Source organism: Oncorhynchus nerka, linkage group LG28, assembly GCF_034236695.1.
Source record: "Oncorhynchus nerka isolate Pitt River linkage group LG28, Oner_Uvic_2.0, whole genome shotgun sequence".
In the NCBI taxonomy this organism is placed as follows: Eukaryota; Metazoa; Chordata; class Actinopteri; order Salmoniformes; family Salmonidae; genus Oncorhynchus; species Oncorhynchus nerka.
The window spans coordinates 48,111,690-48,255,450 of record NC_088423.1 but is presented as its reverse complement, the minus strand read 5'-3'; the positions used below and the strand labels follow the sequence as shown (position 1 = coordinate 48,255,450).

General features: G+C 44.1%; 6 protein-coding genes across 8 annotated transcripts; 4 read left to right on the top strand and 2 right to left on the bottom strand.

The window, feature by feature from the left end:
- Nucleotides 1-815: 815 nt before the first annotated feature.
- On the top strand, nucleotides 816-12,170 carry LOC115113338 (L-threonine ammonia-lyase-like). Of its 2 annotated transcripts, none has more exons than XM_029640867.2 (11): nucleotides 816-1,656; nucleotides 4,788-5,148; nucleotides 5,427-5,543; nucleotides 6,554-6,795; nucleotides 6,919-7,084; nucleotides 7,243-7,345; nucleotides 7,504-7,579; nucleotides 8,833-8,958; nucleotides 9,070-9,237; nucleotides 11,417-11,474; nucleotides 12,045-12,170. In XM_029640867.2, the coding sequence occupies exons 1-11, from the start codon at nucleotides 974-976 to the stop codon at nucleotides 12,141-12,143; spliced, it is 2,199 nt and encodes a 732-aa protein (XP_029496727.2). In that variant the 5' UTR covers nucleotides 816-973; the 3' UTR covers nucleotides 12,144-12,170. The 2 variants fall into 2 exon arrangements, with proteins under 2 accessions (XP_029496727.2, XP_029496728.2); XM_029640868.2 differs by having other exon boundaries at nucleotides 819-1,077.
- An 18,956-nt stretch (nucleotides 12,171-31,126) lies between these two features.
- tmem254 (transmembrane protein 254) lies at nucleotides 31,127-35,195 on the bottom strand. The gene is made up of 4 exons (XM_029640865.2): nucleotides 35,022-35,195; nucleotides 33,717-33,820; nucleotides 33,003-33,062; nucleotides 31,127-31,983 (listed from the first exon to the last, which is right to left on the bottom strand). Exons 1-4 carry the CDS (start codon nucleotides 35,106-35,108, stop codon nucleotides 31,860-31,862), a joined length of 375 nt encoding a protein of 124 aa, XP_029496725.1. The 5' UTR covers nucleotides 35,109-35,195; the 3' UTR covers nucleotides 31,127-31,859.
- A 1,986-nt stretch (nucleotides 35,196-37,181) lies between these two features.
- Nucleotides 37,182-39,385, top strand: LOC115112715 (homeobox protein OTX2-like). The gene is made up of 3 exons (XM_029639741.2): nucleotides 37,182-37,203; nucleotides 37,612-37,796; nucleotides 38,228-39,385. Exons 1-3 carry the CDS (start codon nucleotides 37,182-37,184, stop codon nucleotides 39,050-39,052), a joined length of 1,032 nt encoding a protein of 343 aa, XP_029495601.1. The 3' UTR covers nucleotides 39,053-39,385.
- Nucleotides 39,386-43,535: 4,150 nt separating this feature from the next.
- On the top strand, nucleotides 43,536-58,566 carry LOC115113336 (rho-related GTP-binding protein RhoQ). The gene is made up of 5 exons (XM_029640864.2): nucleotides 43,536-44,027; nucleotides 44,407-44,465; nucleotides 54,120-54,284; nucleotides 55,260-55,355; nucleotides 55,653-58,566. Exons 1-5 carry the CDS (start codon nucleotides 43,886-43,888, stop codon nucleotides 55,812-55,814), a joined length of 624 nt encoding a protein of 207 aa, XP_029496724.1. The 5' UTR covers nucleotides 43,536-43,885; the 3' UTR covers nucleotides 55,815-58,566.
- A 2,528-nt stretch (nucleotides 58,567-61,094) lies between these two features.
- On the bottom strand, nucleotides 61,095-78,508 carry LOC115113335 (GTP cyclohydrolase 1-like). Of its 2 annotated transcripts, XM_029640863.1 has the most exons (7): nucleotides 78,421-78,508; nucleotides 63,962-64,204; nucleotides 63,265-63,374; nucleotides 62,661-62,716; nucleotides 62,483-62,514; nucleotides 62,275-62,359; nucleotides 61,095-61,994 (listed from the first exon to the last, which is right to left on the bottom strand). In XM_029640863.1, the coding sequence occupies exons 2-7, from the start codon at nucleotides 64,149-64,151 to the stop codon at nucleotides 61,865-61,867; spliced, it is 603 nt and encodes a 200-aa protein (XP_029496723.1). In that variant the 5' UTR covers nucleotides 64,152-64,204; nucleotides 78,421-78,508; the 3' UTR covers nucleotides 61,095-61,864. The 2 variants fall into 2 exon arrangements, with proteins under 2 accessions (XP_029496723.1, XP_029496722.1); XM_029640862.1 differs by lacking the exon at nucleotides 78,421-78,508 and having other exon boundaries at nucleotides 63,962-64,347.
- Nucleotides 78,271-107,712, top strand: LOC115113334 (suppressor of cytokine signaling 5-like). Its single transcript, XM_029640861.2, has 2 exons — nucleotides 78,271-78,748; nucleotides 104,082-107,712. The coding sequence occupies exon 2, from the start codon at nucleotides 104,098-104,100 to the stop codon at nucleotides 105,799-105,801; it is 1,704 nt and encodes a 567-aa protein (XP_029496721.1). The 5' UTR covers nucleotides 78,271-78,748; nucleotides 104,082-104,097; the 3' UTR covers nucleotides 105,802-107,712.
- The last annotated feature ends 36,049 nt before the right edge of the window (nucleotides 107,713-143,761 follow it).

Here is a 143,761-nt window from a genome sequence, read left to right as displayed (position 1 = left end):
ACACCATTGTCCTGCCAAAAGATTAGGTCAGCTCTGGATACCGGTTAACTCTTTGGCAGACACATCCCTCCCTGTCACTAACAAAGGGGTTAGGGTTCAATCTGATGTGTGTGTGTGAGCGTGCTTGCGCGTGTGCGTGTGTGTTTCTGTGTAGATGGGATTGTGTACGTCAACGATGACCTTTGCCTCTGGTTTATCTCTTCTCTCACTGTTCCAGTCAGACTTCAGTCAGCCCCACTGATTCCTAGATTCACATATTGTAAACATCAAATATTACATTCTTTACTATATAGTGTATGTTGCTATCTTAATCACAATGAGATAGAGTTTTAGTCAAGTGAGCTTTTAGACAGCTGTACTATCTGAAATGAGTCAAAGGTCAAAGATTTTGTTGATCCTTCGCTGACTGTGGGGAACGTTGTAGGGGACATCTTCATCCTAGTTTAGAGATCAGAGGTGGAGGAAGCTTCTACATACCTTCTTATCCTGACTGAATAGGATCTCCCTGCTTAGAAAGTCATTGCGCTCTCTCTCTCGCTCTCTCTCATCTCTGATCCTCCTAGTGTCTCTATCGGGACTAACTGCCTAAGATCCCAGATCATTGTTCCCTAGATAAACTGTAAGTCTGTATCTATCCCCTTACAGCGTCTGATTACCAACACGCCACAGACCTGGAGGTTTATTCCAGGTCTGGGACCGGAATAGAGACAAGGGGAAGGAGGGGCCAGGCCAGGGCTGGAGGCAAGCTGGGCTGGAGGGCTGGGCGGCGGGCGGGCATGTGCCTCTGGGTAATCACTCCTTAAATAGCCCCAGGAAGGGATCCAGGGCAGTGCAGTTAACACAGTGGGAGCGCTCTGAGCCGACACACTGTCCCACACACTCCTGGACGCGCAACACAGGAGGAGCAGGGAGAGGACTTTTCGGGACTTATCCAGAGTGGATCCTGGGACTATAGCTGAAAAGGTGGTCCAGGATGAACTTTGCTGCCCAGTTCATCTACGCCAACTATATCAGAGATGGATCGCCTAACAGAGTGGGATTCAGCGATAGTGATGAGAATGACCCCTTCTGGCAGAGGTGGGACTCTACAGATTCATCACCCATCCACTGTACCCCATTAGACACAGAGGGATTTCCCACCCGATCCCTGGCTGTAGACGTACCCCCCCAACACCCTAAGGAACCAAATACTCTCACTGCCGCTTCTCCTGTAGTGACTCCTGCTGTGGCTCCTTCTGCACCTCGTGTTGCACCTCTTCCTGTTCTCCTTCATCCTTGTTCTGCACCTCTTCTCTCTCCCCAAGGTCAACTAACTACACCAGCCACAACCTCCAGTCTCCACCATCTTCCTTCTCCTCGTGCAAGGATATCTACCAAGTCCTCTAGAGCCACCAGTAAACCCCTTCCTGTCCCCAAATCTAACGCCATCTCCAATCCCTGTTGTCCTCCTCCACCTGAAACAGCACCTCCACCACCTCCAGCTTCCCTTGCTCTCCCCAGGTCCACAGTAGTAGCCAAGGCCCCCCTTAGCCATGTCCCTGCCCCTGTGATACCCTCTCCAGACCCGGGGAACAGATTTCTCTTGCCAGCCTTCCACGTTCTGATATGCCTCCTCCTCCGCCTGGTTCTATCCTTCATCCTCTTCTTCCTCCCCAGGTAAACAGACTGGACACAGGGAAGGACCTAAAGATAGAGAGAAAGAGAGCGATAAAGGAGAGAGCGAAAGACAGAGAGAAGCTTGGGGTCTTCCACATTCCGAGACAGTAGAAAGGAGACGGAGAGGTGGCATTACTGAGAGAAAGTGTGAAGGATTAAAGAGGCAAATGGTGTAGATGGACATTAGTGTCAGAGGGTTAACTGGGGAATGGGGTGAAAGGGTAAAGCAGCTCTTATGGCTGAGTAGACGATATTAATAGAACGACTGGTTGTGAAACAGGAAACAGAGCCAAATACATTGGATATTAGGGAAATAGAATGTCAACAGAGTAACTCCACCTGGTGGTTTTATGTGCTAGTGCTGTTTGTATCTTGACGTCGTTGCTATGACTTAGCTCATGGAAATTCTGCCCATGTGTATACCAGTGGAGGCTGCTGATGGGAGGACGGGTCATAATAATGTCTGGAACGGATTAAATGGAATGGCATCAAACACATGGAAACCATGTGTTTGAGATATTTGATACTATTCCGGTCCAGCCATTACCACGAGCCCGTCCTCCCCAATTAAGGTGCCACCAACCTCCTGTGGTGTATACACAATGGAAACTTAAAGTGAAGTTATATTTTAACAGCTGGTTTGAATCATGACATACAGTCTATCCATTTCACTAGTGCATATAATGTGAGCAAAACTAAGTGACTTTTGAAAAGGAGTCTCCCCAAAACATAATATATCATACAATAGCATGTATATGAATGCATTATGTTATTTAAATTCAATTTAATGAATACTACATGTAGTTGCTATGAATGTTTATAAGGCAATGTTAGGTGAATCTAATCCCCGGTCTTATCTAATCCCTGTATGTCTTTATAAATAGAGCCTTAATTCTGAATGACCTGATTGCTGATAATATACAGTTGAAGTCGGAAGTTTACATACACTTAGGTTGGAGTCATTAAAACTTGTTTTTCAACCACTCCACAAATGTCTTGTTAACAAACTATAGTTTTTGCAAGTCGGTTAGGACAGCTACTTTGTGCATGACACAAGTCATTTTTCCAACAATTGTTTACAGACAGATTATTTCACTTATAATTCACTGTATCACAATTCCAGTGGGTCAGAAGTTTACATACACTAATTTGACTGTGCCTTTAAACAGCTTGGAAAATTCCAGAAAATGATGTCATGGCTTTAGAAGCTTCTGACAGGCTAATTGACATCATTTGAGTCAATTGGAGGTGTACCTATGATTGTATTTCAAGGCCTACCTTCAAACGCAGAGCCTCTTTGCTTGACATCATTGGAAAATCAAAAGAAATCAGCCAAGACCTCAGAAAAATAATTGTAGACCTCCACAAGTCAGGTTCATCCTTTGGCAGCAATTTCCAAATGCCTGAAGGTACCACGTTCATCTGTACAAACAATAGTATGCAAGTATAAACACCATGGGACCATGCTGCCATCATACCGCTCAGGAAGGAGACTCGTTCTGTCTCCTAGAGATGAACGTACTTTGGTGCGAAAAATCAAATCAGTTTGCAACTGCACATGGGGACAAAGATCGTACTTTTTGGAGAAATGTCCTCTAGTCTGATGAAACAAAAATAGAACTGTTTGGCTATAATGGCCATCGTTATGTTTGGAGGAAAAAGGGGAGGCTTGCAAGCCGAAGAACACCATCCCAACCATGAAGCACGGGGGTGGCAGCATCATGTTGTGGGGGTGCTTTGCTGCAGGAGGGACTGGTGCACTTCACAAAATAGATGGCATCATGAGGACGGAAAATGATGTGGATATATTGATGCAACATCTCAAGACATCAGTCAGGAAGTTTAAGCTTGGTCGCAAATGGGTCTTCTGAATGGACAATGACCCCAAGCATACTTCCAAAGTTGTGGCAAAATGGCTTAAGGACAACAAAGGCAAGATATTGGGAGTGGCCATCACAAAGCCCTGACCTCAATCCTATAGAAAATTTGTGGCCAGAATTGAAAAAGCGTGTGCGAGCAAGGAGGCCTACAAACCTGACTCAGTTACACCAGCTCTGTCAGGAGGAATGGGCCAAAATTCACCCAATTTATTGTGGGAAACTTGTGGAAGACTACCCGAAATGTTTTTAAACAATTTAAAGGCAATGCTACCAAATACTAATTGAGTGTATGTAAACTTCTGACCCACTGGGAAAGTGATTAAATAAATAAAAGCTGAAATAAATCATTCTCTCTACTATTATTCTGACATTTCACATTTTTAAAATCAAGTGGTAATCCTAACTGACCTAAGACAGAAAATGTGTACTTGGATTAAATGTCAGGAATTGTGAAAAAGGTGTATGTAAACTTCCGACTTCAACTGTAACTATGTATCCTAATTACCACAATAATGCAAAGGTTGAATTAACTATATTATCAATCCTATTGACAATAATGGAAATATTTGGACATTAAGTACTAGGTTTAACAACAATCCAACTAAATGCTCTACCAAGTTGTTATTGAGTTACAGGATTTAGTCAAACTATCACTGATAATAAGCGTCTCTCTCATGTAACTTTATTCAAAGCATGTTACGTTTAATCACTGCATGCCCCTAAAAGACTGCATTGAAATGATTCAAATGAGTCATTGTTTAATCAGAGATCAAATAAATCAAGCAGAGGTGAAACTCTGAGAACATGATAAATTAAACCATTCCCTTCCCCTCTGTACCATCCAAACAGACAACAACATAAGAGCCGTGTGTGTGTGTGGTTAATAGGTTAAAACCTACAGCTATTTCCGTTGTCATCAGGGACAGCCAGTTGTACCTGGACATGGGAAGATCTCTGTGGATTATCTCCTATTGTACAGAGCACAAGGTTACTGCAATCACTCCCAGACTTTGTAAAGCAGTGGCTAATCTATTCCCCACTTGTTCACACACATGGTCAAATCTTACTCCTGAAAACTCCACCCAGCCTATTAGCAATTCTCTCCTCCTGCTCCCTCTCATCACTCTAGTCCATTGCTGAGACCTTTGACCTGAAATACATGTGTATAACGGTAAGAGCTGTATCCATCATTACAGACACCCAACCAGAGAGAGTAATTCCAAGCCCTGTTGATCTTCCTTTCTCCCCCAGCGAGGCGCAGCGTCTTGGGTCAACTAAACAGGGCTGCTCCACCTCTTCCAAGACTACCTGCAACAAGGACGGCCCCGTTTGTAACGGGGTTGCGGGCGTGCGGCCCACCCTCATCCACCCAGAGCGCCTGAAGGATTTTGGTATTGAGGAGGAGGAGTGCCTCAATGGGGAAGTCAAGACCAAGGAGACCAAGGTGGTGGGGGCACCTGAGATCCAGCTGATGGACCCGCCCAAGACTAACAAGAAGAGAGGCAGCGAGAGCAAAGCAATCACACAACCCAAGCCTGAATACCTCCGCTTCGATGACATCAGTGCTGCAGCCTTCAAAATCCAGATGAGGATGCAGAAGACCCCCTGCATGGTATGTTCAGAGCCTTCTATACACTCTCACAAAAAAATGTACCAGCTAGAACCATAAAGGGTTCTTTGGATGTCCCTCGTCTGTAGGAGAACCCTTTTGTGTCCAGTTAAAGCCTTTTCACCAAAGGGTTCTTAAAGGATTCTTGGATGAGGGACAGGTGAAGAACCCTCCGTTTCTTCTAAGTAGTACCTTTTTTCCCCGAAGAGTAATAACTGTAGATGATGAACCCTGCTTCATATGCGGAAGCTGACTCGCATCGTGCTTGTTTGTGTTCCCAGTACTCCAGACTGTCCAAACAGTACGGCATGGAGATCTTCCTGAAGAAGGAACACCTCCACTACACAGGCTCAGTGAAGGAAAGAGGCGTTCTCTACATGCTCACCTCCCTCAGCCAGGTATGCACCACAATGCATCTCTCAATGCATTCCGGCTGGGGAAAAGTCCAAGCTAACAAGTAGCTAACAAGTAGCTAACAAGCTTAACAAATACTAATTACATTTACATTTACATTTAAGTCATTTAGCAGACGCTCTTATCCAGAGCGACTTACAAATTGGTGCGTTCACCTTAAGACATCCAGTGGAACAGCCACTTTACAATAGTGCATCTAAATATTTTAAGGGGGGTGAGAAGGATTACTTTATCCTATCCTAGGTATTCCTGAAAGAGGTGGGGTTTCAGGTGTCTCCGGAAGGTGGTGATTGACTCCGCTGTCCTGGCGTCGTGAGGGAGTTTGTTCCACCATTGGGGGGCCAGAGCAGCGAACAGTTTTGACTGGGCTGCGCAGGAACTGTACTTCCTCAGTGGTAGGGAGGCGAGCAGGCCAGAGGTGGATGAACGCAGTGCCCTTGTTTGGGTGTAGGGCCTGATCAGAGCCTGGAGGTACTGAGGTGCCGTTCCCCTCACAGCTCCGTAGGCAAGCACCATGGTCTTGTAGCGGATGCGAGCTTCAACTGGAAGCCAGTGGAGAGAGCGGAGGAGCGGGGTGACGTGAGAGAACTTGGGAAGGTTGAACACCAGACGGGCTGCGGCGTTCTGGATGAGTTGTAGGGGTTTAATGGCACAGGCAGGGAGCCCAGCCAACAGCGAGTTGCAGTAATCCAGACGGGAGATGACAAGTGCCTGGATTAGGACCTGCGCTGCTTCCTGTGTGAGGCAGGGTCGTACTCTGCGGATGTTGTAGAGCATGAACCTACAAGAACGGGCCACCGCCTTGATGTTAGTTGAGAACGACAGGGTGTTGTCCAGGATCACGCCAAGGTTCTTAGCGCTCTGGGAGGAGGACACAATGGAGTTGTCAACCGTGATGGCGAGATCATGGAATGGGCAGTCCTTCCCCGGGAGGAAGAGCAGCTCCGTCTTGCCGAGGTTCATTACTAATTACTAATCCCATCCCCCTCCACAGGAGCAGCAGAAGAAGGGGGTGATTGTGGCTACAGACTGTAGCTTCTCCATGGCCGTGGCCCACCATGCAGTGGAGTTGAGGATCCCAGTGTTTGTCATCATGCCAGCCAGCTGTGCCCAGCCCCACCTCAGGATGTACCGTGACTACGGCGCCATGGTAATCTCCTACGGCAGCACGGCCAGGGACTCCCTGAAACACGCCCGCCACCTGGCCAAGGAGAACGGATACCTTTACCTGGAAGAGTAAGTCACCCTGGGAGCCATTCCCATAGCTCTCCTTTGTTTTATAACATGCACTGATGGCAATGTGACACTAACACATGGGCACATGGTAATACTGTGTTTCTCTCTCTATCTCTCGCTCAGGGATGATAGTGCTGTGTACTTGGCAGGACTGGGCACAGTAGGCATGGAGATCTATGAGCAGGTGCCCAAACTAGATGCAGTCATTGTGCCAGCTGGTGGGCAGTGTAGTCTACTGGTTGGCACAGCAGCCGCCATCAAACACCTCAACTCGCGCATCACTGTCATAGTAAGTGTTTCCTAACTCTGAATATTTGTTTAGTGTACTATTGTCGTAGTGAGTAAGTTGCAAACATATGGATCCCCATCATACTTAGCATAGCGCTGAATGTCCACTAAATCGACAAAATAATATTGGGATTTATGTACCATTGTTCTCTTTGACAGGGAGTTGAACCAGAAGGATTCCCGTTGCTACTACAGTCCCTCAAAACAGGCAGCCCGGTGACTAGAGAACTATACAGCACCCCAAACAAGAAGCTTTATGGAGGTACTGTGCACTTGTACCTCTGTAGGCTATCTGAACCCATAAATCTACCCCCGGTGATATGTTTTTCTCTCTGTACGTTTTCTTCCTTTTTCTTAAATAGATTGTCATGGCGCTGTACTCACTGAACTCAACGCCTATAACCCACTCTCTATCCCCAGACCTATTTGAGCACTCAATGGGGACCCACACCTTCCAGCTGGCTAAGACATTTGTCGATAAAGTCATCTCTGTCAGGTACTACATCTCTATGGAAGAGGAGGGTATCTCACCACACATTCGCCATCGTCATAGTATTCTACATGTCTGGACATAGACACCCCTCTGTTCCCCAGTGCTGTGATTGTTGCCATGGCTCTATATTGGTAGCACTGATGCTCCCAAGGTTAGAAGCACCAGACAGTACTAAGGAGCACCAGGGGCTCTATTAAAGGCGTATCACGGAGGTTCAGCGTTATTGCGTGATTGACAATTAAAGACGATGTTCCCATAGTGGCGGAGACTGCATTCGCTTCAGCGATACAGATTGAATAGAGCCCTAGGCCTATATGAATCCATATCTCCTGGAGGAGCCCATTTCCTTCCTTCCAGTGCCTTCTTACTGGACAAGTTACCAGGTTGTTAGGCAGCTAGGTAACGTGACTGGACATTTGCTTGTTATCAAACAAGTTAGCGGCCCGCAACATGGTTTCTGAAATGATCAAATGTGAATTGCGAATCCGCGATGGAAAGGAAAGATGTTAGCTCCGGTCTTACATTTTGAACAGTTTGGGCAAAAGACTAGCAGTTCTATGCATTGTAAAGGTGCAACCATGGTACTCACAGGTGAGGTGCAAAGAGAAGTGAACACTGCCTGGTTACCTGCCTCTCCAACCAAGGTGCATGAATTGAGGAGCAAACAGAGTGCTAAAAGCAAAAATGCGTCTCTGCCTTATTAGCCTTTTGCCGATAGAAAAGAAGGAGGCTTTTGTATATTGCTAAATGTTCTCCTATGCGTTCAGGGACCAACCACAATGGGAATACAACACAAAATATGACGTGATTATTTGCAATAATCTGACCAATAGGCGGCCATTTTGAAATATATAAAAGTCCCCTTTATTTTTATGTCTGTAAAACCTTGATCAAATCTAAGGGTCAATGTTTGTTTAACTTTTTGTAATAAAGAAGCACTTTTAAAAGTTGCTGAATTCCCTCTTCAAACTCACAGGTGAGGTGAAAGTATACGCAATATTGGATACAAATGTAACAACTTAACTTGTTGCTCCTAATGACACCAATATAATTTTGCCATTCAATGTATTATCTGGGCGAATATTTTTCTTCTACAGCTAAATATTTAGGATCATATGGGATCAAGATGGTCGCAAATTAGAGCCCAGAGTGCAGTAAAGTGTCTCAATCATTGTCATTTAGCACTGCTGTTGTTGTGGTGCTATTGTTGTTCTCTCTCTCTCTGAGTATACCTGACCTTTTACTCTTCCCAACAGAGAGGAGGACTCTCTGGTAGCCATGCTAAGGTTCCAGGAGTTTGAACACTCCACAGTGGACACAGAGGGAGCCATGGGACTGGCGGCCATCTTGGCTGGTCAACTACCAGAGCTGAAGGGCAAAAGGTGGGTTAACGCATGGCTAGTGTGGGTTACTGTATCAAAACATATAAAAGGTTACCTATTGATATTCCGATGAATTGAGTCTCCATCTATGTCCTTGTCTGCCCGCTGCAGGGTAGCTGTGGTGGTCAGCAGTGCTAACATGGAGTTGGACCTGATCAGACAGTGTGTTGACCGAGCTCTGGTTCTGGACGACCGGGTCAACAAGTTTACGGTGCAGTTGGGGGACTTTCCAGGGGACATGGCCAAGCTACTGGACATCCTGGCCCGAGAGGACATCAAGTGAGTTAAACACTAACATGAGAACAGATAGTTATGAACTATACTGTACATCTGAATATAAATACACTAGTGTATAAGCGGTTGATTACTCCCTATTTCTCTGAAACACAAACACACGTCAGAGTGTACGGTCAGACAGACTGACCATAACCCAGTACTACCAGACCTTATTAATCACCTAAGTTCTGATATCTGTGCTGCATATGGATGGAGATAAGTGTGTATAGTTAGATTATGGTGCGTATAGTTAGATCACTCACACTCTCTCAGTGACGGTAATGCCTCTGTGCCAAATCTGGCCCCGTGACCCTGTTCTCCCCACATCCGATCGCATCAGAATAAGCTACAGGACAGGAGGAAGCTTTACCTGGCAGGATGTTCAGTCTGGACAGACAAATCCTCTGATAACAAGACCAATGTGAATGAAGTCTGCTCCTCTCTTTCTCCTCATCCACTTTTTCTTTCTCTCGTTCTGTATGTTTACAGTGGCTTGCGAAAGTATTCACCCCCTGGATTTTTTCCTATTTTGTTGCCTTACAACCTGGAAATAACATTTATTTGGGGGGGGTTTGTATTATTTGATTTACCCAACATGCCTACCACTTTGAAGAAGCAAAATATTTTTTCTTCTGAAACAAACAAGAAATACGACAAAAAAACTGAAAACTTGAGCATGCATAACTATTCCCCCCCCCCCCCCCTCCCAAGTCAATACTTTATAGAGTGCACTTTTACAGTTGCAAGTCTCTTGGGGTATGTCTATAAGCTTGGCACATCTAGCCACTGGGATTTTTGCCCATTCTTCAAGGGAAAACTGCTCCAGCTCCTTCAAGTTGGATGGGTTCCGCTGGTGTACAGAAATCTTTAAGTCATACCACAGATTCTCAATTGGATTGAGGTCTGGCCTTTGACTAGGCTATTCCAAGACATTTAAATGTTTCCCCTTAAACCACTTGAGTGTTGCTTTAGCAGTATGCTTAGGGTCATTGTCCTGCTGGAAGGTGAACCTCATTCCCAGTCTCAAATCTCTGGAAGACTGAAACAGGTTTCCTTCAAGACTTTCATTGTATTTAGTGCCATCCATCATTGCTTCAATTCTGACCAGTTTCCCAGTCCTTGCCGATAAAAAACATCCCCCACAGCATGATGCTGCCACCACCATGCTTCACTGTGGGGATGGTGTTCTCAGGGTGATGAAGAGGTGTTGGGTTTGCGCCAGACATAGTGTTGTCCTTGATGGCCAAAAAGCTACATTTTAGACTCATCTGACCAGAGTACCTTCTTCCATGTGTTACCTTCCCACATGTCTTTTGGTGAACACCAATTTTTTCTTTAAGCAATGGCTTTCTGGCCACTCTTCCATAAAGCCCAGCTCTGTGGAGTGTACGGCTTAAAGTGGTTCTATGGACAGATACTCCAATCTCCACTGTGGAGCTTTGCAGCTCCTTCGGGGTTATCTTTGGTCTCTTTGTTGCCTCTCTGATTAATGCCCTCCTTGCCTGTTCCATGAATTTTGGCGGGTGGCCCTCTCTTGGCAGATTTGTTGTGGTGCCATATTCTTTCCATTTTAAAATAATGGATTTAATGGTGCTCCGTGGGATGTTCAAAGTTTTGGATTTTTTATTTATAACCCAACCCTGATCTATGCTTATCCACAACTTTGTCCCTGACCTGTTTGGAGAGCTCCTTGGCCGTCATGGTGCCCCTTGCTTAGTGGTGTTGCAGACTCTGGGGCCTTTCAGAACAGGTGTAAATATACTGAGATCGTGTGACAGATCATGTGACACTTAGATTGCACATAGGTGGACTTTATTTAACTAATTATGTGACTTCTGAAAGTAATTGGTTGCACCAGATCTTATTTAGGGGCTTCATAGCAAAGGGGGTGAATACATATGCACACACCACTTTTCAGTTTTTTTTTTTTTAGATTTTTTTTCAACAAGTTATTTTTTTCATTTCACTTCACCAATTTGGACTATTTTGTGTATGTCCGTTGCATGAAATCCACATCCAAATCTATTTAAATTACAGGTTGTAATGCAACAAAATAGGAACAATGCCAAAGGGGATGAATACTTTTGCAAGGCACTGTACATCTGTCACCTCTCAGTAATGCTTCTTTTCATCTTCTTTCTCTCTACCTTTCTCTCTCTCTCTCTCTCTCTCTCTCTCTCAGGTTGTTGGATGTTTGCCACCGTAGACACAATGACAGAGGCGATCTCTTCAAGGCTCTGGTACAACAGCCTTATCCTCTTCCCCCAAAATCCACTCAGCTGCTTTTCACACTGTCGTTGCCGTGGAAACCCTGGCTCGGGTTGCCGCTGTGTTGGTAGTGCAGGGTAGTGTGAGATGTGTGGTGGATTCTTGGACCAGTGGTGCTAGACAGTGTCAATATGTGATTGATTTGGAAGTGGTTTATGACTCTGATTAAGATGTTGCCTACTAATGGCAAGCATGATTTAGAAGTTCCAGATGTGTGACTTTAACTGACTGTAAAGTTGGCAGCTGTAAAACAAGTTATGTACAGGTATATTATGGGAAGGTACAATATTATGTTACTACCATGTACCGGGTTAAGTCTAGTATTAGAAAGGAGACAGGCTGGAATCGACAGGGACTTCAGATGCATTGAGTGTGTTGGGAGCTTGTTGCATCATGCTACAACCACGTAACAGTGGTATGTTCTAAACGTGTGGGTCAATGTGTAATTATCTTAGAGATCATTCATTTACATTTCACAGACTGTGTGTGTGTGTGTGGCAGTGAGAGATGATTAGGATTAAATCTGTGTTGTGTGCTCACAGGTGGAGTGTGTGGTGGAGACCAGAGATAAGACACAGAGCACTCAGCTCCGCAGGACACTGTCTGAGCGCTATCCCACACTACGCTGGCTGGACCGGTGATCAACACACGTCACGGCCTCGTCACGACTCTGAACACGCACGGACAAAGCATGCACGCGCATGCACACGCATGTTCGCACATGCACGTCACTTGCAGACACACACACACACACACACACACACACACAATTAAACAGACAATGAAACAGAAACATTGTGAATGTATATGCAAACTCACACATAACACATGCATTGAACTTTTTTGCTGCAAAACTACCAAATTGCAATTGCTTTTGAGTATCAGTGAGTATAAAAAAAGCCTTTTGATTAGTAGAGATTATACAGGGAGATAAACTTAAATACGGGAATATATGGGATTTACTGCATATGCTGCTCTGATGAGAAAACAATACTTTCACCCCATACTTCTGTTATTAGGGAGCTCAGGGGGTACTTTTGGGCCAGTTTCCCGGACAATGATTAAGCCCAGCTGATCCTAACATAACAGTGGTAGTGACAATTAAAAGCATTATGTTCTGGAAATAAAAGTTGATGATGACGTATTCAACGATTTGTCTTCGTAATTTGTATGTCCAGTTCAGATGAGACAGGATCAGGTAAGGTCAGCCAATGGGATCAACTGCACAACGCATGTTATTCATTGTTGTGTTAGAGCATCTGCTATCTACCCATCAATTCATTTGATCGCGGGAGCTAAATAAAGTGGGCTATTGTATAGAGTCAGACCTGATCCTTTAACCCCCACCCCTTGCTGAGCGAGAGAGGTTGAGAAAGAAAGAGAAAGAGAGAGAGAGGGAGAAGGAGTGTGCGATGCCTTGAAATAAAAGTTACCTCATGGTTCAGAAGATGACATCTCATTGATTAATGAGTGGAGACAGTGCCAGAGGAGAGACGGGATGATTTAGATGGGCTAATTCCCTAAGTTCATTAGCAGAGGACATTCTGACCCCGCTGTGCTACTTTGGCCTGGTCAGTGCTAAGAAACTGACCACTATATATCAATGAAGCAATCTAGACCTCCCAATGTCCTATACTTCTTACCAATCCACGGCAGCTAAGACAGAGAAACACGTCGTCATCTATGAACCGAGTCAGCTATTGATACTGAGATATTACAAATGTCCCACAAGATTAGGTGCCTATGAACTGTCCCCTCAAGCTTCTCCAGTTTATCATCTGTAAGATGACCAGTTGTATCAAAATTAAGACAGTGATAGCTTTAATAGCTGGTGCATTTGAAAGAGACCCGACTGGAGCAACAATGATTCAATAAACATAACGACAGTTTATGTTTAACGGAGATATTAGCAGGAGGAGATGTTTGAGTGTAAGCTCTGTGTTAATCAAAGTAATCAAATAGATAGCTACAGACAGATAATTAATTACTCTCCTGTAATGGCAATAAATCCTGTGACACAGCCACAGAAACTGTGAGGGGAGAGACGGAGAGGCAGGCAGCGCTTTCTCAGCCAGTCGAAATCATAAATCAGATGGATTAATTTTGATGGATATAAAGAAGACAGAAATGTCAATTTGAAATGTCTATCAGTTTGAAGTGATTGTGTTAGCTGTGTTGTTGGCTAGCTCCTCTGAACAACAGTGTCCTGGCGAGTGAGAACATTTTCTTTGCCAGGCAATATCGCACCTCATTAGCTCATTGTTATGGATGTATCCAAATAAATGTCACTAGACATGTCACCGCTTAAACAAAAGCAAATGCAGCTATTTAATCTGGCTGGACTTTTTGACATTGCTAGCCAGTATGGCAATGAAACATTTAGAACAAACGACTGGGTCGCGTCTCTAGCAACCAAACAGATAGAACAAATGAGCAGCTGGCTTGGGTAGATTTGTGTCGGGATTATATCTTGTGGAAGGATGAAATAGTATGAATAAATGCACCAAAATAAAGTTTTTATTGAAAACATGTCAATCAGTATTTGAATATGCTGGTAACCCATATAAAAGTGATAATGCCCTCGAAGCTTGTGTTAGGAGGATATATTTGCACGGTTTGCCGGATCTCGACTTCGTCATGGGCTTAACAACACCTGTGTCAATGTGTTATTAAATTAATCAGTTATTCTGCACTCTGGCACAATCAGACCAGAGTGCTCTGAAATCGGAGTAGGTAGCCAGAGTGAATTTACGAACGCACCCAATATATCCTCCAAACAGTGGAGGCTCCTCAGAGGAGGAAGGGGAGGACCATCCTCCTCAGTGAAATTTCCTAAAAATAAAAATAGTGAAACATTACAAAAGGTATCCCTTTTAGATAGAACTATACTAAATATATTCATATGTCACCAAATAACTGATTAAAGCACACTGTTTTGCAATGAAGGTCTATAGTAACCAACAGCACTCGCTGGGGTAGCGCCATGGTGTAGCTGGAGGACAGCTAGCTTCTGTCCTCCTCTGGGTGCATAGACTTCAATACAAAACCTAGGAGGCTCATAGGCCTCACCCCCTTCCATAGACCTACATGGTAATTATGACCACTTCTGGAGGACGACCTCCAACCAATCATAGCTTTTGCAGTATGAACTAAATTAGGATCAGCGAATGAACCTAGTGTGTTGTTGTCACGACTCCGACCGAAGGACACTCCCCTTCCCATTCGGGTGGCGCTCGGCGGTCGTCGTCGCCGGCCTACTAGCTGCTACTGATTATTTCCTCCCCCTCCTTATGTGTTGATTGAGTGCACCTGTTTTGAATTAGGTAGTAGGCTTTATTAGTCAGCAGGCCCGCAGAGTTCCTTGTGCGGGATTAATTATTGTGACCATCTGTTTTAGTGCACTTGTGTGCACGTCTATAGGTTTTGTGTTTTTCCCATTTTGTGGGTTTTCCCTGGACCGTTTAAGTCCCGCTGTTTGGGGGCATTTGTTTGCTCATTACGCCCTGTGTGTTCGTGAGGGTTTGCTTATGTTCGCCGTTTGTTCGGTGCATTAAAATAGCACTCACCTGAACTCTCTGCTTCCTGCACTTGACTCCTCACCCACTACACTCAGATCGTTACAGAATCCCGCACCTCTGAGGAATGGAGTCAGCAGGAGCAACAGCCACTCCCCTCCCATCGATGGAAGAGAGGGTTCTACATCACACCACCGTTCTCCATCGGATCGGAACGGCGATGGATCTGGTGATGGAGAGAATGGACCGATGGGAGAGAAGCGGTCTCCTCTCTCCACCTTTGGCCCCTCCTCCTCAGGACTCCCCATCTCCCGACTCCAGCACCCTCCGTCTTATGCTCCCGAGGGTCTATGATGGAGCGGCAGCAGGGTGCCAGGGGTTCTTACTCCAGCTAGAACTGTACCTGGCCACCGTCAGACCTACTCCCTCGGGAGCGGAGAGGGTGAATGTCCTCATCTCCTGCCTCACGGGTCGTGCTTTGGAGTGGGCAAATGCAGTTTGGAATGGCCCAGACTCAGCTAAGGAGCAGTACCCCGAGTTTTCTCGCCGCTTCCGCGCCGTGTTTGACCATCCTCCAGATGGCCGAGCGGCGGGAGAACGACTATTCCATCTTCGGCAGGAGAAAAGGAGCGCCCAGGATTACGCGTTGGAGTTCCGTACCTTGGCAGCAGGATCCGGGTGGAACGACAGGGCCCTTATCAACCACTACAGGTGTAGTCTCCGGGAGGACGTCCGCAGGGAGCTAGCGTGTCGGGACACCGCTCTTTCATTGGATGAGCTAATTGACATGTCCATCCGACTGGACAATCTGCTGGCTGCCCGCGGGCGTTTGGAGAGGGTCCTGTGTGTTCCACCACCCAGCACCTCCACTCCTGTTCCGATGGAGTTGGGAGGGGCTTTGCCGAGGGATACCGGAGGAGGCTCCCTCTGCACCAACTGTGGTCGGAGAGGACACACGGCCGATCGGTGCTGGGGGGGTCCGTCTGGGAGTCGAGATGGCAGGCGGAACATTTCTCGATCACCCCAGGTGAGTCCGCACCAAACTCACCCAGAACCCCCTGTTGGTCACATGTTTGTCTTGATTTTTTTTCTTAAATTTTTTCCCTCTTCCCAGCATAGGGCGCTAGTCGATTCAGGCGCAGCTGGGAACTTTATGGATCGCGGACTTGCTATTAAATTAGGTGTTCCGCTTGTGCCGATAGATTCTCCCTTTCCCGTGCACTCCCTAGATAGCCGGCCATTAGGGTCAGGGATGGTCAGGGAGACCACGATCCCACTGGACATGGTAACGCAGGGGAATCATAGGGAGCGTATCAGTCTCTATATTATTGATTCGCCTGCGTTTCCAGTGGTGTTAGGGATTCCCTGGCTGGCCCGGCACAATCCTAACATTTTGTGGAAACAGGGGGTTCTCCAGGGGTGGTCAGAGGAGTGTTCTGGAAGGTGTCTGGGAGTTTCCGTCGGTGCCACCTCGGTGGAAAGTCCAGACCAGGGTCCCACAGTGTGCATTCCCCGAGTATGCCGATTTGGCAATCGCTTTTAGTAAAAGAAGGCGACTAAATTACCACCACATCGACCGGGACGGGATTGTGCGATAGATCTCAGGGTAACGCTGCGCTTCCCAAGAGTCACGTGTACCCATTGTCCCAAGAGGAGACGTTGGCTATGGAGACATATATCACGGAGTCTCTGGGACAGGGGTACATTCGGTCCTCCATTTCACCCGTCTCCTCGAGTTTCTTTTTGTGAAGAAGAAGGAGGGAGGATTGCGTCCGTGTATTGATTATAGAGGTCTAAATGCCATCACAGTGGGGTTCAGCTACCCACTACTTCTCATTGCTACGGCAGTGGAATCCTTTCAGGGAGCGCAGTTCTTCACAAAATTGGATCTCAGGAGCGCGTATAGCCTGGTGCGTATTCGGAAGGGAGACAGTGGAAAACCGCATTTAGTACCACATCGGGCCACTATGAGTACTGCGTCATGCCGTATGGGTTAAAAAATGCTCCAGCCATTTTTCAATCCTTTGTAGACGATATTCTCAGGGACCTGCACGGGCAGGGAGTGGTTGTTTATATCGATGACATTCTGATCTACTCAGCCACTCACGCCGCGCATGTGTCTCTGGTACGCAAGGTGCTTGGTAGACTGCTGGAGCATGACCTATATGTCAAGGCTGAGAAGTGTGTGTTCTCCAAACGAGCCGTCTCCTTTCTGGGTTATCGCATTTCCACCTCGGGGTGGAGATGGAGGTGACCGCAGTAAGGCCGTGCGTAATTGGCCGACTCAACCACGGTAAAAGAGGTGCAGCGGTTTTTGGGTTTTGCCAACTACTACCGGAGGTTTATCCGGGGTTTTGGCCAGGTAGCGGCTCCCATTACCTCACTGCTAAAGGGGGGCCCGGTGCGGTTGCTATGGTCAGCAGAGGCGGACAGAGCTTTCAACAGGTTGAGGGCGCTGTTCACGGATGCACCCGTGTTGGCGCATCCGGACCCCTCTCTAGCATTCATAGTGGAGGTGGACACGTCCGAGGCTGGGGTGGGTGCCGTGCTATCACAGCGCTCGGGTACGCCACCAAAACTCCGCCCCTGCGCTTTCTTCTCGAGTAAGCTCAGCCCAGCGGAGCGTAACTATGATGTGGGGGACCGGGAGTTGTTAGCGGTGGTCAGGGCTCTGAAAGTGTGGAGACACTGGCTTGAGGGGGCTAAGCACCCCTTTCTCATCTGGACCGACCACCAAAATCTGGAGTATATTCGGGCAGCTAGGAGACTGAACCCGCGGCAGGCAAGGTGGGCCATGTTTTTCACTCGATTCCGGTTCACTTTATCATATAGACCGGGCTCCCAGAACGTGAAGGCGGACGCACTGTCCCGCCTTTTTACGACACGGAGGATAGGTCCACGAACCTACTCCCATCCTTCCGGCCTCAAAGCTGATGGCACCGGTGGTATGGGAGGTGGACTCGGACATCGAGCGGGCGTTACGGGCTGAACCCGCGCCTCCTCAGTGTGCGGCGGGGCGGAGGTACGTGCCGCTTGGTGTTCGGGACCAACTGATTCGGTGGGCTCACGTCCTACCCTCCTCGGGTCACCCTGGGGTGAGGAGGACAGTGGGGAGCCTTCGGGGGAGGTATTGGTGGCCTACCTTGGCTAGGGACGTTAAGGTTTATGTCTCCTCCTGTTCGGTATGCGCCCAGAGTAAGGCTCCTAGGCACCTTCCTAGAGGGAAGTTACAACCCCTCCCCGTTCCACAACGGCCATGGTCACATCTATGCGTAGATTTCCTGACCGACCTTCCCCCGTCTCAGGGTAACACCACGGTTCTGGTGATTGTGGATCGGTTCTCTAAGTCCTGCCGTCTCCTCCCGTTGCCCGGTATCCCAACAGCCCTACAGACTGCGGAGGCATTATTCACCCACGTCTTCCGGCACTACGGGGTGCCGGAGGACATCGTCTCTGATCGGGGTCCCCAGTTCACGTCCCGGGTATGGAGGGCGTTCATGGAGCGTCTGGGGGTCTCGGTCAGCCTGACCTCCGGTTATCACCCCGAAAGTAATGGGCAGGTGGAGAGAGTAAACCAGGAGGTGGGTAGGTTTCTGCGGTCGTACTGCCAGGACCGGCCAGGGGAGTGGGCGAGATACATCCCCTGGGCTGAAATGGCCCAGAATTCACTACGCCACTCCTCTACTAATGTGTCCCCCTTTCAGTGTGTGTTGGGGTACCAGCCGGTCCTGGCACCGTGGCATCCGAGCCAGACCAAGGCTCCTGCGGTGGAGGAATGGGTGCAGCGCTCCAAAGAGACCTGGAGGGCCGTCCAGGAATCCTTTCAACAGGCTAGTGGACGGCAGAAAAGGAGTGCTGACCGCCACCGCAGTGAGGCCCCCGTGTTTGTACCAGGGGACAGGGTCTGGCTCTCGACCCGAAACCTACCCCTCCGCGTGCCCTGCCGGAAGCTTGGGCCGCAGTGTGTAGGGCCGTTCAAAGTCCTGAGGAGAATAAACGAGGTGTGTTATCGATTACAACTCCCTTCCTATTATCGTATTAACCCCTCGTTTCATGTGTCTCTCCTCAGGCCGGTGGTAGCTGGTCCCCTACAGGACGATGGGGTACTGGAGGTCCCTCCTCCTCCCCCTCTGGACATCGAGGGGGTCCCCGGCGTATATGATACGGGCCATTCTGGACTCGAGACGCCGGGTGAGGGGCCTGCAGTACCTCGTGGACTGGGAGGGGTACGGTCCGGAGGAGAGGTGCTGGGTACCCACCAGGGACATTTTGGATCCGTCAATGTTGAGGGATTTCCATCGCCTCCATCCGGATCGCCCTGCGCCTCGTCCTCCGGGTCGACCTCGAGGCCGGTGTCGGCGCGCTGCGGGAGCCACGCGTCAAGGGGGGGGTACTGTCACGACTCCGACCGAAGGACACTCCCCTTCCCGTTCGGGTGGCGCTCGGCGGTCGTCGTCGCCGGCCTACTAGCTGCTACTGATTATTTCCTCCCCCTCCTTATGTGTTGATTGAGTGCACTGTTTGAGTGCACCTGTTTTGAATTAGGTAGTAGGCTTTATTAGTCAGCCGGCCCGCAGAGTTCCTTGTGCGGGATTAATTATTGTGACCATCTGTTTTAGTGCACTTGTGTGCACGTCTATAGGTTTTGTGTTTTTCCCATTTTGTGGGTTTTCCCTGGACCGTTTAAGTCCCGCTGTTTGGGGGCATTTGTTTGCTCATTACGCCCTGTGTGTTCGTGAGGGTTTGCTTATGTTCGCCGTTTGTTCGGTGCATTAAAATAGCACTCACCTGAACTCTCTGCTTCCTGCACTTGACTCCTCACCCACTACACTCAGATCGTTACAGTTGTATTGGGATTGCGCTGCGGAATAAGGCGGGACAGGGTTCTATGTGTTGAGAAGCTTGGTGAGTTGGTGACATGATTGGATAGAGATTGAAAAGTGATATTTGAGCATTTTTGGAATATTATACAATTCAAATTAGTTCCTTAAAATTACCTGATACGGAGGAGTTTGATTATACATTGTTTTCTTGGTTTTAGAACTTTTGTGTCCAGTTAAGTGCAATTTATTTGAATTTGCCCTGCTAACTTAAGTAGCAGCAGCTAGCTACCAGCTCCAGTGTGCAGTTTTTGCCGCCAGCGCTACCACAAGTTTTGATGACTTTTTGTTGAAGAACCCCTTTCATTCTCTGGGGGTACACGGAAAAGAAGTGAATTAAAACAGAGGGTCGACCTCTGCCTGAGATCAGTTTCACGGAGAAGGATGAAAAGGTGAGGGCGTTCAATACCAATTGGTGTCAAAAGTATAACAGTAGCTGGTTAACAGGGAGCCTCTCATCAAAGTATTGCTGGCCTTGCTTGGTTTTTGGAAAGTCAGCCTTGGGCCAAAGAGGGGTACAGTGACCTAAAGAACATTGATCGTTCTGCTAAACGCCAAAACAAAAGCAGACAGCATTTAAATGCCCACATCAGGTTCAAGCTTCTGTAAAAAAAAGGCCCCATCGATCATGACGAAGGTCTGCGTATTCAAACTGCGCAACACAATGAGAATTTAATTAACAAGAAACAGGAACGTTCTCAAGCGGCTTATCAATACCACTATTTTCGCGCATGCAATAATTGGCTTTTAGAGGACACGAGAGGGAAAGTTCCACTAACAAGTGCAAGTACAAGGAGCTTGCAGCGGTAATGTCACGTTACGATGCTTTACTTGCTGAACATATGGAACTGCTTCCATCGCGTCATCCATTAAAAGTTAGATTAAAGAGGCAAAGCATATTTTTCACGCACTCAAGTAGTTTTTCCACTTTCCTCAGGTATTTATTTAGCAAAGATGATAACACATAAAACCACTCTGGACAGACTGTAACGGTTTTCTTGAGTTGAAGGAGAGGCGGACCAAAACGCAGCATGGTTATTATTCATGGTTCTTTAATAAAGAAACTATACATGAATTGTAAGGGTTTTCCTGTGGTGAAGTAGAGGCGGACCAAAACGCAGCGTGGTTATATTGATTAATTAATAAAAACAGATAAACATGAACACTACAAAACAATAAACGTGGAAAACCAAAAACAGTCCTATCTGGTGCAAACACAGAGACAGCAACAAGGACAATCACCCACAAAACCCAACACCAAACAGGCTACCTAAATATGGTTCCCAATCAGAGACAATGACGAACACCTGCCTCTGATTGAGAACCATATCAGGCCAAACATAGAACTAGACAAACTAGACATGTAACATAGAATGCCCACTCAGCTCACACTCTGACCAACTAAAACATAGAAACATACAAAGCAAACTATGGTCAGGGTGTGTGACACAGACACAAGCAAAAAACTCATTACAGCTTTTGAGCACCGAGCCTGCCCAACCTTACCTGGCTCGATGCCCACTCTAGCCCGGCCGATACGAGGAGCTGGTATGTACCGCACCGGGCTATGCACCCGCACTGGAGACACCGTGCACTCTACAGCATAACACGGTGCCTGCCTGGTCTCTCTAGCCCCCCGGTAAGCACAGAAAGTTGGCGCAAGTCTCCTACCTGGCGTCGCCATACTCCCTGTGAGACCCCCCCCAATACATTTTTGGGGCTGACTCCCGGGCTTCCTTCCACGCCGCCGTGTTCATCTCTCCAACTCCATTCTCCTATAACCCTCCTCGCACTGCTCCAGCAAATCCCAGGCGGGCTCCGGCACTCTCCCTGGGTCGACAGCCCACCTGTCTATTTCCTCCCAAGTCGTATAATCCAGACTTTGTTGCTCCTGCTGCCACTGCCTGTCACCACGCCGCTTGGTCCTTTTGTGGTGGGTGATTCTGTTACGGTTCTCTTCTTCCTCCTCCTCTGAAGAGGTGTAGCAAGGATCGGACCAATATGCAGCGTGGTTATTTCGATACATCTTTAATGAAGATGATACACGAACAATACAAAACAAGAACCGTGAACGTGAAAACCTAAACAGCCTTATTTTTGATTTTTTTTAAATAAAAAATAATTTATTATCTTCAATACCATTCATTCTTTACAACTCATAATTTGCATACATACTCAAATAATGGTATTTTACTTTAACTAATTTAACTAAATAAAAACCCCAAACAAAACCTCAGGGGAGCATCTTCCCTCCCCGTCACCCTACAAACTACCTTTCCCTATCTCCCCGTCCCTAATCTATCCCCTTACAAATCTAAATGACACCCAGCCCTAAACCCCCCTTCCACCTCCTCCGAGCAGCATGCTGCCCCCACTTCCTCTCCTCCCTCTTCATCCTCCCCCTCAAATCTCCTTCCACCCTCCTCACTATCCCTTCCACCCCCCAATCTTTCCCTGTCTTCACCATGTTCTGCCTGGCTTCCCACAGCCCCCGTTTAAAGAGACTCATGAGAAGCCAGAGCAGAAACCTGTCCCTATCCGTCCCTCTCGCTCTCCCTACACCTCTCTCTAACCTGGCCCACGTCAATACAAAATCCCCCCTTACCAAACCTAACAACACCCGTGCCCTAGCCCATACTACTCCGGCAAAGGCACAGTCCCAAAAGACATGGCGCACAGTCTCCTCCCTGCCACAAGAGGATCTTGGACAGGTGGGGGATTGCACCAAACTATACCGGTACATGATGGAACGTACCGTCAAGCACTTATGGAGGCTCAACCAATTCAGGTCCTTGAGCCTGTTGTCCAGACCCCGCGCCTGCACTCCCTCCCAGACCACTTCCGAGATGCCCATTACAGGCGCCGGACTCCCTGCCTTTCTGATCTCCTCGTACAGGTGCCTGTGATCTAAACCTACTCGAGCAACTTCAACCTCAGGGTGCGCACGCAGCCACTTGGCCGCATGACCAAAGTGCCACGGCAGCTGTTCCGCCCGAGGACCCGTGTTAGACCACACCATTACGCTTCTCGCCTGATACGAGAAGAACACCCGCAGGAGGTAACCGGACGGGTGTATCACTGGATGAGCAAGCTCCGTTAACAAGAAAGAAGCAAAAATTGTGTCCAGCTTGAGGGGGAAATGTGGTACCCCCCCTACCTCCCTCCCCGATGGGACAGAGCATGCGTGCCCTGGCGACCCACTCACACCTGCCACTCCACATGAACTGAAACACAAGCCTCACTAGAGGCCTCCTCAGACAAGCCGGCAATGGGTAGATGTACGCCAAATACAAAAGAGACGGCAACACATCCACCTTTAGGGCCAGGACTTTGCCCATAAAAGACAAATACCTAGCCTTCCACATTGCTAGCTTCCTCTGTACCACTGCGATACGCATGTTCCAGTTTAGCGTCGCTGAGCCGGAGGTCTCAAAATGGACCCCGAGAATCCTCAGGGCCCCCTCACAGAGAGATAACCCCCCAGGCACATCCGTTCTACCGCGCCATCTTCCGAAAAACTTGACGGAAGACTTTTGCATGGTTCAGAACTTCTCCCGACGCTCGGGTGAAATCCCCAAAGATGGCAAGGGACCTTGTCAGGCACGAGTCCTTGCACAGCAGCAAGGAAGTGTCGTCGGCGTACTGCGTCATCTTAACACGCAGCCCACCACTTCCAGGGATCAACAATCCTTCCACCCCTGTGTCTGCCCTAATGGCAGCCCCCAGAGGCTCCAGAACGAAGAGGAGAGCCGAGAGTGGGCACCCCTGCCTGACCCCAGACGAGAGGTCAAAAACGTCACCCAAGTGACTATTTACACTAACTCGGCACCACGCTCCGACATATAATAATACGAATCCATCCTATGAACTTCTCCCCAAATCCTAATCGACCGAACACTCTGAATAAAAAGGATCTATTCACGCGATCAAAGGCTTTCGCCTGATCTAGCGCTGCTACCATTAAAGGCAGTCCTCTATCTTCAACCCAAGCGATGGAGTCCCTGATTAACTGTAGGTTCCATCTAATAGAGCGGCCCTCTACCCCGCACGTCTGATCCTCATGGACGACGTAGGGAAGGGCTGTGCGCAACCGGTCTGCTAAAACCTTTGCAAGTAGCTTGTAATCTACACACAGCATGGTCAACGGCCGCCAGTTGCCAAGGTCTGTTACTTCCCCCTTCTTATATAAAAGTGACAGCACACCAACAGCCATTGATCCCCCCGGGACCCCCGTCTCAAGGATGGCCTTCAAGACTTCGAGGACCACTGGTCCAAGTATACCCCAAAACTTGAGATAAAACTCAGCCGGCAGCCCATCCATCCCAGGCACCTTCCCTTTTCCCATCCTCCTAAGAGCGCTCTCAACCTCTTCTAGTGAAATCTGGGCCTCCATCACTTCTCTAATGTCCTCCGGCAACCGCCTGGACAAGTGTTCTAAAAACACATTTCCCTGCTCTACATCTATTTCCCTTTCCTTAAATAAACCTTGGAAATGATCAGTTGTCACCCTGACCATATCCTCTGGTTCTCTAACTATACTACCATTTTCTTCCCTAACGCCATGCATTACCTTCCTACTCTGTCTGGCCCTAACCGACTTAAAGAAGAAGTCTCATTGTGTTCTAGAAAGCCACTATGCGCACGCTCCAGGAAAGCTTGAGCCTTCCGCTCCTGCAACTCTCTGAGCTGCGCCTTTAGGGTTGCGGATCTCTCCCAGTCAAACGACCCGCCGAGGTTGCCTGCCTCGTATTCGAGTTCAATTAACCTTTGGATACGATCCACCTCCCTCCTCTCCTCCCTTTTTTTCCTCTTGCAATACCCTATTATAAAAGCCTAATCCTCACCTTAACTAATTCCCACCACTCTAACACCCCTCGCACATGGACCGGAGGCCTTCAAGCCTCAAAGAAACCATAAAACCCGTCAACAAAAGCCTGCTCCTCCAGCACATCCCGATCTAACTTCCAGTACCCCCTACCAAAGAGGCAGACTGGCGACCCCACCTGCAGGAGCACCCCGTCGTGATCCGAAAAGAAAACAGGCAACAGCCGCCCAGACAACTTACCCAAAGACCTGGGTACAAAAATATAGTCGAGCCTCCGCTCAACCCCCCTGGAGTTGCGCCATGTAGGACCATCTATTTTCGGAGTAGTGTGCAGACCACCATCTACCAGACCATGGCAAGCCATTAGCCCGGCAATGGCGCCTGCACTGCTATCCCCCTCATTCCTAAATCTGTATTAAAATCCCCCCCTATCACTAATTTCCTATTTGTGACACACAGGGGCGTCAGACAGTCCACAATCTCCCTCCTGTCTGCCACCACCTGTGGCCCATACACCACCACTAATCTAAATTATCATGACATCCACCCCTATAACCCTCCCCTGCATTACCACAAAAGAATCCTCCACTTTTACCTCCCTGTGCCCACACAAAATCCCTACCCCCGATGAGTGCACTCCCCCAATACCCCAAACCGACTCCCCCTTGTCCCACTCCCTCTTAAACCTATTAACATCCCCTCCATCCCTCAGGTGAACCTCCTGTAAAAAACTAAAATCAAACCCCACACCCTCCAAATAACTAAAAACCGCCCTCCTCTTAACACAATCCCTTAAACCCCTTACATTTAAACTAACAAAAGTAAAATTAGACCCCATGAAAGAATAAAATAAAAACATGTAATACACTCAAATTCTAAACCCAGACAAAAAAAAACAAAAACAGGAGACTCACCCGATGCTCCCCTGCTCCATATCTACCGGTGAGAACACCATCCGTACTCCCGACATTCCCCCCTCTTCCTCCATCTCACCAACCCAGGATGCAGGATTAGTGTTTGGCTCCGGGGTGCCCTACACCCTGGGTCTACCCCCACAATCCTCCCCCTCCCCAGTGCTGCAGCTGGATTGGAAAAAAATTGGGGAGGCTGAGTCCCCAAACAAAAAACTCCCCACCTCCTCCTGTACCCAGTCCTGAGTCTTGTTATGTGTGTCCCCACCCAACAGAAGTTGAGGGCCTGGGGAAACCAGCAGCAGCCCAGATGTTTCTCCCACCCCCATCACTCTCTTGGCCATCCCTTCCCTCTCACTGTCGGCCAATCGCACCCTCCTCTTCATTCTCTTCTTTGGTGATGTCGGCAGTGGAGAGATACCACCCTCCCCCCCCGCCAGCTCCTCCACCATACCCCTCATCTCTTCCACCAGGGCACTTTCCCCCAGTCCACTTGCTCTTCCACCGTCTCCTTCTCCAACACTCCTCCTCGCTTTCTTCTCTCTCATGCTCCTCCACTCGGTTGCCTTCTTCTGCCGCTTTTCCTGTTTCTCCTACTCCCATGCCTTCCGTTTCCTTCTCTCTTCCATCCGCCGCTTCTTGCTCCTCCTCCTTCCTTGCGGCCTTCCCCTCTGGACCTGTACTCTTGTCATGAGGTGTGCTTCCTTCCCCTCCTCTTCTTCCCCCATCCCCCGCTCCCCCCCCCAGCCGCAGACGCATATGACCTCTGACGAGCCGGGCACCCCCGCCACAGGTGTGCTGACGAGCCACACCCGTGGCACGTCTTAGGCTTGTCACAATCCCTCGCCTCGTGTTCCTCGGATCCACAAAATCTGCATTTTCTTGTGCTGCACGAGGCGAATATGTGTCCGTAGGCCATACAGCACCTGCAAAATGGGGGCTGACGTGCATAATACAACGTCCCCCTGTCAGCCCCTAGGGAGAACATAGCAGGAGGATAGAGGTAGCCACCATGTCCCTTTGGGTCCTCTCTGAGGAGGACCTGGAAGCCTCTCCTCCCATTCCAAAACCCAAGGGAGTCTTTGAGGTGCCTTGCTGAGGAGACGTTATCCATGTATCTCCCCAAAAAGGCCCTCACCTCTTCGTCCTTAACGTATGGGTTGTAAATGTTAACAGTTACAACCCTAAAGTTGTTCTTCGCCAGGCTTGTTATTTCATAGTGGCTCATCGGCCTCTCACCTCTCACTGCTCTTGCCCTTCTCAGGATATCATCGTGTTTCTCCTCTGTATATAGTGCCACGTCGTATGCTCCCTCCAACGAGTTGCCTTGGAAACAAAACACGTCCTTCACCGTCAGCTTTAGAATCCCCATCAATATTATCCTTCCAAGCTCCAACTCCTTTTCCTTCCAAGCAAAACTAATCGTGTTGGCCAGCCCAATCCCAGGGACCGACCGTGTTGATGTATTTAGCACCATCTCCGCAAGGAGAATGGCGCTCGTTCTCTTCTCTTCTCTTCCAAAACAAGGAAAAAAGAAAAACCAAAGTGACTGAGCCTATCTGGTGCAACAAACACAGAGACAGGAACAATCACCCACGAAACACTCAAAGAATATGGCTACCTAAATATGGTTCCCAATCAGAGACAACGATAAACACCTGCCTCTGATTGAGAACCACTTCAGGCAACCATAGACTTTTCTAGATAACCCCACTATACCACAACAAAAAACAAGACAAAACACACCACATAAATAACCCATGTTACACCCTGGCCTGACCAAAATAATAAAGAAAACATAAAATACTAAGACCAGGGTGTGACAATGACAAGCGGATAAGAAGCAATCCGTCATTTCAATTAAGACATTAATGCGGTAGCTAGGGTGGACGTAGTCAATATAACTACTTGTTCAGGACTTTTGAAATGTACAGCGACAGAATTCAGAAAATGGGCCTTTCTTACAGTGTTCTCCTTGTACAGTCATGGCCAAAAGTTTTGAGAATGACACAAATATTAAAGTTTGCTGCTTCAGTGGCTTTAGATATTTCTGTCAGATGTTACTATGGAATACTGAAGTACAATTACAAGCATTTCATAAGTGTCAAAGGCTTTTATTAACAATTACATGAAGTTGATGCGAAGAGTCAATATTTGCAATGTCGACCCTTCTTTTTGGCATGCTGTCAATGAACTTCTGGGCCACATGGCAGCCCATTCTTGCATAATCAATGCTTGGAGATTGTCAGAATTTGTGGGTTTTTGTTTGTCCACCCACCTCTTGAGGATTGCCCACAAGTTCTCAATGGGATTAAGGTCTGGGGAGTTTCCTGGCCATGGACCCAAAATATCGATGTTTTGTTCACCGAGCCACTTAGTTATCAATTTTGCCTTATGGCAAGGTGCTCCATCATGCTGGAAAAGGCATTGTTCGTCACCAAACTGCTCCTGGATGGTTGGGAGAAGTTGCTCTCGGAGCATGTGTTGGTACCATTCTTTATTCATGGCTGTGTTCTTAGGCAAAATTATGAGTGAGCCCACTCCCTTAGCTGAGAAGCAACCCCACACATGAATGATCTCAGGATGCTTTACTGTTGGCATGACACAGGACTGATGGTAGCGCTCACCTTGTCTTCTCCGGACAAGCTTTTTTCCGGATGCCCCAAACAATCGGAAAGGGGATTCACCTGAGAAAATGACTTTACCCCAGCCCTCAGCAGTCCAATCCCTGTACCTTTTGCAGAATATCAGTCTGTCCCTGATGTTTTTCCTGGAGAGAAGTGGCTTCTTTGCTGCCCTTCTTGACACCAGGCCATCCTCCAAAAGTCTTCGCCTCACTGTGCGTGCAGATGCACTCACACCTGCCTGCTGCCATTCCTGAGCATTCCTGGTGGTTCCCCGATCCCGCAGCTGAATCAACTTTAGGAGACGGTCCTGGCGCTTGCTGGACTTTCTTGGGCGCCCTGAAGCCTTCTTCACAACAATTGAACCGCTCTCCTTGAAGTTCTTGTTGATCCGATAAATGGTTGATTTAGGTGCAATCTTACTGGCAGCAATATCCTTGCCTGTGAAGCCCTTTTTGTGCAAAGCAATGATGACGGCACGTGTTTCCTTGCAGGTAACCATGATTGACAGAGGAAGAACAATGATTCCAAGCACCACCCTCCTTTTGAAGCTTCCAGTCTGCTATTCAAACTCAATCAGCATGACAGAGTGATCTCCAGCCTTGTCCTCGTCAACACTCACACCTGTGTTAACGAGAGAATCACTGACATGATGTCAGATGGTCCTTTTGTGGCAGGGCTGAAATGTAGTGGAAATGTTTTTGGGGGGATTCAGTTCATTTGCATGGCAAAGAGGGACTTTGCAATTAATTGCAATTCATCTGATCACTCTTCATAACATTCTGGAGTATTTGCAAATTGCCATCATACAAACCGAGGCAGCAGACTTTGTGAAAATGTATATTTGTGTCATACTCAAAACTTTTGGCCACGACTGTACACCAAGTCAGAACCATAGGATAAATAAAGGGGGCATATAAGCAGACAATCAACGCTCTTACAATATTCGATGATTACATTTCTCTAAAACAGGTTATAGGATATGTGCACCACCAAGTCAGAACAGTAGGCGAAATTAAAAGGTGAAAATAGACCAAATTATTAGGGTGAGACACATGGGCTACTATCAGCTTACTACACAACATACACTTAGTATTACTTTCTTAGCTACAGTATACACATCTCCCTGGCATATTACATAATTTACGCTGCAGCATACAATACATTTTTGGACTCAGTTTGTTGTGCTGTGCTCACTTGAACAGGAAAGTGGCGAAGCAGTCCTTAGTGTGCAAATTTTGTCATCCAACTTTGTCATCAAAGTCCGGCATTCTCTGGATTTATGGTGCTTTCAAGACAACTGGGAACTCAGAAAACAAGGTTGAATCATGATGACGTTAGTGATCTTCAGGTCGTAGCTCTAGAAAGAGGCCCGAGTTCCCAATTTACAATTCCGAGTTGGATGAAAGTCCAAAACGTATTTTCCAAGTCGGATCTCGTTTTTCTCGAGTTCCCAGTTGTCTTGAACTCACAATCCAGATTTTGCCTTTCCAAGTTAACAGTGGTTTTGAATGCGGCACAAATCATGACAGCATGGCCAATGTTGAATGTTTATAATTGTAAACTAGGAAAAGAGACCCTTAATCTTAGATTTGAAACCACAAAGTCACTCCACTGAATAGCAGGCTAATGATTGCTTTGCAATGCTTGCAGTTAGGCAAAGCACTCATTGTTGAATTTGAGATTTCCAACTTGTTTATGTCCAATGGCCGATGAGCACTGATGTTTTATCTGTAATTTTTCTTCATTATTTGCCAGAGGACTTGATGGTCGACTTGATTCATGAAGATGACTGCTAGCTAAGATTTTGAAAGTATGAGGTTGACACGATCAGTCCAATCAAAGCTACTATAGATATAACGTGATTTGACGTCATTTTATCTGTGGCCAATGATCTTGAGCCTTCTTGGATGTTGTCACGTTCTGACCTTTATTTCCTTTCTTTTGTATTCATTTAGTATGGTCAGGGCGTGAGTTGGGTGGGCAGTCTATGTTTGTTTTTCTAGGTTTTGGGTATTTCTATGTTTCGGCCTAGTAGGGTTCTCAATCAGAGGCAGGTGTCATTAGTTGTCTCTGATTGAGAATCATACTTAGGTAGCCTGGGTTTCACTGTGTGTTTGTGGGTGATTGTTCCTGTCTCTGTGTTTGCACCAGATAGGACTGTTTTTGGTTTTCCACATTTATTGTTTTGTTAGTTATTTCATGTCTAGTTCCTTTATTGAAGAACATAAATAACCACCATGCTGCATTTTGGTCCGCTTCTCCTTCACCACAGGAAAACCCTTACAGATGTGCACTTTTAATGTAACTCTATAGCAGCACCCAAGGGGCTTGAGTTTTCGAGCTCTACCGTTAGACTTGGCAGTGACTTAAGTGTCCCCATGAGTGATAGAACACTGAGCCAATCACTGCACAACGCTCCGTATTTTCTGCTGGCTTGCCCCACCACCACAGAAACCACTGAGCTAGGCTGAAACACCTGCATTTTGGAGCTGCCTTACTCAAGAAAACAAAAAAGAGACCATGTTTGTATGCACTGTTATTAACTCAATGATATATATATTTTCTTTACATTGTTTGTAAACTGATATGCGACACATATTAATAATAAATAACACGCAAAACAGGCTTTTTTTTGCTACAAATGTGGGCTTACAGCCCCACCTTCCCTGAATGACCAGACACCACTGTATGGTTCTAAAATGAACTTAGCCTTAAGATATTTTTGGGAAACCGGGCCCTGTACAAGAGATTCTGTGGGACAGTACACCATGATGTTATGTCCTCGTCATGGCTGTCCAAGCACACAAGGTGTAGACAGTATGATAGACAGAGGCGGACAAAAATAAAGTTGATTTAAACAGCCAAGTTTGTTCATCAATCACTCTTTATTTGTAACACGTTATAAATGAGAGAACTTCACTCTTCGTCTCTCATCTTATCCCTTATCTATATTAATTTGTGAATTAATTCCCAGCATGCTCATGCTTAAAGGCAAATGGATTAATCTAATCTAATGTAATCTAAGGAACATCTGTAGTCCTTTTTCCTTAAAACAAGAAACAGTGATTATAATGGGTGATCTGAACTTAACATTTGAAAATGCTGTAGCATGATTAGAAAACATTTTGTAGGAAAACTTTGGTACTTTTCCATCATGATATAAAACAGAAAATATTTTGTCATTTTGAACCTTGTGATAATCTCTGTGTAAACAGTGCATTGCATCCTGTCCTAAAATATGCTCTGGATAAAAAAAAGTGCATTTATTTTCTGAGGAATGTTGGGTGTGTGGTGGGAAGCTTCACAATAGCTATGTATCGTAAGATGAAGAGTTTTGATGGCTTGAATGTTTCTACTGTTCAATCAGAAGGTCTAAAGGTCCTTAACAATCACAATGTTGTAAGTTATTTCATTTATGGTCCTCTCTGGGCACTGTTCAATCTGGAATCACAAATGACTATCTTGTTCCCAAACAGATTAAACAGATTACAGATAAAAGTTCACATCATGCCATGGCCACTCATTATTTGTAGAGGAAGTGGTGGTGTAGTCTATAAAGACTATAGACTCTGTTCTGCAGCAGGGTCTTCCTTGTGGCATCAGTGTTGTTTGGTCCTGTGGTCAGGTTTGTATTTGAGAAGCAGGCCGAGAGAGGCAAAGCCAAACAGCACCGTCTGGACAAACCAGAGGCAACGTGTCATTGTGCCGTCCACCCCTTTGTCACTGTGAAGAGACACAGACAGGCAGCAGTTTGGTCTCAGGTTCAGTGTCAGTGACTAGAACACAATGGCCCTTAAGGTATTGAGTAGAGTCCAAATTGGCAAATATAAAGACAGGAGACAGAAGGCTGTGCATAGTAAGATCTTAAATGTAACTAGACATGCAGTTATACGATGCCCCCTTCTGGCCAAAACAAAACATGATGTGGAATGGTGCACTAGAAGAATCACAATAAAACTATTGTATTCGGTACAGTCAACAGTAGCTCTATGACTCCCACTTCTTCAATTCTCTTTGACCTTTGGGCAACATGAGTCAACACATAGGCTTGAGCTAAGTAACTAATATGCCAAAACGGGAGACTTTCACAAACACGACAGTGTCGGTTGTTTTGGCTCTACGACATCCACAAGCTTCACGGCAGTCGTCTGAACTCTGTCGCGGACATCCTCATTTCGAAGAGGTCTTTTCACAAACCGAATATATGTCCCCAATATCGAAAGGGGAGACTCTCCAAAACACAAAGGTGCCAGATGTTCTACTCTATGACGCACACAAACTTCAGGGGAGTCGTCTGAAGGTTAACCCAGTACCAGGCTGTAAAAATTGCTAAAAGTGCATAGGGGGTAAAATGTGACAAAAAATAACGTGACCAAACATGGGTCAAAATAAAATACAAATATTTATTTTTGAACTTTTGGTTTTGCCATTTATCAATGTGTTATTCAATGTGTTGGGCTATAGCAGTAAAGGCCAAATTCAATGTATTATCAAATATTTGTTTTATAACGACAAGGGTCCTACAATTCTAAATTAAAATGACTAAATTCTACATTTAATGACCATCTTAAAACAATGATACATGTTAGCTTTGTAGATATTGCTTAGGCTTAGACCTACAGGGGTTTTAAGGTTTTGGGTTTTAAAGTAGGTGTGATAGCATGTCACTAGAGGGAGCCTGATAGAAAGCAGAACAATAGCACCCCCTTGAGGAGACATGGATATATGAACATCCATCTTACCTGCAGACCTTCATGGCAACAAGGGCTTCTGCCACGTGGATGACCCAGGTTGCCCACCATCTGAAACACAGAGCAACATCCAACATTCAGAATGAGGGTGTCTCTAATCAATGTCTAACAGCTTTCTTTAAAAACAGTCTTACATTTTTTTCAGGCAAGTGACCAATGATTTTATGATTTCCTCAAGCTACAGTGTAATGGTCCCACACCACAGCAATTGATTAGAGATTCAAAAACAGAAAACACATTGGTCTTGTGCGGATATAAAATGTGTGAGTGTTTCTTTGATATTTCATAAGCGGTCATGCATGTGATTGATGAGTGGAAGTGTTACTCTGTTTGAAAATGTTGTGAAAAGAGTGCGAAAATGTTGAAAGAGAGTGGGACACAGTGGATTATGCAGACTGACCAAGCCTCTGTATTCTGTGGGTACTTGGCACATCACTTGAAATCTCATTTACAGTGATATGGTGTGCTGGCAAACCTACCCAGTGCAGTAATTATTCCTTGTTCATTTGCATGCTAAACCTAAAATTATTGGTTATTACAGAGTTAGGCCTAACAACTGTAGGAGCTGCAGTTTCATTCAGAATTTCTTTCAATTTCACATTGACTATCCTCATGCTGACTATAAAGTTGTTTGGCCAACATTTTGACGAATACTACTTGATGACAGAATCTTGTAAACATTACCATGGAGAAACACTAACTTACCCTTTGTACATGAGAGAATGGTAATTGTCCACCAGGTATCTGGACAGGGTGCCAAGCGGGCCCAGGTTGTCATAGGGGACCTGCTGTGGCCAGAACACTGTCCACTGAAACACAGAACAGAGATGCGGTCAGACGGTCAGTTCATGGAAAACACATCGTTTTCACTAAATAGCATGTTATAAACAGTGCCCCATACACATGAATTGCTTCCACAACTTTTGACAACATTAATTAGGTACACGTGTCCCCCATCCAAGTAATTTTTGAATATAATCACATGGTCACTGTAACATTGAGTTTTGAATATTATGTCCACCTCTGACAGGTTGCAACATGCTTAACAAAAAGACTATTCAGGCCTATACATTCCAGAGGGCTTCCAGCGTGTGCAGAGGCCATTGTGCACTAACTCTCCACTTTTGGCTCATCATTGTTCGGATATAGCCAAACTCATTTAGCTTCGCTGACAGTCCTAGCAAGCAGTTGTCACTGGGGTTCCTGTGTTGGCGCACACATCCTGACATTAGTATGACCTCTGACTTACATGACTGAGGAAGGCAACGCATACCATAGATGTGGTGGGGAAATTATGTGTCAATGAGGGGATATTATTTAGCCAGAATAGAACTAGACTACTAAGAGACATATTGCACCCAAATGATCTTTTCACGCCTGCTATGTTAGGTTAAACTCACCCTTTCCCCACATTCCAAACATAATGCGTTATCTATAGGGTTATCTATGGTTGATAAATAGGCCTGCTTAGAGAAATGTCAAAGGCTATCTAACGTTACAATATCATGGAATTCTTTCGATCCTTTCCATTCCGCAGCGCAGGTACATTCTTCCACTCCCCCACCCCCCACACCACAAGTAAATGCAATAATAGATAGCTTAAAAGTCGGTAATTACAACGGAAACTATACAATATATATATTTTTCAATTAATTACACATTTTCAAATTAATTGTATTAGCCGGGATCTTACAGCAGGAATCATTCATATTTAACTCGCAGGGTTGATGACCTGGATACACTTTCATTGCACGCGCAACATCCAGGCTAACTTCGTAAGCTAAATACTGTACTACTTCGTCATGGACTTCACGGGAATTGAATAACAAAAACAACAAAAACAAATGTCTGAATAAAAGAAAGAAAGTTGGCCGAGTAAAATGGAGATCCACCCGGAGTCTATTCGTGGTGACGCTTTGGCTATGTTTACGGCACCATGGCTGTGGCACAGTCTTTATAATTGCGGTGGTATTGCTTCAAAACCATCCACGTTTTGTGGCTTTGACTTACTGTGAAGTATCCCATCGAAAGCGCCACTGTAGTTATCCAAAAAACACTGGTTCTTCTAAAATAATGACACCCGTCGCTTTTGGCCATGGTTGCGTATAACTTGTCCCGCTCTCAAATTAACACGTGCAACAAAAACAGTAGGTACGCTTTTGTACCGAGACGGCTGTCTCTGAATGAGATTAGAGTAGGATGATGTCAATCTTTCTTTATCAGTCATATGATATCCAAGGTTCAATATTGATTTGAGACAAGTGCTATTTTGTTTCGAAATAGGAATAGCCTTGATAGAAATAAAGAGAAAAGTTAAAAGTGCATGCATTGCATGTGTGCATGTATTGTTGATTTATTATACATTTACAACTTTGAATAGAATAGACGAAAATCATTGGCAAGTAAATGTATTTGCCAATGATTTTCGTCTATTTTATTCAAAGTTATAGGATTAAAGCTCAGTAAAAGTGGGACATTATCCATCTAGTGGCTAATGGATGTAGACTAGATCTAAAACTAATGGTTCTACAGTAAAATGGTCATGGGACCTAAGGTATTTACAATCTGATCCTCATAGTCTAGATATCTCTATCTGCATGACAATAACGAATCAATCACTTTATAGTAATTACACCATTAGTCAAATGGGAATTGGTCAAACTAGTTATTATTACTTATTTATTCACTGATTATTGCATGTAAAACTGTGTGTCAGAAGTATTTAAATCCTGAGCAAAACAGTTCATGAACTCAAAGAATAGCCTACATGAGGCCATTGTGAAATAGAGACAATGTATTTGCATGTGCTATGAGTTTTAACTTGTTTATTTTGTAATATAGCTTTTATTTGAAGCAGTGATGAAACAGTATGCGAGGAGCCACCATATGACACGTTCTGAAGTGTGCAAATGCAAATGTTATAGGCTATGTATGTATTGAGGAGGACAATACCAATTTTGCAAGAGGCTTGAAGGACCAAAGGGCTACACATAATGTGTAATAGGATTTGGATAACCCCCAGAATGAATTGCTGTCAGGTCCAATGGCCCCGGAAAAGGAGGAGCCGTCCCAAAGCATGGAGACACTGATTCTCGCAGACCAGATAAGGAAAGAAAAGACAAGGAATGTCTCACCGGCTGATATTAAAAGTAGAGGTAACAGTGCTGTTATTGCATTTTGTTATATGTTATTTAGGATTATTACTATATAATCATATTAATACCAGTAAGAGATAAAATACTAAGGTATATTACAGTATATTGTACTATTTACATAATATTATTGTTTTTTGGTTCAACTACTTCTGTGTTAAAATACCTGTGTCGGGTGTCCCTACATTTCTATCAGTGTCACTGAGCTGAAAGTTCACTGTCCTCAGGGTCAGTCTTTCCCATAGGCCATGATGAAACCAGCGCAACCCCTGATCTTTCACTGTATTGGGCCTATACATAAATTGGGAGGTGAGGTAGCATATTGATTATGGTCCTATTAAATCACCAAACAATTACACATCCTTGTTTTTCTTATTTTTATATCTTGCATCTGTGTTGCTTTTCAATAAAACACAGCAGTCGTGGAAAAGGTTCTGTTCATGAATGGCATTTTGCGTTTCACTAATAGGCACGTGAGTTGATATTTCTTCAAGCCAGTTGTTCGGTTAATGGATGCAAACAAACCAAGGACTTTGTGAATACAAAAAAAAAGTTAGCAGCTGTAATAGTTTCTGTGGACACAATGCCAAACACTTGTTTATAAGGCACCTTGAAAATGCAGTAAGCTCCACATTATCTACACACAAAGAAGTAAGCACGTATTACTGTTATACAGCATCAATTTTCAGCTAGTCCGTAAGAGTCGTGTTTTATTTAGTCATGTATTTTATGTCTCCTTGTGTGCCAATGACCTTGCATGTGATGAGGATGGGAGAGGGCCATTCACATTATCTTGGCCTCAGTACCTCTAAGACAACCCCCAGGTCAACACAAACATACCCCCCTCCAAACTGCCAAACTTTGGATACTGGTTGGGTACAGAGTCTTGCAAACAATATAAAAGGGCGGTCTATACATTTTGGAGACAGAGCTCTTGAGAGCCTTCATGAAGGAGCATCTATACCGACTCACAGAACACTTACAGATTCCTACACATCTAGGATACTATCAAGGCACCATGTGGAAGGACACCAGCATCAGTAAGGAGAGGTCGGTCACTGGCTGACCCAGCATATAGACAATGTCAGATTTGTATTTTTGAGTAGGCCAGGTGAATCACATATTATAATTATTGTCATTTTTGGGGGGAAATGTATTTATTTTGTACTTTTTTTAAATTCTCTAAAGCTGAACATTTGCTTTCGTAAAAACAATGGATTTTTAGGGGGTTTGAAATATCAAAGGAACTTTACAGATGTTTTTGTCCTATGGGCTAGGTTTACCAGTCGTAATGCTTCAAAGTGACAGAGAGTCACATATAGATTCTTGCCTAAGCAAACCTATCCTGGAGACAGACTCACTACATGATAAGACCACCCTCCACAACCTGTCCTGCCATGGGCTCCTCTGGCTCATCTCTGATCTGGAACCTGATTTTTTCCCCTCAGATGTCCCAGGACAGATGGCCGTTACCGTAGCCTCGTCCCGGAGTACCAACCGCAGAAAGAGGACCAGCTTCTCCAAAGAGCACGTGGAGCTACTACGTGTCACATTTGAGACAGACCCTTACCCTGGCATCAGCCTGAGAGAGAGCCTGTCCCAGAAAACAGGGCTACCTGAATCTCGTATCCAGGTAAGCAGCTACGCACACATGTAAGCATGCCGGAACGCGCTCGCACAGACGCCCGCACACACGAGTGTAACGGGCTTGGTTTATATTACAAATGCCCTGTGTTCAAAATGGGGCCTGCATGTGTGCTGCTGATACTGGTATCAGGGTTTCTGTTTATCTTTTAATTCACTACGATGATGTAAGCGGTTTTATCTGTGGTTCGTTTGGTCTGACTGGTAGAATGTAAAACACTTATAGTAAACAGAGGAGACAAAAGCAAGATAAGCCCCCAACGCTCTCACTGTATTCTACAGTGAGAGCGTTGGGCTTGGGAAATTATTAACATGGGCTCAAAGCAGATAATTCTATCTTAGTCAGGTTGTTTCTGTTTGCGTTGGATGTACATTCTAAAGGCAGTGTTATAACACAGTTGTTTTGCAATTTCTCTCCAGGTGTGGTTCCAGAACAGGAGGGCTCGGACTCTGAAGTGTAAGGGAGCTAAGACGTTTCTGTGCCAGTCAGACTCTGGCTTACAGACCCCTGGTGGGTTCACCCCTGTCCAAGATCCAGTTTCCCAGCCCCGCACCATGGGGACAGGGGCTACCCAGCACAGCCTTGCCCCTCTGTCCACCCCCCCCTGCCTGCCCCCTGCCTACTCCACCCAGGTGAAGGAGGAGGATTACTTTTTCTATGGACGCTACTTTCCACCCTACCCTGGAGTGGAGGAGACTGGCCACAACACCTCCCAGTTTGGGTTAAGGCAGGCCAAGGTGCTGGGATACAGCTCCAGCATGCACCTGAAGAGCCCCGGGCACCAGATGGTTCAAGGAACCTGGCCCCAGGCAGTTGACCAGGCGACCCCAGTCCAGTCCATATGGAGCCCCTCTCCTCTGGAGGTGAGGAACTACAGCTCAGGCTCCAGCAAGGCCTTCCTCTACCATCGCTCAGCCGAGCAGCAGCCCTTCTACAACAACCCCCAGGAAGCCTATAGAGGCCCCATTTCCCAGACCCAGGCCCCAGCCACCCCGGATTCCGGCTGCTGGGAAGTTGGACAAGAGAACACCCCTCCGATGGAAGGCCAAGGTTCCCGATTGGATGGCTCCTGGAGCATGGCTATGTTTACCCCAGAATACCCAGGACAAGCCCCGCACCATGCCCCCTTGCCAGAGCTCCCGGCCATGTCCCTGCAGGAGATCCTGGGAGAGCTGGAGGGAGAGTGGCAGGAGGGAGATGGACTGGACAGCCACCCCAATGGGGACAAACTGGTTTACTGCTGAAGTCTTATCTCACTCTTCTTTTTCTTAACGATAGACAACCTCTTCATTGTTATTATTATTATTGTAGCATTTTGTATGTTTGTGGGAGTACGATAGTGTTTACTGTATAGCCTGGGTTTCTGTGGACTAAATGCTCTCAGAGAGAGAGAGAGAGAGAGAGAGAGAGAGCGAGAGAGAGAGAGAGAGAGAGAGAGAGTGATAGAGAGAGAGAGAGAGAGAGTGATAGAGTGAGAGAGAGAGAGAGAGAGGGGATCATACGTCCTTAATTCCTCAATGATTCAATTTATTCTCCCATGTACTTCATCCCAATTCATTTTAGGTTATCTACTTATTTATCTATTGCTTCCTGCACTATCGCTTCCTGCACTACCCAGACTTCCTGCACTACCCCCCTCCCTCCTGCACTACCCCCCGCTGCTGCTATTCTCTGTTATTACCTATGCATAGCCACTTTAATAACTCTACCTACATGTAGATAGTTACCTCGATACCGGTGCCCCTGCACATTGACAGATTGACTCTGTACCGGCACCCCCTGTATGTAGCCCAGCTATTGTTATTTACTGCTGCTCTTTAATTATTTGTTATTCTTAACTCTTACTTTTTTTAAGGTATTTTCTTAAAACTGAATTGTTGGTTAAGGGCTTGTAAAGTAAGCATTTCACTGTAAGGTCTACACCTATTGTATTCGGCGCATGTGACATTAACATTTTATTTTATTTTATTTGAACAAATCCATTGTATTAAAACACCTTTGATTTAGAGGAAGTAATATCGTGTTGATTCTTAAAGTATCATGCCATAATGAAGGGTATTTAAAACACAGAGAGACTAAGTAGGCCTTCAAGATGGTTATGAATCCACTGAGTAAGGCTTTGAATTTACGTTCCTTTACACTCATCTGTATTTGTCATGCATTTGATCAGTTGTCCCTCTTGCACAGTGTAAAGCAACATATATCCACTAGATGGTGCTTGTAAGTCACAGATTCATAGTATGGGAATGCAAGGAGCTGGTCAATGTACCGTGTATAAATTATAATGCTGTTTCTGACCATAACTCTTAAATTGTCCATACAAGCTGCCTGATGAAGGAGCTTTTGTCATTACTCTTATGCTAGATTACCACGATGACCCATTTTAATTACCATATATTATAGGATACATTTTTATAGATTTTTGAAACTCCATTCTGCTTCTATATAATGTATTGTAGTGCCCATGTTTTGAAACTCCATTCTGCTTCTATATTATGTATTGTAGTGTCCGTGTTTTGAAACTCCATTCTGCTTCTATATTATGTATTGTAGTGCCGGTGTTTTGAAACTCCATTCTGCTTCTATATAATGTATTGTAGTGCCCATGTTTTGAAACTCCATTCTGCTTCTATATTATGTATTGTAGTGTCCGTGTTTTGAAACTCCATTCTGCTTCTATATTATGTATTGTTATGTATTTAATTTCTTTGATTTCTTTGATGGTTGACGTACACTTCTAATGCTTTCCCCGTGCTGACATTTCTTCAGGTCTCTCTCTCAAAAGAAGTCAACCTTCATGGGAAAAATAAAGGATAAATGGTTCAAAAAGACTGTATATGTTTCCAACTATAATTCCAAAACCACAATCTTTTATAATACAAATAAGATAGTCTGTGCCATCCATTTTTCTATGGCTCATGGATATTGTCATATGATATTGTAAGATTTCTATAGACACCATAGAAGATCCCTCCCGTCATGCGCCAAACTGACCACCCTCCTACGTCATGTAACCACAGAAAGGGGAGACAGTACTGGCAGAGTTACTTTACAACCAGAAACGACTGTCCAGCATCCACACAAGGACAAACAGGCTGAAACGTTCTACCATAGCCACTAACCATCAGACTTTTTAACAGCCAAATGTGACTTTTTAAACTGTCATTTCTTGTAAGCTAGGAACCTTTTCATCGAACGCAATACCCTGTGTTTTTGTTTTTTGAAAGTTTTTGTCTAAATGTAACTGTGCCTTCTGCAATATTCAGTCTTGTCGACTGCAAGCATGAATGAAATCAACCGAATCAACCGATGACCTCACTCGCCCTCTCATAATACAACAGCATCCACCAGATCAGCTGAGTAGGGAGGTGCATATCTGTTGCTATGACCAACGTTTTCCTGCGACTGCTACCCCTGTAGTCGCACGTGCTCCACAGGGGGAAATGGGCTGCGAGACACAATGGAAAGAGAGACGACATCTGTTGCTCTCACCCAGCAGCACAATTCATTCACAGTAGCATCATTTATTACACAGGCCATAGAGGAACATTTAGGAAAATGTTTGTGTACAGAAGGTAAACATAACAAACAGATTATTTGCATACAGGGATATTTTCTAGTAGTGTACCTGAGAGACCTAAAGAGGACACGGATATATATGCATGTACACACGCACACACACACACACACACACACACACACACACACACACGCACACACACACACACACACACACACACACACACACACACACACACACACACACACACACACACACACACACACAGCTTTCCCCCATCCCATTCCAAACAGCATCAATCAATGGCTGGAAGTGAAGATGTGCAACAAGACAGGAGAGAGGGGAGCAATCACAAAGCCCTGAGATGAGCTCTTAAATTAGACTGTGCAATACAGGACCACACTGAGGGATTGATGAAATTACAGGCCATATTTTTTTGTGAAGGCTGGACTCATATCCTAGATGTGCCAGCAGCTGATGGAACAACCCATCACTCATATGCCTGTCTTCCCCAAGCTTGTTACACATTGGAAAATTGACACTGCGTGTGAGTCCGCGCGTCTTTGCGTTTGTGTGTGTGTGTCCATGTGCGTACACCTGCATATGTTTGTGCGTTTGTGCGTGTCACATGAAAAAATGCAGTATCTAGAAATATGATAGAAGAGCGCACCAATCCAAATGAAGTGCTGGGGACTTATCGGTTACCGTAGCTACTGAGACAAAGATTTAATTTGCGTGCACATTTAATTTCAAGTAAATGTTCTCTCAAGAGTGGTAAATCAAAACAATCAAAAAGGAACTACTGGGATACAATAAAAGACAAGACCTGTCTTTTATAGATGCCTTCACCTTTAAACCTTGTCCGGTTACAAAAATAGACCATTGATATTAAATGTCATCCACTGGGAAATAAGGTCAGCAGCTCACTAATGAACTCATGTAGCTTAACAACATCAAACTTGCAACAGTAGCCTAGCTTATGCATGCTGGGTAAAATGAACAATGTATTATACACAGTACATATACAGTAGGCTAAATTAACATGTGCATTTTATGTGCCTTCATTATAGATTACATAAAGGCAATGCAGATAGTCTCATTTGGAATTTGACTAAAGGCTGTTGCTTCTCTTCTCTGATTGGCTCATGTGTAACATCTAATACTTTACATGATTTTAACAGCAAGTATGAGGTAATTGTTTGGTCATGTGACAGCTGCAGTAACTGTCAAATTGTGATGATAGGGCTACACTGAAGGTTCAAAGGCACATTTTCTCAGCTCTTATTAGCCACACCCCCTGATGCTGATTGGCCCTTCGACATCTGGCTAGGGACTATCAACAAAGTGGACGTGAACTGTAGAGTTGTTGTGGGGAGGAATGAATGCATATGTGCACATGTGACATCAAATGGAAATATACTATAAAGAGAGAAGTCATCAAATGTTTGGTGTGGCAAACATGTGTAACAAGACAGCTGTTCCCACAACTATCAGAAACACAGGTGTGTCTTTGTGTTTGTCAGTTTGTTCTTCCTCCACTTTAGAAAGGTAATGAAGATGAGTGCAACACAGAGGTCAAGTAACCTCTTCTTCGATGGTGATTTCACAGCACCCACTCCCTCCTGTGTTGTCTCCATCTGCAGGATCCTCACAATAACTCCCTTCCATTCTCTCGGAGGGGTTGGGTTAAATGCGGAAGACACATTACAATTGAATACATTCAGTTGGACAACTGACAAGGTATCCCCCTTTCCCTTTCATCCATTGCCAGCAACCAGCCAGTCTCTTCCTGCAGACCCCCAGACCTCTCACTTAGGCTAAATCCTCAGGTCATTATGACACTGTCATACTTTGCTAATGCAGACCTGGGCAGTATAATCCCTATGAGTCAGAGCTAATGATTTTGTGCAATGTTTTAAAATAATTTTGGATTAATCAGGAAAGTAACAGAGAAAGTCTAAATCGATTACCATTATGCATAAGGTATATGCCTAAACATGCTTGTCTAAAGATGCAAATCAAGTGTCAGAACGATGACAAATAGGATATTTAGAGACACTCCAATATGAACATTGCAAAAAAGTAGACTAAAATCAATAAACTAACTACAATATGTGGATTTTTTTTTACCAAAGCCCCTTGGTCTCGGGTATAGCCCCGCCTCTACAACAAGCGAACCCACCTTGTCTACAGTGCCGATGTAATTTAGGCGAGGGACCTAGAGTCAAGGGGCGAACAGGCTCGGCAGTGGGTTTCTAAGCGGTTGTCTTGTAAAGACAGCACCGATAGGGCGGGGAACGGGAGTGACGCCTTTTTCGACTTTGTATGTGTACCCTACACAGTGTATGTGCAGTTTGTGTATGCAGAGGGGAAATGAAACTAATGTAAGCCAACATTTGGAAACCGTGAACCTTGGCGATGAGAAGAAATTGAATTTCCATTGGTCTCCGTGTGTCGCGCATTCGGACTCCGACTCTGGTGATGCCTGTGGTGTGGGGATCGCCGTGCATCTCAGGAAAACAGGGCGTCGGAGGATGATGGTAGTCAAAAGATCATCATGGCAAACGGAACCGGCACTATTATGTTGAAATGCGTTGTTGTTGGTGACGGTGCTGTGGGCAAAACGTGTCTGTTGATGAGCTATGCCAACGACGCCTTTCCAGAGGAGTACGTACCCACTGTGTTTGACCATTATGCAGGTATGGGGGACTTTGGAACATGTCATGATTTTAGATATAAATATAGATGTGTGTGTTTTCTCGGAATGGAAACATTACAAATGACCCAATCGTTAATTATAAAAGCTGACATCATTCCTTCAGTAGGCTAGTTACAGTTGCATGAGTTTAATCTATATGCCAATTTGCTTGTATAGTCTACCGAAATCCAATGTTTAGGTGAAGTGTAATGCTCGAATGTTTTGCTGACTTTCTTTTAACCTTTGGCTCAGATTGCATAGGAATACATCTGTTTCTGCAATCAAAACCACTTGTTTGCCTCCAGGTGAAGGGAGGGGGTGAGACCTCTCTCTCTCTCTCTCTCTCTCTCTCTAAACTAGCCTTTTTCATTGCTTTGCAGTGAGTGTCAACGTTGGCGGGAAGCAGTATTTATTGGGATTGTACGACACAGCTGGTCAGGTACAGTGGGTTTATTATAACCCTGGCTGCATGCCACATCCAAGGACACAACCTATCCTCACGTGCTCCTCCCACTGTTAACCAATGGGGCTCTGTTGACACCCACATGCTTGACATTCTGACCAGACTCTATAAACTGCAACAGGTGTGGTTTTCACACATTGCTCTAATTTCAGTCTGGTCTGTGGTAGACAGTGGTTGTAGGCCTAGCGAATCATTTCAATGGTAGACAGTGGTTGTAGGCCTAGCGAATCATTTCAATGGGTCTATTATGTGAGGAACAGGGGTCTTATGTCCAGTGTCTAGTAGGAATGTTTTCACTGGCTGTCCGAATACCCATACTAGCATATTACACAAACTGTATACAATTTACTCATCGTGGCATACTGTTTAGCACGGACCTTTTAGTGAAAAGTGTGCAGTATACCAGAGTTGCAACTCAGAAGCTGCCCTTGATTGGCTTGCATCCCATTAACCTGCCTGATAATAGCTCATTTCCAATTTGATAAATTCCTCTAAACTGAATAGAATAGGAATGGAGTTATAGGCCTACTCAGGCTGGTTATGGGCAGACCATATAGCCCATCTATCCTATTTAACAATGACAGAAACAGATTTGATTCCATTTGAAAACATTTATTAGTGAAACCAAAGTCCTGTAACATATACAGTATCAGTCAAAAGTTTGGACACCTACTCATTCAAGTTTTTTTTTTTTTTTTAAACTATTTTCTACATTGTAGAATAGTGATGACATCAAAACTATAAAACCTCCAGGCTGTGTAAGGGCTATTTTACTAAGAAGGGGAGTGATGGAGTGCTGCATCAGATGACCTGGCCTCCACAATCACCCGACCTCAACCCAGTTGAGATGTTTGGGATGAGTTGGACCGCAGAGTGAAGAAAAACCAGCCAACAAGTGCTCAGCATATGTGGGAACTCCTTCAAGACCATTGGAGAATGCCAAGAGTGTGCAAAACCGCTCCAAAGGCTGTGACCCTCGCCATTATAAATAAATCGAATAGCCCCCGTGATCCGGCAGAATACTGTAGAAGAGCGACTAATGTGGTTACCCAATGAGCAAAGGGCATAACACCCTGAGCGCTTGTTCAATCCTAGTAGTTGCGCAATGTGTGTCCTGGACAATCATGTCTCTTCTGGGAAGGCTACAGGTGAAAAGCTGTGGGCTCCAAAGTGGGGGAACAAAAGGTGCATTTTTCTCATGTGAGCACGGTCACAAAGCGAGCTGCTGCACAGAGAATAGGGTTTTTGTCCTAAGGAGTGGCAAACGGTAAACCTGAGGAGAGAAGGTAGGGCAGGGAGCCATAGGCTTTGGTCTCTATCCACCTTAGACGCCAGGGCCGTGCCCTAGGTTGGCCGACCCTTACCTTCCTTAGGAGGGTTAGAAAGGCGGAACCCTGCTGCAGCATAGGACTGCTTACCTACAGGTTTGGCCTGGTTCTGGGGCCTAGCCTGATTCTTAGCAGACTGCTGCATCGCTGGGGACCTCAGTCCCCCAAGGCCAGCTAGTTGCCTCCTTCCAGCTGTGAGACTGGAGTGAGATGTTGGAACCAACGGCCTGCCACGAAGCCCGGGTCTGTAGGGCAGGTAGAAGCTGACTGCGTCACGTTCTTTCTTACTTATATCACACTTCTGTCGCATTGTGGTGACAGTAGTCCCCAACTCCTTGGGTGTAATTGGGGCATCCAGGAGGTCCACCTTTTTAATTTGTCAATCTGGATAAGCTCAGCCAAGGTACCTTTTTTCTCCCACTGCTCAGCTCATGGTACGACCACAGCCTTGAATGACGCTATGGGAGGCACAGAAGTTCAGGACCGTAATCCTAGTGATCTCCCACGCATCTGGATCTAGGTTATCCGAGTCCAGTTGCTTCCCCACCCCCTCCAGTAGCTCAGCCGGATAAGCTAACAATAAAGAGGTCACATTGAAAGCTCTGAGAATGAGTGGCTGAGCCTCTGCTTTTGCGGTTGGCTCAGAGGTGAGGGGATATTGAGATGCTCTTTTAAGCCTCCTCCTCAGAGCTGCTCTAGTCAGTAGTTTGCAGTGCTCACAGGTCTCCGGGTCGTCAAGCCCCTGTTGGGCATGTTCTTTTCCCAAGCAATTGCTGCATTGTCCTGGGATGATTATGAAGGTTTGCTCTAGCTAGCTCAGTGATGGCTGAAGGGGAAACGCGTGGGTGCAGAGTTAGCCTTCGGGTATTGTGCTCCTGGAGCCGTGAAGCTGAGATGGTTGGTCTATTTAACGCAACGGGTGAACGTTGGTTAAGCTAGTTGAGAGAAGGGAGTTAGCAATGCTACTGTGTGTGCAGGTTAGCTTGCCTCTGAGCTAGCCTAGTTAGCCAAAGTCTTGCAGCATGGGCTAACCGCGTTTCAATTGCTAGCTACCAACGGAGACTGAGAAACAGAAAAGCAATTCATTTCTACAGACAGCAAAAACACTTTTGGTCAGTACTCAACCTTTCCACTGGGTCTAAAGATGTACACCAGGCAACAAAATCCTTCACGGTTCACTTGTGAGCAGGAAACCAGGGATCCAGTTGTGCTAGGGAGCCCTTAGACCAGACCTGGGCAATTCCAGTCCTCAGGGGCCTGATTGATGTCACACTTTTCCCCCATCTCTAGCCAACACACCTGATTTAAACTAATTGCATTTATAACTGAAGATCATGATTATTTGATTATTGGAGTCAGGTGTGTTAGCTGGGGCTGGGGGAAATCAGGCCCCCGAGGACTGGAGTTGGCCTGGCTTAGAGAGTAATGGTCTTCCAGAGGGCGGGAGAGTGGTTCCTTCATTCGCTCACCTCATTCACCACATTGCCTGTCTGTCTCCCAACAGATGCCATTGATTTGTTCTTCAGTGAGTATTGGTGGTCCTGACAAATCCCCATATGTGATACACAGAAACACATTTTTGAAAGAGAACATACTCACTCACTTTTTCCTTTTAAGATCTTTTAGCTCTGTTTTTCCTAGCTGGGTCTGAAGCGAAGGCATGTCACATGCAGCGATGAATTGTTAACTCTCGTCTGAACCCGGATTTTTATCTGTGTGAATTTCAAACAAGGTCTTGAACTGAAACATTATCCGCCCGGTGAAAGGTGAATAGATTTGAGGTTGAGAAATGTTTGTTCATTTAATAAAATATAAGTACATGTGTCGCAAATTGCAGTTGCTATTGTTTCCACCGACTCAATCATTATTCCCACATACATCTGTGGCTGTGATAACTCATTCTTTGGGGAAACTAAATCATTGTAAATCTACTACTCAGTAGTGATTCACACTGCTTTTTGTTAACCCCTTTGTCTTTGATTGCAATTCCATGTCTAGAGCCTTTTTGTTTTAGCTAATTCAGAACTGTGAAATTGAGAAGTTTCCCAGATGTCGACTGTGGGCGCCGAGGCCACAGAGTAGAGTTACTTCCCTTCAAACGCAGCGCCTCCAACCCCCCACCCCACCCCACCCCCGCTGACTTCTTTAGGCTGAGCACAAGGCCAGCTGGTAATGTTTTATAGCTTCAGCGTCTGATCAAAGAAGGGAGTGCCAGAGAGCGAGGGGAAACCAAGAGATGGAGAGGAAGCGAGGTAGACTGCGGGGAAAGAGGAAGCGAGCGAGACCGAGGGGCTGGCTGAGAGGGGGGGGGGGGAGTGGACCGCTGCAAATCTGCTCTGGAATCCTGTAATTCAACCCTAGGAAGCTCAGGCTGGGGATATAGAAGAGTGCAACACACTTAATGCTCTACCTCTGAGGAACCTTGTCCAACCCAGCCACCAACCCCCTCAATTCACACTCTCCTGCTACAGTCCCCACCTCTTGCTCTGCATTACACATGTTTTATTGGCTCCAAGGACCCTTTTTAATATTTATGTACCTGGCAGATCTGAAGCTCCCAGAATCCTCAGCTGTTTCATAAGGGAAGATTAACCATTTTCTCAAAGAGAAAATAAGGCTTTGCAGACACGCTCTGTCTCAACAGACTTAAATTCGTACTCTCTTCGCCTCATCACTCTGATCTGGAAGCACAGATGAGGTGAAAGCCAGCGTAAGGATGAGCTTCCACCATATTGTTGTCACCTGTCAGGTCTGTTGAAGTCGGATGAAGGAGAGGATGTATTTTTAAGCAATTGTGATGCTGTCGCATGTGAACCCATTAACAGTCACATGAGCACAACAGCACACAGTAAGGTGTGTCACTGTGTTCTATCTGCATTGCCCTGTTTTTGTCTGGGTATTGCTTATTACACCACCTGTATATTCCATCGATCTTTTTATTTATTTTTTTTACCCCTTTTTCACCCCAATTTCATGGTATCCAATTCTCTCATCGCTGCAACTCTCGTACGGACTCGGGAGAGGCGAAGGTAGAGAGCCGTGCCGAAACACAACCCAATCAAGCCGCGCTGATTCTTGACAGAATGCCCACTTAACCCAGAAGCCAGCCGCGCCAATGTGTCGGAAACACCCTACACCACCCTATGGGTCTCCCAGTCACGGCCGGCTGCGACAGAACTTTGACTCGAACCCAGAATCTCTAGTGGCACGGCTTTAGACCACTGCGCCACTCGGGAGGCCCGCATATTCCATAGATCAAACGTGTTACGTATAGATCACATCTCTTCGCTCTTGAAATTGTGGGCCAAGAACAGAAGGAATGGAATGGAGAATCTTTATTCATTCAGTCATCCTCTCCCTAGCTGATGCACTCATCATAGCAAGCTAGCATAGCATTGCTTCTGTGTATCGGAGCAGGAAGTGGATGTAATGTGTTGTTGTAGTACCCATGGCAACACTGGGCTCAGAACGGAGTCCCCCTGGGATCGGTCGCTTTACTCGTTCTCTTCGCTCTCTCTCCCTTTTGTTGCTGCTCAGTTCCTAATTTTCTCACTCCCTCGTGCACTCACTCAGTTGCACATCCTTCCATTACTCTTCTATGACTATTTACCCTCCCCCTTTGTTTTTTTTGTACAGCGCCTTGTTAAGTTTGACTCGATGCCCTCCCTGAGATATGACCCAGTGACCCCTAGACATCCCCGCAGGGGGTAGAGAGTAAAATGGGATCTGCTCTGCTGCTGCCGCAGGGCCTCGTTCCTCTCCACTCAGCTGAACCCCAATGGGAGGTAGCTAGACATGTCATGCCCCTTTGAACACCAATGAGAGCTCTAGACATGTCATGTTCATTTGAACACTACAGCCTGCGGGTGGATGTTTTTAAACCGTTTCCCCATTGACCATCATGGGTCTAAAGCGCCATTGTATGGCGTGTGATGTAATCACCTTGAATGTGATACCTCAGATTGAACTAGCAATCTATTGTACACGGTTCATCCCGTGTTGGGAAATGCTCAGACAGTTTTGGTGAAGTACTGTAATATGAAATTTAGTAACTAGCTGGCAACTAGGGATAAACATGGGTAACCTGGATCCCGGGACTGTCCGGAAACACTTCACATTTCCTTATTTATTTATTTATTTTTAAAAAAATATATATATATATATATATATTTTTTTATTTTTTTTTTATATATATATATTTTTTATGAAGACCTGGGAAATAAAAATGTTCCTCGATATTGCACTAATACACACATGCGCACCAGCAGATTAGCAAAAACAAAATGGCACATTATCCAAACAGTTTGTCACATGGAAGCCTTCAGCCTAGTGTATTTACTTCACACAGTCACCATCAATTCAAAGCACACGCATAATTGATACTGCCGGACTGCACACGTGACCCGAATGCCATTAATAAACTCTACAGGAAACCCCTACATACAGTGCATTCGGAAAGTATTCAGACCCTTTGACTTTTTCCATGTTTTGTTACGTTACAGCCTTATTCTAAAATGGATAAAACAGTTTTCTCTTCAATCTACACACAATACCCCATAATGTTGATGCAAAAACAGATTTTTAGACATTTCTGCAATATATTAAAAATAAAAAACTGAAATATCACAAGCATTCAGACCCTTTACACAGTACTTTGTTGAAGCACCTTTGGCAGAGATTACAGCTTCAAGTCTTCTTGGGTATGACACTACAAGGGTGGCACGCCTGTATTTGGGGACCAACTCCCATTCTTCTCTGCAGATCCTCTCAAGCTCTGTCAGGTTGGATGGGGAGCGTTGATACACAGCTATTTTCAGGTCTCTCCAGAGATATTCGATCGGGTTCAAGTCCAGGATCTGGCTAGGCCATTCAAGGACATTGAGACTTGTCCCGACGCCACTTCTGCATTGTCTTGGCTGTGTGCTTAGGGTCTTTGTCCTGTTGGAAGGTGAACCTGAAGTTCTGAGTGCTCTGGAGCAGGTTTTCATCAAGGATCTCTCTGTATTTTGCTTCGTTCATCTTCGCCTCGATCCTGACGAGTCTCCAAGTCCCTGTCGCTGAAAAAGATCACCACAGCATGATACTGCCACCACCATTCTTCACCGTAGATGGTGCTAGGTTTCCTCCAGACTTAATGCTTGGCCTTCAGGCCAAAGAGTTACATATTGGTTTCATCAGACCAGAGAATCTTGTTTCTCATGTTCTGAGTCCTTTAGGTGCCTTTTGGCAAAGCAAACTCCAAGCGGGCTGTCATATGCCTTTTACTAAGGGGGTGCTTCCTTCTGGCCACTCTACCATAAAGGCCTGATTGGTGGAGTGCTGCAGAGATGGTTGTCCTTCTGGAAGGTTCTCCCATCTCCACAGAGGAACTCTGGAGCTCTGTCAGTGACCATCACGTTCTTGGTAACCTCCCTGACCAAGCCCCTTCTTCCCCGATTGTTCAGTTTGACCGGGCGGCCAGATGATCAATGGAAACAGGATGCACCTGAGCTCAAGTTTTTGAAGGTTTTATACATTTTGAAGAATTTCTAAAAACCTGCTTTCACTTTGTCATTATGGGGTATTGTGTGTAGATGGATTAAATGTTTTTTTTAATCAATTTTTAGAATAAGGCTGTATCGTAACAAAGTGGAAAAAGTAAAGGGGTCTGAATACTTTCCCAATGCACTGTATAGCCTACAAACAATGCGTGCCTCTTTTAGCTGTCATAGTGTCTCTTCACACAGACACAAATTTGATAGTCCTATGCACAATTTACTACATATGCATCTGTTAACAATTCAAAGAGGCATGAGGGAAAATTGCATCTTCTCTTGTCCTAAAGCCTAGGCTGTTTTCCTATCCAGTCCTAAAGCCTAGGCTGTTTTCCTATCCAGTCCCAATCCCACCGAAACCCCAACTCTTGACCCCTGTCTAGCAGGAAAATTCTGTAATCCCTGGCTTGCATTATCAAAGCACGTCACTCGCCTATAACATTTCCTGTGCTCTGTTTTGTACTTGCTGTCCATATGAGAGAACCCTGGCATAGTGACCATATCCTGTTACATTTTTTTTTTAATGCTTTAAATGGGCGCTTCAGAATTAAAATATATATTTTTTTTTATTAAGTTTTTTTTTGTGGTATTACCCGGTACTCTGGGTTAAATATGAATGATTCAGGTATTGAAACTTAATCCCAACTGGCAACCAAGAAACTGTCAAATTCCCAGTAACCTCTTTTTACAGTGCAGTGTTCAGACCAGTTTTGTGTTTGGACCATGAAGTTTAGTGCCTGCGCTCACTATTCTCCCTGTGGTCATGTCTGAACAGGCATCTCTGACACAGCTGCTGGGCCCGAGGAAGAAGGGGAGTGACTCCCCGATATTATAGACGCTCGTATGTCACTGACTTGACACACTCGCTCACAGCTGAGATCACATACCAGCCAAGTAGAAATGCCATAAAAAGCCTTGCCCTGATGGAAATGTAAGGACGCGTACAGGGAGAGTCGTTGGAATCTGCCCTGCCTTGACTGCCTTTTATTAGCATCTCTAGTATAAACCCTCTAACCGCCTACTTTCTCTTCTCCTTCCTCTGTCTTACCTCTTTGCTGGCCCCTCTTGTATTTTTACTCTTCCTTCTTCCTCCATGTTTTTGTAAAACTGCACACGCTGAGGAACTTTGTGAGAGCATTTCTGAAATGTGATGGGGATGAAGGAATGGAGGAGAGCCACCTTCACAAGACATGTTGTGTTTACTGTTAACTGCGGAGTGTTACTGTGTGTTCCAGTACAGTGCACTGGGATGGGGTTCTCCATAAGGGGAACAGAGGACACACACACACACACACTAGAGCTGGGAAGATGAACTGAAAATGTTCGACACCGACCATATCGATCACTTATCGCAGGCATTTTGCTGATATAGTTCATTTAATAATAATTAGCCTGTACTAGAGAAATGTGAAGTTTGAAATGAAATAACTTTGCTAATATGGGTAATTGTTAATGGGACAATTGGTGGCTACAACCGTAGTAGTAGTTTAAAAGTTAATAACAAAAAACGGTGGCGCATATTAATGTTATAAACTTATCATTCTTTTTATCTTTATCACATCAAGAAATGTATCTCGATTATGGATATCTTTTTTTTTCTCTAACACACACACATACACTTGGGAATTCACATGAAACCACTGCGCTCACCACAAGTGGGAATAACAGACACTATGGTGGCATCACCACAAGGTTGTCCAAGACTTCATAATGGTCTATCAGTCTAGTCTTGACTTGAGGCATGTTGATTAAGTTAGTTTGTTAAGCTTAATCAGACAAGTCATATATTCCTTTCTTCAAGCTTGCCCGTCACTATATCATAACTAGTCTTGACGTGTGTGCTCGACATCACTTGTATAAACTCTGGTCATTCCGGATGTGTATGGCCCTCGTGTATATAAACTCTGGTCAATCTGGGTGTGCTGTGGATGCTCCTAAAGTCAGACAACTCATGAATATTCATATGGGCTGATGTAGTAGGACAGCCTGTCAGAATTAGTTAATCAGGGAGTGATGAGGAAACGCTAGATCTCATTTACACCAACGCGACCATGTTGCGTACGGTATGTGAATTAGCAATTCGGTCCACACAATAAACTGAGGCCTATCGGAGATGGCAATTTTGTCTGATGCCTTCCGCAGTACTTCCTGTAAAGTACTGCTAATGTGAAATAATGCCCAATAGCCCCAGTCAGAGTGACAGCGATAAAATAAGCAGTTGGATGTAGGTCGTCTGTAGAAATCTGCACATCCGCTCCGTTCTTCTTATTTTTCTATGCTTATCACTCCCTTCATGTAAAAGTATTCACTATTTCCATAAAACAGCCTGGTTGCTTGGCAGTGCATGGTGGAGTCTAGTAGATAAGCACAGTATACGTTTGCTCTTCTCTGCATCAGTGAGGAGGAGAATAAGGATGGGTTGCATTTTTGGAGCTCATTTTCCATCCGGTTGAATATTTCATGAATAATAATTCAGAGGATTTGGTTGTCTCTTGGTGGATATGATCTAAGGAAGGCTGTTGCTCTCTTTCTCCCCCGTGTCTCCTGTTCCCCTCCCCGAATGCCTCTCTCTCTTTCTCCTATGTGTGTCTTTCTCTCTGCCCTGTGTGTGTGTGTGTGTGTGTCTCCGCCTCTCTTTCCTATGTGTCTGTCTCTCTCTCCTGTGTGCCTCTCCTGTGTCTCTCGCTCTCTTTCTTGTGTCTCTCTCTTGTCTCTCTTACGTGTGTGTGTCTCTCTTTTATATATTACCCTCCCTTAACTTTTTCCAGGAGGACTATGACCGCTTGAGGCCTTTGTCATACCCCATGACTGACGTCTTCCTGATCTGCTACTCCGTGGTCAACCCAGCCAGTTTCCAGAATGTGAGGGAAGAGTGGGTCACCGAACTGCAAGAGTATGCCCCCAGTGTCCCATACCTCCTCATAGGCACTCAGGTGAGCCTAAAGAGCTACAGCCACCACACCCAAACCTTGTATCTATACTGTGTCCTGGCCATTCCACATGCTGAGTTTCACAGAGAGCCTGGCATATGCTCTATCCGTATCCACCCTACTCAAGCTCACACTCTACTTCACATTGACAGGGGAGGGGGTGATTTATAAAGCTGAATCTCCACTTAAATGTGCTGTGCTCTGTTTCTCTCTTCTTCTTAAGACAATTCGCGAACACGCACAAAGAAATATAGGTGTACATTTTCAAATCCTAAAAAAGAAATGTGGTTAACAGTAAATGGAACATTTATTTTTATTTTTGGGGGATTCGTTGACTTCTATGTAGTGCCACAGCTCTCTGATACTTTCCAAGAGATCAGTCCAGACACTTTTCAAACCACACTTGTGGGTGTCCATCCGCCGCCAGAAATAGAACATGGGCATATTGGTGGTGAGGTTATTGGAGTGGGCGTGTGATTTATCCTTCTGTCAGCTGATAGTCACCGCTCTTTTATCAGTCCAACCATAACTCACACTGCAGACCGCACACAACCACAGATGTGTTAATGAATGTTTGTCTCAAGAAAGAGTTTGTTACAGGTATCAGTGGGCGTAGGCCCGGGTAAAGGATGAATTTTGTTTTTATTTGGGTGGTAGTAAGAGAGAGGAACAGCGTGACACTGTGTCAGCTCTGCATTTTAAATACAAGTAAATTCTGTAAATTCTGCACTGGCACTACAAGTGCCACATTTCTCTAGAAATGTCTCTTTCTCTACTCCGCTGAAGAATGGTGAATCTGGAGGAGGAGTACTTCTTACAGAAGTCTGACCCAAGTTGCTCTTTTTGAAAATGGGGAAGATGGTTAAATGAACAAGTTGTTTGCTCCAACTGAAGAAGTTTCTTAAGAAGCAGCCTATTGGCTGCCCTGCTGATTGTCTGTGCTGACAGGAAGTGTTGCGTTATCGCTCCCTGTTTCAGATTGACCTTCGTGACGACCCCAAGACCATTGCCAAACTGAATGACATGAAGGAGAAGCCCATCACCACAGAGCAGGGCCAGAAGCTAGCCAAGGAGGTACGTAATCACTGTGGAGCCAGCAGAGGGTTCCAGAAGGAATTGAGATTGTAAATGGGCCACTCGGTGGTTGGTTTACCCTACTCTACACTAGATGGGTTGTCCCTCATCAAACTAATTGTTTATGACCGTTATGATGAACTTTGGATCTCTTCAGTCTGGGGCATTTTGTTGATAGGGCCTTGTTATTAGACGAACACCAGACTTCCTCCCTAAACTAATCTGGGGACAAAGTTAACTCTTTCCTTGATAGTTTTTTGAGTGACAGCCTGGCCCTTCCCTCCCTTCCTCTTACAGATTGGCGCGTGTGTCTACGTGGAATGCTCAGCTCTCACCCAGAAAGGACTGAAAACTGTGTTTGATGAGGCCATCATCGCTATCCTGACCCCCAAAAGGAAGAAGGGTGCCCTGAAGAGAAGACTGGGGCCGCGCTGTATCAACTGCTGCCTCATCACGTGAGAGAGATGGGAACGTCCAATAACACCTGGGTCATTTTCATTAGGGCATGCAACAGAAAATGTTTTAAAACATGTCGAAACAAAAAAAGCTTTTTTTTATTGGACAAGATCCCCACCCTGTTTCAGACTGTTTTTCTTCCATTTGGTGATGAATACACTCCTGAATAGAAACCAGAACGAATGACAGAGACAGAGGTCATAAGAAGGGGAAAACGACTGAAGGACCGAAATGGACAAATGAGGACCCTATTTTTAGTTCAGGGCTCTTGAGCGGTTTTGTCTCTCCTGCTGTCGACCAATGGAGTTGGAGGTGGGTGGGTGGGGGGGGACGGACAGCTTTACTACCAAAGGAGCACAATACCCAGGTCAACAACGCCCTTGAGTAAGAATTTATTTGCCTTCAAAAGTATGTTATTTTTTAAAAGTTTTTTTTAATGGTTTTCCTGTACAAAAATATGTATCAAGCTGTCAGAAAACAGAGGTATCATTGTGTCCATTTAACTCCTGATGTGTCTATTTTTTTTGTACTGTCTGCTGTAGAAATGAATGAATGGGTGCATTGCATTTATTTAAAGCGCTTTCCATCAGGCCTCCAAGTGCTTTACATTATGTTTTGGGTAACTCACCTTAGCCACCACCAATGAAATGCATACAGTTTAAAATATATAATAATAATACTTTGATCCCATCTAGTATGGGGAGTTTTTTATGATCCCATATTTTAGGACACGACCTGCTTTTCTTGCTCAGCTTGCAGTGCTAATATTAAAAATGTTGGATTTATTTGTCAGTAGCCCAATGGTGCTGAAATAATTGAGTGGAGACACCTGTATGGGATACAGGGATGTGGGGAGAGCGGCACAAACATATCTCCAGCACCAACATTAAGCACAGTCCACATACCTATCCCTGTACATTAAAGCACAGTCCACATACCTATCCCTGTACATTAAAGCACAGTCCACATACCTATCCCTGTACATTAAAGCACAGTCCACATACCTATCCCTGTACATTAAAGCACAGTTTAAAAAATCAAGGTGTCTTGGTGTCCTAAAAAAAAATGCACCCCCCCCCCAATGTTATATTTTCACATGAAAAAAATGCCCCCCCCCCCCCCCCTCATAGAATTAGATCAAAATAATGTTTATGACCACAAATAGCAATAACTGCAGATGCCCTGTGTTTTATAAACGCGGATATCGACTTCGCAACTTCAGCATGCTTTTAAAAAACGATTTTATACATTAAAGAATAATAGTGAAGATATCAAAACTCTGAAATAACACATGGAATAATGTAGTAACCAAAAAAGTGTTAAACAAATCTAAATAGTAGCAACCTTTTGCCTTGATAACAGCTTTGCACACTTGGCATTCTCTCAACCAGCATTATGAGGTAGTCACCTGGAATGCATTTCAATTAACAGGTGTGCCTTAAGTTAACTTGTGGAATTTCTTTCCTTAATGCGTTTGAGCCAATCAGTTGTGTTGTGACAAGGTAGGAGTGGTATACAGAAGATGGCCCTATTTGAAGACATGAAGGTCAATCAATCTGGAAAATTTCAACAACCTTGAAACTTTCTTCAAATGCTGTTGCAAATACCATTAATCATTATGATGAAACTGACTCTCATGAGGAAAGGAAGACCCACTGCTGCAGAGGATAAGTTCATTAAGCGTAAACTGCACCTCAGATTGCAGCCCAAATAAATGCTTCACAGAGTTCATGTAACAGACACATTTCAACATCAACTGTTCAGAGGAGACTGCATGACTCAGGCCTTCATGGTCAAATTGCTGCAAAGAAACCACTAAAGGACATCAATAAGAAGAAGAGACTTGCTTGGGCCAAGAAACACGAGCAATGGACATTAGACCGGTGGAAATCTGTCCTTTGGTCTGAGTCCAAATTTTAGACCTCCATGTCTTTGTGAGACTCAGAGTAGGTGAACGGATTATCTCCGCATGTGTTCCCACCGTGAAGCATGGAGGAAGAGGTGTGGGGGTTCTTTGCTGGTGACACTGTTAGTGATTTATTTAGAATACAAGGCACATTTAACCAGCCTGGCTACAGCAGCAATACACCATCCCATCTGGTTTGGGTTTAGTGGGACTATCATGACTATCATCAGTAGGTGAATGCCACCAACTAACGTTAATCGTGGACGCATTAACTTGCTCATATCAAGCAACGCATACAAGACCGTTTGTGGAAAAGTAAACAAATAACCATTTGTGGCATTTTTTTTTAATGATCAGACATATAAACAGAAGTAGATTGTTGCTAGATGGTGATGCTTTAATTTATTTAGTGAATAAGCTGAAGCTGAGTTTTTCACGTCGTTTGTTCGGCGCTAACTGTTCATGCTAGCCGCACGATCTAGCTAAACAGACGTCACACTCAAGAAGGCTCAACCAATCACCCGGCGGGTCCTATATCAAGACTCATGAATATTCATAATGTTGCCCCTGCCCATCCCACTTTCGCATCCAGGGACAGTCTGCTGATCACATCTGCCAATCACATTCTCTGCATCTAAGGTCCTCAACACAGCTGGTGACAGCTCGAGAGTTCGCCGTTGACAAACTTCTATCAGGTAGTCATTTTTTAAATTTTGTAATCTATTTAGTTATAGGAACTACCATCAATGCAAGCTGTAAAATGACTCCCAACTTATTCTGAACAAAAATATAAGTGTTGGTTCCATGTTTCACGATCTGAAATAAAAGATCCCAGAAATTTCTGTCTAATTTTGTGCACTAATGTTTTTACATTCCTGTTGGTGGGCATTTCTCCTTTGCCGAGATGATCCATCCATCTGATAGGTGTGGCTTGTCAAGAAGTTGATTAAACAACATGATCATTACACAGGTGCATCTTGTGCTGGGGACAATAAAAGGCCAGTCAAAAATGTGCCGTTTTGTCACAGAAGACAGTGCCACAGATTTCTCAAGTTTTGAGGGAGCCTGCAATTGGCAATGTCCACCAGAGCTGTTGCCAGAGAATTGAATGTTAATTTCTATACCATAAGTCACCTCCAACGTCGTTTTAGAGAATTTGGCAGTTTGTCCAACCGCCCTCACAACCACACCATGTGTGATCCTTTGCACTTTTTTTTAATCGATTGCCGCTTTTCTACATTTTCATAATTTGACCACGCGTCTTGCTATAGGTGATCATGTTAAAGGTTCCGTTATGACTGATTAATCATTTGGAGGAAACTAAACCATGGTTGTTCTGCCAGCATGTCACTTTTTCCCCCTTTGGTAGTGGTAGTGGTATACTAAAGGTTATTTACAATACGATAAAGCAATAATAATAAGACAATATATGTGACGATCAACCCTGTCCAGACCTGTTTGGATAATAACTGATTAGAAAAGATCTGATGTGATTGGTCAAAAGACCAAATTATAGTGGAGAAAGAAAAAAAAGAAAAAAAAACACTAAGTCTCAAACTCACTCAGGAAACGAACGCACACGGTAAACAATTCAATCTTCTGCAAAGGACCACAGAAAACAGGGACACAATAATGAAATAATAAGATACACCTGAGACAGTTTTTCCAATATTTTCAATATGCGCCTCGGAATTGGATAAGGACACATGCATTTGTGTCCCCGATGTGTCTGTCTTCACTTGTAGCCTGTGAGAAAGACCAGATCTTGTGATGGAGAGCCATGTGAGTGAGAGGTGCTTAGGAGCACAGAGAAGGAAATTATAATTATTATATTTAGGTCACAACAGCCACTGGCTGCAAATGGCATGGATTTTGTTAGGGTTAATTACAGCCACACAAAGGGGATGCTGCAAGAAAATGTGAGGCATTATCAAGTGCTTGTCAAACTGTGAATGAGAGACGGATGAAGTGTGTACAACATGTGTTCTTCATGTTATAAAATGATATAAAATAAGTCCCCGGAATTCTAAGCAAATCTTGTTTGCTAAATGAACTAGAGTAGCCCACAGCCATATGGCATAGCCGGATCAGGGTCTAACATAAGGACAACTCAGAGTATGCTATTCTGTTCTTCTGAAATATTTATTCAACTTTTAAAAATGTAGATGTTCCGAAGGTCTGCATCAGTGGCTTGTAGGCTATGTGTGGAAGCCAGGAGATGCTAAATGTATGTTTATTAATAGTCAATTACTGGGAGATCGGTAGTTATAAACTGGACAATCACTGGCTGACAAAATGTCATGACCACCACAGCCCTAGACACATCCAAAGCAAAAAGAAACAGACATCTAGCTTAAACTGACAGATTTTTATTGGGATGTTTGTATTATGCGCATTTGATTTCCGCGAGGGGTGTAGACATTGACCTTAGGGGGTTACCAACCATTCCTGGACCTGACTCCGAAAGAGCCAGCCACTCAAGGACAGTACCAAAAGAGATGATTTGTTGATTCTGTTTCCTAGTGACAGAATCTGCACTATATATTGAGCATTCATTTTGTGGATAGAATTCTATATAATAGTTTAAATTGAAAATAACAGATTGTTGCCTCAATTGTTGTTTTGAATATCTGTTCATAAACCTGATGCCATGGTCAAATCTGTTCCCAACTATCTTGAATTTTATGCGGCACAGTTGTCAACCCTTAAAAATTTAAGTGAAAGTGATATCTTATACTATTTTTACTAGTCCTCCCATTAAGGCATGCTTGGTTTTTCATTGGTGGCAGACAAACCAATTCATTCCTTTCTCTTTTGTGTAATAGCCTCTTCCATTTTTTTGTGACAGAGTTGCAATGAATGGGTTACACTTTTGCATTGAGCATATATCTCCATACAACTTTGGTTAATTGCTTGTGTGACATCATTTTAACCTCCTTATTTTACAAAGCATGATGGGATGCTTAATTAACTAAGGAATCACACCTGTATGGAAGTGCCTTCCTTCAGTGTGCAGTACTTTGTATCCCTTATTTTCTCAAGGATTTCCTTTATTTTGACAGTTACCTGTATCTTATTCAACAAAAAATACCTGTTCATTCAGGTTAGTATTAAATAGTGCTTCTACACCTGCATTGCTTGCTGTTTGGGGTTTTAGGCTGGGTTTCTGTACAGAACTTTGAGATATCAGCTGATGTACGAAGGGCTATATAAATAAATTTGATTTGATTTGATTAATACATATAAATGTGCATTTAATGACTATGAACACACATGACTATGAACACACTAATTCAGCTTATAGAATCCGGGAAATCGAGGCAACTCTTTTCATAAAGCAAATATCTTAATTACAAAACCAAGAAAGCAACTTTAAAGCAGGTTAAATATTTATTTATTTCTAAATGTAATGTTCAAACTCATAAGATTGACAAATCAACATTTTTAACATTAACTAGCATCGTCATACTCATGTGATACAACATTTGGGTTAGAGGCATTTACAGAACATTTCCATTGTTATTGTTATGCTCCTATATCATTATTACCTTGAGCCATTGCACAACTAGATATTGACACCCCTTACTAGCACAAGTGTTAAGTCCAAACAGAACAAATGTCAATGTTATGAGGGTCATATTTCAGCTTCAAGTTTCTAGGAATACCATGTCCATAATATACAGCCAAAATACTAAGAAAAAATCGAAACAATGTAAGCACTTGCGATACAGTAACAGTAAGGCACTTCCTCTGAAGGTGGGTACAGAGGGGCCTTTGGCAGCAGCACTTAATATGAAACGATCCAAGGACTACACATAACTTATAAAGATATCAAGTTCCTTATAGTTTTTAATCCCTGATCATGACTCCCTGATATATCAGTTTTAGCGATTGTTCCCAAACTGCAAACCCCGGATCTTTACTCCAGGTGCACCAGAGAAAAGCACTCAAAATATTTGAAAGATTTAAAAATAGTATTTCAACCCCAACCCCCCTACCTGACAGAACATACTTAGCTAAGATCAATGAAAGAATGAGATGCAGACGAGAATAGTAAGAAAACAATCTTGCATTGTTTGGTGATAGCTGGAGAGATGGCTGTTTTTGGCTTGGGAAGACCGGGTGAGGTAACAACAGCCCAAGTGGGTTAGTTGTTTTTGATCAGAGCCAAGAACTCCTCCCGCGTCTTGGGATCCTCTTGGAAGAGTCCCAGCATGGCGCTTGTCACGGTCTTGCTGTTCATCTTCTGCACACCCCTCATCACCATGCACATATGACTGAAACACACAATACAATGGTCCAAACTCAGTTGTTATAATGAAAACAGATCAACCGGTGCACTCTTGAGAACAACTCTCTGATTCACTGAATGAATTGATCCAAAACACATAAAACGTAGGCGGTCTTAACAACCACCTGTCAGCCACGACATAATACCTGGCACAGTTTGTGTAGCATAGGTTTGCAATTCAATCGGGCATCGAAATACATGGAGCACTACAATGTAATTCACATGTAATACAAGACATATAGAGTACATCGTAAAAAGACACTCACGCTGCCTCAATGACGACTGCTACGCCTGCAGGCTCTAATGCCTCTGAGATTGCTGTAGCGATCTGCTTGGTCAGGCGTTCCTGCACTGTAGAGGGAACAACAGACATAAAGGGCAGAGGTTAACACTCTAGACGCACTCAAACCCACAGGCTTCCCTCAGCAAGCTGCTCGGTGATAGTGATACCCGAAATGACCAACGGATACTCGCCTTGAAGCCTCCTGCTGAAGATATCAACAATCCTGAAATGAATGAAGCAACAAAAAGGGGGAAGTTAGTGCAGAACGTGTGTGTGTGTGTGCGTTCATGTGTCCACTTGTGTGTGTGCGCGTGCGTGCCTGCATGCATATCTTTGGGAAGATGATAGCAACTGAATATGATCACTGACCTTGCCAGCTTGCTCAGACCAACCACTTTATTGTTCGGAAGATATCCAATGTGAACCTTTGGTGTCGAAACAAAGCACATAGTAGCAAATTGAATGATAAACTCAGAGAATGTCTGAACTATTAGATTTGTTAACCATGTACCATTGACATTAGCAGGATTTCAACGACAACAAAGGAAACCCAGTCAAAACTGTTCGCTGCTCTGGCCCCCCAATGGTGGAACAAACTCCCTCACGACGCCAGGACAGCGGAGTCAATCACCACCTTCCGGAGACACCTGAAACCCCACCTCTTTCAGCAATACCTAGGATAGGATAAAGTAATCCTTCTCACCCCCCCCCCTTAAAAGATTTAGATGCACTATTGTAAAGTGGCTGTTCCACTGGATGTCTTAAGGTGAACGCACCAATTTGTAAGTCGCTCTGGATAAGAGCGTCTGCTAAATGACTTAAATGTAATGTAAATGTAATGTAAATGAAACAAGGGATGTTCCTGAGTGTCAGAATGCGTTATGCGTATCAAATGATCCCAACTGCTGCTGTGTAAGTTCAAATGATACGCACGTATTGCTTCATGGCTTCATTATACATCATGGGTTTTCACCTTGCCAAAGAAGGGCACGAGATGGTGCTCACAGAGAGAGAACATTTCAATGTCCTTCACGATCACCATCTCGTTGTGGTTCTCGTCGAAGATGGCATTATTCAGGATGTCTGGGGAAGAAGAGGTAAGAGAGACAAGTGGAACAATTGTTTTACCCAACTCCAGATTGCAGCTTTGTATGCATAATGAGTTTTCCCTACTTGCGATCTCAATTTGCAGAGACACTGGGTGCCATGAGGAAAGTGTAAAGTAATGAACCACGCTCTTTGCAGCAAATAGAATATGACCCGATGAACACAATGAAAACTCAAAATGAACAGCTGGTCAAAATCTGAATTACACTTTGTTGCTTTCAATGATGTATGTGTCTATGGCTGTTTCCAGTGATGTTTAAAATAACAATGGAGGTCTGATATCTCCAAAGCTAAATGAATCGTGCACACATATCAACTTGCACTGTAGCTGTGTGGACAGTTTATCAAGACTATGCAGCCTGAGGAATGAGCAACGCTAAATTAGTTTTAAATAGGCTTGTGTAAATATATAAGACCACACATTAAATGCATAATAAAACTGTAAAGAACATATTGTTCTCCTTGTCGTTTGAACACCACAATCTACCTCATAATCTATCATATATTTTAGATTTAATGAAACACATTTACAACTATTTATGCAGGACGGTCAATGCTCTCACCCTTTACTGTCTCGTGATAACCTTTGGTGAGGAACTGCATTGCTTTGGCTGCCCGTAATGGTGTACGCAGTAGACCCTCACGTTCCACGTCTTCTCCCAGTTCTCGAAGTACGATGCCGTAAGCTCTTTCAATGGCAGATATCTTGCACACATCCTCTGACTCCTTGTGGGACTTCTCCTCCTTGCCCATCAATTCAGCTTTCTTTGCCTCTATGGATTTTTCACTGAACCCGTTGAGATATTCTGTAACAATTTTTCCATTGCAGACGCCGTTAATCTCTGAGGCTTTTTGGTACTCCATTCTAATAAAACTGAAATAACTTGATTCAATGCCCTGTGTATAAAGTCACCGCTTGTTGACTAAGTTGTGGTAAGAGGTGACACTAGACTATTGCTCGTGGCTTGGGTGGTGACTGCAGGCCGTATTTATGGGTGCGCCTCTAACTGTCATGCCCGTTCCAACATTCGTTACGGAGTAGGCACATGGCTTCTCAGGAGAAAGTGTGACTTTTTGGTCTGCAACCACCAGACACGATCATAACGCTGCACTAATTGAGGAAGGCATCTTATCACCTATGCTAAAAATCGATTTTTGTGGAAATCATGTGAACAATAAACCGTTTTATAACTAACTGTAACCCAGCACAAGTGTTGGAAAGTGTGAGACCGCGTGAGTGGAAGTCCCAAGTAGTCAGGCGTTACTCTCTGAAATGTGGGATACTGCAACGTATCACTGTATGACTAGTAAGGTACAATGTATACACTCACTGTAGGCCTATATGGTTATGAAAGGACAGAATAAATATAAACTCAGCAAAAAAAGAAATGTTCCTTTTTCAGGACCCTGTCTTTCAAAGATAATTCATAAAAATCCAAATAACCTCACAGATCTTCATTGTAAAGAGTTTAAACACTCTTTTCCAAGCTTGTTTAAAGAACCATAAACAATTAATGAACATGCACCTGTGGAACGGTTGTTAAGACACTAACAGCTTACAGATGGTAGGCAATTAAGGTCACAATTATGAAAACTTAGGACACTAAAGTGGCCTTTCTACTGACTGTGAAAAACACCAAAAGAAAGTTGCCCAGGTTCCCTGCTCATCTGCGTGAACGTGGCTTAGGCCAGGGCAATACATTGCAATGTCCGTACTGTGAGATGCCTAAGACAGCGCTACAGGGAGACAGGACGGACAGTTGATCGTCCTCGCAGTGGCAGACCACATGTAACAACACCTCCACAGGATCGGTACGTCCGAACATCACACCTGCGGGACAGGTACAGGATGGCAACAACAACTGCCCGGCATTACACCAGGAATGCACAGTCCCTCCATCAATGCTCAGACTGTACGCAATAGGCTGAGAGAGGCTGGACTGAGGACTTGTAGGCCTGTTGTAAGACAGGCCCTCACCAGACAAATCACCGGCAATAACGTCACCTATGTGCACAAACCCACCGTCGCTGGACCAGACAGGACTGGCAAAAAGTGCTCTTCACTGACGAGTCGTGGTTTTGTCTCACCAGGGGTGATGGTCGGATTCGCGTTTATAGTCAAAGCAATGAGCGTTACACCGCGGCCTGTACTCTGGAGCGGGATTGATTTGGAGGTGGAGGGTCTGTCATGGTCTGGGGCGGTGTGTCACAGCATCATCGGTCTGAGCTTGTTGTCATTGCAGGCAATCTCAATGCTGTGCGTTACAGGGAAGACATCCTCCTCCCTCATGTGGTACCCTTCCTGCAGGCTCATCCTGACACGACCCTCCAGCATGACAATGCCACCAGCTATACAGCTAGTTTTGTGCGTGATTTCCTGCAAGACAGGAATGTCAGTGTGCTGCCATGGCCAGCAAAGAGCCCGGATCTCAATCCCATTGAGCACGTCTGGGACCAGTTGGAATGGAGGGTGAAGGCTAGGGCTATTCCCCCCAGAAATGTCCAGGAACTTGCAAGTGTTAAGTTTGCTGGAAATAAACGCAGTTGACAGTGAGATGACGTTTCTTTTTTTGCCTAGTTTATTATGTAAAACAGGAAAGACAGACAGGTGTAAATGATAACGGACAGTGACTGGCAAGGGAATGGTAGTTAGGACCAGACCTGGGCCAAATACATACGTCAAATACTATTTGAACTAGGTCTGTTGGGACGGAAAATCAAATCAAATCAATGCTTCGTGAACAAAAGGTGTAGACTAACAATGAAATTCTTACTTAGGGGTCCTTTTCCAACAATGCAGAGTTAAAGATAAAAAAAAAAATAGAAATAGTGACGCAAGGAATAAATACACAGTGAATAACAAATAACAATAATGAGTAAAAATAACATGGCTAGATACAGGAAGTATACAGCACAGGAGGTTGGTGGCACCTTAATTGGGGAGGATGGGCTCGTGGTAATGGCTGGAGTGGAGTTAGTGGAATGGTATCAAATACATCAAACACATGATTTGATGCCATTCCATTCACTCTGTTCCAGCAATTCTTGTGAGCCGTCCTCCCCTCAGCAGCCCCCACTGATATACAGGGAGTACCAGTGCCGAGTCAATGTGCAGGGGTATGAGGTAATTGAGGTAGCTACTGTATGTACATATAGGGGTAAAATGACTAGGCAACAGGACAGATAATAGACAGTAGCGGCAGAGTATGTGTTGAGTGTGTGCACGGCGTCAGTATGCATGTGTAAGTGTATGGGTATAGTCCAGTGTGTGTGCATAGAGTTAATGCAAAGAAGGGTCAATGCAGGTAGCCATTTGATTAGTTATTTAGCAGTCTTGTTTATCAGTCTTATGGCTTGTGTGTAGAAGCTGTTCAGGGTCCTGTTGGTCCCAGACTTGGTGCACTGGTACCACTTGCCATGCGGTAGCAGAGACAACAGTCTATGGCTTGGGTGGCTGGAGACTTTGAAAAAATGTTGTGCCTTCTGCTGACACGCCTGGTATAAAGGTCCTGGATGGCAGGGAGCTCTGATGTACTGGGCCGTACTCAACAGCTGCCATACCAAGAGGTAATGCAGCCTGTCAAAATGCTCTCAATGGTGCATTTATATAACTTTTGGAGGACCTGAGGGCAAGTATTTTCAGCCTCCTGAGGGGGAAGAAGCACGTTCGTGCCCTCTCACAACTGCGTGGGTGTGTGTGGACCCCTTAGTGATATGGACACCGAGGAACTCGAAGCTCTCAACCCACTCCACTACAGCCCCATCGATGTGGATGGGGGTGTGATCGCCCCTCCATTTCATTTAGACCACGATCAGCTCCTTTGTCTTGCTGACGTTAAGGGGGAGGTTGTTGTCCTGCCACCAGACTGCCAAGTCTCTGACCTCCCTCTAGGCTGCCTCATCGTCGCCGGTGATCAGTCCTACCACCGTCGTGCCGTCGGGAAACTTGATGATGCTGGAGTTGTGTGCGGCAACACAGTCTTGGTTGAACAGAGAGTACAGGTGGCGACAAAGGACACACCCCTGAGGGGCGCCCGTGTTGATGGTCAGTGTGGCAGATGTGTTGTTGCCTAACTTCACCGTCTAGGGGTGGCCCATCAGTAAGTCCAGGATCCAGACAGAGTGCGATGTCTGGCACCCTTTGATCAGAATGGGTCTCAAAAACAAGGCCAGGAGATGTGGTTCCAGGTATAGGCGACATAAGCCGCCACTTAGGGTCCCCGGATGCTTTTTTAGGAACTCAGTCGAGATTTCAACTTACTATTGAGAGTAAGAATAGTACAATACAAATCAGGTGCAATTTTGAAATTTGGTTGTGTATGTCAGTCACTGACAGTCACTAAATTAGTCATGTCAACTAATAATTTTTAGATCGGTAGTTTTTGAAAGGGAGCAACCCACAATTCTGTAACGATTAGTCTATTCAGTTATCTAAACCTAACCTCCCGGGGGCCCCCATTGATTTTGCTAGTCATTCTCACTCGTATATTAACCCTGGCATAAGTTATTGCAAAATGTGTAGATTCGCAGGATATTAGCTTGCAGGTTTATCGTAAATTAACTTTCAAATGTTGATTTCTCTCCACCATCAAGAAGGGAGGCCACTAAAAAGTTTTGCCATGAGGTGGGGGGCCCCCAACCAAATCTTGCAAGGTGGCCCCAAAGAGGCTAGAGCCGGTCCTGGGTGCCACAGTTCCTAGAACATCCTACTACTGTACTGTGAAGGGTTGTGATTGAGGACCCATTAGGGATTATCAAACAAAGTCTGTTAGGGCATGGGAGGCAGGGGTAGGCTGGGGAGGAGGCTGGCAGGGCCCCAGTGGAGCGAGCCATGGTGGCAACCCATCAGGGACTGGTGGGGGCTCCTCAGAGGAGGTAGGATAAATGTGAGTATAACTCCACACTCATACCACTAAAATATGTACAGCTGCAAAGCCAAGAAAAATATTGTCACTTGTATCTGATGTAATCAGTTCTCACGCAATCTTGGTTACCCAGAAATACAATTCTCATGAAAGTTGTCTCTTGAATCTGTCCAGAAGAGATTAGTTCTCGGTATAATTCATCCATCGGATTAAAGGGGCAATCTTGGATTGTTACTTCTATTTTGGGACTTTTAAATCAATGATAAAGCTATTGATTCTTGAAGAGCTTATAAATGCCTCATAAGCTTAGTTTCACTGTTTTACACCCTCAAAATAAACTTATTTTACTCCATTGTTAGTATACAATGTAATTGTAAACATACAAACATAGCTTTAACCATATGCATTTGAAGCTAACATTTTGATCTTAAGGCTGACTATCCGTGAGATCAAAATGATAGCTTTAACCATGCTTTGAAGCTATACAGTGTCTGTTTACCAAAACATTGGCAAGGTGTTCATTTTGTTTGTTGTTTTTTTGAATCCCAGATTGCCCCTTTAAGACCGGATCTGCTGTTACCTAACATGGTTTTAGGTTCATCGTCGTTGTTTGGCCTCTGTTCATTCATTGAACTCAAATAAAGACAATTCAAAGAAACCATACACACATGATCCATTTGGCACAGCTTTAACAACCACTAGATTAAATCAATCCTTTCAAGCAAATTGCTTTACAAGAATTACCCTCATATCTGCCTCATGCAGACTTTTCTGTTCTAATTTACCAGTTTATCTATCAACATTGAATTTAAACGATTCTGATTCATTTTGATCCACAACCCAGATTGGACATACAGTGCAGTATGTCGTGATGGTAAACCTAGTGAAACCAATATCCTTCCACAAAGGGCAAAATTATACTAGTTAGGAATAATGATACAATCATAATGACCGTTTAAAACACACTATCTTCTGGGTAAATGACGGGAACATCACTGAATCGGGAGTTGAACTATAGTGCGATTGACTTGAACGCTGTTGTGTAGAATTTGGCATGTCATGTGTTTGGTAACAAGGTTTGACTACCATCAGACTGACTGACTGTCCCGTGTTTAAGGGGAAGTGAATGGCCACGCAGGTCAGGTCTGATACCGCTGATTTTCATCAGAATGTCTCGCCTCGCACTTTGATAATGAATATGGAACACCAAAAGAACTACAATGTTCAGGAGTTACTGTATGTACGAGACCAAATATTCCATAGGTCTAAGGTTCTGAAATGGTATGGACTAATTATTTCAACAGAATTTCTAATTCTCCACTTTGTCTGCCCAAATCACCCTTACAGGCAGGTAGCCTAGTGATTTAGAGCATGGGGCCAGTAACTGAAAGGTTGCTGGTTCAAATCGAAGAGTTGGCTCTGTAAAAAATCTGTTGATGTGCACTTGACAAAGACACTTAACAGTAATTGGCCCTGTAAGTCGATCTGTATAAGAACATCTGCTAAATGTAAAGTGTACACTTTTACGTTGTTAAAGGTAAGACAGCACACTTGAATGTGAGTCCTTGGTTCAAATCACTGTTTGCTTTTTTCCTTACAAATTCTCAGAGTTATTAAGAGTCAGAGGTTAATAAATCCCTCCTCAAAAGGCGTCTCCTCTCTGTGGGGGTGGAGGGTGGTGGTGGGGGGGCAGCAAATGAAAAGCTTTATCTACGCTGAGTGAGTCACATGAGTGTCAGAAGTTGATAGTATAGGCAGTGATCCACCCCACCCCATTTGCTGTCTGTCTCACCAGTGTCCAATAGAGGAACATGCACACTGTGCCAGCTAGGTCAAATGATATACTACTGCATCTTTCCTGTTTTTTAAAATATCATTATTTACTTATGATGAAGTTTTAGAAAGCTTTTCTTCTCACTACTTCACTGTGAAGCCAATGCCAATATGTGGTGAGCATTGTGGCAAACAAAATGATGCTCTGTGAGTGTAACAGTATAACTTTAGACCGTCCCTCGCCCATACCCGGGCGCGAACCAGGGACCCTCTGCACCCATCAACAACAGTCACCCACGAAGCACCGTTACCCATCGCTCCACAAAAACCACTACTTCAAGGTCTCAGAGCAAGTGACGTCACCGATTGAAACGCTATTTAGCGCGCACCACCGCTAACTAGCTAGCCGTTTCACATCCGTTACATGAGCAGTCTGCAAAGTGTTGTCCATAGTCAGTTAAGTCACTGGACGCAATGTGAGACTCACACAAAAAGAGAAAGAATATAGTGAAGTGATGTGACATAGTGACGTGACATATTTATTCATGAATAATGAATGAATAATAGGGACAAAAAGTAGTGGCCAAATACATTAATTTAACCTAGTTAACTTAACAGCCTTGGAGAGCATAACGTGAAGTAAAAAAAGAAGAAGATACAGTGCCTTGCGAAAGTATTCGGCCCCCTTGAACTTTGCGACCTTTTGCCACATTTCAGGCTTCAAACATAAAGATATAAAACTGTATTTTTTTGTGAAGAATCAACAACAAGTGGGACACAATCATGAAGTGGAACGACATTTATTGGATATTTCAAACTTTTTTAACAAATCAAAAACTGAAAAACTGGGAGTGCAAAATTATTCAGCCCCTTTACTTTCAGTGCAGCAAACTCTCTCCAGAAGTTCAGTGAGGATCTCTGAATGATCCAATGTTGACCTAAATGACTAATGATGATAAATACAATCCACCTGTGTGTAATCAAGTCTCCGTATAAATGCACCTGCACTGTGATAGTCTCAGAGGTCCGTTAAAAGCGCAGAGAGCATCATGAAGAACAAGGAACACACCAGGCAGGTCCGAGATACTGTTGTGAAGAAGTTTAAAGCCGGATTTGGATACAAAAAGATTTCCCAAGCTTTAAACATCCCAAGGAGCACTGTGCAAGCGATATTATTGAAATGGAAGGAGTATCAGACCACTGCAAATCTACCAAGACCTGGCCGTCCCTCTAAACTTTCAGCTCATACAAGGAGAAGACTGATCAGAGATGCAGCCAAGAGGCCCATGATCACTCTGGATGAACTGCAGAGATCTACAGCTGAGGTGGGAGACTCTGTCCATAGGACAACAATCAGTCGTATATTGCACAAATCTGGCCTTTATGGAAGAGTGGCAAGAAGAAAGCCATTTCTTAAAGGTATCCATAAAAAGTGTCGTTTAAAGTTTGCCACAAGCCACCTGGGAGACACACCAAACATGTGGAAGAAGGTGCTCTGGTCAGATGAAACCAAAATTGAACTTTTTGGCAACAATGCAAATCATGGTTTGGGCCTGCTTTTCTTCAGCAGGGACAGGGAAGATGGTTAAAATTGATGGGAAGATGGATGGAGCCAAATACAGGACCATTCTGGAAGAAAACCTGATGGAGTCTGCAAAAGACCTGAGACTGGGACGGAGATTTGTCTTCCAACAAGACAATGATCCAAAACATAAAGCAAAATCTACAATGGAATGGTTCAAAAATAAACATATCCATGTGTTAGAATGGCCAAGTCAAAGTCCAGACCTGAATCCAATCGAGAATCTGTGGAAAGAACTGAAAACTGCTGTTCACAAATGCTCTCCATCCAACCTCACTGAGCTCGAGCTGTTTTGCAAGGAGGAATGGGAAAAAATGTCAGTCTCTCGATGTGCAAAACTGATAGAGACATACCCCAAGCGACTTACAGCTGTAATCGCAGCAAAAGGTGGCGCTACAAAGTATTAACTTAAGGGGGCTGAATAATTTTGCTCCTTGGGATGTTTAAAGCTTGGGAAATCTTTTTGTATCCAAATCCGGCTTTAAACTTCTTCACAACAGTATCTCGGACCTGCCTGGTGTGTTCCTTGTTCTTCATGATGCTCTCTGCGCTTTTAACGGACCTCTGAGACTATCACAGTGCAGGTGCATTTATACGGAGACTTGATTACACACAGGTGGATTGTATTTATCATCATTAGTCATTTAGGTCAACATTGGATCATTCAGAGATCCTCACTGAACTTCTGGAGAGAGTTTGCTGCACTGAAAGTAAAGGGGCTGAATAATTTTGCACTCCCAGTTTTTCAGTTTTTGATTTGTTAAAAAAGTTTGAAATATCCAATAAATGTCGTTCCACTTCATGATTGTGTCCCACTTGTTGTTGATTCTTCACAAAAAAATACAGTTTTATATCTTTATGTTTGAAGCCTGAAATGTGGCAAAAGGTCGCAAAGTTCAAGGGGGCCGAATACTTTCGCAAGGCACTGTATTTCTACACTATGAGGTTGAAATAACACTGAAATTGTGAAAATTACGATAATGCCCTTTTTTGTGTAAGAGCTGTTTGAAAAACGAATCTTGAATTTCAGCCTGTTCAGTTGGGAGGAACTTTTGGTCAACATCATGAATGTGATCTGATTATAACAGAGTAGACCACTGACTGTTCATCTGGATCAGTCAACCAAGGCTCTGTATGTAAATATCTTAAAATGTGTTTCCTAAAGGCCCACACAATCAGACTGAGGGCCAAACGAGGCTCAGGCAAATAAATGATTACAAATGTATTTAGTTATTTTCATTTTGTATATGTATGTGTGTAATTTATGTAATTCGGGGCTTATCTGTAAACGAAACCATGGTCTCAGTAGGAATCCCTGATAAAGTAAATGTTGAATAAATAAATAGAAAATGTCATAAAGACACAGACATAGAGTGATCATTTCAAAATAAAATGACCAAGACTGCACGGAGGCATTAAGAAATGTAGAGAATGAATTTTTATCTCATCTACTATTCGCAACATCTCCATCCATGCAGAACAACAGTGGTATGCTGTTTGATAAGGAAAATGCCAAGAAACCTTCCCTAATAACATACATGATTAACTATTCAAGGATGGACAGTACTTCTTGCTGTGTCTACATTGGTTCTCAGACCTACGAACAGCCTATAATCAGGTTGCTCTAGTCTATTTGACTGGCAAGCAGGCACAGTATCTGTAAAAACCCAAGTGTATATATCGCAAAGTGAAATAAGTACTATTAGAGATTAAATCCACAAAACAATCTCATCTTCAACCCTTTCTTTAACTTTGTTTATGTGTGACCATATGAATGACTTGCAGGAGGATCGTCTATGTCACATGCTAGCCTGATGTACAACACATTTTCACATACACAACTTATCTTCACATGCACAACCATTTTTGCATAAGTGAGTTCCAAAGCTGATTCACATGTACTTGGTGTGCCTGCCATCCAGTGGCAAAGGGAAATAATGTGGTCCCACTTTAAACAAACGATAACTTATAAAGGCTTTATATAGTATAAATACTACACAGATCATCTAGAAGCTTATGCCAAAATGTATAATGGTGGTTACGAATAAACAAATAAAAGATAGAGGCACTATTCATGGAACGGCCCACATGTCTCATGTTTGTATCATCTCGTGTGTATCGTGTGTATAATGTGATTTTAACCATTTATGAGCAGACATGGTTCAAATCTCATGATACATACCAGATGTCATTGGATACACTTATCGTCCTCTATCTTTTTGACTACAAAACACTTAACACTTACGTATTTATTTGGACAGGGAAGCTAAAAGCTTTCAATTTGGCTCAATACTTCAGCAATGTGGATTTGAACTCAAATGTTTTATATGAGGTGACAGTAGAGAATGTCACCTTTTATTTGAGGGTATTGTTATCTGTTTTATCATTTAGAAATAAATGCACATGATGTATCTTATGACATATTAGAAGGTGTCATACGTATGTGGACAAATTCACTTGTAGTGTATTACATTGTGTCAAAAGTTTACCATTTGTCCCATATATAGTATGCAATGACGACATCAAGCTTGTGACAAAAAAATAGTTGGATATATTTGCACTTCGTTTTGGTTTTGGATTATGTTGTGCCCAATAGAAATGAATGGTAAATAATGTATTGTGTCATTTTGGAGTCTGTTTATTGTAAATAGGAATAGAATATGTTTCTGAACACTTCTACATTCATCTGGATGCCACAACGATTACTGATAATCATGAATGAATTGTGAATAATGAGCACCAACATGTGAAGTTCATAGGAGCATATGAAATTGGGTGTCAAATGAAAGCAAGAGTCTATATTTTGGGGGAATTAGGCATAGATACATTTTGAACCATTTTCCATATTTAAAATGAGGCATAATTAATGGTTTTGATTTCTGGATATGCAGATGGGAAAGGGGTCTTCGAAAACATCTACCAGAAAAAGTCTTAAAAGGTATCACCTGCCAAGTAATAAAAACACTTCATATTTAGTTTTGGAGAAAATGATTACCTTCCGTAAGTTTAATAAATACTGCCTTGTAATTCCGTTGCCTTGTAATTCCGTTAGCAAAAACCCATATATGATAACCCATATATCATGAGGGAGGATAGTGAAAGTTCACAGAAGTAACAAATAATGGTATACCTACCAATTAGTTATAATGATTTTACTGATACACTAAAAAGTAATTGCCTTACTCTGGGTAGGGCAACTCGCAATGCCCTCCTTTTGAAGGTCCTCAGATACATTTTTTTTGTAGGAACGCAGTTGGTTGAGGGTCTCAATTTAATGTTGCGAGTTAGAATAGTAGAACACACAAGGTGCATCAGCAGTTTCTCCTGTTAAGTCAGTCACTGATAGTCAGTCATTTAGCCCATATCAACGAACCATTTTTAGATTGCTAAATTATTTTATTATTTTATTTGAACTTGTTTTCATGGTCGAATTACCTGCCGGGGGACCCCATTGATTTTGTCAGTCAGTCTGACTCAGATATCATATTAAAAACTGCAAACATTTGTCTCCACCCTATGGCAAAACATATAGAATTGCATGAAATTAGCTGTACAATTGCAAACTCTTTTCTCCGTCCCATGGCTAAATGTGTAGATTGCAGAAAACTTGCTGTAAAAATTAAACATTTTCTCACTACCCTATTGCAAAATGTGTAGAATTGCACAAAATTAACTCTAAATCTGTGGCCCCCATCAAAGTTGCTCATCTCTAGCCTTACTCATTAAAACAATTGAGTAGTGGTTACTCAAATTATATACAGTGTCTTCGGAAACCCCTTTACTTTTTCACATTTTGTTACGTTACATCTTTATTCTAAAATTTATCCTTATCAATCTACACACAATATTCCATAATGACTAAGAAAAAACAGGTTTAGACATGTTTGCTAATTTAGAAAAAATAAAAGGGAAATATCACATTTACATAAGTATTCAGACCCTTTACTCAGTACTTTTTATTTTATTTTTAATTTTAGCCCGTTTTTTCTCCCCAATTTCGTGGCATCCAATTGTTTTAGTAGCTACTATCTTGTCTCATCGCAACAACTCCCGTACGGGCTCGGGAGAGACGAAGGTTGAAAGTCATGCGTCCTCCGATACACAACCCAACCAAGCCGCACTGCTTCTTAACACAGCGCGCATCCAACCCGGAAGCCAGCCGCACCAATGTGTCGGTGGAAACACTGTGCACCTGGCAACCTTGGTTAGCACACACTGCGCCCGGCCCGCCACAGGAGTCGCTGGTGCGCGATAAGACAAGGACATCCCTACCGGCCAAGCCCTCCCTAACCCGGACGACGCTAGGCCAATTGTACGTCGCCCCATGGACCTCCCGGTTGCGGCCGGTTACGACAGAGCCTGGGCGCGAACCCAGAGTCTCTGATGGCACAGACCACTGCGCCACCCGGGAGACCTCTTACTCAGTACCTTTTTGAAGCACCTTTGGCAGAGATTACAGCATCGAGTCTTCTTGGGTATGACACTACAAGGTTGGCACACCTGTATTTGGGGACTTACTCCCATTCTTCTTTGCAGATCCTCTCAAGCTCTGCCAGGCTGGATGGGGAGCGTTGATACACAGCTATTTTCAGGTCTCTCCAGAGATCGGGTTCAAGTCCTGGCTCTGGCTGGGCCACTCAAGGACATTGAAACTTGTCCCGAAGCCACTCCTGCTTGTCTTGGCTGTGTGCTATGGGTCGTTGTCCTGTTGGAAGGTGAACCTTTGCCCCAGTCTGAGGTCCTGAGTGCTCTGGAGCAGGTTTTCATCAAGGATCTCTCTATACTTTGCTCCGTTCATCTTTCCCTCGATCCTGATTAGTCTCTGTCCCTGCCGATGAAAAACATCCCCACAGCATGATGCTGCCACCACCATGCTATACTGTAGGGATGGTCGCAGGATTCCTCCAGATGTGACGCTTGGCATTCAGGTTCAATCTTGGTTTTATCAGACCAGAGAATCTTGTTTCTCATGGTCTGAGGTGCCTTTTGCCAATATCCAAGCAGGCTGTCATGTGCCTTTTACTGAGGAGTGGCTTCCGTCTGGCCACTCTACCATAAAGATCTGATTGGTGGAGTAATGCAGAGATGGTTGTCCTTCTGGAAGGTTATCATATCTCCACAGGGGAACTCTAGAGCTCTGTCAGAGTGACCATCGGGTTCTTGGTCACCTCGCTGACCAAGGCCCATCTCCCCCGATTGTTCAGTTTGGCTGAGCGGCCAGCTCCAGGAAGAGTCTTGGTGGTTCCTTCCATTTAAGAATGATGGAGGCCACTTTGTTCTTCGGGACCTTCAATGCTGCAGACATTTTTTGGTACCCTTCATCAGATCTGTGACCGTGATATAATCCTCTCTCGAAGCTCTACGGTCAATTCCTTCGACCAGATTTAGGGTTTTTTGCTCTGACATGCACTGACAACTGTGGGACCTTATATAGATAGACAAGTGTGCCTTTCCAACTCGTGTCCAATCAGTTGAATTTACCACAGGTGGACTTCAATCACGTTGTAGAAACGCCTCAAGGACGATCAGTGGAAACAGGATGCACCTGAGCTCAATTTCGAGTCTCATAGCAAAGGGCCTGAATACTTACGTAAATAAGGTATTTCAGTCTTTTATTTGTAATACATTTTCGAACATTTCTACAAACCTGTTTTCAACTTGTCATTATTATGGGATATTGTGTGTAGATTGCTGAGGATTTTATGGTATTTAATCAATTTTAAATAAGGCTGTAAAGTCAAGGGGTCTGAATACTTTCCAAAGGCGCTGTAAGTAGTACTCACTCAGATGTCAATTAATGTTCTTATCACTTAATGTTTTTGAGTACTGTAAACAAGTATTGGGTTATTGAGTAAATTTTACTTTATTTATCTGTGTTCTGCTAATCTAAAGTTGTTGAGTTTTTACAAGTTATGATTATTTCATATTTTTAAGTCAATCTAACATTTCTGAAATAAGTTGTACTTACTTGATTTCATTGTTAGTTTAAGTAAAGACGTAAAACAAAGTAGTAGTCAGACACATCCATGTTTGAGTAAAAACACTTGATTTATCTGTGTTGTGCTGATAGAGAGTTATGTTTTTGGAAGTTATACTTAAAATTGTTAGGTGACTGTTTTTAGAGGATTGTGTGTAATTTAACGTTTGTAGACTTTATGATACTTTTGCACAATATTGTATGCAAGTTTGAAGAAAGAAAAGTATATTTCTGAAACAGTATTAAGCGGTTTGTTGGGCTATGACGTCTAATTCATCATGATGAATTGGTATGAAAACCGTCAAACAAATTGACGTTCAATAATGAAACCACAAATTCCCACCATCAAAGTAATGTGCACCACTCATTATGACAGATGCTTACAGTGTACTGGAATGAGCATTATGCGCAACAATGCATGTTACGGTGGGTTCAAATCACAAAACTAAATTACCACTGAAATCTACTCATCCGAACAATTTACCAATGAATCACCAATGAATAATGGTTTAAGTTGATTGCAAAATAGTTGGGAAGAGAATTTCGATGTAGCGATTCCATGACACATTGTTTATGAACAGATCCACAAAACGACGCCGGATCCGACACTTTTTCTATTTAAATGATTATACAAAATCGAGCTAATTGACACGAATCAACCGAGGCACCCAGGGCCCACAGCAGCCTTTTTCAGTCTCCACGTTTCCAAGTAGTTGCCAGGCCACTTGATCGTCTACTCTGCTATCATTGGCGATAGGTAGTGTCTGTCATGCTGGGCCGTTGGCATGGACATTCCCTATCCGTATCCACTATCTTGAAGCTCACCGTTCTGCTTTACTCATTGGAGTTCCATGTTGCCATTCTCCACCCGTCTGCAATCTACTGAACGCCTCTTCTTTGCTCGGCTTTAACAGGAATGAATACCACGGCCGAAAAGAAGTGTCGGCGAAGAGACATTTTATCATTTTTAACATGTACATTGTCTTAGATTATTTGATTAGGGAGACCATTCGGAATGAAATTGAAAACCGGCCGCATACATTTTTGTGTTTCATCGACACCGTGGAGCTCAAGGGGGGATATGTGCCTGACTTATAGCCATTTTTTTGCAGACAAAGAGAGCTACTGAGTACTGGTTATAAAAGACAAAAGGGTAAGTTGAGAATACTTTTAACCACGATGAATTACGGAATACGTGTTAGCCATTTAGCTAGTTTCTATCGCATGATAACAGTACGTCTGTCTGTAATTTCTTGTCAGATTCGTTCATGCTAGCTAACTATTTAACTAACGTTCGCTAGCTAGCTAGCAGACCAACTCGATGTTGAAGCTCATGTTAGCATCATGCTAGCTAAATAGCTAGCCACCGTTATTTGGGAAATCCAGCATTTTTTTGGGGGTCTCTCTGTGAAGTTTATTTTTGTATAGTAACGTTACAATTGATCTAGCGATGTATATTATCACAACTCCCACCTGTCTAAAACCAATTCGTATTAGACAGCTCCTTACATGTCATGATGTAACGTTAAGGATAACTATTGTCAATGTCCAGTGGTGGTAGTAGTTGGCTAACTACAGTAACTAGCTAGTTTAGTTAGCTAGCTAGCCAGTGCTGTCTGACCCGAGAATAGGCCTTGATTTGGCACTACTACACCCTTTTAAATGGCTCTCTCGCATGCAATGCTAAAATATTCGTTTGATTACCTAAATATTAGCCGGTCCAATGCTAATCGCACAATTTAACTAATGAATATTGTCTTGAAAATATTCATCAGTTATGTTGGTAGTTGGTTAGTTAGCTAGGTTATAGCCTAGCTAGCTACGTTACCTCACCAATGGATGTTCCAATTTATAGTAACGTTATTGCTGATGTCGTTCTGTGCATGCACCATACTCTAATGCTATTATGAAGTATTTCACTTCGTCCTTGTATAATAACAATGAATGGAATCAATCCAAGAATAACGGCTTTGCTAATTGTTTCCTTATGTGTCCCAGGTATGTCTTCCACAATTGTCATGCAGCACCCTTGAACGTGATTTATTGTAGGGCTAGCCTATCCCAAGGCTATACTGGCATATTATTTAAGATAAGTCAACTTTATTGTCCATTACGTTTGCACAGAATGGGAATGTCTTTGCCTCTCAGGCCTACAGTAAAACGAACATTAAACATTTACATGTCAGTTAATCAGTCTTGTATAGGATTGTCACTGCAGAGGGGATCAAATATTTTATTTGTCCATTCTTCCTTGCGAGTGGCACCTTTTTAGTCTCCGACCTGACAGCAGCATCGCGAAGGATGCCTGCAGTAGGTGGGTGGTGGTGTTGAGCACCTTGAGTGCTTTCCTGTTCTGTGTGTACACTTATTGGAATTGTGGCTGTTTCCTGACGACTGTTTTACTGACCTGATTGACGACTTGTGCAAGTTTACTCCTCTTCCTGACTGAGAAGTTCCCATTCCAGCAGGAGGAGATGTTGAAAGTGAGAACACTCTCGATCAGGGATCTGTAAACCATAGTCAGTGTGTTTTGCTTTCTTTAACGTTTTAGCTGCCTAAGTAGGAAGACACTGCGTTTTTAAAAATAAATGAGGTAATTGTTTTCCTGGAGGTTGTTCGGGGTCTAAAATTGTTCCCAAGTATTTAAAATGTGTTACTGGCTCCACATCCTACTCCCCAGCTTACCTCCAAGGCACAATTATTTAGTCTTGGTGACATTAAGGTCAATGAAGCTATTGTCAATCCATGTCACAAGACAGTCAAGGAACTGGGAGTATCTTGAGCTAGACTTGCCCTCCAGGCAAGCAACCAGTGCCATATCGTCCACATATTTGCCACTCTGGTCATTAAAAAAATAACAAAATAAAATTGTCAAGCGGGACACAGCCAGTGGTCAGGGATGAGTTGATAGGGAAGTTAGAATGGGAGGTCTCCAGAGATGGTCTGGAGTAGGGGGTGGGGTCGGGTGGCCAGACATCACTAGTTTCAGAATTTCATCTGGAGAAAGGGGTGAAGGCGTAGGGTAGTTCTGTGAGAGTCGGACCAGTGGACTAAATCGGCTGAGAATGGGATAATAAAATCACAACTCTCAGATGTGCTCATACTTGATTTTTTTACAGTTTGCACACATCTATTTTTAGGTGCAAATGCAAGTAAAATGGTCGCACTGAATAGCCCTGGACTAAGGTGCCTTAAACACTGACCCTCTGGGGTTGATCCCTCAGGAACTTTTGGACCCACAGCACCAGGCGCGAGTTGACATTTAGGTCACAAAGTTGTTTAACACTGTTGCGACGAGCCATCCCGGATCCGGGATCGTGAATACAGCCTCGAGCTCATTACCATAATGCAACTATTAATGTAAATCGCAAATGAAATGAAATCAATATGCTAGCTCTCAACACTGTCATCTCAGATTTTCAAAATATGCTTCTCAACCATTGCAAAACAAGCATTTGTGTAACACTATTGATAGCTAGCGTAGCATTTAGCGTAGCATTTAGTGTTAGCATTCAGCGGGCAACATTTTCACAAAAACCAGAAAAACATTCAAATAAAATCATTTACCTTTGAAGAACAGATGTTTTCAATGAGGAGACTCAGTTAGATGGCAAATGTTCAGTTTTTACAAAAATATTATTTGTGTATGACAAATCGCTCCGTTTTCTTCATCACGTTTGGGTAAGAACAAAAACAACAAAAAAATAATAATATATTAAGTCATTAAAACGCGAACTTTTTTCCAAATTAACTCCATAATAGCGACAGAAACATGGCAAACAATGTTTAGAATCAATCCTCAAGGTGTTTTTCACATATCTATCGATGATAAATCCTTCGTGGCAGGTGACTTTCTCTTCTGAAGAAATGGAACGCACATGGACCTAGAAAGGACACCGGGTGGACACCTGGCAAATGTAGTCTCTTATGGCCAATCTTCCAAATATGCCTAAAATCGTCACAATGCTGCAGACATCTTGGTGTTTTTTCACGACACATTCACAGCCATATAAGGAGACGATAAAACAGAGCTTCAAAAAGCTCATTTCCTGTTTGATGTTTCATCTTGGTTTCGCCTGTAGCATCAGTTCTGGGGCACTCACAGATAATATCTTTGCAGTTTTGAAAACGTCAGTGTTTTCTTTCCAAAGCTGCCAATTATATGCATAGTCGAGCATCTTTTCGTGACAAAATTTTGCGCTTAAAATGGGCACGTTTTTTTATCCAATAATGACATAGCGCCCCCATAGGTTGAAGAGGTTAAGTAGAAAGTGTGGTTGCACTATATTAAAGGCTGTGGAGAAGTTCATGAATAAGATTTTGGTGTGTTGGCTTAGTCAACGCTAATTTGTTTTCATAATTAAAATGTATGAAACATATAGGCTTATGCATTAGTGTAATGCAGGGGTGACCAATCTTCCTCAGACTGGAGAGTTACTTGGTGTGCAGGCTTTGCTCCAACCCTACTATACTCAGGAAAAAAAATAAACGTCCTCTCACTGTCAACTGTTTTTCAGCAAACTTAACATGTGTAAATATTTGTATGAACATAAGATTCAACAACTGAGACATAAACTGAACAAGTTCCACAGACACGTGACTAACAGAAATGGAATAATGTGTCCATGGAAAAAAAGGGGGAGGTAGTAACAGTCAGTCAGTATCTGGTTTGGCCACCAGCTGCATTAAGTACTGCAGTGCATCTCCTCATGGACTGCACCAGATTTGCCAGTTCTTGCTGTGAGATGTTACCCCACTATTTCACCAAACTTAACACTTGCAAGTGCCTGGACATTTCTGGGGGCAATAGCCCTAGCCCTCACCCTCCGTTCCAACTGGTCTCAGACGTGCTCAATGGGATTGAGATCCGGGCTCTTTGCTGGCCATGGCAGAACACTGACATTCCTGTCTTGCAGGAAATCACGCCCAGAACGAGCAGTATGGCTGGTGGCATTGTCATGCTGGAGGGTCATGTCAGGATGAGCCTGCAGGAAGGGTACCACATGGGGGAGGAGGAAGTCTTCCCTGTAACGCACAACATTGATTGCCTGTAATGACAACAAGCTCAGACCGAGATGCTGTGACACACCGCCCCAGACCATGACAGATCCTCCACCTCCAAATCGATCCCGTTCCAGAGGACAGGCCTCGGTGTAACACCCATTGCTTTGACTATAAACGCGAATCTGACCATCACCCCTGATGAGGCAAAACCGCGACTCGTCAGTGAAGAGCACTTTTTGCCAATCCTGTCTGGTCCAGCGACAGTGGGTCTGTACCCATAGGTGACGTTGTTGCCGGTGATTTGTCTGGTGAGGACCTGCCTTACAATAGGCCTACAAGTCCTCAGTCCAGCCTCTCTCAGCCTATTGCGGACAGTCTGAGCATTGATGGCGGGATTGTGCGTTCCTGGTGTAACTCGGGCAGTTGTTGCCATCCTGTACCTGTCCCGCAGGTGTGATGTTCGGATGTACCGATCCTGTGCAGGTGTTGTTACATGTGTTCCGCCACTGCGAGGACGATCAGCTCTCCGTCCTGTCTCTGTTGCGCTGTCGTAGGTGTCTCGCAGTACGGACATTGCAATTTATTGCCCTGGCCACATCGGCAGTCCTCATGCCTCCTTGCAGCATGCCTAAGGCATGTTCACGCAGATGACCAATGACCTTGAGTATCTTTCTTTTGGTGTTTTTCAGAGTCAGATGAAAGGCTTCTTTAGTGTCCTAAGTTTTCATAACTGTGACCTTAATTGCCTACCTTCTGTTAGTGTCTTAACGACCGTTCCACAGGCGCATGTTTATTAGTTGTTTATGGTTCATTGAACAAGCATGGGAAACAGTGTTTAAAACCTTTACATTGAAGATCTGTGACGTTAATTCGTAAAAATCTAAATAATTTGAAAGACGGGATGTTTCTTTTTGTGCTGAGTTTAAAATACAACCAATTCAGCAAATGAGGGTCCTGATGAGTAGCTGGTTAGCATAATTAGGTGTTGGCTAGGCTATTTCAGCTGTGCCGGTGCAAAAGCCTGCATACCAGGTAGCTCTCCAGGACCCTGGAGTAGGGTTGACCAATTAAGGCTGACTTAGGTCTGGGTGTTATATTGATGCATGGACCGGTTGGTTTTTATTTTACCTTATATAACGGTATTTCAATGTTTGGTCTGTTAAATGTGATATGCAACTCAGGCTTGTACTATATCAATTTTTATAGTTTACTCCGTTTGCTACTTGAGTCGTCTCTCTCCTCTCCTGCATGCCACTATCCACACCAAGCCCTCTCACTCATGGAAACAGCAGTTCAACCACGGAGTCATGAGCACTTTCTTGCCTTTCACTCCGCATGGTAAGATGGATGCAACAATGTTGGTGACATGCTGCTTTCCACAAGCGTTCTGTAATTACACTTCGTTTCTGTATGTTACTAACTGTTTGCAAGTTTGTCTTTTCTTCACAAGGTTTTGCTAACATAATTTTATTTAGCTGCTAATGCTAATCGCTAGTAAAAGTCAGAGCATACGTAGCTAGTTAGCTAATACTGCCTAGTACCATTGCTAATGTAGACCTCGATGAGCATGTTTGTGCAACGCTGTCTTTATCAGAGAGGAATAGGCAGAGCATGAATATGTTGGCTGGCTAGCTACATGAAGTAAGAAAACAACATGTAATGTAATATCTAATTAGGGTCACCTGGAAACACTGACCAACACTTTGGTTCCTACCCTGTCAATGATTCATCACTGGCTTATTCATTCATTGTTATGTCAAACAACAATGTATTAAAGGTGCTGCCCATTATATTCCAACTATAGGATTAGAATAATCATTATTTCCATGATTCCAACAGTTTGCCAATTAACTAGGCCTAGATTTTTTTGGGACATATCCTACGTGGCACAATGTGGAAATTATAATAAAAGTGCAGGAAATACTAAAATTTATGAAAATGCTGAATTATTTTGTTGTTGGATTGAACGGTATAAATGGAGAAAGCCCCATTGAAATCACTTGTGTTGCCACCCTGGGGGCATGAACTACTCAGGAAGTATATTTGGGACATTTTAATTATTAAAAAATCAAAATTTGTCAAATATATTTTGTCCATATGGCGTAGGCCTACTGCATCATGATCAAGCATTTGAACTGCCCACTACAGATGCATCTTATATGAAGCCTTTCTCATAACTCTGGCGAAACAAGTAGGCCTACCTAGCCTTTTGTTATTAGCCCGTTGTCTGGCTAGATAGAAATGATGGAGAATCAAAAGTTCTTAATGCGAGTGTCTTGAACAGAACAGACCCTCCATGGCTCTCGGCCATCCCAAACACCTTTCTTTTTGCTTCGCAACTTCAAATATCTAATTTACTCTGGTCTGGGTAGAGTGAAGGCTTCCTCCCTTAATCTTGTCTGCTCTCCAACTCCCTCTTAGATCACTAGGATCCCCCAGAGAATGGGTGTGTTAGGCTGTTGAGAAGCAGAAGTAGCCCAGTCCTGTGTTAACGCAGCCAGAGTTTTCTATGGGCTAGAGTTGCACTTATTGTCTGTCTAGGCTAGTTGATGATACATATAGTAACTAGATCAGCACTGTGCTTCTATAGCATCTATTAGGCCCCACTTGCTACACACACTTTGACTGGTATTAATGTTCACTCTATAGCCTACCTACACTAATTGTAGCACAGGTCTAGATGAGTCAGACTTCACTAAAAGCCACGTTATTGGCACATTATTCATTTAAAAAAAAATGTATTTCACCATTGTTTAACCAGGTAGGCTAGTTGAGAACAAGTTCTCATTTACAACTGCGACATGGCCAAGATAAAGCAAAGCAGTGCGACACAAACAACAACAACAGAGTTACACATGGAAAAAACAAACATACAGTCAATAACACAAATGGAAAAGTGTGTATGTATATATGTGTGTATATATATATATATATACACACACACACTTTTTTCCCATTTGTGTGACTGTCGCCATGGTAGCGACGCAAATTAACACGAGTGATAGATGTGCAAGTAGAAATACTGGTGTGCAAAAAAAAAGTAAATAAAACAATATGGGGATGAGGTAGGTAGATTGGATGAGCTATTTACAGATGGGCTGTGTACAGCTGCAGCGATCGGTTAGCTGCTCAGATAGCTGATGTTCAACCTCATTAGGGTACGCTAGTGTCCCACCTGGCCAACATCCAGTGAAATTGCAGAGCGCCAAATTCAAAAACAAAGTACTCATTATAAAACTTAATAAAACATACAACTGTTATACATCGGTTTAAAGATTAACTTCTTGTTAATCCAACCACTGTGTCAGATTTCAAAAAGGCTTCACGGCGAAAGCATACCATGCGACTATTTGAGAACAGCGCCCAGCAGACAAATCATTACAAACAGTAACCAGAAAAGTAGAGGAGTTACTCAAGTCAATCACTTACCTTTGATGATCTTCATATGGTTGCACTCAGAAGACTTTAATTTACTCAATAAATGTTAGTTTTGTTCGATAAAGTCCCTCTTTATATCCAAAACCTCAGTTTTGTTCAGTAATCCACAGGCTCAAACGCAGTCACAACAGGCAGACGAAAAATCCAAATAGTATCCGTAAAGTTTGTAGAAACATGTCAAACAATGTTTATAATCAATCCTCAGGTTGTTTTTAGCCTAAATAATCGATAATATTTCAACCGGACAAGAACGTTGTCAATATAAAAGGTAAACAAGAAAAGCGCACTCTCGGTCGTGCGCATGAAAAACCTTGGACACTGTAGGGTCAACTCATTCAGAGTGGTCTTACTCTCTCATTTTTCAGAATACAAGCCTGAAACAATTTCTAAAGACTTTTGAAATCTAGTGGAAGCCATAGGAAGTGGAATTTGAGTCCTAAGTCAATGGATACTGTAATGGCATTCAATAGAAAACTACAAACATATAAAAAAATAACCCACCTAGGATGTGGTTTCTCAGGTTTTCGCCTGCCAAATCAGTTCTGTTATATACACACCGACATTATTTAAAAGTTTTGGAAACTTTAGAGTTTTTTAAACTTCCAAATCTACCAATTATATGCATATTCTAGCTTCTGGGCCTGAGTAGCAGGCAGTTTACCTTGGGCACTCTTTTCACCCGGAGGTGAAAATATTGCCCCCTAGTGAAGGTGAATGGTGGGTAGTGTATGCGACTTTGGTGACAAAACGGATGGCACTGTGATAGACTGCATCCAGTTTGCTGAGTAGAGTGTTGGAGGCTATTTTGTAAATGACATGGCCAAAGTCGAGGATCGGTAGGATGGTATGTTTGGCGACGTGTTAAGGAGGCTTTGTTGCGAAATAGGAAGCCAATTCTAGATTTAATTTAGGATTGGAGCTGTTTAATATGAGTCTGGAAGGAGAGTTTATAGTTTAGCCAGACACCTAGGTATTTGTAGTTGTCCACATATTCTAAGTCAGAACTGTCCAGAGTAGTGATGCTAGGTGGGCGGGTGTGGGCAGTGATCGGTTGAAAAGCATGCATTTAGTTTTACTTGCAGTTGGAGGCCACAGAAGGAGTGTTGTATGGCATTGAAGCTCATTTGGAGGTTTGTTAACACCGTGTCCAAAGAAGGGCCAGATGTATACAGAATGGTGTAGTGTGCATAAAGGTGGATCAGGGAATCACCAGCAGTAAGAGCGACATCGTTGATATATACAGAGAAATGAGTCGGCCCAAAAATGTAACAATTGGCTGTTCCGGTCCTGGATGCTGTTTTATGCCTGTTTACTGCTAAACTAAGAAAAAAATAAACGCCCTCGCTGTCAACTGCGTTTATTTTCAGCAAACTTAATGTGTAAATATTTAAATGAACATAAGTTTCAAGAACTGAAACATAAACTGAACAAGTTCCACAGATGTGACTAACAGAAATTAAATGTGTCCCTGAACAAAGTGGGGGTCAAAATCAAAAGTTTTTAAGCATTACGTACTGCAGTGCATCTCTTCCTCATGGACTGCACCAGATTTGCCAGTTCTTCCTGTGAGCTGTTACCCCACTCTTCCACCAAGGCACCTGCTAGTTCCCGGACATTTCTGGGGGGAATGGCCCAAGCCCTCACCCTCTGATCCTACTGATCCCAGACGTGCTCAATGGGATTGAGATCCGGGCTCTTTGCTGGCCATGGCAGAACACTGACATTCCTGTCTTGCAGGAAATCACGCACAGAACGAGCGGTATGGCTGGTGGCATTGTCATGCTGGAGGGTCATGTCAGGATGAGCCTGCAGGAAGGGTACCACATGAGGGAGGAGGATGTCTTCCCTGTAACGCACAGCATTGATTGCCTGCAATGACAACAAGCTCAGTCCGATGATGCTGTGACACACCGCCCCAGACCATGACAGACCCTCCACCTCCAAATCGATCCTGCTCCAGAGTACAGGCCTCGGTGTAATGCTCATTCCTTCGACGATAACCGCAAATCCGACCATCACCCCTGGTGAGACACAACCGCGACTCTTCAGTGAAAAGCACTTTTTGCGACGGTGGGTTTGTGCCCATAGGTGAAGTTGTTGCCGGTGATTTGTCTGGTAAAGACCTGCCTTTACAACGGCCTACAAGCCTTCAGTCCAGCCTATTGCGGACAGTCTGAGCATTGATGGAGGGATTGTGCGTTCCTGGTGTAAATCGGGCAGTTGTTGCCATCCTGTACCTGTTCTGCAGGTGTGATGTTCAGATGTTCCAATCCTTTGCAAGTGTTGTTACATGTGGTCTGCCACTGCAAGGATGATCAGCTGTCCGTCCTGTCTCCCTGTAGCGCTGTCTTAGGCATCTCACAGTACGGACATTGCAATGTATTGCCCTTGCCACATCTGCAGTCCTCATGCCTCCTTGCAGCATGCCTAAGTCATGTTCACACAGATGAGAAGGGACCCTGGGCATCTTTCTTTTGGTGTTTTTCAGAGTCTGTAGAAAGGCCTCTTTTTTTGTGTGTGTCCTAAGTTTTCATGACTGTCACCTTAATTGCCTACCTTCTGTTAGTGTCTTAACTACCGTTCCACAGGTGCATGTTCATGAATTGTTTATGGTTCATTGAACAAGCATGGGAAACAGTTTTTAAACCCTTTACAATGATCTGATTTTTAATTTTTTTTTTACGAATTATCTTTTGAAAGACAGGGTACCGAAAAAGGGACCTTTTCTTTTTTTTGCTGAGTTTATATCTGAAGTAATACGTTCCATCCATAATGGTCTTATATGGGCTGTTGATGTGTATTATGTGATATTGGGTTGCTCAGTGTCATTTGGCAAAGCAGGAATTTAAGATGGCTGCAGTTTTAGTTGTGGTAAGAGGGTGTTTGTTGTGTTGTCAGTTTGTCGTCGCCTCAATAGGTTGATCTCTGCAACCCCCTCTCCCTTTCATAGGCTAGGCCTACGTCATATTAGCTTTGCATTGAATGCACTGAGATGCTGCACAGGCATGCTGCACAGAGGTTTGCATATACAGTGCATTAAAAAGTATTCAGACCCCTTGACTTTTTCCACATTTTGTTACGTTACAGCCATATTCTGAAATGGATTCAATAACTTTTTCCCCCTCATCAATCTACACACAATACCCCATAATGACAATGAAAACAACAGGTTTTTAGATTTTTTTGCAAATTTATTATTTTTTTAAATAGAAAAACTTATTTACATAAGTATTCACACCCTTTGCAATGAGACTTAATTGACATCAGGTGCATCCTGCTTCCATTGATCATCCTTTTAGGTCCTTCTACAACTTGACTGGAGTCCACCTGTGGTAAATTCAATTGATTGGACATGATTTGGAAAGGCACACCTTTCTATGTTAGGTCCCACAGTTGACAGTGCATGTCAGAGCATAACCAAGCCGTGATTGTCCGTAGCGCTCCGAGACAGGATTGTGTCGAGGCACAGAGTTGGGAAGGGTACCAAAACATTCCTGCTGCATTGAAGGCCCAAGAACACAGTGGCCTCCATCATTCTTAAATGGGAAAATGTTTGGATCCACAAAGTTTCTTCCTAGAGCTGGCCAAACGGAGCAATCGGGGGAGAAGGGCCTTGGTCAGGATGGTCACTCTGACAGAGCTCCAGAGTTCCTCTGGAGAACCTTCCAGAACCTTCCAGAAGGACAACCATCTCTGCAGCGCTCCACCAATAAGATCTTTATGGTAGAGTGGCCAGACGGAAGCCACACCTCAGTAAAAGGCACATGACAGCCTGCTTGGAGTTTGCCAAAAGGCAGCTAAAGATTCTCAGACTGTGATCAAGCAAGATGCTCTGCTCTGATGAAACCAAGATTGAACTCTTTGGCCTGAATGCCAAGCATCACTTCTGGAGAGAACCTGGTGCCATCCCTATGGTGAAGCGTGTTGGTTGCAGTGTTGGTTGCATCATGCTGTCGGGATGTTTTTCAGTGACAGGGACGGGGAGACTAGTCAGGATCGAAGGGACAAATGGATGGAGCAAAGTACAGAGATCCTTGATGAAAACCTGCTCCAGATTGCTCAGGACTTAGGGCGAATGTTCACCTTCCAACAGGAGAACGACTATAAGCACACAGCCAAGACGACGCAGGAATGGCTTCGGGACAAGTCTCGATGTCCTTGAGTGGCCCAGCCAGAGGCAGGACTTTGAACCTGATTGAACATCTCTGGAGAGACTTGAAAATAGTTGTGCACCGACGCTCCCCATCCATCCTGACAGAGCTTTTGAGGATCTGCAGTGAAGAATGGGTGTATCTCTCCAAACACAGGTGTGCCAAGTGTATCTTCATACCCAAGACGACTCAAAGCTGTAATCGCTGCCAAAGATGCTTCAGCAAAGTACTGAGTAAATGGTCTGATTACTTATTTAAATGTGATATTTCTTATTTTATTATTGATGTATTTTTCTTCTATAATCCTGTTTTTGCTTTGTCATTGGGTATTGTGTGTAGATCGAGAGGAAAATAACTTAATCCAATTTAGAATAAGGCTGTAACAAAAAGTGGAGGGGTCTGAATACTTTCCGAATGCACTGTAGGCCTACTACTTGTCTGCTAGTGATCTTTCTATACCAGTCTCACATCTGCATTATTATTTTGGGTTCTGCGTTTGGAACGGTCACTCAAGTCTCTTTTTGATGCCTAATCAGAATGCCGCCATGCTAATGTGGACACAAGATGGACAGCCTAACCACAGTATCTTATAGGCTACCCTGTGTAGGAGCCGTAAGTAGATGAGGGCCTCACTACTCTTAGACCTGGAAAACTATTCGACCACATTACAGTATTGTGGCAGTGCATTTAGCCTATGCTTACATCCCATATCCTAGTGCCCACCACCGCCTTATCATTCTGAAACACTGTAACATTACATGTTACACCTCTGATATGTTGCATGAGTGGATGGGCTATTGTCCTTCTGATGTTTTGGAAAACAGCCTACATTTGATTGAGAATTAAAGGCTATGTGCCAGGCATTGCGTGCGGGCACTCGCCAAAATTCAGATTCGTCACCGGCCTAACATAACCACTGTTAATGTTGCACAATGACAATATTTATTTCTGTGTGAAACAACACATGGTTTAGCTATTCTTGGGCACAATTTTAAAGCTGGTTTTGGAAAGTAAATCCTCCAATGCTTCTTGTCTTGTAAACTAACTTTTCTTTGTTTGTTTTCGTGGACGTGATTAGCCTTCGTCAGGATAAATTCCGCCAACCCACATGGAAAAACATGGCCCCCTTTAAGATGGTTTTGATATTGCTTCATATTACCAACCAGTCCATCGGGAGGGAAATGTGTGAACAAACGAAAATAGCAAACAGCTTTATGCTAGTTCTCATGCACTTTTCTCCTATTAAGTGCGTTTGCTGAAAGCTGCATTGTCCAGTGGACTCAAGTTCTTTATTTCACCACCACCGTGTGTGTGTGTGTGTGTGTGTGTGTGTGTGTGTGAGAAAAGCCTAATTCAGAAAACTGTTCCCAGTCAGTCTCTGTGTATGGAATTGAACTATACGTGCAAGCAGAGTACTCTGCATAGATTAGCTCACACGAAAGGTTACCCATGCGTGTACAGTATGTTCATAGTTAGTCTTGCTGTGAGTGGGATGAAGCTTGCCTTGGTTGGTCGCTGTGCGTTGGGCTGTTATAATGGAAGTAATCAAGGCCACCCCAAGTCTGAAATTATTTTGGGGGAATTTCTGTGCATATCAGAACCTAGTGTATATGTGAATGACCTTGCTGTTTGAATTGGATTGGCCTAAATCCTTATATTAACTGTACACATTTTATGGGATAGTTTTTTATTTATTTATTTATTTTCCCCATGAGGCTCATGACAACTGTGATGGATAGGTTAATGCAATTGAAAATGCCTTATAACCAGACCCGCACGGAATATGCGCTTTCAGAATTCCGCCGAAAATCTGTGGAATTTCAAATAGAATGCATACGATTCCAAATCTAAAAATACGCTGCCAACTGATGGCGAAGTTAAATAAAATGTACTTGTTGTATAATTTACACTTTGTTTTCATTGATGTATTTGAATCAATGTAAAGTGTAGCCAGATGTGTAGCTCCTCCCCGGTGTGAGAGGTGCATACAGCACTGTGAGTGAATGACAAGCTGTCTGAGGAGAGAAGTATCTAGCAAACAAATGTCATCAAACAGCGGTGGATCACGTGAGGTCACTACGACACAAGAAGAAGAGGGGCTAGTGGAACAGGTAAGCATTCTGTTGTTTTAGCTAGCTATTAGGTTTGCTCTAGCTAGCTAATATCTGTTCTTGACAATTTACATTTACATCTAGCTAGCTAATATCTGTTCTTGACAATTTACATTCTCAACTGAAACAGTTTGACAAAGTTTGTGGATATATTGTCATTTTGTGACGTTTTGGAGATCCTTTAGGGTTTTGTCAGCGGTTCGGGCGTACACTTAAATTATTTTAAAAAATGTGTTAAGGGTTCTAGCCGATGTTTGGGAGCCAAAGTCTACGCCCCTTCATCGATGATTGGTCAACTGTAGGAGTGAAGTGAGTTTCTGCTTCTTGTCGATTCGAGACAACTTGGTGTGGATTCAACATGGCGAACGACAACTTTGAGCATCGATTGACCGAGGAGCTACAAAAGTACCTACACCAGTACAATTCTAGCCATACAATATATAAAGACCAGCATGTAAATGACAATTCATGGAGGGAGATTGCAGAGACACTGGGGTCTGACCCGAACCCTTGTTTGATAGTGGGTTAGGGTTCAGGACAAGTTCATCAAGGCAAAGAAAATTAACAAGGACCACAGTGGAAATGTCGGTGGAAACTCCACAAATTTTACTGCTGGCTTGTTCGGCATGGGAAGACTGAAAGCAGCATGGCATCTACACCAAAGAATGGGGCATGTTGTATTTTCTATTGTCGCCATTGAAAAGAGCAGCCATGTTTTGCTAACAATAGCTAACCAGTTGGCTTAGGCTACTTGCAGCATACTCGTGCAGGGAAAACAAGCCAACCAACCTAACTTAAGATCTTTACTACTTTTGAGCAAACATAATTTTGTCATAGAAAGAAATTCATAAGCTTCCCACTTTGGTAACACAAGGTTTGGTAGCAAGGTCCAGCTAGTTGAGTAGCTAGGCCAGGCTTTCTCTACTCAAATGTTTGCAACATTATATAGTCTATTGTAGTCTCTGTTAATGATATTGGATGTTCATTAATGTTTTGGATATATGTACTAAATAGCCCTCTACTTTATTTTCAAGACGCAAACACCATTGAATGAAAACAGCACCTGGTTTTGTTCTCTGCGCCCCAGCACTGCATGTTCACCGGCCCCAAGCACTCTACCTCTGCCCCCAGTACTGACTGGTGATCAGCCCTTAACTCATCTCCTGCAATGAGTTGCTGTGCAGAATTAGAAACAATGTCCATGCTGGACCTGCAAAGCTCTATCCTGGGCCCACCTCCAAGACCTACTCCACTGGCTTGCTCCTCACTGATGCCACAGAGCAGCAGGGGTGTGAGAAGGGAAAAAAGAGCTGCAGTCCTTGACACATCACTCTCAAAGGCATTGTAAATGTTTGAAGACATATTTCAAGATTTGGAGAATGTCATGCACCGAGCCACCAGTTTCTCCCAGAGGTAAATAAATAATTTCAGACTTTACTCTGATCCCCTTTCCGCTGTTCTGTTCTTTTTCCTCATCTCCGCACCACACACACACACACACGTATCTCCAGACACTCCTGATTTCCCTTCTCTTCTCATCCTCTCCACAGGGTCCTGGCACCTATAGCTGATTTCATCGATGAACTCCTGTCAACTCCGGGATGGATTTGCTCACCGGCTGCATGAGTTGGTGCATGACTTCAAGAAGAGGACATGTACCGAACGACTTGGAACACAGTGAAATTAACAACCTGTTCTGTTGTTCAGACATCTCAGGAGTCCGACACTAAACCCTTTCATTTTATTCCATTGACACTTTTGTTATTTACATGTCTGTTCATAAGACACTTTCTTTTATTATATTTATTTTTGACTATTGTTCCAATATATATACATACTTTTGTATGTATGTGGACACCTCTGCAAATTAGTGGATTCAGCTATTTCAGTCACACCCATTGCTGACAGGTGTATAAAATCAGGCACACACCCTCTGTAGACAAACATTGGCAGTAGAATGTCCTTAATGAAGAGCTCAGCTACTTTCAACTTGGCACTGTCATAGGATGTCACCTTTCCAACAAGTCAGTTCATCAAATTTCTGCTCTACTAAAGTTGTACTGGTCAACTGGGCTCCCAAGTTTTGCAGTGGTCTAAGGCACTGCATCTCCGTGCTAGAGGCGTCACTACCATATTCACAACCGGCCGTGATTGGGAGTCACACAGAGCGGCACACAATTGGCCCAGCGTTGTTAGTTTGGCCGGGGTAGGCCGTCATTGTGAATATGAATTTGTTCTTACTTGCCTAGTTAAATAAATAATGTGCTGTTATTGTGAAGTGGAAACGTCTAGGAGCAGCAGCAGCTCAGCCACAAAGTGGTAGGCCACAGAAGCTCATATAACGGTACCGCTGAAGCGCATAGCGCGTAAATATTGTCTGTCCTCGGTTGCAACACTCACCACCATGTTCCAAACTGCCTCTGGAAGCAGTCGGCACAAGAACTGTTCATCGGGAACTTTATTAAATGGGTTTCCATGGCTGAGCCCCCGCACACGAGTAAGATCACCATGCACATTGGCTGGAGTGGTGTAAAGCTTGCCGCCATTGGACTCTGGAGCACTTGAAACGTGTTGTCTGGAGTGATGAATCCCGCTTCAACATCTGACAGTCCGACAGACAAATCTGGGTTTGGCGAATGCCAGGAGAATGCTACCTGCCCCAATGCGTAGTGCCAACTATAAAGTTTGGTGGAGGAGGAGTAATGGTCTGGGGCTGTTTTTCATGGTTCCGACTAGGCACCTTATTTCCATTGAAGGGAAATCTTAATGCTACAGCATACAATGACATTCTCAACGATTCTGTGCCTCCAACTTTGTGGCAACAGTTTGGGGAAGGCCCTATCCTGTTTCAGCATTATAATGCTCCCGTGCTCAAAGCAAGATCCATAAAGAAATGGTTTGTCAAGATCGGTGTGGAAGAACTTGACTGGCCTGCACAGAGCCCTGACCTCAACCCCATCCCCATCGAACACATTTGGGATGAATTGGAATGCCGACTGTGAGCCAGGCCTAATCGCCCAACATCAGCGCCTGACCAAACTAATTCTCGTGGCTGAATGGAAGCAAGTCCCCGCAGCAATGTTCCAACATCTAGTGGAAAGCCTTCCCAGAAGAGTGGGGGCTGTTATAGTAGCAAAGGGGGACCACCTCCATATTAATGCCCATGATTTTGGAATGAGATTTTCGACGAGCACTTTTCGACTATTGGTCATGTAGTGTATTTACATCGCTTATAAATATGTATCTACACATGATATTTGACCTTTTTCCCCCCCCTCTTTTTTTATTTTATTTTTAGATGCCTGTTCATAGCAGACACTGTTGTACAGTTTGTCAGAAATATTTGTAACACTTCTATTTTATTCCATACACTGCTTTACGTGTCTGTTCTCGGCAAACAATTTCGTGTTGTATTTTACTTTCAGAAGGTAGAAAAAGGTTTGCGTGCTGAAAAAGCTCTGTTGGCATTTATTCTCAATACAAGGTGTTTCAACGCATTCTATTTGAAGCTGACAAAGTACAGAAGAGCTCTGTGCCACAGAGTTCCTTCTACTTGTGGTGTAGCTCAATCTAATCTAAATTACTGCACGCTGAGAAGTCCCAGAATCAGGTTTAATTTTTATCAAGGTTAAAACTACTGGTTCACCGTGCATACGAAGAACTGAGTATTTGTGTCCTAGAATCCTTATCCTTGAAGCCGAATGCATTCTCTGACTCTCGGACAATGAGAGTAGTGTTAGTTCCAGGTATGCCCAGGTTTATTGAGATGGACACCTGTGAATGAGAGGTAACGGGTGTCAGATATATACTGTACAAAAATGTAAAAGCCACTTGCAAGAATTTCTAAGATTTTACTGAGTTACAGTTCATATAAGGAAATCGATCAATGGAAATCAATTCACTAGGCCCTAATCTATGGATTACATGTCTGCAGGGATGCTTCTATGAGTGGGCCTTGGACGGAATAGGCACATCCACTGGGGAGCCAGGCCCAGCCAATCAGAATGAGTTTTCCCCCACAAAAGGGCTTTATTACAGACAGAAATACTCATCAGCATGAGATTATTTTTTTATGTGCAGTGGCAAAAATATATACTGTATATATTTGCGGCCATCTGAGTGAACTAATCCATTGCCAAAGCATAGGCTAAAAGCCAAATCGGGCTCTGTACCGCATCGCCATGCCCCTCCCAAATGTAACGATCCGGAGGGCTCTAAGAGCTCCGCATTGACATGCTTGGTGAGGGCACGTCGGGGCGAAACATCCTGTATAATCACAAACTCACTTTCTTGAAAACTTCCTTCACAACAGCTCTGTACTGTGCTCCACAAAATGCAAGAAGTGTGAATGCCCTGACTTCTGCAGAGGCCGTATCTCCGTAAATGCTGCATGGCCAATGCAGACGTCGGAATGCCCATGCAGTGCCCAGATGCACAATGCACTTCTCTCTCCAGAATGTTCTCTCTCCCGCCAGTTTGTGCACATTCATTTTTTCATAACTTCAGTGTGTGTTTGATTGTTAGTGTATATCAATTCCCCATTACATACATTGCCTTCGGAATGTATCCAGACCCCTTGACCTTTTCCACATTTCGTTAGGTTACAGCCTTATTCAGATTTATTGAAAAATGTATATATATAAATCAATCTACACACACAATACCCCATAATGACAATGCAAAAACGGGTATTAAAAATGTTTGCCAAAAAAAAGTATTAAGACCTTTTACTTGGTACTTTATTGAAGCACCTCTGTTAGTGATTACAGCCTTGAGTTGTCTTTGTTATGAAGCTACAAGCTTGGCACACCTGTATTTTGGGAGATTCACCCATTCTTCTCTGCAGATCCTCTCAAGCTCTGTCAGGTTGGATGGGGAATATTGATGCACAGCTCTTTTCAAGTCTCTCCAGAGATGTTTGATCGGGTTCAAGTTCGGGCTCTGGCTGGGCCACTCAAGGACATTGAGACTTGTCCCAAAGTCACTCCTGCGCTGTTTTGGCTGTGTGCTTAGGGTTGTGGTCTTGTTGGTAGGTGAACCTTCATCCAGTCAGGTCCTGAGCACTCGGGAGCAACCTTTCATTAAGGATCTCTCTACTTTGCTCCGTTCATTTTTGCTTCGATCCTGAGTAGTCTCCCAGTCCCTGCTGCTGTAAAACATCCCCACAGCATGATGCTGCCACCACCATGCTTAACCCTATGGATGTTGCCAGGTTTCCTCCCGACATGACGCTTGGCATTCAGGCCAAAGAGTTTTAATCTTGGTTTCCTCATTGCCTGAGGAGTCTTTTTAGGTACCTTTTTGCTAAACTCCAAGCGGGCTGTCGTGAGCATTTTACTGAGGAGTAGCTTCTGTCTGGCCCCTCTACCATAAATGCCTGATTGGTAGAGTGCTGGTTGATGATGGTGATGGTTGTCCTTCTGGAAGGTTATCCCATCTCCACAGAGGAACTCAGGAGCTCAGACAGAGCGACCATCAGGCTCTTTTCTCCCCCGATTGCTCAGTTTGGCCTGGCGGACAGCTGTAGGAAGGGTCTTGGTGGTTCCATTCCATTTAAGAATGATTGAAGCAAGGAAACAACTTTGTTCTTGGGGACCTTCAATGCTGCAGAAATGTTTTAGTACCCTTACCCGGATCTGTGCCTCGACACAATCCTGTCTCAGAGCTCTACGGACAATTCCTTCCACCTCATGGCTAAGTTTTTGCTCTGACATGCACTGTCAACTGTATAACCTTATATAAACAGGTGTGCCTTTCCAAATCATGTCCAATCAATTGAATTTACGACAGGTGGACTACAATGAAGTTGTAGAAACTTTTCAAAGATGATAAATGGAAACAGAATGCACCTGAACTCAATTTAGAGCAAAGGGTCTGAATACTTAGTTTAGGTATTTGATTTTTTAAATTGTATTATATACATTTAAAGAAATTTGGATTTCACTTTGTCATTATGGGTATTGTGTGTAGATTGCCTGCTGAAATGTTTTTATTTAGCCCGTTTTTAGATTAAGACTAATAAAACGTGGAAAAGGTCCAGGGGTCTGAAAATTTTCCGAAGGCACTGTTTATCACCAGTAGAACATTTTACTGTTAATTCCTTTCATTTCTGATCTATGTTTTTTTTTTGGTTTACGGTTATTTCTGTTAATGAATTCGATGTTTTTTTTTCTTTTACTGTTTTCATTTTCGGACTGGACACATTGTTTGTATGGCACATAACCTATGCAACACTTGTGAGAAACAAGTTTTGGTTCATTTAATTCTATTTAGTTCTGTCAATTCAATTTAGTCATTGTGTTTTGTTTGGAGTGCTCCTGTCAATGTTAAGTAAGGCCGCACACCTGATTACACTTAGAAGTAGTCCTATAGGCTACCTGGCCTGCACGCAAATGTAGGCATATAAATTTGCCCCTTTGGGGATCTGATAGTATTTCTGATTGGCTTAACTTACCAACACTAATGAGCTGTGGGAGCTTTTCAAAATAATGTTTTCTTCACCTCAAACAGTAAGCAAACAGTCTGTTTTTACATCAATTGAGTGACTACAGCTCTCTCCCTTTTGATAACCACTCAACGTGAAAGGGAAAAATGTAATAAAATAGGCCTACCTGATTACTTCTTACCCGTGCTTGACTTGGATTGAAATAGGTTTCGGTGCTCATTTTAGGTACTGGTACTGTTTTTATATTTAGGTGCAATAGGTCCACAATGCTTTTGAGCTAGTATTCTATAAGAGGAACAGGAGTACAAGCGCTATAAAATTTGAGGTGTCTGTACTCTGGTCCAGTGAGCTCCTGCCCAAGTCAAGCACTGCTTCTTATCCCTTGCACAAATAGCCTGTGTCTGTCCAGAGCTCACTGGGGTGGGAAACTCTTGAGGAACCAGAATATTTTATACAATGTTGCAAGTTCGCTTGCTCAAGGTTCTGGCTGGACCAAAGTTAATAGTTGATAAAAATGTTTCAAGTTCGTTGCAGACATGCCATGATGCTTAGTCAGTGATTTATTGGATATTTATTTTTATCAGGATATTTTCTACCTACAGGCTACAATGTTTTTATTTGTAGGCTTTATGTAGGGTATTTTTACATAGTTGCAATAGAAGTTACTTTTGGGGTTTGTATTATCTTCATTTAGATTTGGATAGCATTTTGATTAACCATATGACAAAGATTGAGATATGAATACATTTATAATAATAATGTTCCAACATCTAGTGGAAAGCCTTCCCATAAGAGTGAAGGCTGTTACAGCAGTAAAGGGGAGACCAACTCCATTTTTAATGCCCATGATTTTGAAGTGAGATGTTCGACAAGCAAGGGAGCATGCGAGCACACTCGATCGCTTAGGCTAGCCGAACTGAAGCATGCTGACGCCTTTAGCCTACCATGAGCAACCTTATGCACTTATGCACATCCACTGGTTTGGATGGTACGAGTTAGACAGCAAACCGGGTGTCATTGTTTACAATGAGCACACGACGGTAAATGCTGTTGAGGCTGGCGATGAATGCCGTCAACCTAAAGTATTTCAACTTTTGCCGCCTGCCGTAGCTTTGAAGTTCAACAGGATTTCGATTTGCACTGTTTGTTTACTGAAATCACCATAGCAACGCATATGTAGTGCTTTTGTCGTTACGGTTGCCATCTTTCTTTCTTTCTTGGCCCGCTATGCCAACTGGTATGACGGTGTTTGCGTCCCTCGTCTAAATGCAAAATTAGGCCTATGCTCATTACACACTGTCCACTGTGGGCTCTCTCCCCACTCGGATGTGGGTGTGTTGAATGTTTTTGTTTTGTTGAATGCAACAATTATTTTGGCATTAAGAGGGATATAGCGATCAACGTCCTAATAATGTATTAAGGATACCGGTATTTGTGCCCACCACTTCTATCACGTGCATATATCACGAGAGTGATGTTCACTACATTTTCTACCAAACGTGACATATTAGTCATGTCTCATGCCTCTGTCTTTAGAATAGTGACGTATGCAGTCATTTTGTCATGCCCACGCGACTTGGGTGCTTGTTGTGTTCCATCTTGGTCAGTTGGTTATTGTAAGAGAGAATGTGTTCTCAATGACTAGCCTGGTTAAATAAAGGTACAATTTTAAAGAAAGTCCTTGGTAAAAAAAAAAAATGATAAGAGAATTCCTCTGATTCTAGCTTGCTCTGAATGTCATGAGTTGTGTTAGTCAGTCATTGGCTGCTCTAGACCAGGGGTGAATAGGCCTTGGTTAATCATAGTAATCAGTCATTTGCTGAGGAGTCTGGCTCTGATTCGTCGGGCATCTTAATATTCATCATCTCCAGCAGAATACAAGTGGCTACATACACTGAGTGTACAAAACATTAGGAACTCCTTCCTAATATTGAGTTGCACCCCCCCCTTTCCATCAGAACAGCGTCAGTTCATCGGCCGATGGACTCTACAAGGTGTCAAGCTTTCCACAGGGATGCTGGCCCACGTTGACTAATGCTTCCCACATTTGTGTCAAGTTGGCTGGATGTCCTTTGGGTGGTGGACCATTCTTGATACACACAGGGAAACTGTTGAGCGTGAAAAACCCAGCAGCGTTGCAGTTCTTGACGCACTCAAATTGGTGCATCTGGCACCTACTACCATACCCCGTTCAAAGGCACCTAAATATTTTGTCTTGCCTTTACACCCTCTGAATGGCGCACACACGCAATCGACGTCTCAACCTGTCTCCCCTTCATCTACACTGATTTGAAGTGGATTTCACAGGTGACATCAAGGGATCATAGAAAGAGCAAGTGTTCCTAATATTTTGTTTTTAAGGTTAAAAAGACGAGGGCCTAAAAATTATTCCGACATCACAAGGTAGGATTAAAAGAAAGAAAAACAGGGATTTTCAAACACAGATTCGCTGTGACGTGGGAAAATACCCTCCCTTTGGCTAGAAACTCATAGCATGTTTAAAAATGTATTTCATTGGGTAGAACCATGTCATGCAATAAAATGCAAATTAATATCTTAAAAATCATACAGGATGATTTTCTGGATTTTTGTTTTAGATTCCGTCTCATACAGTTGAAGTGTACCTATGATAAAAATTACGGACCTCTACATACTTTGTAAGTAGGAAACACTGCCAATTTAGCAGGTTATCAAATACTTGTTCTCCCCACTGTATGTAGACAATGGCATTGTGCTGGAGATGAAATGAAAACAAGGTTGAAAAGTGGTATAGTTGCCCTTTAACTCAGTTGCAGCTGACTGTGCAAAATCCCTGTTTGTCTATTGAAAAAGGTTCCACTCTGCCTATGTATATCACTGTTGTATCCAGCAATGCCTAGTTATTGATGCTAGTACAGACTGTAGAGCCTGCTCTGCTTGGCTCATTTAACTGGGCCAACTATGTTATGTAACTGGGGCAACTATGTTATCTGTGCCAATGCGGGCGGGAGGGAGCCAGGGAGTACAACATGGCAGTTTGGAGAGCAAATGAGATCTCCCACTACTAGAGGTTTGAAGTCAATCAATGGGTTCATTTGGAAGGAAATGCAGTGTTAAACAGATCCATTACCTTTGGTAAGGAGGGGAGACAGCTGCCTGCCACAAGTTGAGTCTATTAGCCTTAACATGATCTTGGAGAAGCAAACTATTTTGAAGGCAGTTTAGGGTCCCTGCTCTCAAGAACCTAGTATAACTCACACACAAACCAATTAATCAGTGTGCATATGTGGGCTGGCTCTCTGTCTGCTGTCTACACTGTTGTGACAGGGAAAGTTCTTGGTCAGGTCCAGACTGGCTCTGTAATACAGTACATACCAGCAGATCAGCTGGGAGAAGGCAGATCCCTGGGTTCATTTATAGCCATGGCCTTGTCTCTGTATGTTTGCCTGGCAACTCCTCACTCACCGTAACACTCCAATTACACCCCCCCCAAATCACTCACTCGCTCTCACTCACACAAGAATCACCCAATTTCCCCCCCCCACACCCAGAGTTTGTCTATAGCAGTGGTTCCCAAACTTTTTATATTCCCGTACCCCTTCAAACATTCAACGTATCCCCTCTAGCATCAGGATCAGCTCACTCTCAAATGTTTTTTTCTTACCACCATTGTAAGCCTGCCACACACGATACAATACATGTATTAAACATAAGAATGAGTGAGTTTTTGTCACAATCCAGCTCCTGGGAAGTGACAGAGCTCTTATAGGACCAGGGCACAAATAATAATCAATCATTTTGCTCGTTATTTAACCATCTTATATATAAAAACTGATTTGTTAATTGAAAATTGTGAATAACTCATCACAGGTAAATGAGAAGGGTGTGCTTGAAAGGATGCAGACAACAAATCATTTTCCACACACAGTGTTTGCCTGTATTTAGTTTTCATGCTAGTGAGGGCTGAGAATCCACTCTCACATAGGTACGTGGTTGCAAAGGCATTAACTTCTTAACAACGCGATTTGTCAAGGCAGGATACTCTGAGCGCAGCCCAATCCAGAAATCTGGCAGTGGCTTCTGATTTTAAATGCAATTTTCACAGAACCGCTTGTTGCAATTTTGATGAAGCTCTCTTGTTGACTGGAGGCAAGGCATTGAGGGGATAACGAATCCAGTTGTTTGTGTCAGCCGGTTTGGGAAAGTACCTGCGTAATTGCACACCCAACTCACTCAGGTGCTTCGCTATATCACATTTGACATTGTCCGTAAGCTTGAGTTCATTTGCACACACACAAAATCATACAATGATGGAAAGACCTGTGTGTTGTCCTTGTTAATGCAGACAGAGAAGAACTCCAACTGCTTAATCATAGCCTCAATTTTGTCCTGCACATTGAATATAGTTGAGTCCCTGTAATCCTAGATTTAGATCATTCAGGAGAGAAAAACATCACCCAGATAGGCCAGTCGTGTGAGAAACTCATCATCATGCAAGCTGTCAGACAAGTGAAATTTATGGTCCGTAAAGAGAACTTTAAGCTCGTCTCTCAATATAAAAAAAAAAAATTATACTTTGTCCCTTGATAACCAGTATGTTATAAAAGCGTTACATATCATTGCATAGTCCAAAAAATACACAAGATTACAGGGGCTTTGCTTTAACAAAGTTAACAATTTTCTAGGTAGTGTCCAAAACGTCTTTCAAGCTGTCAGGCATTCCCTCGGCAGCAAGAGCCTCTCTGTGGATGCTGCAGTGTACCCAAGTGTTGTCGGGAGCAACTGCTTGCACGCGTTACCACTCCACTATGTCTCCCTGTCATGGTTTTTGCACCATCGGTACAGATGCCAACATGAGCAGCAGCTACGTTTGGCTACATACGGACCGTTAGTGGAATTCCCGCGAGAGAGTAACGGTTAATGTGATTGGATGTTAATTATTTGACTAGGCTACCTGTATTTGACATTGTGTTGTTATTTCGCTGAACACTAGATGGTTTAACCTACTCAGGCAAGAAAAAAACCTCACCCAAATGTATACCCCTGTTTTTCAATATAAATGGACTGTTTGAAAACATTTTTATTTGGCATACCCCAGACGGCATTGCAGGGGTATGCACAATGATCAATAGGATCACTACCATTTTGAATTTGCAGAATTGCTACATTGTCTAGGCCTAACAAAATGTTAAGGGGTTTCATGCAATTGTTAATGTAGGTCATGTATTGTTTAGTGATGTAGGTCATGTAATGTAGGTCATGCATTGTTTAGTGATGTAGGTCATGTATTGTTTAGTAATGTAGGTCATTCCTGTACCCTACGATTCGTCTAATCTGATATGTGTTCATGTCTGGCAGGGCTTGGTCACTATCCATGGAAAAAGTGGGCAAGATGTGGAGCAACCTGAGGAACCGATGCCAGACCCTCTTCCACAGTGACGGTGCGGGACCCAGTACAGAGAACAGCGTGGTGGAAGAGGATGGTATGCACTGTGTGGCGGACCTGGGACGGGGAGAAACTTCAGGAGAGGCCCAGGCATCTCGGGCCTCCATCCTTTCCCGAAGCCTCTTGCCGCTTCCCGGGGTTACTGGAGGGCGACGTCACAACTGTGTGTCGGACATCCCCCAGATGGTAGAGAGAACCACAGACAGAAAAGACAATGAGGAAGCGAGGGGGGCTCCTTGGGGAATCCCTATGGGCCGGAGAGACTCGTACTCGCGCCATGCACCTTGGGGGGGCAAGAAAAAACACTCATGTTCCACTAAGACCCAGAGCTCCATGGATACAGACAGGCGGTCTGGACGCGCGCGCGGTGCCGCTGGGCGAAGGGAGCGTCGCTACGGGGTCAACTCCATCCAGGAGATGGATGACTCTGGAGACGGGGGGCGTAGTCTGAGCACCCGCTCCCTGCGCCAGCGGCTTAGCGACACAGTGGGCCTGTGTCTACCCCTTCCCCCCCGCCGCCGCTCCCTCTCCTCCTCCCCCCAAACCCCCACCATCTCCAAGCGCAAGATCCACCTGACAGAGCTGATGCTGGAGACCTGTCCCTTCCCCCAGGGCTCGGACCTGGCCAACAAGTGGCACCTGATCAAGCAGCACACAGCGCCTGTCAGCCCGCATTCCTCCACGGCTCTGCTAGACGCCTTTGACCCGGCCCACCCCTCCCCCGAGGACGAGGAGGAGCGTCTGCGCGAACGCCGCAGGCTCAGCATTGAGGAGGGAGTGGACCCCCCACCCAACGCCCAGATTCACACCCTGGAGGCCTTGGCGCAGTGCTCCTCTCTGTACAAACTGGGACCAAAGATGGCCCCTGGCATTGCAGAGGCCTCTGGGGAGGGCACCATGGCCAGCTGCTCAGGAGGGGCGGCTGGGTCGTCGGGCTCGTCGTTACAGGTGCTCGGAGGGGCTACAGCCCAGCTGGCTGACTGCGACTCGGAGGAGGACTCCACCACCCTTTGCCTGCAGGCCCTGAGGCCTAAGCTACGCCACACGTCCGGGGATGGCCATCTGAGTCGGAACCAGTCTGGGCCCTGGAAGGTGCACACCCAGATAGACTACATCCACTGCCTGGTGCCGGACCTGCTTCAGATCACTGCGCTGCCCTGCTACTGGGGCGTGATGGACCGCTACGAGGCAGAGGCTCTGCTGGATGGCCGGCCTGAGGGCACCTTCCTGTTACGCGACTCGGCCCAGGAGGACTACCTGTTCTCGGTCAGCTTCCGTCGCTACAACCGATCGCTGCACGCCCGCATCGAGCAGTGGAACCACAACTTCAGCTTCGACGCCCACGACCCCTGCGTGTTCCACTCGTCCACCGTCACGGGCCTACTGGAGCACTACAAGGACCCCAGCGCCTGCATGTTCTTTGAGCCGCTGCTCACGGCGCCTCTCCACCGGACCTTCCCCTCCGGCTTGCAGCACCTGGCCCGCGCCGCCATCTGCCGCCGGACCACATACGACGGCATCGGCGCCCTGCCGCTGCCCCCGGCCCTGCAGGACTTCCTCAAGGAGTATCACTACAAACAGAAAGTGCGTGTGCGCTGGCTGGAGAGGGAGCCGCCACTCAAGGTCAAATAGGGGAGCGGTATCTGGCGGCCTGTGCGCCGCGGACGGAGTTGAAACAGAAAAATCCCTGCCAATCAGGAGAGGCCATACTGAATGAACAAAGCACTACTCAGTCAGGCAAGGAGGGGTAACAGGAGAAACCAGGAGTTAGGTGAAGTGAGCTATCCAAGATTCATTCTAATCTCGTTATTGTTTTAGTTATCATTTACATCACTTGGGATACATATGTATCGTTATATTCAGTACAATGCTGTCTGGCAAGCACATGGTTTTTAATGTTGAACAGGTTCTGAAAGGGAGAGCACAAGCCTTCATGCTTTGTGTCCCTCTCACCTCTTTCATTCTGTCAAATGTCTGCCTGATCCCACAGCATGAGCTGCCTGCATGCCCTCTCCCCCCCCTCCCCCCAGTCTCTATCTAGGCCCACATGGTTAGCTAGCTATGTTGTACAGTTCACTTGTGCTTTCTATCTTTCCTTTTCCATTTTCTTGATCAAGTGACTATACTGCCTGGCGGGCATTGTTAGGCCTCAGGTGTAATGTTAATCATCACTCTCCTGGGAGGGGGGGGGGGGGTTGTCCTACAGACAGGCACCCCGACATCATGCATCAATGAGTAGGTCTATGTGTAAAAAAAAAAAAATTAGAAGGTGCTGTTTAGAGGTTCTGTCCTGTAGGTCTTCACCCCAAGGGCAGCGCGGAACGTGGCCACGTCCAAGGGTGCTGCTGCTACATCCTGCCTCCGTACACCTATAGGGAGCAGGGCATACACAGGAGTGGGTGTGTGGTTACAGCGACTCCTGGGCTTTTTGATATCCTCACTGTGATTTCTCTAAGCATGAATCATCGTCTCCCACTGCTACTGTGTTGCCACAGAAGTGCAGCTCTTATAATGGAACAATACTAACAATATTTGTCCTGGTTGTTTTCTCTCGTCTGTCAGTGGCTCAAACTGGCAACAGAACACTTTAACTTGGTCTGGTTTGTTTCTGGTCCTGCGTTCTGCCTTCATGGTGTCACACTGTGCCATCCTCAGGGTTAACTTGTTATAATTCAGGCCCATTGTTAGGTCAACGATTGAGCCCAATGGTAGAGTGAATGCCAAGAGTGTGTAAATATGTTATCAAGGCAACGGGTGAAAAGTATCAAATGTATTTAGATTTGGTTACTACATGTCGGCGACAGCCGTGCGGCCCAAGTAGGCAACGGCATGGGGATTTTGTCTTCAGTCTCAAAAACCTGTTTGGGACAGCGAAATTGTGGCCAAAATCGTGTAGTGTACACCCAGCTTGACCTAACTAAACTGACCAAGACGTTACTCAAACAACATACTTTTACATAATTCTACCCCAAAACAATGACAATTTCTCTCACCCAGTGGCGTATGGGCTATTTAGGTATGCGCTGATGCCACCCAGTGATAGGCAGTAGGCCTACCCAGTTTATCAAAGGCAGGGGGCGCAAAATATTGTCCATGCCCAGCGCGCTTCACCGGTGCAGTACTCCACCAATGTTCAGTCAAAAGATTATCCAACATAAATCATGTAGCATACCGTAGAAAGTGGCGTTTGCTGTAGCCTCCATGCTGGAGATAAAATGTATGTCAATGTCGTGAGACGGACACTTTACTTTATGCAGGTTTCTCCGATCAAATAGCCAAACCTAAATTGCGCACAATCGCATGAAGAACGCTCATCGACGTATGACATGTTAACAAACAACATTTACAAAAACGGGACGAGTCAAAGTCAAATGGACAATATCTGGAAAGGAAAATCAAGCTACTCACAGCTAATGTTCAGGGAGTTTCACCCATTAGGCTAAATTGACATGATAATCAGCGATTTTCAAGTTTGTATTCGTCCATTTTTTTTTCTTCCACGAGCTGCATCATAGCGGGAAAATAAAGACTTCTGCATTTCCAGCTGTGTGAACACATGGATTCTCCTTGTAAATAGGCTGAGGATAACTCCTGATGATGTTGGGGTAGCTTATTCAGAGCTTAAATAGCCCAAATGATTAGTCACAGGAATCAGGACTAATAATGCCAATGCAACTGCCTGTTTTTACAAACGGTAGGCCAACCACATGGATGGACATTCATAAAATTCCGTTGCGGGCCAACATTGTAAGGGAGGGCGGCAATTTTTTTTGGTCTCATCTAGGGTGGCATAATGGCCAGGAAAGGGCCTGCTTCGCGTTGTCACTACTAGCCATGTCCTATAATAACCCAGCATATTGTGAGAGCTGGCATCAGGAGGACAAATACAACAAAGCGTAACCTATGTGCCTTTCATTAGAGCCTCCTGTTTGAATCCATACTTTTTAGGGTCTTTTTTTAAATCTACTTTGAACTCTTGAGCCTGGCGCATGGAATACTCCAGCAGCACTTCCCATTCATGTAGCCCTTTTAAATGGGGACGAGGAGGAAAACGAATGATGAAGAACGGGATGACGCGTGAGCTCCGAGCTTGCTCTCTAATGTTCATTGGTGCACATTTTGATTTAAAAGAATATATATACATTTTTCAATTGAACTTAATGAAGAACATTTTGTCAATCCGTTAGAATAATTAGCGGGCTTCATTTATAAAACTCATTGGGTTTAACAGGTGTGACTAGATGTGTGGGGCAAGGCAGCGTCAGGTCCCTGAACAAGCTTTAGAACTGTACACCTATAGAGGCGCGCATAGCCACGGGGTCTATCAAATCTAAGAAAATTAGGAAGCCTACAGCTTACATGTTAATGGAAATATTATCTGACAATGTATACTAATATAGCTCTTAACGAATTATCGTTGCGATATCAGTGATCCTTTTTATCCTGGTCAGAAAGGCAACTCAAATCCCTTCTCTCTGATTTGCAGGGAAGATGTTTGTTTTAACTACCGACACAAATCAGGTGTGTGTGGAGGGTTATCAGAGAGGAAGGACTGAATGATCAAATGTGGAATGAATGCGTAGGATTAGTTTATTCATGAGCATCTGTGTCTGTGACCAAAGCGCTGTTATTCAACGGCGATGCACACAACCTTTATTGTTGTCTAGGGCTCTTTTTAAAATGACAATACAGACTTGTATTTCAAAACTTAACAAACGTTTCAATGGCAGCCAATCAAAGCTTGGGATGGATACAGCAATTCCATGGTAACAGAATTAAGATGAGACTCAATATTTTTCACTATTAAAATCTATACGAAACAAAAACTTTGATTTCAAAGTTTAGTAAACCATATAACTCTCTGCACAAGGACTACTTTTAACAATTTCCACAGAAAATGTTTTGTAGGAAGAACTGCGCAGATGCAAAGTTTGGTAACAGAATAAAAACTGAGGGAGAATATACCATAACTATGTTACCTAACTTTATCTGCAGTTTTTCCAGTAAATATATATATATATATATATAGTTTTTTTCTTGTGTTCAATTCTTCAAAGTAGTCATTGTGCATAGAGTTGTATGGTTTGTTAAATCAATGGTTTTTGTTCGGCATACATTTTAAAATGAGTCTCCGCATAATTCAGTTATCGTGGAATTGCCCATATCCCGATAATGCCTGATTGGCTGAAGTCTACAGAACATGCGCTGTTACCAGGTAGAAACAGAGACGAGCCCCCAACGCCTCACACCTCAGTCTTGGAACTGCTTTTAATGACTAACTCATTGTTCTATAATAACAGTGTACTAATGAAAGGTGTTGTGTGTTATGGTTTGGAGGCAGAAGGGCAGGAAAGTGTTTAATTGTTAAGGGTCGATTAGTATAATGATCAAATCAAAGTTTATTTTTATATATATATATATATATATATACAGTGGGGCAAAAAAGTAATTAGTCAGCCACCAATTGTGCAAGTTCTCCCACTTAAAAGGATGAGAGAGGCCTGTAATTTTCATCATAGGTATACTTCAGCTATGACAGACATAATTAGAAAAAAAATCCAGAAAATCACATTGTAGGATTTTAAATTAATTTATTTGCAAATTATGGTGGAAAATAAGTATTTGGTCAATAACAAAAGTTTCTCAATACTTTGTTATATACCCTTTTGTTGGCAATGACAGAGGTCAAATGTTTTCAAGTTTTCAAGGTTTTCACACACTGTATTTTGGCCCATTCCTCCATGCAGATCTCCTCTAGGGCAGTGATGTTTTGGGGCTGTTGCTGGGCAACACGGACTTTCAACTCCCTCCAAAGATTTTCTATGGGGTTGAGATCTGGAGACTGGCTAGGCCATTCCAGGACCTTGAAAGGCTTCTTACGAAGCCACTCCTTTGTTGCCCGGGCGGTGTGTTTGGGATCATTGTCATGCTGAAAGACCCAGCCACGTTTCATCTTCAATGCCCTTGCTGATGGAAGGAGGTTTTCACTCAAAATCTCACGATACATGGTCCCATTCATTCTTTCCTTTACACGGATCAATCGTCCTGGTCCCTTTGCAGAAAAACAGCCCCAAAGCATGATGTTTCCACCCCCATGCTTCACAGTAGGTATGGTGTTCTTTGGATGCAACTCAGCATTCTTTGTCCTCCAAACACGACGAGTTGGTTTCATCTGACCATATGACATTCTCCCAATCTTCTTCTGGATCATCCAAATGCTCTCTAGCAAACTTCAGACGGGCCTGGACATGTACTGGCTTAAGCAGGGGGACACGTCTGGCACTGCAGGATTTGAGTCCCTGGCGGCGTAGTGTGTTACTGATGGTAGGCTTTGTTACTTTGGTCCCAGCACTCTGCAGGTCATTCACTAGGTGTGGTTCTGGGATTTTTGCTCACCGTTCTTGTGATAATTTTGAACCCACGGGCTGAGATCTTGCGTGGTGCCCCAGATCGAGGGAGATTATCAGTGGTCTTGTATGTCTTCCATTTCCTAATAATTGCTCCCACAGTTGATTTCTTCAAACCAAGCTGCTTACCTATTGCAGATTCAGTCTTCCCAGCCTGGTGCAGGTCTACAATTTTGTTTCTGGTGTCCTTTGACAGCTCTTTGGTCTTGGCCATAGTGGAGTTTGGAGTGTGACTGTTTGAGGTTGTGGACAGGTGTCTTTTATACTGATAACAAGTTCAAACAGGTGCCATTAATACAGGTAACAAGTGGAGGACAGAGGAGCCTCTTAAATAAGGTCTGTGAGAGCCAGAAATCTTGCTAGTTTGTAGGTGACCAAATACTTATTTTCCACCATAATTTGCAAATAAATTCATTAAAAATCCTACAAAGTGATATTCTGGATTTTTTTCTTCTCATTTTGTCTGTCATAGTTGAAGTGTACCTATGATGAAAATTACAGGCCTCTCATCTTTTTAAGTGGTAGAACTTGCACAATTGGTGGCTGACTAAATACTTTTTTGCCCCACTGTATATATGTGTGTGTATATGTATATATATATATATATATATATATATATATATATATACTGCTCAAAAAAATTAAGGGAACACTAAAGAAACACATCCTAGATCTGAATGAATACTTTTTTCTTTACATAGTTGAATGTGCTGACAACAAATTCACACAATTTATCAATGGAAAACAAATTTATCAACCCATGGAGGTCTGGATTTTGAGTCGCACTCAAATTTAAAGTGGAAAACCACACTAAAGGCTGATCCAACTTTGATGTAATGTCCTTAAAACAAGTCAAAATGAGGCTCAGTAGTGTGTGTGTGTGTGTGGCCTCCACGTGCCTGTATGACCTCCCTACAACGCCTGGGCATGCTCCTGATGAGGTGGCGGATGGTCTCCTGAGGGATCTCCTCCCAGACCTGGACTAAAGCATCCGCCAACTCCTGGACAGTCTGTGGTGCAACGTGGCGTTGGTGGATGGAGCGAGACATGATCCCAGATGTGCTCAATTGGATTCAGGTCTGGGGAACGGGCGGGCCAGTCCATAGCATCAATGCCTTCCTCTTGCAGGAACTGCTGACACACTCCAGCCACATGAGGTCTAGCATTGTCTTGCATTAGGAGGAACCCAGGGCCAACCGCACCAGCATATGGTCTCACAAGGGGTCTGAGGATCTCATCTCGGTACCTAATGGCAGTCAGGCTACCTCTGGCGAGCACATGGAGCGCTGTGCGGCCCCCCCAAAGAAATGCCACCCCACACCATGACTGACCCACTGCCAAACCGGTCATGCTGGAGGATGTTGCAGGCAGCAGAACGTTCTCCACGGCATCAGACTCTGTCACATGTTCTCAGTGTGAACCTGCTTTCATCTGTGAAGAGCACAGAGCGCCAGTGGCGAATTTGCCAATCTTCGTGTTCTCTGGCAAGCACAACCCCCACCTGTGGACGTCGGGCCCTCATACCACCCTCATGGAGTCTGTTTCTGACCGTTTGAGCAGACACATGCACATTTGTGGTCTGCTGGAGGTCATTTTGCAGGGCTCTGGCAGTGCTCCTGCTCCTCCTTGCACAAAGGCGGAGGTAGCGGTCCTGCTGCTGGGTTGTTGCCCTCCTACGGCCTCCTCCACGTCTCCTGATGTACTAGCCTGTCTCCTGGTAGCGCCTCCATGCTCTGGACACTACGCTGACAGACACAGCAAACCTTCTTGCCACAGCTCGCATTGATGTGTCATCCTGGATGAGCTGCACTACCTGAGCCACTTGTGTGGGTTGTAGACTCCGTCTCATGCTACCACTAGAGTGAAAGCACCGCCAGCATTCAAAAGTGACCAAAACATCAGCCAGGAAGCATAGGAACTGAGAAGTGGTCTGTGGTCACCACCTGCAGAACCACTCCTTTATTGGGGGTGTCTTGCTAATTGCCTATAATTTCCACCTGTTGTTTATTCCATTTGCACAACACCATGTGAATTGTATTGTCAATCAGTGTTGCTTCCTAAGTGGACAGTTTGATTTCACAGAAATGTGATTGACTTGGAGTTACATTGTGTTGTTTAAGTGTTCCCTTTATTTTTTTGAGCAGTGTATATCCCTACCCGCTCTCGTCTCCTAAACCTCGTCTCCTAAAACAAATCTGACAACTTACTACAGTGAGTCAGCAACATTTCCCCCCGCACTTTTTCAGAAAGCTTGAAGATTGCATGTTATTATGGTCCATTTGTATGATCTATGACCATTACTTATGGGCTGTGGGGGACTGTTTGAAAGAAACACGTTGGCATATAAGTCACTTGCATGTGCACTTTTATGTTCTATGTCCACATCGTCTCTCGATAACCCTGATGTATTGTATGGGCTATCTGTTAACTCACTGTCCTGCCCACATGCGCTCGCACACACCTACTCTTTACCACCTACCATGCTACGGCCTACTGGCACCCGTGGGCGTTAAATTTATCTTGCCGGGATCTAAATGTACCGGGTACTAAAAGGGCCATTGTTTCCTAATGGGTGCTGTGTGACTCTTCGTCAGGGAGACAGTTTTCTCCCCCCCTGCCTCTCTTTCTCAGACCACATCAACATCACCCTGCTAATGCTGCTGGGATAATGTGGAGGGGACTTGGGGCCTGTTGCAATCTGCTTCCCTTTCACATGCTAAAGTTGCCATTAAAAGAGTAGCGCCTCAGTCACACAACCTACCATTTGATTGCCCAGTTTCCTGCTGTGCTAATGGGGTGGGGGGGGTTTACGGATTTGTTGAAGTAATGGCACTTTAATTGTGTGTGCGTTTTGTGTTTATTCGTTCGTGGTGAGGTTGTGTGAATGTGGGTGGGTGTGCCGGGAGAAGATGGTGGTCCTGGAGTATTTCATTTGTGTTCGTACATTATAAGCAATGTTGGAGGACATGCAGATTTCTGTTCTGTTGACCTGCAGACTCACAGGTGTGTGTGGACAGAGCCACATAGAGGGTTCCGGTGGAGTCTGCTGTGAGGGGTGAACACCTATGAACAATGGTTCTTTCCCCACTTATTCTCAGGCAGGCCCGCTGTCAGGCTAGTTCCAGGATCTATTCTCCACCCCCTTTTTCCCCATGGGAAATATCTGTGACCGTTACACTACTAGCGCGTTTGCCATATGGCCTGTAGAAGAAACACCCTTGGATAATTAAGAATAAATTGAAGATATTTTTTTTTAACCTGTGGTGCATAAAATGTCTGGAACACATGCACTAATTTTCATGTACACACACACACACATTGAAATACACACTTGCCTAATACCAGGGATGTCTAAAGAAGGACCACATTTTGCCAGCACCACCTGTCTGTGGCCCCAGAAATGGGTAAACAAAGAAAGGTGTTTACATGTATATTCTGTATGTAAAAAAAATATATATATATATATATATATATATATATATATCATTCAAAAAAGATGCCGTGAATTTACTATTTTGAAAAACTATATCAGTGGTAGAAAGACACTATTAGCTGCACTGTAAAATGTTTGTGGAAAGAAACCACTGGGTCTTGTTATAAATCTGAGACAGGCAGGTCATATCACCAGCTGTCCCTGTTTGACCACGTCATGACCCCTGGCTTGGATCTAGTACTGGATGTCCCTGGTACGGCTCAACCTTTCAGCTCTTGGAGGAAAAATGCAGTTTTAGTCTCATCTTACCCCCTATTTTTTTAGGAAAACTGGGTAAAAATGCTATATGCAAATGGTTAAAAAAAAATGTATGACTAAAGTTTATTCTTTTTCATCCTATTATGCAATGGAGTGTACTGTAACAATGGTTGCAATCCTCTGTCACTTTAATGCTGTATGTGCACATTGGTTGCTGTGTGGATGTGGGTGCCATGGCGATGGTGACTAATGGTTATCATTCTAAAGCACCATTGTGTTCTCAGACTGCCTTATTCATTCTGACCAATCACAAGAGTCCTCTGAAATCTGGGGCTACCACCACAGGCTTACCAAACTTGGGTCAGACGAATAATCGCCGTTCCATTTTCTCTTTTTTCTTTTTCTCTCTTTATAATTTTTTTTTTTTAAACTGCTGTCAGGAAGGATTTTGAGAGTGTATATTACGTAATCATGTTCACATTTCAGTCTTTGTTGTTCTGTGTATCTGCTTCACCATTCAGACGGTTGTTTATTTCCAGTATAACCTGTTCATTTTTAAAGAACCATATGATGTGACACTTGTAGCTGTCACTCTTGGTGCTTGGCTTATGCTTCATTGTCTTAATATTCCAAATAAAACTGTTAAGTGTAATCCATATTGGGCTTTGGTCTCTCGTTCTTTTTATCTCGTTCTCACTGTGCTGCATTTTCTTACCTCTCACCATTCGATCTACCTTAAAGGGATCATTCACAATTAGACAACTAATTGAACATTGCCTTGAAACTTAAATGAGGTTGTGCAGGATTTGGTTTGCGGAGTCTATTGGAGCCAGCCTACTCTGTTTAGCCGGAGAGCACTGCATGTACCGCCCCCTTCTCTATATTCGATCCCTGCTCCCACCTCTTCCTTCCCCGGGACTAGCTGCTGCTCTTTTCTGGTCCGACCCACCCAGGGCTAGCCTGAGCCTACCCACCAGGGCCTACCAGTAGCTGGCTGGAGACGCAAGCACGGCCCGAACGTTAAGTATTTGTTCCTTGAAATAAAGTATAAATAGCATGTGGGTTATCGGTTTCCAGTTATCTACCCGACCTATAAATAATTGAAGCTCGCCCAGAGGGAGAGAGGGTGAGCAAGCAAGTATGGGAAGCATTCTGTAGGCTTGCAAGGTGTGACTTAAAAGCTTGAACTTGTTGCAGACCTCTACATAATACCTACTTCAACAGACCTCTACATAATACCTGAACATGCACAAAGCTCTCACAATCCTTCTCCAACCACACGTTTGATGTTATTGCCCTGTGCGAGGTGCTGCACAGATTTGCTTATCTTGATCACGTAATGAGTGGTTGTTTGGCATGTAAGGTGAATTCTAGATCAGTGATTCTGAGCAGCACATTGCTGCAGGCAGGTCCCCATCAAATGTGCTGCTGAAACTCAAGCTCTGCTTTTATAACAATACCAATGCCAACATCAAGTTCACTTGTAAACCTGCCTCAGGCCCTTAAAAGCTTCAGCCACAAATACCCCAAGGCGCTCTGGGAATTACCAATAAGTTGTGGAATCCTGAGCTGGACCAAGACTACTGGAATGAGGTAGTGCGTAACGGCAGTAATGACAATAGTTGCTGCAAAACTCAATTTTTTTTAAATTGTATTTTTATTTTACCCCATTCTGTGGTATCCAATTGTTAGTAGTTACTATCTTGTCTCATCGCTACAACTCCTGTACGGGCTCGGGAGAGACGAAGGTTGAAAGCCATGCATCCTCCGAAACAACCCAACCAAGCCGCACTGCTTCTTAACACAGCACCCATCCAACCCGGAAGCACCAATGTGTCAGAGGAAACACTGTGCACCTGGCGACCTGGTTAGCGTGCACTGCGCCCGGCCTGCCACAGGAGTTGCAAGTGCGGGATGAGACAAGGATATCCCCACCGGCCAAACCCTCCCTAACCCGGACGACGCTAGGCCAATTGTGCGTCTCCCCACGGACCTCCCGGTCGCGGCCGGCTGCGACAGAGCCTGGGCTCGAACCCAGAGTCTCTGGTGGCACAGCTCCCTAGACCACTGCGCCACCCGGGAGGCCCGAAACTCCATATTTTGACGAGTACTGAGAGTACTTTGAATTGAAGGATCCTTGGCATCAGAGGGCATCCTTAAGCCCAGGTACTGGTTCAGGGCACAAATAAATATTGCATGCTGGCATTAGCTATCTCATGTCTGACTACACCAGTGTGCTAACTAGCAGCAACAAACCCAACCCATGGCCATAGTAAAACATGTCAGTTGGTTGAATAGTGTAACGGTGTCACCCAACCTGGTCTCTGAGAATTTCGTATTATTCTGTATGTAAGTCCGAGACACTCCATGTAGTATATGTTACATATGGTATGTATTAACTTGTAGATGTCCATCACCCATTTGGTATGATATGTTACGAATTACAATTTGTGTTATATGTTTACAAATTTGCTAAAATTAGATGTTAGCCACCTACCTAAAATTTGTTATCTTTAGGGTTAAGTTTAGGTTAGGTTTAGGGATCTCCAAAAATCATTTCGTTCACTGTTCACTTGCTATTTTCACAACTTGTCAGGCAGGAGCTCCGAATAAAGGTGTGCCATGTGACTTAAGTACCCTAGTGACACCTCTGTTGTTGCCAGACTTCTGTGAAAAGGACTCGCCATCGTGAGGCCTCTGATAGTGACTCGAGTTACAGCCCTGATGACACAGACGGCTTCATCAACAACAACAGGTAATGTGCGTTATGTGAAAAGTTGTATTCCGAACTCCCCGGCTTGATAAACTAGTAGGCTAATTCCCCAGCCAAGCAGATACATCTAGTAGTAATTTTGGTTGTGAAGTGCAATAGCGAAAAGCTTTCTCCTTTCTTTAGAACAAAATGCAATTTACCACTTGGCTGTCTTATTATATCACCCTGTGACAGACCCTCCCATTCAGTACCACCTCATAAGATTGCCTGCTGCAGTTGTTCGAGAGCTGTCCAGTTAGCAGCCGAACATGCAGCATAGAGAAGACCAGCAAGGGGGCCCTCATCAGCACCATGCAGACACCCTCTCTGTGAGCGTTTCTATGAATGGAACAGTAGCCACATGTTGGCAAGTATCCAGCCAGCAACCTTCACCTGTCAGCGGCTCATCATTTGTACAAATACAGAAGGTAACCCACTTCATGACTTTGGTAACCCAATTGTGAAACAAAATGTATGTACACTGACATTATTTGGTGCTTATTTTCTACTACTTAGATGCATATTTTATTTGTATTTTATTTCACCTTTATTTAACCAGGTAGGCTAGTTGAGAACAAGTTGTCATTTACAACTGCGACCTGGATAACTAATATTAATATTGGCACCCTTGAGCAAAACATTTTTAAAATGTTTTATCCTCTTGGTCTTTCATTCAAAAATAATCACAAAATCGAACCTTTAACTGAAGTAAAATTATTTTAAAAAATACAATATTTTTCTCAGAAACATGTGTGTCACAATTATTGGCACCCTTAGAAATTCTTATGAATAAAATCTAATTGAAGTAAATTCCCATTCATATTTTACGTTTTTAAGTTCACCTGAGTGATTAGGAAACACTTAAGTGGTAAGCCATGACTTCCTGTTTCACTGGGCTAATAATATGAGGTGACACACATGCCAAGTTCTCATAGTCATTCATCACTATGGAAAAGACTGGAGAATACAGTAATGATGTGCGACCAAAGGTTGTTGAGCTGCACAAATCAGGAAATGGCTATAAGAAAATAGCTCAACGGTTGAAAATGCCCATTTCCACTATCAGGGCAATAATTAAGAAGTTTAAAGCAACTGGAGATGTTAACAATCGGCCTGGAAGAGGAAGTGTGTCTATATTGACCCCCACGCACAGTGAGGAGGATGGTTTGTGACCACAAAATCTCCAAGGATCACAGCTGGAGAATTGCAGAGGTTAGTTGGGACTTGGGGTCAGAAAGTCTTCAAAACTACGATCACACAACCACAAGTTGTTTGGGAGAGTTGTCATAAGCCTTTGGTGTCATTAAACAACTAACTCAAGCGCCTACAGTTTGCCAAAACGTTACTGGAACTTTCAATGGGACCGGGTTCAATGGTCAGATGAGACCAACATATAGCTTTTGTAGCCATGCAGAAAAGTACCTCATCCCCTTTGTGAAGTATGGTGGTGGATCTTTGATGTTGTGGTGCTTTTTGTCTTCCAAAGGCCCTGGACAACTTGTTAGGATACATGGTATCATGGACTCCATCAATTACCAGCAGATATTGAGTCAAAACCTGAATGCCTCTGCTAGGAAGCTTAAACTGGGCCGTGGTTGGATCTTCCAGCAGGACAATGATCCAAAGCACACCTCAAAATCAACACAAAAATGATTCACTGACCACAGAATCCAGGTTTTTGCCATGGCCATCCAAGTCCCCTGACCTGAACCCCATAGAAAACCTGTGGGATGAGCTGAAAAGGAGAGTCCACAAGCATGGACCTCGGAGTCTGAAGGATCTGGAGAGATTCTGTGTGGAGGAATGGTCTCGGATCCCTTGCCATGTGTTCTCCAACCTCATTATGCATTATAGGCGAAGTTAAATCAAATCACATTTGATTTGTCACATGCACTGAATACAATAGGTGTAAACCTTACAGTGAAATGTTTACTTACAAGCCCTAAACCAACAATACAGTTTTAAGAAAATACCTAAAAAAAAGTAAGAGGGAAGAATAACAAATAATTAAAGAGCAGCAGTTAATAACAATAGGGGCTACATACAGGGGGTGCCGGTACAGAGTAAATCTGCGGGGGCACCGGTGTCAAGCTAATTGAGGTAATATGTAAATGTAGGTAGAGTTATTAAAGTGACTATGCATAGATAATAACAGAGAGTAGCCATTTGATTGGCTGTTCAGGAGTCTTATGGCTTGGGCGTAGAAGCTGTTTAGAAGAAGCCTCTTGGACCTAGACTTGGCGCTCCGGTACCGCTTGCCGTGCGGAGGCAGAGAGAACACTCTATGACTAGGGTGGCTGGAGTCTTTGAAAATTTGTAGGGCCTTCCTCTGACACCGTCTGGTATATAGGTCCTGGATGGCAGGAAGCTTGGCCCCGGTGATACACTGGGCCGTACTGATAATAACATGGACAGTGATGGAGACTGTAGTCAGACAGGAGTTGAGGCAGTTCCATAGAGATGGATAGAGGACTCATCTGTAAAGGTATACTCAGTTTATATGACTATAGCCTAGGTGCCAGTATGTTTACCTAACATTTGTCTCCTTATATTCTTTGACATTGCCAAACAATTGTGTAGCTCGATTAGATTAGAAGCTTATGTCACAACATTGTTTGGAAATGACATGGAGTACAGGGAGTGGACTGTTACCTAAACAGACTGGTGCCCAGGCTAATATGACTAGCTGTATGTCTCTAAATTGCTCTCCCTGGCCTTTCATGACCTAAAAACTATGTGCCCTGGTGTGACTATCTCTATCCTATATTTTTGGTACTCTAGCCAGTCTAGCGTCTTTGAGAACACATTCCTATCAACTTTATAGAATGGCGCTGAGGTCTCTGCTTCTGAAAGATGAACTTATGCTTCCATTAATGCCAATTAACCTTAATGATGAATCACCCTTATGTTGCTCCGACTCCTCACTCGCTACCGAACCACTTACGTTTTCAATTTCCTTCCCTTCTCAAGCTCAAAGCTAAACGTTTCTCCCTGCCAGAGTGCTAAGTCCAGCGCTCAACACAGATACACACCAAACGGCTCTCGCATGTCATCTGCATGCAACCAGGACTGACAGTACTAGGAAGGAGAGAACGGTAGGGAGAAGGGAGAGAGCTGCTGCTGCATCTCCAGCATTGGACTGCCGCCAAGTCTGTGGCGGCGAAGTGAGCTGACCTCCCGCTCACCTCATCCAGGCACACACACACACGCATGCACACACATGCACACACACACACGCACACACACACACACGCGCTGCCATCCATTTCATACCAGAAATACTGTATCTCCGCAGACAACATTTTACACCCGCTCCAGAGATCACCTCCTCCCAGTGGCTGTGCTGAGAGGGCCGGCCCAGAAGCTGCGCCTCTCCTCTCTAAGCCAAACTGAAGCCCCGGCCTGAGCCAAGAACAACTGGCCTATCGAATCACACTGTCATCTAGAGAAAGAAGACAGTGCAGGGACTACAGGGAAAGTAGCCTATCCATCCAAATTTAATTTCAAAAACTGTTAGTGGCATAAGTTATTCAACAACTTTGTCTTTCTTTGGGTCCTAGACTAGTGTCTTGATTTTCCGCTAATTGAATCCTAATGCTCTTAATTTTTTAACCATGATTTAGTAAGTCAAGCTACTGTATTTAATAACTTACACTATATATACAAAAGTATGTGGACACCCCTTCAAATTAGCGGTTTCAGCTATTTCAGCCACACCCTTTGCTGACAGGTGTATAAAATCGAGCACACAGCAATGCAATCTCTAAAGACAAACATTTGGCAGTACAATAGCCTTAATGAAGAGCTCAGTGACTTTCATTGTCATAAGATGCCACCTTTCCAACAAGTCAGTTCGTCAAATTTCTGCCCTGCTAGAGCAACTTGGTCATCTGTAAGTGCTGTTATTGTGAAGAGGAAAAGTCTAGGAGCAACAACTCAGCCCGGGAAGTGGTAAGCTACCCAAGCTCACAGAACGGTACCGTAGAGTGCTGAAGCGTGTAAAAATGGTCTGTCCTCGGTTGAAACACTCACTACCGAGTTCCAAACTGCCTCTGGAAGCAGTCAGCACAAGAATCGTGTGTCGGGAGCTTCATGAAATACAGTTGAAGTCGGAAGTTTACATACACCTTAGCCAAATACATTTAAACTCAGTTTTTCACAATTCCTGACATTTAATCCTAGTAAAAAATTGCCTGTCTTAGGTCAGTTAGGATCACCACTTTATTTTAAGAATGTGAAATGTCAGAATAATAGTAGAGAGAATGATTTATTTCAGCTTTTATTTCTTTCATCACATTCTCAGTGGGTCAGAAGTTTACATACAATCAATTAGTATTTGGTAGCATTGCCTTTAAATGATTTAACTTGGGTCAAACGTTTCAGGTAGCCTTCCACTAGCTTCCTATAATAAGTTGGGTGAATTTTGGCCCATTCCTCCTGACAGAGCTGGTGTAACTGAGTCAGGTTTGTAGGCCTCCTTGCTCGCACACGCTTTTTCAGTTCTGCACACAAATGTTCTATAGGATTGAGGTCAGGGCTTTGTGATGGCCACTCCAATACCTTGACTTTGTTTTCCTTAAGCCATTTCACCACAAATTTGGATGTATGCTTGGGGTCATTGTCCATTTGGAAGACACATTTGCGACGAAGCTTTAACTTCCTGACTGATGTCTTGAGATGTTGCTTCAATATATCCACACACATTTCCTGCCTCATGAAGCCATCTATTTTGTGAAGTGCACCAGTCCTTCCTGCAGAAAAGCACCCCCCACAACATGATGCTGCCACCCCCACAACATGATGCTGCCACCCCCACAACATGATGCTGCCACCCCTGTGCTTCATGGTTAGGATGATGTTCTTCGACTTGCAAGCCTCCCCCTTTTTCCTCCAAACATAACGATGGTCATTATGGCCAAACAGTTATATTTTTGTTTCATCAGACCAGAGGACATTTCTCCAAAAACTATGATCTTTGTGCAGTTGCAAACCGTAGTCTGGCTTTTTTATGGCGGTTTTGGAGCAGTGGCTTCTTCCTTGCTGAGCGGCCTTTCAGGTTATGTCGATATAGGACTTGTTTTACTGTGGATATAGACACTTTTGTACCTGTTTCCTCCAGCATCTTCACAAGGTCCTTTGCTGTTGTTCTGGGATTGATTTACACTTTTCGCACCAAAGTACGTTCATCTCTAGGAGACAGAGCGCGTCACCTTCCTGAACAGTATGACGCCTGTGTAGTCCCATGGTGTTCATACTTGCGTACTGTTGTTTGTATAGATGAACGTGGTAGCTTCAGGCGTTTGGAAATTTCTCCCAAGGATGAACTTGACTTGTGGAAGTCTACAACTTTTTTTTTGAGGTCTTGGCTTTCTTTTGATTTTCCCCATGATGCCAAGCAAAGAGGCACTGAGTTTGAAGGTAGGCCTTGAAATACATCCACAGGTACACCTCTAATTGACTCAAATGATGTCAATTAGCCTATCAGAAGCTTCTTAATCCATGACACCATTTTCTGGAATTTTCCAATCTGTTTCAAGGCACAGTCAACTTAGTGTATGTAAACTTCTGTCTGTGATACAGCCTGTATCAAAGTCTGTGATACAGTGAAGTCTGTAAACAATTGTTGGAAAAATTACTTGTGTCATGCACAAAGAAGATGTCCTAAGAAATTAGTTTTAATGACTCCAACCTAAGTGTATTTAAACTTCCGACTTCAACTGTAGGTTTCCATGGCCCAGCAGCTGCACGCAAGACTAAGATCACCATGCGCCATGCCAAGCATTGCCTGGAGTGGTGTAAAGCTCGCCACCATTGGACTCTGGTTCAGTGAAAATGCATTCTCTGGAGTGATGAATCACGTTTCACCATCTGGCAGTCAAACGGACAAATCTGGGTTTGGCAGATGCCAGGAGAACACTACCTGCGCCAATGAGTAGTGCCAACTGTAACGTTTGGTGGAGGAGGAATAATGGCCTGGGGCTGTTTTTCATGGTTCGGGCTAGGCCCCTTAGTTCCAGTGAAGGGAAATCTTAACACTGCAGCATACAATGACATTCTAGACGATTCTGTGCTTTTAACTTTGTGGCAACAGTTTTGGGAAGGACCTTTCCTGTTTCAGCATGACAATGCTCCCATGCACAAAGCGAGGTCCACACAGAAATGGTTTGTCGAGATTGGTGTGGAAGAACTTGACTGGCATGAAGAGAGCCCTGACCTCAACCCCATCAAACACCTTTGGGATGAATTGGAATGCCGACTGCGAGCCAGGCCTAGTCGCCCAACATCAATGTCTGACCTCACTAATGCTCTTGTGGCTTAATGGAAGCAAGTCCCCATGGCAATGTTCCAACATCTAGTGGAAAGCCTTCCCAGAGGAGGGGAGGCTGTTATAGCAGCAAAGGGGGACCAACTCCATATTAATGCCCATCATTTTGGAATGAGATGTTCGACAAGCAGGTGTCCACGCGCTTTTGGTCATGTAGTGCGGCTTAGTGATCCCCCAACCTCCCCACACCCACCCCATTAAAAAGTTCCCATCTGTCCAACATTTGGGAACCAACATCTGATTTTCTCCCCCTCACTCACCATGCCCATGTCAACGAGGGAGAACCCAGCTAGCTCCTTCCACACCTCTCTCTCTCATATCTCCCCATTCTATCTTCATCAACAACACCCCACCCCTCAACCTCCCCTGTCTTCTGAAGAAAAGCCGGAACACACGTTAACAGTGAGCATCTGGACTGACCTCTTTTTTCCCCCCTGACAGATACACTGGAAAATGTTCTCCGGCATGTCCTTCCACCATTCCTCTCTCTCTCTCTACTGTACCTCCATATATTTCCTTAAGTGATTGCTGCCCACTAACCCACTGTCACATACATAGTATATACACTGCTCAAAAAAATAAAGGGAACACTAAAATAACACATCCTAGATCTGAATGAATGAAATATTCTTATTAAATACTTTTCTTTACATAGTTGAATGTGTTGAGAACAAAATCACACACAAATTATCAATGGAAATCAAATTTATCAACTCATGGAGGTCTGGATTTGGAGTCACACTCAAAATTAAAGTGGAAAACCACACTACAGGCTGATCCAACTTTGATGTAATGTCCTTAAAACAAGTCAAAATGAGGCTCAGTAGTGTGTGTGGCCTCCACGTGCCTGTATGACCTCCCTACAACGCCTGGGCATGCTCCTGATGAGATGGAGGATGGTCTCCTGAGGGATCTCCTCCCAGACCTGGACTAAAGCATCCGCCAACTCCTGGACAGTCTGTGGTGCAACGTGGCATTGATGGATGGAGCAAGACATGATGTCCCAGATGTGCTCAATTGGATTCAGGTCTGGGGAACGGGCGGGCCAGTCCATAGCATCAATGCCTTCCTCTTGCAGGAACTGCTGACACACTCCAGCCACATGAGGTCTAGCATTGTCTTGCATTAGGAGGAACCCAGGGCCAACCGCACCAGCATATGGTCTCACAAGGGGTCTGAGGATCTCATCTCGGTACCTAATGGCAGTCAGGCTACCTCTGGCGAGCACATGGAGGGCTGTGCGGCCCCCCAAAGAAATGCCACCCCACACCATGACTGACCCACCGCCAAACCGGTCATGCTGGAGGATGTTGCAGGCAGCGGAACGTTCTCCATGGCGTCTCCAGACTGTCACGTCTGTCACATGTGCTCAGTGTGAACCTGCTTTCATCTGTGAGGAGCACAGGGCGCCAGTGGCAAATTTGCCAATCTTGGTGTTCTCTGGCAAATGACAAACGTCCTGCACAGTGTTGGGCTGTAAGCACAACCCCCACCTGTGGACGTCGGGCCCTCATACCACACTCATGGAGTCTGTTTCTGACCGTTTGAGCAGACACATGCACATTTGTGGCCTGCTGGAGGTCATTTGGCAGGGCTCTGGCAGTGCTCCTCCTGCTCCTCCTTGCACAAAGGCGGAGGTAGCGGTCCTGCTGCTGGGTTGTTGCCCTCCTACGGCCTCCTCCACGTCTCCTGATGTACTGGCCTGTCTCCTGGTAGCGCCTCCATGCTCTGGACACTACGCTGACAGACACAGCAAACCTTCTTGCCACAGCTCGCATTGATGTGTCATCCTGGATGAGCTGCACTACCTGAGCCACTTGTGTGGGTTGTAGACTCCGTCTCATGCTACCACTAGAGTGAAAGCACTGCCAGCATTCAAAAGTGATCAAAACATCAGCCAGGATGCATAGGAATTGAGAAGTGGTCTGTGGTCACCACCTGCAGAACCACTCCTTTATTGGAGGTGTCTTGCTAATTGCCTATAATTTCCACCTGTTGTCTATTCCATTTGCACAACAGCATGTGAAATGTATTTGTCAATCAGTGTTGCTTCCTAAGTGGACAGTTTGATTTCACAGAAGTGTGATTGACTTGGAGTTACATTGTGTTGTTTAAGTGTTCCCTTTATTTGGATAAAATGCGAACAAATTATCCCACTACAAACTTTATTTATCCATTTATCTGTCTTGCTCTCTTTTGAATTGTTTGTCCTCTCACTCTCTTTCTCTGCCTCTCTCCAAGTGTAGCCTACTGTATCATTGTTGCTTGGCTGGCCTTCCTGTAAACTCCAAGCCCAGGAGCTCTGCTTACTCTCACCCCCAGCTTCCCTGTGTCTTGAAGGCTCCAGGAAGTTCTACTCACTTATAATGCTTATAATCAGGATCTCGTTCGTGTGCTTATGGACTTCTGACAAATTCCTTCCTCCTCACTCGCTCTCTTGTGCTGTAGACTTAACATGCCAGCACTCTATTGAATCTCTCTTTCCAGAGAAAGCAAGGGCTCTGCGATGAAGTAGTGTAGGCCCTGAGCTGGAGCTACCACGTGGTCTATGTGGTGGAGTAGTGAGAGCCCTGTGGTGGGGCAGTGTGGTGGAGATGCCCAGATTTGTGGATGATTGGCTGTGTGAACACTTTAACAACACAAACGTCAGTCTGCAAACTCAAAATATTAATGGGAACCATAAGATGAAGCCAGGAGCGTTGGTTTCCTGCATCACTACAGGCAGACAGGGATGGCAGGTAGTGTCTGAATGAGACTAAGGAGAGAAAGTCTCCCTGTGGTTTCCTGCATTCACTACAGGCAGACAGGGATGGCAGGTAGTGTCTGAATGAGACTAAGGAGAGAAAGTCTCCCTGTGGTTTCCTGCATCACTACAGGCAGACAGGGATGGCAGGTAGTGTCTGAATGAGACTAAGGAGAGAAAGTCTCCCTGTGGTTTCCTGCATTCACTACAGGCAGACAGGGATGGCAGGTAGTGTCTGAATGAGACTAAGGAGAGAAAGTCTCCCTGTGGTTTCCTGCATTCACTACAGGCAGACAGGGATGGCAGGTAGTGTCTGAATGAGACTAAGGAGAGAAAGTCTCCCTGTGGTTTCCTGCATCACTACAGGCAGACAGGGATGGCAGGTAGTGTCTGAATGAGACTAAGGAGAGAAAGTCTCCCTGTGGTTTCCTGCATCACTACAGGCAGACAGGGATGGCAGGTAGTGTCTGAATGAGACTAAGGAGAGAAAGTCTCCCTGTGGTTTCCTGCATCACTACAGGCAGACAGGGATGGCAGGTAGTGTCTGAATGAGACTAAGGAGAGAAAGTCTCCCTGTGGTTTCCTTTCCCACTGCCTGAAGGATGAATCAGAGAGGGAAACCACAGAGTGGCCATGAGCCTTTCCATCCTCTGTTCTCTAGCCCAGAACAGTGAGGGGGGTCAGGGCCTAACCACAGCATCTCTCCTTCTCTCCCCGACCAACCTCCCAGGGGAGTCATGTGACTTACACTGCTGTCACTACAGGACTTGCCACTATTTCAACAGTTTTCATGGGAGTCTAAGGTTACTTCTGTCAAATGTGTTGGTTTGAGTATGATATGTAACCCCTGAAGGGGTCCACCAGTAAATAAGGACGTAAACACATAAGCAAAGCAGAACACGCCCTGACCCTAACCACGTAAACATCCACAGGGACGTCATGACTCATGCCTCATGTCAATTTGGCTTGTCGACATAATCTTATTAGGCTCTATGCTTTTTTGTGAAGTACTAAATAAGCTGTTATAAAGCGTTAATAAATGTGCTGTGATGTTGTTATTTAGGACTGCAATGTTCATGTTGCCCAATCATTTATCACACAGGGAGTTGGGCTTATATGCTTTACATGCAGCCGTGCTGAGGGAAATGGAATTCTAGGAGTAGAGCCAGAAGTTGAGGAATTACTGCCCCCCCCACAGACTTTCTTTGTCACTCTAGACCTCTGATGCATGTTCTGTCTGTACAGATCTCTCTGTTCCTGGAACTGTGAAAGAAGAGATAGAAAATTGGAAGAGACAGAAAGAAGAGACACATTCCTTGTGCTTCTTCTCACTCAAGTCAGACATGGCTACACCAGGCGACCGATGCAGGATCATTGCGAATGGAATGGATAGGTGGTGTCTTGCTGGTATTTTCCTGGTGAAAATATGATTTTTTTGGTAGTGAAGGATCAGAGATGATATTCTCCGGGCCCAGAGGACATGTTTGGTTTCGAGAATGGTATTAGCGTCAAAGCCTCAGCTCAGAGGCTTTGTGATACTTGTGGGCTGAACCAAGTGTGCAGGGTCTGAACCCGCCAACAGGAAATGACAGAAGTCTGCGCAGAAGCTAAAAAATCATGCTCGTTGTTAAGGGAGAATAGGGGCGCGCTCAAGCGGTTCACTTTTGTGAAGTTGATGGTCAGTAAGTTGATGGTCACCGCCTTTCAGTATGTTGCATTGTGGTTATAAAAATCATCCGACTTGCGACTACATGAATTTGACAAAAAATCATGTGATCAAAGGTCATGCAGTTTTTGATAGTTGCCTTCAAGTCACTTGCATTTTCTTCTCACCAACTGCACCAAGCAGCCATCACCTGCATTGTGTTTTTTTTTTTTTTTTTTTACCCTTGCGACTCTGGCCAAAGACGTGACTGAAACAGGAAACAACTTTGCCCTGATTTTATAGCTACGGGGATATAAATGAAAGTGATATTTGAGAACTCTCTCTAACCAATTGTTTTCAGTTTGTGAGTGAGTAATATGTGGTATAGAAAAGTTTATTTGGACATTTTTAAAGAAAGACATCTATAAACAATAGCAGCTATGTTGATCTGAGCCTTGCTATTGGAAATAGGCAGCCTGCGGGCCGGGTGATTTTTAAGTTTTCGGTTTTTTTAATGTAGTTTTCGTTGCCATAAGACTAAAATCACCAGAAAATCAGTTACATTTGTATTTAGGAAATATGTTCCAAGTATTCCAATTCATAAAGAGCGAGGCACGTGATCATATCCCAACGTTATCAAGGTTTGAAATTATTATTTTTGTCAAATACAATATCTGTTTGTGATTCATGAGGTCAATTTGCAGTGTACAAATGATTTATAACTATGTTCCGGGCAGCCCCCATGACCATCCGTTCAAGGAAAAATAGGCCCACGGCTGAATGTAATTGGGGTTCCCTGAAACAGTGTCCGACTTTCGACTGTTGCAGATGCACCTCCCCCGACTTCACTCGCTGACTTCCATCTTAAGTCGGCTTCGTTTGGGTTACCGCTGAAACAGTACTGGGGAGGTTATTATTGCAATCAAACCACAGACCTTATTTCAGAGATAAGCCTGTCTGGAAGGTTGGTGAAAAGAGCAGAGATAACAAGATACGAGGTAGCTTCTTGTCATTGTTGCTAGCTGTCTGGCCAGCCAGAATCACAACAACACAGGGAATTCTGCCCCATTGAAGCGTGCAAATAGATTTTGTGTCGTTGTCAGCTAACCCAGAACTAAAATCTCATGTAATTGCGTCAGATGCTCGATTAAGGTCTGGGTGGGACGAAAAATTTGCACACAGGAACAAGTTCCTTGTTAGTCACGGCATCCCAGTATTTGATACCAGTTATGTTACATGTGTCTGTCCACGAGAGATTACCAAGAATCTAACAAAGAAAATGCTATCCGTCTTCCATCTGTGTTATTGTGACTGGCAATGTTTGTTTTGTTTAGCCCAATGGTTCAGCAAGCGTTCTCTCTGACATCAGTATTGTTGAGAAAGAAAGAAAAATCCTCCAGAACTGTAATGTTGGCACCAATCTGACACCACTGCCTCCTCTCCTCCTCCACCCCCTTCTCTCCTGGCAAGCGAAGGCACCCTGGCACTTGACAGCATGGAGCTAAGAATGGCGCGCTCCTCCGGCTCACGCAATGTGGTGTGCTAAACTTTCCTGCAATAAAAACTTGATTGGGAAGATCCCATTAAAAAATGAGGAAAGAGCTGTGAGCATGCCAGCCAACTGCTCTCATAGGAGAGGGAGAGAAGGAGATGAAGGGTGGTTGATGAAGGGAGAATGGAGAAATTCAACAAAAAAAAGAGGAAGGAAATAGTGATACTCTCCCCGTTGACCAATGGTTACCCTGCCACTGCTCTTTAAAAAATAAAAAACGAGTCCCCACAAGAACCTTTTCACTGTGTTTTTTTTCTAATCCTGTTTTCATTTAGCATATGGTAAAGCTCTCTCTTGCTGAGTTTCCCAAACCAAAATCTATTTCCTGAATCACTCCCTCTCTCATATACACTGAATAAAAATATAAACACAACATGCAACAAATTCAAAGATTTTACAGAGTTAAAGTTTATAAGGAAATCAGTCAATTGAAATACATTAATTAGGCCATAATCTATGGATTTCACATGACTGGGAATACAGATATGCATCTGTTTGTCACAGATACCTTTAACAAAGTAGGGGCATGGATCAGAAAACCAGTCAGTATTTGGTGTGACCACCATTTGCCTCATTCAGCATGACACATCTCCTTCGCATAGAATTGATCAGGCTGTTGATTGTGGCCTGTGGAATGTTGTCCCACTCCTCTTCAAAGGCTGTGCAAAGTTGCTGGATATTGGTGGCAACTGGAACATGCTGTTGTACATGTCGGTCCAGAGCATCCCAAACATGCTCAATGGGTGACATGTCTGATGAGTATACAGGCCATGGAAGAACTGGGACATTTTCAGCTTCCAGGAATTGTATACAGATCCTGCAACATGGGCCGTGCATTACCATGCTGAAACATGAGGTGATGGGGCTGGAGCATTGGGCCAGTAACCGAAAGATTGTTGGTTCGAATCCCCAAGCCGACATGGTGAGAAAGAAAGTCTGATGACGGCGTATTAATGGCACGAATATGGTCCTCAGGATCTCGTCATGGTATCTCTGTAAATTCAAATTGCCATCGATAAAATGTAATTGTGTTCGTTGTCCGTAGCTTCTGCCTGCCCATACCAATAACCCCACTGCCACCATGGGGCACTCTGTTCACAACGTTGACATCAGCAAACCGCTCGCCCACACGACGCCATCTGCCATCTGCCCGGCACAGTTCAAATCCATAGATCAGGGCCTAATGAATTTATTTCAATTGACTGATTTCCTTATATAACTCAGTAAAATCTTTGAAGTTGTTGCGTTTATAGTTTTGTTCAGAATACTTAGAAACTCTTTCCATGTTATTTTCTCTTCCCCGAAATGTCCTCTCTTCACACAATGAGAACAAGATGGATAATAATAGTGAAAAATGGGGTGAAATGAGAAAAAGAGGGCGAATTTAAAAAAGGGACGAAAATGAAAGGCGAGAGTGGCGTGTGGCGGTGCTGGGGTTTTGAGGCTCAGCTGTTAGCAGGACAGGGTTACAGGGCTGTTGTCTGGATGTCTCTCATGTCCAGACTCCCCTGGTGGTGTCCTCTTTCCTGCAGCCCGGTTTATTGGCTCCCAGGGCCACCTGCGTTCCTCCAAGTCACTGAAAGCACTCTGATACCCCTCACTGAGGGAGACACCGGCCCCAGCCAGAAACAACCCTTAGCCCCTACACCCTTACGCACTTGCGTAGATCTGGAAGGATTGGGTATGAAAAGCAATGTGGTGGTAGGTTCACCTTACCTGGCTTTTGATAGGCTAGTTGGAATTGTTTCCATATTGCATATACCAATCATTTAAGTGCCTAGGCGGTAGGGGACATGGGATCTTTCTGGACCAGGCCATAGTGTAGGTCTGCATGTCTGCATGTCTGCCTGCATGTCTACCTGTCTGTCCACATGGCCCCCGACTGCCCCCAAATGAAAGTTATGTGGGAGTAATACACTAGTACACCAGACAGCCCATTAATAGCAATATGTTCTGCACTGGGGGGGTCATTTTCACTGGGCAATGCGTATCACACTGCCACACAGTATATCAAATGTTCATGCAAACTTGGCAGAAAGAGCACTATTTGTTGGAGTTCATAACCATGGTGTCTGCTGGTTAGGCCTAGTTTGTGTAAAGTAAACCACCCCTGGGGATCTGGGTTAAGAATGTCCCCTCAACAAAGTGACTATGTGACCTGTGACCCACCAGAGAGCCCCAGCAGACGTTGATTCCCCATTGACACCATGGGAGAGAAAAGATAAGAGGGCTTTATAAACTATTGAATGAATGTTCAAAACAGCACATGAGTGACTGTTAAAACATGCATTTGCATAACACTGTAGTGGAGTGTTCTCTCTCTTCCTTACTCCCTAGCTCTTCTTCAGGCAGGATAGGGGGGAGTTGGGTCACATTCCTTCCATCGGGGCTGCAATTCTGCCTGCCAGGTCACTCCCAGTTCAGTCCAGGGAAACTGGGAGGGAAGAATTTCCTCTGTGAGTCCATACTGAACAGAACTGCAACCACAGAACAGCCTGGTTGTGTATACATATGCATGTGTGTGTGTCTGTTGTTTGAACAACTGTACCAGTGTATATTTGTTTCAGCATGTGCACCAGCATGTGTAGGCCTATCCCACTGGGCACATTACGTATTTGCAAAATGGATAATTGAGTAATATTTGGTTGAGATGTTGATCAATGAGATTACAACCAATATTCACCCACTCAGACAGCCCTGTTAGTTGAATTGGTAACTCTGACACCTAGCGTCATAACATGATATGGCACGGTCATTTGCATGTCATAAATGTCTTTACAGCTGGCATAACCTGTCATAACATTGTCATGACATATTTAGACGTGTTGTGACATATTGCAGTATTTTATGGCTGGTTACGACACCTACATAAGAGGGTCAAAGCCCATAAATCCGACCAAGGCAAACCATTCCATTATACTTGTAAATAGTATGTTATATAACATTTCCTAAAATTGGTAATTTTATTATCAATCAATCAAATGTATTTATAAAGCCCTTTTCACATCAGCCGATGTCACAAATTGCTGTACAGAAACCCAGCCTAAAACCCCAAAAAGCAAGCAATGCAGATGTAGAAGCACAGTGGCTAGGGAAAACACCCTAGAAAGGCAGGAACCTACGAAGAAACCTAGAGAGGAACCAGGCTCTGAAGGGTGGCCAGTCCTCTTGTGGCTGTGCCGGTTGGAGATTATAACAGTACATGGCCAAGATGTTCAAATGTTCATAGATCACCAGCAGGGTCAGATAATAATAATCACAGTGGTTGTAAAGGATGCAACAGGTCTGCACCTCAGGAGTAAATGTCAGTTGGCTTTTCATAGGTAGCACGTCCACTGAACAGGTCAGGGTTCCATAGCCGCAGGCAGAACAGTTCAAACTGGAGCAGCAGCATGGCCAGGTGGACTGGGGACAGCAGAAAGAGAATTAGATGGAGTATACTTAAATTCACGCAGACACCAGATAAGACATGAGAAATACTCCAGATATACAGTGGGGCAAAAAAGTATTTAGTCAGCCACCAATTGTGCAAGTTCTCCCACTTAAAAAGATGAGAGAGGCCTGTAATGTTCATCATAGGTGCATTTCAACTATGACAGACAAAATGAGAAGAAAAAAATCCAGAAAATCACATTGTAGGATTTTTTATGAATTTATTTGCAAAAATGTAGCAAATCTATTCTGATCTATTCTGATTTCTGTTCTTTACTTATATTTTTCCGAGTGTCAATGGTGTGAACGGGAGGCGAAGTCAGGTGCAGTGTAGTGAACAGGCGCACTTTAATTCCATTCCAAAATATACAGCACATAAAAACAATAACGTGCCAAAAACACAGAACATGACAAAAGTAAAACGCCCGACAATAATCCACAATACCAAAACAAACAATTACACACAAAGACATGATGGGAAACAGAGGGCTAAATACATGTAGAATGATTATGGAATGAAAACCAGGTGTGTGTGGGACAAAACAAATGAATATATGAAAAATGGAGCGGCGATGGCTAGAAAACCGGTGACGTCGATCGCCGAACGCCGCCCGGACAATGAGAGGAGCCGACTTGGGTGGAAGTCGTGACACCGAGAAAGTAAAGCAGCTGCTGACTGCTGCATCCAAGCGTGGAGGTGATGATATTGATGGAGAACTGCAGAAACAAACTTTCAAACGAGAGGAAAGTTATTGCCAGGGGAAAAAACACATTTGAATAAATAATATAAATAATAATAATACTATTTCAAGTGAAATACTTTGTTGTTGTTGTGATTCATTCTTAACATCCTATTTTGAATACAGTTGAAAAAATACACTTTGACATTCATGAAGCACTATGACCATTATGTTGCTTTACTTGGACTAAGAAAATACATTATGACCATCATAAGAAGCATTGTGATCATCATAATCATATAAGCCAGATAGGCCTATTCTGTTTATTATGCCCTTATGTCAGTCATCACTCATCAGTTACAAAGAGGGTGTCTCGTCTTGCTCCTGAAATCTGCTCCTGCAGTCATCCTAGTCTGGTAGCTTTTGTGGGTTTTGACACTCTTATGCAGGTGCCATAACTAGCCATGAAATAATGCAATATATGTCACAATAGGTCTTAAAATATGTGTCATGGCAGTGTTATGACCAGTTATGAAAGGGGATACCTAACCACTTGCCACAACTGAATGGATTTAACCCAACCCCTCTGAATCAAAGATGTGCGCGGGGCTTCCTTAATCGACATCCACGTCATCGGCACCCTCGGAACAGTTATTATTGGGTGTTAACTGCCTTGCTTAAGGGCAGAACGACAGATTTGTACCTTGTAGGTTCAGGGATTCGATCCAGCAACCTTCCAGCTACTGGCCCAGCACTCCTACCCGCCAGGCAAGTTATGTCAGCTGTTATGACATATTATGATATGGTTATGACCATGTCATAACGTGTTGCTGTGGAAATTCTTACACACGAGACACTAGAAGTCAATCTTAATATGAATCTTTGTTTGTCAGCGCGCTGGAGAGGTTGCAACCAACTCAATGCACCATAGTAAACATGTCAATCAGGATCTCTCCTTGGGCAGACCCAGCAGTTGTCTTATATACGACTATACACAGACAAGTTATATTTGCATGATTTAGCATAATTAATTAATCATTGCCGTTTCGTTTCATTCATGTGACCTACCACTACTACTTCATAACATGTGACATACCAATACCTCAAGAGGCTTCTTCTCTCTAAGCTGAGACCTTGAAACAGATATCTTTCATTCTCAAAAAAAGGTCTGGGCGTACTGCCAAATTGCAGCAACTGATAAGTGAGGATTCATTAAATCAGTCACTTGCATGAACACAGAAATTGGTTATTAGAACAGCTCATGAATAGAACACAGAAATTAGTTATAAGAAAAGCACAAACATATTTATTTTATTTAACTAAGCAAGTCGGTTAAGAACAAATTCTTAAACCCGGACAATGCTGGGCCAATTGTGCACAGCCCTATGGGACTCCCAATCACGGCCAGATGTGATTCAGCCTGGATTCAAACCAGGGACTGTAGTGATGCCTCTTGCACTGAGATGCAGTGCCACTCGGGAGCCCAAACATTAAAATTCCCATTACAGTGTTATGACACTAGGTGTCAAATAAAGAGTTAATGTTGAATTTCCAATGTTTTATGATGACTATGCTTTCAACCATCTAAAAGCACAACCAAATTCCAATGGAAAAACAATATCTGATTTTTGGTTTAGTTGTCATCCAAATGTCTATCACTGCGCTTTCAACTATTTAAAAGCATAGCAAAGTTCAAATGGGAATACAATGTCAGATATTTTGTTTATTTATACAACAGATCGTGGTATCACTGTGCTTCATCTAATAGCAGAACCAACCCACTGGGCACAAACTGGTTGAACAGAGGTTGGACCCACTTCCCTTGAAAAATAGTTTGCCCTACAGCCAATTCTGTCGAATCAAAAGAATTTGCAAAAAACAATCAGATTTCGACAAATATGGCTGAGACCCAAAGAAAATTCAAGGAGCGGGGATACAAAAATGATCAGATTAATATTGCCATTGAGAAAATTCAAAACAAAACGAGACATGACCTTTTTCAAGGTCAGTCTCGCAAAAAGACGCATTCTTGCGTTCTAACTACCCGATATTCAAAGTGCTCTGAACAAATTAAGGGAATCGTTCACAAACATTGGCACATTCTAAAATCTCAGTGATATGTTTTTGGACCTTCCCTTGGTCGTTTCGTCGCGGGGTAGAAATCTGGGAGACCAATTGGTTCACTCTGATTTACCACCCCTTCTCCGTAGGAGACGAGAGGCTGCCTGGATCTTTAATTTAAAGGCCCTTGCTCCCTTCGGTCTCAACGTAGACTTTGATCTGAAGCCATTCTTGTGATTATTGTGACTTTGCTATTGTAATTGTTTGTAAGCTTGTGTAGTCTAAAATGAATCTATGATCGTATGCTATCCATTTGTTTTTTGTATGCTGTTGTATGCCATTTTAATATTTGAGAATTAACCAATGATATTAGGCCATACTTGGCCATGATTACAGACACCTGTGTGTCTTTTGACACTATAAAAACGAGTCATCCCGCAGTGTTTGTGATTATACCCTGATGAAGACAGCTTGGCTGTCGAAACGTTGGTAATTCAATTTTTGCATCTGACCTCCTAGAGTCTGCGGCTCTCCTTTATTTTCAAGTTTTCTACTCTGCTAGCCAGCACCTCGCCTTATTAGCTGTGCATTTCTTTTTCTTCTAGATTGAACAAGGGTTGGAATAGGTTCAGGGAACAGAACCAAAAACTGGAAAGATTCTTTTTTTTTTGAGGAACCGAACTAGAACTGATAATGAAAGTGATCTGTACTGATCAGGAACAGAACCATTATTTTAATTAAAAGTATGGGATAACGTTATTTTACGTGCTGGGCATTTTCTTCCAGTCCCACAAAAAAATGCAACAAAGCACCTATGCAAAGTAAAGCCCTCAGTGTCACTCAGAAATGTATTCCAGTGACTGCCTGTCTGATTTCACGGTGTAGCAGGGATCGGACCAAAATGCAGCGTGGTAAGTGTCCATAGTAGATTTGAATGAAAAACCAAAACAGTACAAAACAATAACCGAACCGTGAAAAACCGAAACAGTACCGTGTGGTGAAACAAACACCCACAAAGTACCAACAGAATATGGCTGCCTAAATATGGTTCACAATTAGAGACAACGATAGACAGCTGCCTCTAATTGAGAACCAATCTAGACAAGCATAGACATACAATATACCTAGAAAGGCGACGGCCCCATAAACATACAAAACCCCTAGACAAGAAAACACATACATCACCCATGTCACACCCTGACCTAACCAAAATAATAAGGAAAACAAAGAATACTAAGGTCAGGGTGTGACACTGTCAGCATGTGTGTATGCTACCTGCCCCTCTCCCTCCGTCTAAAGCGTGCAGTTTACTGTGGCTACTGATGTTACATGCGTAATTCAGTATTAGGGAGAGATTTTTCATTAGAAAACAGTGGATTAACTTTTTCAACGGTAGTTAAGGATACTATAGTTATCACGTTTCACACTGGATATATTAACTACAAAAAGGTAAAACGTGATTTATTTTTAAATCTGGTGCTGCTCTGCACACACAAGCTTGTTAGCTAGCTCCGGTCTAGCTCTCAAACTGTAGGTGGCAAATTTGTGTAATGTAATGGAACAGAGTCATGGTAAAGGGATAGCTCCGGTCCAACATTAGTTAAGCCAACTCTCTGAAGTTCAAAGACATTCAAAAGTTCCTGCATAGAAGCCGTTCTTCCGTAGGTAGAATTCCTTGGGACTAATTCAGATAACGCATGTCATACGATGCCTAGCGCCTCATGCCCAGCGTTCTCCTCACCCGAAAAATTTCAGGAGCATGTCACACCCTACACTACACTTGTCTGTCTGTCCAATGCATGTACATTGCTGGCCCACTGCTCTATCCACTGGTGAAGTCATTTAATGTCGAGCTCCATTTTGTATGCCATTTTTTTGTACTTGTGTTTCACTCCAGCAGGTAGGGTTTGGCCCAGAGCTATCGTCCCAGTGGTATCTGGGTCCATAGTCAATGTTGTGACTATTTAGCACAACCACCTCACAAACGTTAAATAGGCATCGCAAAGACAGAAAACAGAGTTACAATAATACTAGTACTTACCCATACAAGTGGTTTTGACGATATTTGTTTCAGACAGAAAGACACCACACACCTACTTTTCTATTCACTAATGGTTTTGCTCCTTTGCTCAACAGTGGAAGTGCCGGAACGTGATTAAAATCCATGCCCAACATGGGAAAAACATAATGTATGTAAAATAACAATCTCCACCAGTCTCTCCCCTCTCGAATTCTCCCTCTTTTATGTTACCTACAGCGTGTTTACTTTATCCACTGAGTCCTTCTCTAGCTGTAGGAGTCCAGATAGATCCAGCAGCGCTTTGGCATGTTTGTCTCTCTGGGGACTCTACATCACCCAGCCTGGTTAGGTGAAGGACTCCCAGTCATCATGCCAATACAGAGTTGGCATGTTTGTCTCTCTGGGGACTCTACATCACCCAGCCTGGTTAGGTGAAGGACTCCCAGTCATCATGCCAATACTGAGAAATGTTCCTTCCACTGCCGCTATACTATTCTTAATGCTATATAGACAGACAGATGGATGGATGGACTGACAGCAGGCGGGAAAGCGTTCGGATAGCCTTTTAGCCATTACAAAAATAGAAAAGCCCATAAATAAAATTGACATTGGCCAAATGTCCCGGAGAAGAAAAATCCCATTGCGTAAAAATGCTTTTTACCCTATTCATTGATGGAAATACCAGTTGATATAAATACATTTGACCGGTCATGCTAATCGGTCTATGGGTTCATTTGCATTTCGTTATGTATCTTATTAATCACAACTGAACATCATACATTGTTAGGGTTGCGTCAATCAAATCTGGTATCAGGATAAGTATGACACAGAGTCACCGATTGTATGCTATGTACCAATAAGTGGTAAATGCAATTTTCATATATACGGGCTCTCTGTCACACCTCGCAGGGCAAAACAGAGAACTGACTTGTTCCTGACAAAGATATTATAATATACTCTTGACAGAAGTAGTTCCTGCTTCCCAGCCGGCCTATCAGGGTAGAGACTGGGCGTGGTTTAAACTCACTCAGCCTATCGTTGATTGTTGGCGCCCGAGATGGTCCCAGTCCCCTAAGCGCTTCAGCAGGCAGTCGTTGTGGTTGTGTAGAATGTCTATGCACTCACACACTCAATACAGTTATCTCACACCTGGCTCCTGTTATCTAACAAAAGACTGTTTGTTCTCGCAACACTACGTTCTGAATGTGCCCCCACAACTCATTGCACAGTTCCTGTCTTCATGTTATTCTGTATTTTTCCATCACAAGAAAGGCCCATGGCCCTGAAACTGTTAACAATGTCTCAAGTCAGCTACGTTGCATAACACATATACCCACACAAGCCAACAGCAAATAATATTCCATCACATATGATATGGTAAGGGCTATAGTGTATAACACAGACCCTCACAACATATTCAGCCTTTGAGCGGAAAATCTGTCAGACAGCGTTTTTATAAGCCCAATCATTGTGTAACAATTCTGAATACAATCGTCTGTTTTCGATTAAAGATGAAAAAGAGCTACTAGTTTAATTTATTATCTGGTAATTTAAGCACACTTCCCATTCGCTATTCAAATGCATAGGCAACGGAAGGCAGGCTTCATCAGCCCGTCACACAACACTTTGCAATGAGCTGGAGGCAGTATGCATTTGGAAACATGCACTGAACAAAAATATAAACGCAACATGCAAACAATTTAAAGATTTTAGTTCATTGAAATCAATTAATTAGGCCCTAATCTGTGGATTTCACATGACTGGGAATACAGATTTGCATCTGTTGGTCACAGAAAGCTTTTAGAAAAAGGATCAGAAAACCAGTCAGTATCTGGTGTGACCACCATTTGTCTTGTGCAGCGCGACACATCACCTTCACAAACTGTAGATCAGGCTGTGGATTGTGGCCTGTGGAATCAGTGTTGCCAACTCCTCAGTAAGGAAAGTAGCTATTGGCTGTCCTAAAAGTCGCTAAATGACGTCATTGCCTAATTTGCCATGTGCATGTCATTGTGATGGACGCTATAGGAGAGAGGAATAACGTTGTGGGAGAGACAAAAAAGTGAGTAAAAAACACCCTAAATATGTTTAGAACTACAAATGAACTTTCTTCTGTCGATTCTTGTTTTTTTTATGTCACAATTCCAACCCTCCTCCTTTATCCGGGCTTGGGACCGGCAAAAGTGACCCAAAAGATACACTCTGGCGGAGTTACTTAGTTTTAGAATTTATTTTAGATTTAATTTGGTTTTTAACCTTATGGTCCATTTTTTTGTATACAATCTAAATGGACCAAAAAGAGACTATAGAAAAAAACTGTCAATGGCAATGTGAGAAAATTATGGTACCTAGTCTGGCCCTAATTCAGGATTAGGAAAAAAAAAGTGCTTTGGGACAGGGGTGGGGCCGACAGCAGCACCCGTTGCTCGTTGAGAAGAGTAAGAACAATACGTGCTTTCACGTCAGATTCTGCAAATGTCTCCAATAACACCGGAAATAGTCGCTAGATTTTCCACGAGTCGCTTTTTTGAAAATCTGTCGCTAGAGGGGTCTGAATACTCACTAAATATAGCGACAAAGTCGCTAATTTGGCAACACTGTGTGGAATGTTGTCCCACTCCTCTACAATGGCTGTGCGAAGTTGATGGATATTGGCGGGAACTGGAACACAGCGTCGTACACGCCGATCCAGAGCATCCCAAACATGCTCAGTGGGTGACGTCTGGTGAGTATGCATGTCATGGAAGAACTGGGACATTTTCATCTTCCAGGAATTGTGTCCAGATCCTTACGACATGGGGCCATGCATTATCATGCTGAAACATGAGATGATGAGGGCGGATGAATGGCACGACATCTCTGCATTCAAATTGCCATTGATAAAATGCAACTGTGTTGGTGGTCCGTAGCTTATGCCTCTCCATACCATAACCCCACCTCCACCATGGGGCACTCTGTTCACAACATTGACATCAGCAAACCACTCGTCCACACCACGCCATACACTCAATCGGCCATCTGTCCAGTAGGGTTGAAACCATGATTCATCCTGGAAGAGCACACTTCTCCAGCGTGCCAGTGGCCATCGAAGGTGAACATTTGTCCACTGAAGTCGGTTATGAACTACAGCCAGATCAAGACCCTGGTAAGGACGACGAGAACACAGATGATCTTTCCTGAGACGGTTTCTGACAGCGTGCAGAAATTCTTTGGTTGTACAAACCCACAGTTTCATCAGCTGTCCAGGTGGCTGGTCTCAGATGTTCCTGCAGGTGAAAAAGACAGATGTGGAGGTCCTGGGCTGGCGTGGTTACACGTGGTCTGCGGTTGTGAGGTTGGTTGAACGAACTGCCAAATTCTGCCAACAGCTCTGATAGGCATTCCTGCAGTCAGCATGCCAATTGCACAGTCCCTCAATTTGAGACATCTGTGGTACTGTTGTGTGACGAAACTGCACATTTTAGAGTGGCATTTTATTGTCCCCCGCACAAGGTGCACCTGTGTAATGAGCATGCTGTTTAATCATGATGGATGGATTATCTTGCAAAGGAGAAATGCTCATTTGAGGTAGCGCGGGCGCTGTACTGCAGAGACCCTGGGTTCGCGCCCAGGCTCTGTTGCAACCGGCCGTGACCGGGAGGTCCGTGGGGCGACGCACAATTGGCCTAGCGTCGTCCGGGTTAGGGAGGGCTTGGCCGGTAGGGATATCCTTGTCTCATCGCGCACCAGCGACTCCTGTGGCGGGCCGGGCGCAGTGCACGCTAACCAAGGTTGCCAGGCTGGCTTCCGGGTTGGATGCGCGCTGTGTTAAGAAGCAGTGTGGCTTGGTTGGGTTGTGTATCGGAGGACGCATGACTTTCAACCTTCGTCTCTCCCGAGCGGTGGTTATATTATTACTATTATTTTTATATAAATGAATTTAAATTGACTCACTGAAATCAGTTGCCATTTCCCTCAATTGTTCGCAGATGAGTATCCTCCTAGGCAACTCACAGTATGGGTCTAGTCTGGGTGGGCCTCTTTTGGTCAGATGGGCATTTTCCTCACGCTTCATAAAATGTGCCACTGGGTTTTCCTTGCAGACCCCCACTGGAAAGCTCCACAGGCAGAATCAATCATCCTGTTCATTGACGGCAAATTGTCGTTGAAATCCTACACTGGGACACTCAAAGTGAATCTTAAATGAATCATTATTCATTATCAGCGTGCTGGAGAGGTTCCAACTAACTCAATGCACCAAGTACACGTCGATCAGGAGCTCCCTCTGGGGCAGTCCCGTTAGATCCTTATTTTCCAGTTACAGACACGTTTCATAGGTATAGTTCATAGGGTTGGTTCCGGAATGCGTCTGGCACCGTCTCCTATCTTAACTTATAGAACATATTCTGGGCATTCTGCCAGATGGTCCTAAATTGGAGGTCATGTTACCCCCCATCTTTACCAAGCACAGGCAGGAACCAAATCAAATCAAATTTATTTATATAGCCCTTCGTACATCAGCTGATATCTCAAAGTGCTGTACAGAAACCCAGCCTAAAACCCCAAACAGCAAGCAATGCAGGTGTAGAAGCACGGTGGCTAGGAAAAACTCCCTAGAAAGGAAGGAAGAAAGGAAGAAACCTAGAGAGGAACCAGGCTATGTGGGGTGGCCAGTCATCTTCTGGCTGTGCCGGGTGGAGATTATAACAGAACATGGCCAAAATGTTCAAATGTTCAGAAATGACCAACATGGTCAAATAATAATAATCACAGGCAGAACAGTTGAAACTGGATTAGCAGCACGGCCAGGTGGACTGGGGACAGCAAGGAGTGTAAGGAATTGCTATTTCGTATGCAGGTGACTAACTTACTGCTAATTACATGGCTACAACTCACAGTAAAGCCTGTGGGGTCCCCTACAGGATAGCTCCCACATTACACACATAATCTCCCTTTTTTAACCGAACACTGTGTGCCCGAAGAAGATCCTACGATGACGGACAGACAACTGAGCCAATGGCGGAAGACTACAGACTACAACCAGCTGAACCAATCCGGAGATCCGATCTTCCTAGGGTCAACCTACTTTCTGTGAAGTATATAAGAGCTGTGCTGACTGTTTACGCTCTCTTGCCTGCCGTTCCACACGAACTAACGGAAGAGCCGTAATTACGTTGTACTACATATTTTCACTCTGAATAAACTGTTTACTTGTCATAAAATTTACCACTTAGTCTGAATCGATCCTTGACCGGCTCACCCATCTACATATCCAATTGCTAACAGGAGTCATCATGCCAGGTAGTCCTGAGGCATGGTCCTAGGGCTCAGGTCCTCCGAGAGAGAGAAAGACAGAGAGAATTAGAGAGAGCATATGTGGGGTGGCCAGTCCTCTTCTGGCTGTGCCGGGTGGAGATTATAACAGAACATGGCCAAGATGTTCAAATGTTCATAAATGACCAGCATGGTCGAATAATAATAAGGCAGAACAGTTGAAACTGGAGCAGCAGCACGGCCAGGTGGACTGTGGACAGCAAGGAGTCATCATGTCAGGTAGTCCTGGGGCATGGTCCTAGGGCTCAGGTCCTCCGAGAGAGAGAAAGAAAGAGAGAGAGAGAGAAGGAGAGAATTAGAGAACGCACACTTAGATTCACACAGGACACCGACTAGGACAGGAGAAGTACTCCAGATATAACAAACTGACCCTAGCCCCCCGACACATAAACTACTGCAGCATAAATACTGGAGGCTGAGACAGCAGGGGTCAGGAGACACTGTGGCCCCATCCGAGGACACCCCCGGACAGGGCCAAACAGGAAGGATATAACCCCACCCACTTTGCCAAAGCACAGCCCCCACACCACTAGAGGGATATCTTCAACCACCAACTTACCATCCTGAGACAAGGCTGAGTATAGCCCACAAAGATCTCCGCCATGGCACAACCCAAGGGGGGGCGCCAACCCAGACAGGATGACCACATCAGTGAATCAACCCACTCAGGTGACGCACCCCTTCCAGGGACGGCATGAGAGAGCCCCAGTAAGCCAGTGACTCAGCCCCTGTAATAGGGTTAGAGGCAGAGAATCCCAGTGGAAAGAGGGGAACCGGCCAGGCAGAGACAGCAAGGGCGGTTAGTTGCTCCAGAGCCTTTCCGTTCATCTTCCCACTCCTGGGCCAGACTACACTCAATCATATGACCCACTGAAGAGATGAGTCTTCAGTAAAGACTTAAAGGTTGAGACCGAGTTTGCGTCTCTGACATGGGTAGTGTTGATGATAAGATTGGATGAACTGGACTCGGT

Excerpts from the sequence above, each read along its gene's own strand:
- LOC115113338 (XM_029640867.2), top strand. The coding sequence starts at position 974 with ATGAACTTTGCTGCCCAGTTCATCTACGCCAACTATATCAGAGATGGA. Across the intron at positions 7,580-8,832 it reads GATAAAGTCATCTCTGTCAG|AGAGGAGGACTCTCTGGTAG; the intron begins GTACTACATCTC and ends TCTTCCCAACAG. Across the intron at positions 9,238-11,416 it reads CTGGCCCGAGAGGACATCAA|GTTGTTGGATGTTTGCCACC; the intron begins GTGAGTTAAACA and ends TCTCTCTCTCAG.
- LOC115113334 (XM_029640861.2), top strand. The coding sequence starts at position 104,098 with ATGGAAAAAGTGGGCAAGATGTGGAGCAACCTGAGGAACCGATGCCAG.
- LOC115112715 (XM_029639741.2), top strand. The coding sequence starts at position 37,182 with ATGTGGAAGGACACCAGCATCA. Across the intron at positions 37,204-37,611 it reads GTGGAAGGACACCAGCATCA|ATGTCCCAGGACAGATGGCC; the intron begins GTAAGGAGAGGT and ends TTTTCCCCTCAG. Across the intron at positions 37,797-38,227 it reads TACCTGAATCTCGTATCCAG|GTGTGGTTCCAGAACAGGAG; the intron begins GTAAGCAGCTAC and ends ATTTCTCTCCAG.
- tmem254 (XM_029640865.2), bottom strand. The coding sequence starts at position 35,108 with ATGGCCAAAAGCGACGGGTGTCATTATTTTAGAAGAACCAGTGTTTTT. Across the intron at positions 33,821-35,021 it reads TTTCGATGGGATACTTCACA|TGGACAGTGTTCTGGCCACA; the intron begins GTAAGTCAAAGC and ends TCTGTGTTTCAG. Across the intron at positions 33,063-33,716 it reads CATTCTCTCATGTACAAAGG|ATGGTGGGCAACCTGGGTCA; the intron begins GTAAGTTAGTGT and ends TCTGTGTTTCAG.
- LOC115113335 (XM_029640862.1), bottom strand. The coding sequence starts at position 64,262 with ATGGAGTACCAAAAAGCCTCAGAGATTAACGGCGTCTGCAATGGAAAA. Across the intron at positions 62,717-63,264 it reads TCGTGCCCTTCTTTGGCAAG|GTTCACATTGGATATCTTCC; the intron begins GTGAAAACCCAT and ends TCGACACCAAAG. Across the intron at positions 62,515-62,660 it reads GGTCTGAGCAAGCTGGCAAG|GATTGTTGATATCTTCAGCA; the intron begins GTCAGTGATCAT and ends CATTCATTTCAG.
- LOC115113336 (XM_029640864.2), top strand. The coding sequence starts at position 43,886 with ATGGCAAACGGAACCGGCACTATTATGTTGAAATGCGTTGTTGTTGGT. Across the intron at positions 54,285-55,259 it reads ACCTCCTCATAGGCACTCAG|ATTGACCTTCGTGACGACCC; the intron begins GTGAGCCTAAAG and ends TCCCTGTTTCAG. Across the intron at positions 55,356-55,652 it reads GCCAGAAGCTAGCCAAGGAG|ATTGGCGCGTGTGTCTACGT; the intron begins GTACGTAATCAC and ends TTCCTCTTACAG.